The following is a 144179-nucleotide window of genomic DNA, read 5'->3' as shown; positions in this document are numbered from 1 at the left end:
TATATATTTGTTTTTCTTTCTTTTTCGTAGGTTTTATGTGTATGTCTCTTTAGCCAGGTTCTACCTACGTAAACCAAGATGTTATGCAGCCCTAGTTCAGTGAACACTCAAGTGATTATTCCCTCCCCCCTTTTATGTCATTGGACAACCTCAAAGAAAAGTAAGCTGATCCCTCCATCAAAGATAGCAGTGCAACCCAGTTCAAAAGCCCAGCTGATCTTTGTTGACAGAGTATTCAGTCCTGCTAACCAGACCAATTTGATTTGCAATGTTTTCAATGCCTCTTCTCTCCCGTCATTTGATTGCTTATCAATTAAATAGGAGGGAGGTTAGTCACTAAGCTTGTCTTTTGATCTTTGGGAGAGAGGAATCTGTTCAAAGCAAAGATTCTTGAAACCAGCAGTCTGTATCTAGCAGAACCAGCACTGCTTAGGACAACCTTCTGAAAACTTTACAAGAACAGTCCTTCTAATTATACTTCTACAATCCCATGGTTGCATGAACATTGCACAAAATCTGTGTTAACAAGGGAGTCTTATAGTAACGCTGTGGCCTTGGGGAGCACAGAAAAGCCACTGGGCTCTGGAGAGTTTCAGAGAGTTGAGTCCTAAAAGAAGACATAGGTATGGACGTAAACACAGTAAAGATAAAACGGGTGTCAAACTCAAGGCCCCGGGGCTTAGATCTGGCCTGCCGAGCTGCCCTGAAAACAGTGAAGGACCAGCCCGCGGAGCCTCTGCCAGCAAAAATGGAGCTTGGGAGGACTGCGTGCGGCCCCCTGAGTTCCATTTTCGCTAGCAGAGGGTTACAGGAGGCCATTGCAGCCGAAAATGGAGCTTGCGAGGGCCATGGCTGGCTCTTCCAAGCTCCGTTTTCACTGACAGAGGGTTGCAGGAGGCCGTCGCAGCCGAAAACGGAGCTTGGGAGCCTGTTTTCACTGGCAGAGTGCTCGGCGTCCCTGACACAAGTGACATCGAGCTGGCAACGTCCAGCCCGGCCCCCCAAGGTCAAACACAACCCTGATGTGGCCCTCAATGAAATCGAGTTTGACACCCCTGAGGTAAAAGATTCCTCCTTCCAGTCGCACCCGACTCTACGGGGCAGTGCTCATCTCTGTTTCTTAGCTGAAGGAGCCAGTGTTATCCGAAGACCCTTTGCGTGGTCATGTGGCCAGCATGACTACAGGTAGTCCTCAATTTACAACCATTAAGAGCGTGGTGGCACAGTGGATAGAATGCAGTATTGCAGGCTAATTCTGCCAACTGCCAGCAGTTCGATTCTCACCGGCTCAAGGTTGATTCAGCCTTCCATCTTTCCAAGGTTGGTAAAATGAAGGACCAGATTGTTGGGAGCAACAGGCTGACTCTGTAAACCGCTTAGAGAGGGCTGTAAAGCACTATGAAGCAGTATATAAGTCTAAAAGCTATTGCTATTTGTTTAGTGACCATTCAAAGTTACAACGACGACACTGAAAAAAGTGACTTCTGTCCGTTTTTCACATCCCCTGGTCAAGTGATCAAAATTTGGATGCTTGGCAACTGACTCATATCACAGCCATCACAGGGTCCCTGCAGTCACATGATCAAAATTCAAAATGCCACACACATATTTATGATGATTACAGTGTCCTAGGGTCACGTGATCCCCCTTTTGAGGCCTTCTGACAAGCAGGAAACCAGATTCACTTAACAACCGTGTGACTACCTTAACAGCTGCAGGGATTCACTTAACAACTGTGGCAAAACTCACTTAACAACTGTCTCCCTTAGTGATAGAAATGTTGGGCTCTATTTTGATTGTAAATTGAGGACTACCTGTATATGGGTTCTAGATTGTTCTTTGGCTGAGTCTGATGTGGGCATCTAAGCCATTTAGTGTCAGTGGTAATTGAAACAACTGAGAAGCCTAACTGGGCAAAATAAATAAATATATTTCCATTGTTATAGAATCCTGATTTTCAGTCCTCTAAGGCAGGACTGAACCTTGGAAATTTTAAACATTGCTGTCTGAGGAATTCTGGGAGTTGAAGTCCACACATCTTAAAATTCCAAAGATTGAGAGACATTGCTCTAAGGCAGGGGTCCCCAACCCCCGGTCTGTGGACTGGCACCGGGCCTTGGCATGCCAGAGATGGGGCCGGGAAAATAAGTGAAGAGACTATCTCTATATACCAAGGTTGCACAGAACACCGTTACCTTCCCACTGGTACCTATTTACCTATTTGCATGCTTTTGAACTGCTAGTTTGGCAGGAGCTGAAGCAAGGAATGGGAGCTTATGCAGTTCTTGGGTTTCAAACTACCAACCTTCTGGTTGACAAGTCAGCAACTTAACCATTGGCCGCCATGCCCCTATAGAAATAGACATAGAATCGTAGAGCTGGAAGGGACCTCAGAGGTCATCTAGTTCAACATGATGTAACTCATGAAAGTGGCCCATGTTTATTTATGTGCATTGTATTTGCATTGGTGTAATTTATATGTAGAAGCATTGTGTAGGCTTATGTATGTGGGCCAGGAAACATCAGGACCTTTAAGAATCACATCAGCAACTATTTTACTTCCCTGCCCTTGTTGTCCTCCAGTTTAGTGCCAGAAGACACAGGTAGCTGTTGCTAATGTTGTCTAGATCTTTTGCATGGAGATGAAAAGTGTGTCTAAAAATCGTTGGATGAGTTAGCAGATACCAATCCTTCTCTTCCTCGTCTGATTCTTGGTTTGCATCTTGAACTCGGTTTGGGGGAAAGATGGAGAGGTAATGAAGTTGGCATGAGTCATTTATGGGCCAGGGTAGAGAAGGGACTGGGAAGAAGAATATAAATAAATAAATAAATAAATAAATAAATAAATAAATAAATAAATAAATAAATAAATAAATAATAATGTTATTTCTATACCGCCCTTCTCCCGAAGGACTCAGGGCGGTGTACAGCCTATCAAAAGCACAAAACAAACATCAATTAAAATAATTTAAAATTATTAAATAATTCGGCTCGATTTAAAACCCCAGAAATTTAAAACACCCAATTTAAAATTATTATGTTGATAGCCCAGCCTGGCGGAACAACAGGGTCTTGAGTGCACAGCAAAATACCCGGAGGTCAGAGATCTTACGCATTTCCGGGGGCAGTTCATTCCACAGGGCTGGGGCTCCCACAGAGAAGGCCCTCCCCCTGGGTGTCGCCAGCCGACATAACTTGGCCAATGGCACCCTGAGGAGACCCTCTCTGTGAGAGCGAACTGGCCGGTGGGAGGCTATTGGTGGCAGAAGTCGGTCTCGAAGGTACCCGGGTGCTATGCCATGGAGCGCTTTAAAGGTGGTGACCAACACCTTGAATTGCACTCGGAAGACCACTGGGAGCCAGTGCAGCTCGCGCAGGAGGGGTGTCACATGGGCACAACAAGTTGCGCCCATAACCACCCGCGCGGCCGCATTCTGGACCAGTTGGAGCCTCCGAGTGCTCTTCAAGGGGAGCCCCATGTAGAGAGCATTACAATAGTCCAGCCGGGAGGTGACAAGGGCGTGAGTGACTGTGCGCAAGGCTTCCCAGTCCAGAAAGGGCTGCAACTGGCGAATCAGGCGAACCTGATAAAAGGCCCCCCTGGCCACGGCCATCATGCTCTTCTAAAGACAGCCGTGCATCCAGGAGGACACCCAGATTGCGAGCCCTCTCTGTGTGGGGCAAAGATGGCACCTGCTGATTATATCGGGACGCCGGAAGCCACAGCCACTCGGTCTTGGAAGGGTTGAATCATTCAGATTGGCAAGATTCTGTATCAGAGATGGTATTCAGCAGGTTCTGACCAGTTCTGGAGAACCGATAGTGGAAATTTTGAGTAGTTCGGAGAACCGGGAAATACCACCTCTGACTGGCCCCGCCCCTTTCTATTCTCTGCCTCCCAAATCCCAGCTGATTGGGAGGAAATGGGGATTTTGGAGTAACCTTTCCCTGGAGTGGGGAGGGAATGGAGATTTTACAGTATCCTTCCCCTACCACGCCCACGAAGCCATGCCCACGAAGCCATGCCACGTCCACCAAGCCATGCCCACAGAATTGGTAATAATTTTTTTTGAATACTACCACTTTCTGTTACCATAACTTTATAATAAATGTATTGCATGATTTTGGTTTCCTAGTCTGGTTGAGTTTAAGACCTGATAAAGAGAAGGATTTAATTCAAGACTTTGCAAGCCAGATGGGCTTGGCTGGTAGGCCAGATGAGCGGTACACCATCTCTAGTTTAAATACAGATTTATAATTACCATTTGAACAGAAACATAGTATGCTCTGGTGCGGAAAAAATTGCAATTTGATGGTACTTGTGATGCTATTAAAAGTTGGTGGGTCATTGTCAGGCCATTAAATAAAGGCTTGTCCTTTGACAGTCCTTCCAATAGATGGTGGCTTCAAACTGAGGACTACACTGTAGGATGATCTACATAACTGGAACCTAAGAGAGATACAAAAATTGCAGAGAAATCTACACTCAACTGTATCTATGCCATACCATCATGCCTCAGGATAATTTGGATGCTACTGCTTGTCCAAAATGAGAACAACTGACCAGAATATCTGTAGATTAAAAGTCTTTTTGTTGGTAGCTTCCATCCTTTCCAATAAGCACTTGCTTAGAATGGTGTTCCAACAAATTATGCCCCTGATGGAGCATGGTGGCTCATGTGATTAGAATGCTGTGTTGGAAGTTAGCAAAGTTCCATGTTTGAAACCCGAGAGCTGCTGCATTTCAGGGTGAGCTCCCGTCATTTGCTCCAGCTCCTTCCAGGGATATGAAAGGAGACCCCATAGGTGTTCCCTGGGCAATGGTGATGTTCACTAGCTAATTCTTTCACTGGCTAAGCGCATTAAGTGATGCCCCTGACACGAACAGGAGGTGATGTCCCTGATTCAATGCATCTCACCAGAGAAAAAGCAGAGAAGAGCAACAAAGATGATTAGGGGGATGGAGGCTTAAGCGTACTGTGAACGGTTGTAGGAACTGGGTATGTCTAGTCTAATGAAGAGAAGGATTATGGGTGACATGATAGCAGTCTTCCAGGATTTGAGGGGATGTCACAGAGAAGAGGTGGGTCGATGTATTCTCCAGAGCATCTGAGAACAGGACAAGAAGTACTACATGGAAGATCATTAAAGAGAGGTCCAACCTAGAACTAAGGAGAAATCTCCTGACATTAAGAACAATTAATCAGAGGAACGGCTGATAGCTAGAAGTTGTGGGTCTCCATCACTGGTGGTTTTAAGAAGAGATTGGACAACCATTTGTCTGGAATGGTATAGTCTCCTGCCTGAATAGGGGGTTGAGCTAGAAGACCTCCAAGATCCTTTCCAACTCTGTTATTCTATATTCTGTATTCTCAGGATAGGTGCTCCACCCCAGCAATTTCTCTATTGTTGGAAGCTTTCTTACACACCCAGTTTCACTTGCTACCTTCAGGTGTGGTGGAATTGGCTGGTCCTTCCTCCATATTGATGTGAAATTCCAATGCTGACCTGTTTGGCTTTTGTTCATCTTAATTAAAACAGCAAGAAAATATAGAGGTATTTCCTGTGTGCTGAATTCTAGCTACAGTTTTGATGTTGTGGTGCCCTCCAGACAAATCTTGAGGGCAGAGGTCCAGGGTGTAATGAGGCAGAACAATAGGGAATGCATAAGAACTACAAGAGAATTTTATTAATCGTACTACTAATTCCACTCAGTGCAGGGTTTGTGAAATAACCTCATATCGCCCTGACTCTACCCCGAATTAAGGAATTAGAGAGTCATAAAAAGGGAGTTGTTTGCATGTAAAGTAACATTAACTATAGTCTAAAGAGGGACCTATGTGAGAGTTTGCATTTCTCTAAGACAAAATTTAAAGTGATTTAAATGTATTGTGTAGTCCGGATGAGATGGTCTTGCAGAGTCTGGTAGCACACAAGAAAAGTTCTGAATGAATCAGCAGTTTATCTTATTTCCCCCAAGATGGTGTTTTGACGCAAGGAAAATGAGAATAGATTCTCAAGGACAGCGATGGGATAAACTTTCTCTCCCCTTATTTCATTTCTGGGATCTCTGCAGATCGGACTTAATCTTGGCATTTCAGGGTGAATGATTGACAAGAACAGACATGTCCAAAAGAGAGGTTCTTCTGTATATTTTTGAAAGTAATTAATCTGAGAAACACATCCAGATAAAGTTTAGCAGCATCAGGAGGCACACTTCTCAAAACTCAGAGGATTTATGCAGGGATGGGTAGGTGGAAATGCTGGGGCAAATTGAAACACGACAGCAAGAACAGCTCCTCTTCACTTGTGAGGTTGGGATCTCATCAGCAACACACCTAAAGCAGTGTTTCTCACAGAAGTGGCTTTAAGACATGTGGACTTCAACTCCCAGAATTCCCCAGCCAGCATGAATGTTTTAGTGGCCTGGATTGAGAAACACTTATTTATTTATTTATTTATTTTATTGATTTGTCAAACTTGTATAAAATAACAGATATAACATGATTATGAATACAGGATAAGGATATGAATAAATGGGACGGTAGGACAGGGATGGTAGGCACGTTGGTACACTTATGTACGCCCCTTACAGACCTCTTAGGAATGGGGTGAGGTCAACAGTAGACAGTCTAAGGTTAAAGTTTTGGGAATTTGGGGAAGAAATCACAGAGTCAGGTAGCGCATTCCAGGCGTTAACCACTCTGTTACTGAAGTCGTATTTTATGCAATTGAGTTTGGAGCAGTTTACCTTAAGTTTGTATCTATATTGCGTGCTTGTGTATTGTTGTGGTTGAAGCTGAAGTAGTCATTGACAGGTAGGACATTGTAGCAGATAATTTAGTGTACTATGCTTAGGTCAGACAAAAGGCGGCATAGTTTTAAATTGTCTAATCCCAAAATTTCAAGCCTGGTGACATAAGGTATTCTGCTGTGAGCAGAGGAGTGGAGGACTCTTCTTGTGAAATATCTCTGGATTCGCTCAATTGTATTAATGTCCGATATACACAGTGGTGGGATTCAGCCAGTTTGCACCACTTTGGGAGAACCGGTTGTTAACTTTCTGAGCAGTTTAGCAAACTGGTTGTTGGAAGAAATCATTAGGGCAGAGAACCGGTTGTTAAATTACTTGAATCCCACCACTGGATATACAGTGCAGGTTCCAGGCAAATGAGTTGTATTTGAGAATTGATCTAGCAAAGGTTTTGTATGCCCTAGTTTTCAGTACAATATTTCCAGAGAAGAAGCTTTCCAAGATTAGATTTACAACTCTTAATGCCTTTTTGGCAATGTTGTTGCACTGAGCTCTGGCACTTAGATCATTTGAGATGAGTACTCCAAGGTCCTTGACAAAATGAGGGTCGTCTACGAGGTTGTATCTGCCCAGTTTGTGTTGTGGCCCGCCAGCGGCCTGCACGGATTGTGGCTGATCCCGACGACGAGGAGGCTGGTGTGGTGTTGCGCCAGCAGCCTGTGCAACCGGCGCTCGAGTCGGACAGCGAGGAGGCTGAAGAGGATGTGGTACCAGAGGCAAAGACTCAGTCAGGGCCTTCAGAACCTCCAGAGGCTCCTTCGAGTGAAGAGAGTGAAATGGAGGAGCCTCTTCTCAATGCTCGAGCACGCAGGGCTACTCAGGAGGAAGTCTCCTTGAGAGTAAGGCTTGGGGCTAATTGGCCACTCCCTTAGCCTATTTAAGTTCGCTCACAGATAGCAAACGCTGCTGGAAACAACGTTTAATTACTACGCAGAGCATTTTGAGAGTGAGTTTCTTGTTACATCTTGGTTTCTGGGCTGGCTGCCAATCCTTGTCAGACTTTGTTTATTCTCTGTAATTCATAGTAGGCTGATAAGGACATTTGCACTGAAAGCCTGCATTTTGAAAGGGGTCTGTTTGTATTAAACGGAGTTTTTGGAGCTTTGTGTGTGTCACACTCCTTGGGATCCGGAGCTGGGGCAGAACAGTTTGTATTTGATGTTCTGATTTTTTTTTTGCTAATGTGTAAGACAGAGCATACACTGTCTCAGAGTATTCTGGGATATGCCCTCTCCTAGAGAATTCTCTCTCAATCTTGGCAACTGTAAGATGTATGGACTTCAGCTCCCAGAATTCCTCAGGCAGCTGGTGAATTCTGAGAGCTGAAGTCCACACATCTTACAGTTGCCAAGGCTGAGGAACACCGCTCTAGGCGTGTGGAGGACCATAGCCAAGTTCTCCTAAATCTGTTGGTTGATTTATAGCCACAGAGCTATTCCAGAAGACCCTGGTTTGTCTGGATGTGCAATATTTATTTTTATTTATTTTTATTAAATTTATATGCCGCCCTCTTCCCATAGGACTCGGGGCAGCATACAGAATTAAAACATATAACAATAGAAACCCTAAAAACAGCCAATATAAAACCCCAACAAAATAAAATCTTGTAGCAGATCAGGGAATTCGCTGAAACAGCCATGTCTTCAGGTCGGTGTGGAAAGTGCGGAGGTCGGGGGCCGTCCGGAGCCCGATTGGTAACTCATTCCAGAGGGTTGGTGCGGCCACTGAGAACGCCCTCATCCTTGGGGCCACTAGCCGACATTGTCTGGCCGATGGTACCCGGAGGAGGGCAGCCCTATGTGACCGCACAGGGCGGTGGGAGGCCGGTTGGAGGTGGTCCTGCAAGTATCTCGGGCCCATGCCATGAAGGGCTTTATAGGTAAGAACCAGCACCTTGAAGTGGACCCGAAGAACAATCAGCAGCCAGTGCAGCTCGCGCAGGAGAGGTGTCACACGGGAGTAACAAGAAGTTCCCGTAACAACCCACGCGGCCGCATTCTGGACCAACTGGAGCCTCCGGGTGCACCCCAAGGGCAGCCCCATGTAGAGGACAGTGCAGTAATCCAGGCGAGAAATAATGAGAGCATGAATGACTGTACGGAGGGCATCCCTGTCTAGGAAAGGGCGTAACTGGCGCACCAGGTGAACCTGTTCAAAAGCCCCCCTTGTCACGGCCGTCAGATGTTCCACCACGGACAGCCGAGAATCAAGGAGGACGCCAAGATTACGAACCATATATGAACCAATTACGAACAATATATACTGGGTATGGTACCACAGTAAATGGTACTGACTCTTGTTTTAGGAAAAGAGTTGAGCTTGGATGACCTATCTGCCACTTGTCCACTTTCTATTTGTCTTTGTCATCAGGGTTCTTTGGTATGATGTCAGAATTCAGTGACCAATCTGCAGCTCAGTTTTGCACAGCAGAAAACTGAAACATCTCTATGTGCCGGAAATAAATCAGATGATTGATGGCTAGAGCAAAACCCTCTGCATATGTTGGGACTACGACTCCCAGTATTCCTAATTATTTACAATTCTGGATGTAACTCACCTCACAGAGTTGTTGTTGTGGAGAAAATCGGAGGAGGAAAGAATACCAGTATTATGTATGTTTGCCACCTGGAGTTACTTACAAAGCAATAAAGGTGGGATTTTAAAAATCTAATAAATAAATAAATAAACAAACACACCTGAAGGGCACTGGTTTAGAAAAGATTGGGCCAAGGAGAACACTCTTCCCACTTTTGTTTCTCATAATGTTAGACTTTGGGGACTAGCCAACAAATCTGATCAGCTGATCCAGGAGACAAAATAAACATTTATAAAAGATGCATAATTTTCTAATTACAATAGGCATTATCTTTCCAGGTTTTTGGGAAAGTAAAACAGAAAATGAGACTTTCCCCTCATCTCTCTTATCCATGAGAAAGCTCCCCAGTTTATTTTTATTTATTTATTTTCATCCTGCCTTTATTATTTTTATAAATAACTCAAGGTGGTGAACGTATCTAATACTCCTCCTTCCTCCTATTTTCCCTGAAACAACAACCCTGTGAGGTGGGTTGGATTGAGACAGAGTGACTGGCCCAAAATCACTCACCTGACTTTTGTGCCTAAGGTGGGACTAGAACTCACAGTCTCCTGGTGATTGGCCCAAAATCATCAAGCCCATTTTCATGCCTAAAGTAGGACTAGATCTCGTCTCCTGATAATAATAATAACTTTATTGTCATTGTACGTGTATACACAGTATATCCATACAACGAAATTCACTTAACACCCAAAGACCAGGTCCAACACACATAACAATCCCCAAACACCAGTGGTGGGTTCCTCCCGGTTCGGTCCGGTTCGGCCGAGCCGGTAGCGGTGATGATATGACGTCACTGAACCGGTTCTTCCCCCCCGCCCTCCCACTCCCCCACCCCCCCACGTTATTCTTACCTTTTATTTGGTCCCACCCCCAATCTATTGCTGCCTCCTGAGTCCCAGCTGATGACTAGAGGGAAAAAAAACTGTTTAAACTCTTGCCGTGGGGCTTCAAAGGGCCGTCCTACAGCTGATCAGTGTTAAAAGCAAACAAATGAGTCGGGTCGTATGTGCGAGGACCTTCCAGAAATGACTCTGACCAGCTAGCCATGCCCACCTAGTCACATGACCTCCAAGCCACACCCACAAAATAAGCCACGCCCACAGAACCAGTAGTAAAAAAATTTAGAACCCACCCCTGCCAAACACCCCTCCACCCACCACAATTCCCCACCCCTAAACCACCCAAACATCCACACAACAGACCAAGTAATGCTGTCCAACAGCTCACTGATGGTGGCCCTTTAGTTCATTGTTGAGTGTAATTATAGCTCTGGGATAAAAACTATTCAGAAAATAGTTTTTATTTTCTGGTGATTGGCCCAGCTGGCTTTCATGCCTAAGGCTGGACTAGAACTCACAGTCACCTGGATTCTAGCTTGGTGCCTTAACCACTAGACCAAATGGTTTCCCACTGTCTCAGTAGCAGCAAGGGTATCTGCAGCGCCTTCTCAAAAAGTCAAATTGGAAGCCAGAATCATGTGATTGAATGTAAAAAATGGGAGTGGGACTTCACTTGTATGTTTGTGGCCACCATTTTGACTCTTTTGACTCCTTCTTTGTGGATATTCTGAGTTGCTGTACAAGTAGTCCTTGACTTACAACCCTTCATTTAGTGACAATTTGAAGTTACAATGCCACTGAAAAAAGTGACTTTCATCCAGTGCTTATGACTTGTGGCAGCATCTCCACAGTCAAGTGATCAAAACTGAGTGTTTGACAACCAACATGTATTCACAACAATTGCAGCATCCCAGGGTCAGGTGATCACCATATTATCACCTTCCCATCTGGCTTCCAACAAACTGAGTCAATGGGCAAAGCTGGATTCACTTAAGGAGACTCACTAAAAAGTTTAGTGATTTGCTTAACAACCATGGCAAGAAAAGTTCGTAAAATTGGGTGTGACTCACATAACAACTGCTTTGCTTAGCAATGGAAATTCTGGTCTCAATCGAGGATGTAAGTCAAAGACTATTTGTATATCTCTGCATCCAGTGGTTAGAAAGCTGGACAGCAAGCCTCTTTTGAAAAGTACTGGATCCAGTTTTGGTCACCACACTATAAAAAAGATGTTGAGACTCTAGAACCGTGATGGCGAACCTATGGCACGCGTGCCACAGGTGGCACGCGGAGCCATATTAGTGGGCACACCAGCTCAGCTCTGGGGTGCATGCGTGTGCCGGCCAGCTGATTTTCGGGCCTTCTGGGCCCACTAGAAGTAGGGAAACAGGCTGTTTCCTGCCTCTGGAGGGCCTGGGGGCGGAGTGGGGAAGGCCCATTTTTCTTTCTTACCTGGCTCCAGATCCTCTCTGTGTATCTGGGAAGGGTGAAAACAGCCTTTCCCACTCCCTTGGAGGCCCTACGGAGGCTGAAAGGGCCCATTTCCTGACTCCCGGTGGGACAGGAAGTGACGTTTTTTCCTGTCCCCAGCCTCCAGAGACTCCTAAAGAGGCTCCTAGAGACTCCTAGAGAGGCTCCTAGAGACTCCTAGAGAGGTTCTGGAGGCTGGGGACAGCAAAAAATGTCACTTCCTGTCCCACCGAGAGTTGGGAAATGGGCCCTTTCAGCCTCCGTAGGGCCTCCAAGGGAGTGGGAAAGGCTGTTTTCGCCCTTCCCAGATACAGAGAGGATCTGGAACCAGGTAAGAAAGAAAAACGGGCCTACCAGGCCATCATGTGCCAGGAGCGGGGGGAAGGGGGGAGGGGGTTGCGCACGCATGCACGTGGGCATGTGCATGCGCAACCCTCCCCCGCCCCCCCTCTCCTGGCACGTGATGGCAAAAAGGTTAGCCATCACTGCTCTAGAAAAAGTGCAGAGAAGAGCAACCAGGTTGATTACGGGACACATATGAAGAACGGTTCTCGCCTGGATTACTGCAATGCTCTCTACATGGGGCTCCCCTTGGGGTGCACCCGGAGGCTCCAGTTGGTCCAGAATGCAGCCGCACGGGGGATTATGGGAGCGACAGGGCGCTCCCATGTGACACTTCTCCTGCGTGAGCTGCACTGGCTTCCTGTGATCTTCCGGGTGCGCTTCAAGATGTTGGTGACCACTTTTAAAGTGCTCCATGGCTTAGGGCCGGGGTATCTACGAGACCGCCTTCTGCCGCCAATAGCCTCCCACCGGCCAGTTCGCTCACACAGAGAGGGCCTTCTTAGGGTGTCGGCCAGACAATGTCGGCTGGCGACCCCCAGGGGTAGAGCCTTCTCTGTGGCGGCACCTGCCCTCTGGAATGACCTACCCCCAGAGATATGCACGATACCGGATCTCCGGACTTTTTGTCGGTCCCTGAAAACACATCTATTTCATCTAGCCGGGCTGGCTTGATCCCATCCTTGCGGTTTCAATTTGAAATTGGTTTTTAACTGGGTTGTTTTAAATTGATGGCCAAAATTATTTAATGTTTTTAAAACTGCTTTTAAATTTTATATGTTGTGTTTTACCATGGCTGTTCACCACCCTGAGTCCTGTTGGAGAAGGGCGGTATACAAATAAAATAAAATAAATAAATAAATAAAATGGTTACAGAAACTGAGCATGACTAGTCTAGTGAAGAGAAGGACCAGGGGAGACATATTCCAATATTTCAGGGGCTGCCACAGAAAGGAGGGCGTCAAGCTATTTTCCAAAGCAGCTGAAGGCCAGACAAGAAATAATGGATGGAAACTGACCAAGGAGAGATTCAACCTAGAAATGAGGAACTTTCTGACAGAACAATCAACCAATGGAACAGAAGTTGCCTTCAGAAGTTGTGGGAGCTTCATCACTTGAGCCTTTCAAGAAAAGATTGGACTGCCGTTTGTCAGAAATGGGGTAGGGTCTCCTGCTTGAGGGGTGGGGTTGGACTACTAGATGATCTATAAGTCCCTTCCAACTCTGTTAATCTGTTAAGCCTCTGTTCTGTTCTTTTTACAAGTCTCTTCTTCCCTATTATGGCTACAGTTCTGTTGCTATCACTTGCTGACACAAAGAACCAGCCCGAACTTGTAGCGTACAGTAAAAAAGGTGTGTGTACATCCTCCTCGCCCGCCTTTCTTGGCAAGGGCTGTCTTGCAAATTTGGCCTGTGGTCAGAAGAAGTGACTCAGCAAAACATCTTCTTAAATGACAATCCCATTCAAACCTGGGGCCAATGAAAGAACGGAATAAGGTTGGCTGTTGCGTTGTAATTGTAATCTAGGCTTATCCCAGCTTGCGGATCAGGTGCAGTAGTCCAGCATGTCTGGAGAACAGGCAGCTGGCTAAAGGGAACTGAGCTAACCACATTCTCAAATTAATGCAAAATAAATGTCAGTAAAATACCAATAAATTAATAATAATAATAATAATAATAATAATAATAATAATAATAATAATAATAATAATAATAATGGAGTGGAGAAAAAAAGAGAAGAAAAGTGGAGAAGAAATAAGTGTGGATCGTTGACATTGCCATACCTGGTGACAGCAGAATCAACGAGAAACAACTTGAAAAAGTCACCAGATATCAGGACTTGAGAATCGAACTGCAGAGACTCTGGCATAAACCAGTGCAGGTAGTTCCACTGGGTGCTGTGCCTAAAGACCTAGGAAAGCAGTTATAAACAATTGGCGCTGACAAGATCACCACTGGTCAGCTGCAGAGGGCCACCTTACTGGGATCTGCTCGCATAATCCGCCAATACATCGCACAGTCCTAAACGCTTGGGAAGTGTTCGACTAGTGATTTGGGATATGAAATCCAGCATGGTCATCTCGTTTGCTGTGTATACTGTCATAATAATAATAAAAAGAGCCTGGTAGCGCAGCAGACTAAAGCACTGTTATGAACATCAGCTACCTGCAATTACTGCAAGTTCAAATCTCACCAGGCTCAAGGTTGACTCAGCCTTCCATCCTTTCTAAAGTAGGTAAAATGAGGACCCGGATTGTGGGGGCAATAAGCTGACTTTGTATAAATATACAAAAAGTATGAAGGCTATTGCTTAATGCATTGTAAGCCACCCTGAGTCTCCGGAGAAGGGCAGCATATAAATCTTTTTTTTTTTAAAAAAATAGATAAATAAATGCTGAGCTGCAAAGTTGATGAATGCACAAGTGTTTCCCTGGAGGGAGGGGGGATATTACTGAAATGGGGAGGGAAGCTCGTTAAAAATTACCGGTACTTATTGTCAAAGGCAGCTCTAAATTTATGTAAAAGGTCTCTTCACACGGAAGTGGTTTCATTGGTTTTCAACTAAGTACATCCATGCAAGGGAGGAATTATGTGCCAAATGTAATGCGCTGCAGGGAACTTCGTCTTTCTAATGCAATTCCTATGCATGAGACATTCCAATGGAAGCGTTGCATGGAATTGTGGACGTGCCTCATTCAGCGACGCCTCCATCTAGTGCTCTAAGCCAGTGTTTTTTTTCAACCTTGGCCACTTTAAGATGAGTGGACTTTAACTCCTAGAATTCCACAGCAAAATCCAGTTGGTGGCATCTTGCAGGCAAAGTTTGGGCAACTGATTGTTTAGATCAGTGATTCTCAATTCCTCCCCTCATCCTTCCAAGACGAGTGGCTCATGAAATAAGGAAATGATAGAGCATCTATCCCTGTCTGTCAGGAAGGTGGATTGCATAGATCGGGCTAAGGAGAACTTCCCCATTCCAGGAAGGAGTTCACAATGTGAAACTTGTTGGAATGTATGGTCCTGTCCTGTTTGATGTTGTCATCCTCAACAGTGCAGGGGAAGGATACTGCAAAATCTCCATTCCCACCCCACTCCAGGGGAAGGATACTGCAAAATCCCCATTCCCACCCAACTCTGGGGCCAGCCAGAGGTGGTATTTATCAGTTCTCCGATCTACTCAAAATTTCCCCTACCGGTTCTCCGAACTGCTCAAAATCTCCCCTACTGGTTCTCCAGAACCTGTTGGATTTCACCCCTGATCCTCAAACAGGGGAGAAAATTCTCTGTCCTCGAGACAAAGACAAGCTCTTGCTTTTGCCAGTTTATCCAGTCTTTTTCTTTTGGGAAGAGTCCTATTAGATGAAAACGATTTCTACGTAGAGGTAAGCCTGAGGAATTTACAGCATAAAGTAGTAAACAAGAGCCGGAATAAAAACGACATGGTCTTTTTAGTTTGTTTACACATAAAATTTAATTGAAATTAAGTATAATGAGTATGATAATGCTCCAGATAGGAATTTGGTCTTTTGAAATTTCTCACTTCCTACACGTGAAATATTGAAAATAGGTAGGAACTTTCGGAGACTTCCAGCAGCTGTACTAAAGGGTCATGTCCAGAGGCTTGTGCATCTCAGTTTATGTCCTCCTGTTGTACATCATCATTGGTTACGTTACACAGACACAAAGAAAGGATTCTCCCAGGGACTGGACATAACCCCTCCCTAATTTCCCTTTTAGGTGGAACAATTCTTAAAAGACGTTAAATGCTTGACACAGATATGATGGAAGAAGAAAACAAAGAGCATTTTCAGGGGTGGAAACTTGCAACTAATATGAAGAACAAGTACAGGTAGCCCTCGATTTATAACCATTCATTTAGTGACCGTTCAAGGTTACAACAGCATTGGAAAAAAAGTGCCTTACAACCCCACACTTACATTTTATGATGGTTGCAGCATCCTGGGGTCACATGATGACCGTTTTACGGCCTTCCCAGCTGGCTTTGGACAAGCAAAGTCAATGGGGGAGGCCGGATGTGCTTACTGACTGCATGATTCACTTAACAACAGTAGCGATTCGCTTAACAACCGTGGCAACAAAACGTCGTAAAATTGGATTTAAGGACTGCCTTCCTTAGTAACAGAAATTTGTGGTCCTAACTATGGTTGTAAGTCGAGGATTACCTGTACAGCGCCGGTGGTACAATTCTAGGGCAGAGACAAAAGACACAAGGTGGGAAGCCAAAGTCCTTGTGAGGTTAAGCTACAGCCCAGATCCAGCTGATATGTGCAAATCAAACATGACATTTTGGTTCAACAACAAGTTATTGCTCTGCTTCGCTTCTGTCTTCCAGAAGATACAAGATAATTTCACACAGAAACATTGGTCTTTTTTTTTTTATACAAAGCATGACTGATTTCATTTGGTACGTTCCCTGATAAATGTCAATACAGTATAAGGATATGCATGTGTATGTCGTGTTTGCGCATACACAGACATGTCTATGTAAATAATTACGTATATTCTACCAACTATTTATACTTATTTCATAGGGAACTTATGACAGAAAGTAGCGGGGGAAAATCATTGTAAAAATATCTTGTAAATATTGTGGTTTACACAAAAAAGTCCATATGACATCCATCCACAGCTATGAGATATTCTGCATTTCATCAGGTGTGTTTATGTATTATTCCTTCAGATGCAGGGACCTCTTGAATTAAAAATGTGGAAACAGTGAGCATGTATTGTATTTCTAGAAATACAATATATATATATATATATATATAGTGTGTGTGTGTGTGTATATGTGTATACTTGCATACATACACAATATATATGTGTACACACACACACACACACACACACACAAATATATACACCCTGCACACACTCATTTTTATGCTTGTGTGTATATGTGTATACAGGTTGTCCTTGATTTACAACAGTTCATTTAGTGACCAAAGTTACAATGGCTTATAACTGTTTTTCACACTTACAACCATTGCAGCATCCCCATAGTCAAAGAATCAAAATTAGGATGCTTAGCAACCGATTCAAATATATGACCGTTGCAGTGTTCCGGGGTCACCAAGAGCCTTGCTGGTGCAGCAGACTAAAGCGCTGTTAAGTAGCACCAGCTGCCTGCAATTACTGCAAGTTTGAATCTCATCAGGCTCAAGGTTGACTCAGCCTTCCATCCTTCCGAGGTAGGTAAAATGAGAAGCCAGATTGTGGGGGCAATAAACTGACTTTGTATAAAAAAGAACACTGCTTGGGGGGAGGGGTCAAAAGCCCTACTAAGTAGGTATATACAAAAGTATGAAGGCTATTGCTTAATGCATTGTAAGCCGCCCTGAGCCTCCGGAGAAGGGCGGCATATATAAATCGAACAAATAAATTAATAAATAAATGTGATCCCCTTTTGCGACCAACGGGGAAGCCAGATTTATTTAACAACCGTGTTACTAACTTAATAACTGCAGTGATTCACTTAATAACAGTGGCAAGAAAAGCCATAAAATGGGGCAAAATTCACTTAAATATTTCATTTAGCCACAGAAACTTTGGGCTCCATTGTAGTCGTAAGTCAAGGACTCTCTCTCCCCCCCCCTCTCTCTTTATATATATATATATATATATTCAACAAAAGCTAGATTGCTTGAAACACATTTCGTTTAAACTCGCTGCTCTGAAATGAACCAAGCCATCTTGCATTCTCTGTGGTTGCTGGTTTAAACATGGAGCGTCATGCGGGCCAAAGCGGTGCCATTCTGAGCTCAGCTGTGGCCATGCAATTGGAAAAACCTTCACTGGGCATGCGCAGCAACCCCTCTCCCCCGCCAAAGTGTCAGCCACACTTTGAATCACAGGGACTTTGGGATTGCGTCAAGACCTCTGCTTGAGGGGTGTTAAGGAATTGAATAGCAAGCAAATGGATAGGCAGGCGCAGAAGAAAATCTCTATCGCCTAATAGTATTATTGTTATGCAATAATTCAAGACTTCCATAGTATTCCTTTTCTTGGCCAATGATTAAAAGCAGATGGAGGGAATCCAGGGCTGTGAGCCACATGCCTCTCCAGCATGTTTCCAGTGCTTTTTCTGAAGCCTACCTTTCCCCGGTCTGCAATATCAAAATGGGAAAGTAAAATGCCCACATTTAGCAACATGGTTTTTGCAGTCCCCCCTTACAGTAGTTAAAAGGCAAATGAGGTATAGGAAACCTCTGATAAGCTTGGGAAATTTATTTTCATTTTGGAGGTATTATTATTATGATTGGTGTTAGGTGCGATAACAGAAGGATGTAGAAAGGAATGGACTTGCCTAAATCTGGAACATCTTAAAAACAGCCCACGTGTAAACAACAACAGTGTTTTTGCTACCGGTAGATGTTACTTTTATGATTCCCAAGCCTCAGGCTGAGTTTGAAGCCTAAAGCAGAAAATTAGCTAATATTGACTGTGACCCATGATTGGTGAAATTGGAAATAATAATAAGAACTCGCCTGCCTAGTTCAGGTTCTTAGGAAGGATTTGATAGGTAGATAAAAGTGCCAAATCCAGTCTCAGGATCTGTTTGACTGTGTGATGAGTCATAATAATAATAAATTTTACTATAGATTATGGCAAAAACTGGCCATGGTGGTCCCAGTGGTTATTGGTACATTGGGGCCATGCCAAAAAATCTTGGATGGTGCTTAGAAAATCTATGCATTGACAACATTTGATAAATAAAATAAAATTTCCTTCTGTTAACTAAAAAAGGCCATGCTGTTTTGAACCACATACATACTATATGATCTATTACAGGTAGTCGTTTACTTACAACAGTTGTGCGATCCCGTTGCGAACCGGTAGTAAATGTAAGTAGAACCCACCCCTGGGTCACATGGTCATAATTCAGGCACTTGGCAAAGGGCAGGTATTTGTGACCGTTGCAGAGTCCAGGGCCCACGGATTCACCATCTGCAACCTTTCCGACATGCAAAGTCAATGGGGGAACCCGGATTCGCTTGACGACCATTCGATTCACTTAAAAGCTACAGTGATTCGCATAACAGTTCCGGTCCCCAATTCTGGTTGTAAGTCAAGGACTACCTGTTATTCTATATTTGCCTCCTTGGGACACTTCACAGAATTGTCCCCGTAAACAACTCAACTGAACGCAAACGTGAAAACATCTTTCAGAAGATCCCCATGTAGAGACGTCATATATGATTCCCTCCCATCCTTACATTCTTTCATTTTCAAAAATCTGGGTACCTGAAAATTTTGGGGGGCATTTTTATTTACATACATTTTCTTTTCCATCTCCAGAGAACAAACTCTAATGATTTCCCCTTGACTTAACTCAGGGGTGTCAAACTCGATTTTATTGAGGGCTGCATCAGGGTTGTTTTGACCTCGGAGGGTTAGGGGTAGATGGGGGGTGGCCAAGGTGGGCATGACACGGGACTCGTGTCACGGGTGTTCCTGTGGTGGCCAAATGTTAAAGCAGGACTTCCACTCTCCCCCACTCTCATTATAATCTCCTTCCTTCCTTCTCTTCTGTTTCCTTCCCTCTTCATTCTCCTTTCTTCTTCCATCCCCTCTTTCTTTGTTTTTCCTTCCTTGCTCTCATCCCATCTTTCCTTCTCTTTCTTTGTCTTTCCTCTTTCCCTTTATTTATTTTATTATTTTATTATTCATATTTCTATGCCGCCCACTCTCCAAGGACTCTGGGCGGCTTACAACAATCAACAGTATACTAAATAGCATATTGCCCCCAACAATCTGGGTCCTCATTTTACCCACCTCGGAAGGATGGAAGGCTGAGTCAACCTTGAGCCGGTGAGATTTGATCCGCTGATCTGCTGAACTAGCAGTCAGCTGAAGTAGCTGCAGTACTGCACTCTGAACCACTGCGCTACCTTGGCTCTTTCTCCTTTCTCCTTTCCTGTCCCTTCTTGCATACTCAAATGCAAAAGGGAAAACATTGATCCTTTTGTTTTTAGTTTGTTTTGATAGCCGTATGCCAGTGAAAACGGAGCCTGGGGGTGCACATGCGCCCTCACACACACCCTGTTCTCGCTGGTAGAGGGTTGCAGGAGGCCATCGCAGCCTCCTGCAGCCCTCCCGAGCTCTGTTTTCACTGGCAGAGGCACCACTGGCCAGTCCTTCGCTGTTTCCAGGGCGGCCCCATGGCACCCCTCGATCCAGCCCGTGTGCCTTGAATTTGACACCCCTGACTTAACTCCTCCACTGATTTTTGAAAAGAGACATCTTATTTACAGGAGTTATTTCTTCCCCCTCCTATCATATATCTTGGCCTGGTGCCTCTTACTCCTTCAATCTGAATTCCAGCCTAATTGTCTAAGAGTGCGGTGTCACTTGCTGCCTGACGAAATAGAGACGTCTGAAAAGCTTATTTTATTTCTTATTTAGAGGCTCGTTTTTCCATTTTCAACTCACTTCAACCTCCCACGAACCCTGAGAGTTATATAAACGAGAAAGAAAGAGAGAAAAAACAAAACAAAACAACCCCAGAGAAAGCATGCTCACCGTTAACGGACTCTCATTATCTCTGTGATATATTGACTCTTCTCTTTCCCTCCACTCGTTAGAGGGCTTTTCGGAATCACCATTAAAGTCCTTAAAGTGAAATACAGACCTTCTGAGCATGATGTTAAAACCTGGAGAAGCATGCATAGTCTTCCCCCCTTCCCCTTGGCTGTAAAAACATGTTAAATTCTCATTATTGCTTTTAGAAGTAGCCTGCCACCTAGAGTTTGTTGAATGAAGGAAGGAAAGAAATTACAGAACATAGACCCGTGATGGCGAACCTATGGCACGCATGCCACAGGTGACATGGGGAGCCATATCAGTCGGCACGTGAGCGTTGCCCTAGCTCAGCTCCGGTGGGACCGGAAGTTGGGAAACGGAGGGCCTCCGGGGGTGGTGGTGGGGAAGGCCATTTTCGCCCTCCCCAGGCTCCTAGAAAGGCTCTAGAGCCTGGGGAGAGTGAAAAATGGGTCTTCCGAGCCCACCATGTTATCGTGTGCCAAAAGCGGGGGGAGTGGGGGTGGGTGGTTGTCACGCGCGCATGCATGGGAGGTGGGGCGCATTGAATTATGGGTGTGGGCACATGCACGCTCGACCACCTCGTGCTCCCCCCTGCTTTTGGCATGTGACGGCAAAAAGGATAGCCATCACTGACATAGATTAACAGAGTTGGAAGAGACCTTGGAGGTCTTCTAGTTCAACCTCCTGCTCAAGCAGGAGACCCTATATCCATGATGGTGAACCAATGGCACGTGTGACAGAGGTAGCACACAGAGCCCTCTCTGTGGCATGTGTGCTGTCATCCCAGCTCAGGTCATTGGGTTTCCGACGCACGCACATGCACTGGCCAGCTGGTTGTCGAGTTTCTGGCACTCTGGAGCGCATGCCTTCTGGTTTATTTATTTATTTATTTATTTATTTATTAGATTTTTATACCGCCCCCTCTCCCGAAGGACTCGGGGCGGTGCACAGCCAAAGTTAAAAACATACAATATAAACAATTAAAATACGTTTAAAACAGAATTAAATCTAAGATGGCTCCCCAATTTAAAATGCCTTACCCATACCCCTATAAAAAGACGAATTTAAAATTTAAAAATTTAAAATTTCCACATTTAAAAAGGGGGAAGATTTAGGCCAGGCCAGCTTGATAAAATAGAAAAGTCTTAAGTGCGCGGCGGAAGGTGCGCAGATCCGGGATCCTACGTATCTCCGGGGGGAGCTCGTTCCAAATTGTAGGTGCCCCCACAGAGAAGGCTCTCCCCCTAGGGGCCGACAGCCGACATTGTTTGGCCGACGGCACCCGGAGGAGCCCCTCTCTATGGGAGCGTACTGGCCGGTGGGAGGCTATTGGTGGTAGCAGGCGGTCCCGTAAATAACCAGGTCCTAAGCCATGGAGCGCTTTAAAGGTGATAACCAGAACCACAGCGCTTTAAAGGTGATAACCAGAACCACAGCGTGCCCAAACCTGGTTTGGGCACGCTGTGCCTAAAAGGTTCGACATCACTGCCCTATACCATTCCAGACAGGATAGCTGTCAAGTTTCTTCTTAAAAGCCTCCAATGACGGAGCACCCACAACTTCTGAAAGCAAGTCGTTCCACTGGTTAATTGTCCTCACTGTTAGGAAATTTCTCCTTAGCTCTAGGTTGCTTCTCTCCTTGATTAGTTTCCATCCATTGTTTCTTGTTTTTCCTTCTAGGGACCCCCCTATGCTCCTCCCACTTTTGGCATGCAATGGCCCAGTGGGACCGGTAGGCCCGTTTTTGGCTTACCCAGGCTCCAGAGCCTCTCTATGAACCTGGGGAGGGCAAAAATGGCCTTCTCCACCCCCCCACCAGAGGCCTCCGGAGGCCGGAAATGGCCCATTTGCTGACTTCTGGTAAATTGGTAAATGGGCCGTTTCCGGCCTCCGGAGGGCCTCAGGGGGGGTGGGGTGGGGAAGGCGTTTTCACCCTCCCCAGGCTCCTAGAGAGGCTCTGGAGCCTGGGGAGAGCAAAAAACGGGCCTTCCCCATCCACCCCCAGGGCCTCTGGAGGCAGGAAACAGCTTGTTTCCCTACTTCTAGTGGGCCCAGAAGGTCTGAAAATCAGCTGGCGGAGCTGAGTTCGTGTGCCCACCGATATGGCTCCATGTGCCACCTATGGCACGTGTGCCATAGGTTTGTCATCCCAGGTATAGGGTCTCCTGCTTGAGCAGAGGGGTGGACTAGAAAACCTCCAAGGTCCCTTTTAACGCTGTAATTCTGTTATTCAATCTTATTTCTTTTTCATTTGCTTTCTTTCTAAAGTTTGCTTCCTTTCTCAAGCCTATATAGTAATATTTTCCAAACTGGACAACTTCTAAGTAGGTGGACTTCTAAGTAGGTGGATTCCAACTCCCAGAATTATTAACAACGGTATGCTGGTTGGGGAATTCTAGGAACTAAAATCTACACACATCAGGAAATTGGCATAAGTTGGAGAAAGGGTACTGCAAGATCCCGTTATTATGTCCAGGTCATACAACTGAGAATCAGGGTTGGGATCCTCTCAACATAATGTAATAAATTAGGCTTTCAATAGTATCTTAATCCCGTTGGATTAGGATTACGTTGAATTTTGCATGGCTCTAACCATGGGTTTGAGACATCACTGCCAGCGTTTTAAGAGGAGAGGGAAGGACACTGGAGTTGCTATTAAATATATATTCGGTGGTCTTCTAAAAAGTGATAGATATATCTGTAAAAAGAGCCTGTTCAACTGATTTAAATTGAAAAGAAAGAAAGGTATTGCTATTAGTACTTGTCGCAATTGAATGCACTCGATGTTTTCTGGATGAGTAACGAAATGTCTCAGTTTAAGAAACTTTGGTCCAGTTGCCATGATTTAACCTTTTTAGAAACTACAACAGACTAATTGGAATATTCAGTTCCTGAACCCAGTCCTTGTGTGATCAAAATAGTGATACTTATGCACTTTAACCGGTTTAAAGAAGCCTACGGTTTGAAGAAATTAATCCTTGATTTACAACAGTGGTGGGCTGCTGCTGGTTGTAACAACCGGGTCGCCCGGAACCGAAAATATGAGTGCCTTCCGTGCATGTGTGCGGCATTGAAAAACCGGTGATTATATAGGACGTGATAGCGCCAGGGCAGGTGGGTGGGGCCAGCTGCCGGTTGGAACTACTGGTTCGCCCGAACCGGTCTAAACCGGCAGCAGTCCACCACTGTCTTACAACCATAAGTTTAGACACCGTTCAAAGTTACAACGGCACTGAAAAAAAATAATTTATGCCCACCCTCACACTTTCAACCATTGTTAACATGCCTTTGGACACATGATCAGAATGTGGGTGCTTGGCGATGGGCACGTGTTCACGACAGTTGCAGCATTCCATGGTCATGTGATCACCATTTGTGACTTTCCCAGCCGGCTTCCAACAAGTAAGGTCAAAGGAGGGGAACCCAGATTTGTTTAACAACTGGAGGATTCACTTAGCAATTGTAGTGATTTGCTTAACAAGTGTGGCCAAAAAGGTTGTAAAATTGGGTGCAACTCACTTTCCATCTTTTTAAAAAAAATTTATTTATTTATTTTAATTTGATTTATATGCTGCCCTTCTCTGGAGACTCAGGGCGGCTTACAATGCACTAAGCAATTCTGGAAATTTTGCTCCCAACCGTGGTTGTAAGTCAAGGACTACCTCTACTACTACTGCTATTGCTACTACTTGTGTTTCCCCGAAAATACAACCTACCCTGAAAGTAAGTCCTAGCTTGAATTTTTACATGTGTGCCTAATATAAGCCCTACCCCCAAAATAAGCCCTAATTAAGACCCCCTCCCACTCCAGGATACACAGGTAAAAATTAAGCTGGGGTGGGGATGTGGGTGGGGTGGAGCTGCCCTACTACTTACCTTCGGACAGTTGTAGCCAGACCTTCCACACTCCGACAGCTGCCTTGCTGGCCCATTTCTTCTGCAGCTGGCAAGGCTTTCCTCATGGTCTCTGCAGCCGATAACAGAGCTCCGGATCCATCCAGAGTTCTGTTATTGCTGCAGAGGCCTTCAGAAAAGACTTGCCAGCCACAGAAGTTCCTGAAGGCCTCTGACAGTGAAAAGGAGGCTGGGGGCGATACATGCAAGTGAGGTGAGTCAGTGGACGACATCTCCCCTGAAAATAAGACCTGGTGCCTTTTTTGGTGGCAAAAAAAACATAAGACAGGGTCTTATTTTCAGGGAACACGGTACTACTAATAATAACAATACAGTAAATAATAATAATACAATAATTCACACCCTTGTATTGCCCAAATAAAGACTGTAGAGGAAGGGAATGTGAATGGGGTATACTGGAACAGGACATAGCTGATTGGCTGGCAGGAATTGTCAACAGGAATGCTCTACACCAGGGGTCCCCAACACCTGGGCCGCAGCCCACTACCAGTCCATGGCCTATTTGCAACTGGACTGTGGGCTGGCACACACACGTGTGCACAGCTCGACTCGTCCAAGCAGCAGGCTGGCACACATGCATGCATGCAGTTTGACTCGTGCGAGTGGTGAGCTGGCATACATGTGCATGTACATGCAGCTCCATTTGCAGTCGAGCTTCATGTGCATGCGTGTGTGTGCTGGCTCGCCACTTGCAGTTCCCCTCTCCCCTAGCCAGGCCACCAAGCCCCAAAGGTTGGGGACAGATGTTTCTCAACCTTGACCACTTTTATGTTCTGACCTAGACTCCCTTAAAAAGCAGGAAGCAGAGTCTTGGTCCCAGCAAAACCCCTTTTATTTACACGACTGTGAATTCCATTCATTCACAGTCAGCAAGGCCTCGCAAACAGTCTTTCAGAGGAATATTTATCAACACAGACCTTATCTTGCTTGGAAAGCTGCCAGTTTCCAAATGCAGTGCAAGGCAAAACTTGGCACAAAGTCACGGACTGATCTTCCCACTCTTGAAATGACCAACTGAACGAATTGTTTCCTACAAAAGCCCACTCCCCGTTTGCTCCTCTTTTGTTTCTTATGGGAGGGGCCAATCACCTCCAAGGTGTGGTTTTACTCCTACGTCAACCCTGCTTTCTTAGTTGTTCTTGTCTTCTGGCAGCTCTGTGCATGCGCACACTGGGAACAGGCTCCAGCTGTTCCTCTGCCTCACTGCTGTCTAGTTCCCTCTCTGCCTCCAACGCAGAGCCCTCGTCCGAGCTTTCCCCAGCCCCCAGGACTGGCCCATGTTCCTCCCCAACCTCCTCACTGTCCAACTCTGCTGCCAGCTCTGCTGGCTGCCAGGGGGCCACAACACTTCAAGATGAGTGGACTTCAACTCCCAGAATTCCCCAGCCAGCCATGGGAGTTGAAGTCCACTCCTCTTGAAGTGGCCTAGGTTAAGAAACTCCACTCTACACTTTTGTACACATTTTTGTTGCAGACTCAACTCATGTTTCAGTGATTTCCTTCCTTCTTTGAATCATATCTTCTAGTTTTCTCTTTGTTCCCACGTTAGAGGAAGCTATATAGAAATCTACAGGCTAAGAGCACTTGGGATTACGGCCTCAGATTGCACCAGTTTGGAAGAAGACAAAGGAAATGCACCTTATGATTCTATTCTTACAGTATAGGCCAGGGGTGTCAAACTCAAGGCTGGCAGGCTGAATCCGGCCCATGGGGTGCTTAGATCTGGCCCACGGGGCCGGCCTGCAAACAGCGAAGGACCAGCCCATGGTACCTCTGCCAGCGAAAACGGAGCTCGGGAGGGCTGCACACGGCTGCAATGGCCTCCTGCTAATGTAATGAAGCGGGCTCTGATAGATGACCACTGGATAACTTTCTATTCACTCTATTCTAAAAAGCAATGCATCCGGTTGGAAAAAGTACAAACTCAGCCAAAATCCTTTTGGTTCCTCTAGGAGGCCTCTAAGTTGTCAGAAGAAAGGAACATTCTAATGACATACAGCTTAAAGGTTGGTTAGGTCAAGGGGATCCACATGAGTTAAAAGTTGTCTATCGTCAGAAGATGATTTGAATCTATGCTTCAGTAATCTACAAAAAGAATTATAACTGTTTTGCAAAGAAACTCTGTAATTAGGAAATGTCAATTAAAAATGATAAATGTATATGACCATATGAATTGCTGAGTTAACAGAATCCTTTGTCTAGAAGGGTATAAAACCATTGTACCTAATTTCTGTCTTTGTTCAACGCTTCATGTACAGAGCTTTGGACCTATTGCGCAATATATAAAATTTGTCTCTGATTAATCTAAAAGTTGTGTTTGTCTTATTAGATCCACAACACTGCAACCCTCTGCACAGCGAAAAGGGCCCTCCTGAGCTCTGTTTTTGCTGGCAGCATTCTCAGGCCACCACAGGTACCCCTGACACAAGTGGCATGACGAGTGATGTCGAGCTGGCCATGCCCCCCGAGGTCAAACACAACCCCTGATGTGGCCGTCAATGAAATCGAGTTTGGCACCCCTGGTATAGACTTATTTTTAGTCTTTCTTGGCTTGACAGGTTCAGAGTCCTCTTGAACCACGAGATGGGCAGCAAATAAATTTGATAATAATAATAATAATAATGATAAGACCATAAAACATCCACATCAGCACTATCCCAGGCCTTTGGGAAGGACTCGATAGGTGGATAAAAATGCCAAACCCAATCTAAACATCTGGCTGTTCAAGGAACCAATATTAATAATAATGAGCAGTTGCTCCTTCATCCTTATAAACAAAGACTGACAGCATATCCTTCTGTCGATCTTGATTGTCATTCAGACATTTTAAAAAAAGAAAACAAATCTCAAACTCCAAGAACGAAGCTCATCGCTTCTTCTACATTCACTTTTCCCAAATTCTGTGCAATTTCACTAGCTACCACTTCTCCTCCGCACACAGGTAGCCCTTGACTTAGAACCATGCATTTAGTGACCGTTCAAAGTTACAACGGCACTGAAAAAAGTGAATTAAAATCGGTCCTCAACATACGACCGTCGTAGCATCCCCACACTCGGGTGATCGAAATGTGGGAGGTTAGCAACAGGCACGTCATTTACGATGGTTGCAGAGATCTGGGATCACGTCATGGCCACTTGCAACCTTTCCTGGTGGGCTTCAGATGAGCAAAGTCAATGGGGGGGGAGTCGGATTCACTTAACGACCGCATGATTCCCTTAACAACTGCTGTGGTTTGCTTAACACCCGTGGCAAAAAAAAAAAAAGGATCATAAAATCTAGTGCGACTCACTTAACAATCATCTTGCTTAACAATGGAAACTCTGGTCCCAACTGCAGTCGTAAGATGAGGACTATCTATAAGCTTATTTACATACATATTATCAACAATCCTCCAACCAAATTCCAGCCAAATTTCCATCACTCGGATTGTGCAGTTGAGAGAACTGTTCCCCCAATGCTTTGCAAAGTGCAGAGTTAGAAAAGATACATATGAATTAGAACTGGGGTCTCCAACCTTGGCAGCTTTAAGACTTGTGGACTTCAACTCCCAGAATTCCTCAGCCAGCAAAGCAAAGCTGGCTGAGGAATTCTGGGAGTTGAAGTCCACAAGTCTTAAAGTTGCCAAGGTTGGAGAGACCCCTGAATTAGAAGATACCAACACCCAAGGGTGGCAAGGGAAACAAGAATTTCGACCACCAAGCTAAAAAAATGCTCAGTATCTGGTCATTTAAAACCCTGTCATTATTGTGAAACAATGATTCAGAGCCATTTTAGGAAGACCTGTGAGGAAATTTCTACGGAGAATAGGGAATGGTGAATGGGAGGACTGGGAAGGCAATTCCCAATGCTCAGATTCCCTATGTTTTTTAACTAAAGTCCTCCTTAGAATACAGGTAGTCCTCGACTTACAGCACTTCATTTAATGACCGTTCAAAGTCACAACGGCACTGAAAAAAAATGACTTATGACCGTTTTTTTCACACTTAGAACTGTTGCAGCATCCCCATTTTTGATCATATGATCAAAATTGGCAACGGGTTCATATTTATGACGGTTGCAGTGTCCCAGGGTCATGTGATCCCCTTTTGTGACCTTCCGACAAACAAGGGCAGCCGGATGCATTTAACAACCGTGTGACTAACATAACAATGGCAGTGATTCACTTAACAACGGTGGCAAGAAAAGTCGTAAAACGGGGCAAAACTCACTTAACACATGTCTCCGCTGAACGACAGAAATTTTGTGCTCAATTGTGGTCGTAAGTCGAGGGCTACCTGTATTTTGCTACAAATTAGGGATGCCCAATAGTTTTTGGTCCGAGGGCTGCCCTTCGTTTTTGAATGTGGCTGCATTGTAAAAAAGGGGAGAGAATTAAAAACTGGGGGGGGGGGCGTTGTTGGGAGAAGCAAATCCCCAAAGTAAAGTCAATTTAGATAAATTTATATTCCGCTTTAACTCATTTTAATTTACGGCGTTACACACAATTCGTACGATTTCTTCTCCATGGCTTTAATCATTTCCCATTTCAGCCGCTGTAAGAGTTACAACCTGGTGGCATGGCAAGCAGTGACATCGAAGGTTTTCACAACTATTGTAACCTTAGGCCTGAGATTACACATCCCTGCTTTGCTCAAAACACAGATTCCAAAATACCCAATCCTTTCTTTCTTTCTATTTATTTGCTGTCCAGAATTGTTTCGTTAGGAGATGGGCTGCAAATAAATTCAACCCATCAATCAATATCCTTAGAAAAGCCATTTTTTTCCCCTCAGACCCTCACATTCACCCTTCCTGGCCATCTTCTCCAGCAATGGATGGTATTCTAAGCATGGCAATCTCAAATTAAACCAAACCACATCCAACAGAGAGGGACCCGTTCAATTTAGGGGAAACCCGATACTGACTTTCGTTCTTGTTGATGAAAGACAAATCCCCGAATGCCGAGGGTAAAGCTTCCATCAGAGTTAAAAAATAAAATAAAAATGAAACCCACAACCAGCAAGGAAGGCACAAAAACTTGAAGTTCCCTTTACGGAACCCTTTTCCGCCAAATTATGGAGCAAGGTTGCTTATCATAACTACAGCCAATAACTCCAGGGCCCTCCTGGCGTTGGGTCAGTCCACTCCTGCTGACGCCATTCCCAGGAGATGCACAGCTACAGCATGTTGGTAGTTGAAGCAAAGGTAACAGTCCAAGATGATGGCATCTCAATGGCTTTAGGAGTGGAGTATTCCCTGCCCCGTGGCTCTTGATAAGACAGATGTGCTCAAGACAGGTCGATGGCTCCTATAGACAAACTACTTCAAAAGGGTGCCATAACTTTCTCTCTAGTCCTTCAGTCTTTTGCGGGGTGAGCGCTGGTGCTCTTTTGCTTCCGTGTTTCCCCTTTGGAAGATGGCGGCCGACGGTGGCCCAAAGTCCTGACATTACTCGCAGCTCCTGCAGGTTCTTCGGCGAGTTGCTGAAAAGACTTTTTCCAAGCGCCCTTCCGGTTGCCCTGCTCAGGCCCTTCCTTGGAGGACAAATCCGATGTGCTATGCTCTGTTTTCTGACGACGGGACGGAGGCCGGGGTCGCGTGGTGTACAAAAAGAGAGCCGGGTCGGGCATGGGTTCAAGGTCTTCGAAACTGCTGAGCCGTTCGCGAGCCACAATGTCCTTGAAGGCGCCTTTGCAGTGGAAAGCGGTGCTCGCTTGCCGACGGGTGTGAGACTTCTGAGTCCTTTTTTTGGGCCTAGTCTCAGCGCTGGGTTGGGGGACGGAGGGTTTTTCTGGGAGTTTCTCGGGCAGGCCGGTGCTTTTCTGCCGGGTACTGTGAAGTTTCTGTTTGTTTGAATGAAGCTGGAAGGAGAGGTAAGCGGCCGCCTCCGTCTGTTTCTGCAGCTCCGTGTTAAGAACGGTTACTCGGTGGCTTCTCCTCTTGAGCTCTTCCAAGAACTTCCTTTCTTTGTTCCTCAGGTTGGATCGGAGGGCGGCCACCAAACTCTCTTTATGCCTCAGCTCCTTGTGCAATTCCAAATTGTTCTTCTCTTTCTCTTTCAATCGGGCTTCCATGATTTTGCACTTTTCTTCCAGTTCCTGGTCTATTACGTCTAATGCAAGCGAGAAACGAAAGACAAAAGAACAGATTTGAGTACAAAATTCACCACAAACGTTCACCGAATATTAGGGTCTCAGGTACGGATTGACAACCTCTAACACTGAATACAGATAATCCTGGATTTACAACCATTCATTGAGTGACCATTCAAAGTTACAATGGCACTGAAAAAAGTGACTTATGACTGTTTTTCACATTTACAGCATCGCCGTAGTCACTCGCAGCATCCCATGATCAGGTGATCAAAATTCAAACACTTGGAAACTGGCATGTACTTATGACGGTTGCAGGGTCCCGGGATCATGTGATCACCTTTTGCAACTTTCTGACAAGCAGTCATAGGGGAAGCCAGATTCACTTAACAACTGTCTTGCTTAGCAACAGAAATGTTGGGCTCTGTTGTGGTTGTACATTGAGGATTACCTGTAGATCATAGATAACCCTCACCTTCAGGATTAGGGACTGACTGGTATGGAGCTTTACACAACTGTGGCAATAAGGTTATAAAACGGGGCAAAATTCACTTATCTGTCTCACTTAGCAACAATGATGTTGAGCTCCATTGTGGTTGTAAGTCGAGAACTACCTGTACAGTATTTGTAGTTCAAGGTTGAACTGTGTGGTTCTTGGTGCCCTCTGAGCTTGGTTGATGTAACTTGGTTGCTGAAATGGTATAGGTCCGTGATGGCGAACCTTTTTGCCGTCGCGTGCCAAAAGTGGGGGGAGTGCGGGGGGGTCGCACACGTGTGTGCCCACACCCATAATTCAATTCCCCCTGCCCCCCCACATATGCACATGCGACCCCCCTTCGCGCTCCCCCCGCTTTTGGCACATGACGGCAAAAAGGTTACTGGTGGGCCCGGTAGCCCTGTTTTTCACCCTCCCCAGGCTCCAGAGGCTTTCTTGGAGCCTGGGGAGGGTGAAAGCGGCCTTCCCCACCCGCCCTGGAGGCCCTCTGGAGGCTGGAAATGGCCCTTTCCCCGAGTTCCGGTGGGCCCGGAAGGCCCGAAAATCAGTTGGCCGGTGTGCGCATGCACACTGGAGCTGAGCTAGGGCAACGCTTGCATGCCCACAGATATGGCTCCGAGTGCCACCTGTGGCACGCGTGCCATAGGTTCACCATAATGGGTATAGGTTCTCCTGCTTGAGCGGGGGGCTGGACTAGAAGATCTCCAAGGTCTCTTCCAGCTCTATTCTATTCTAAATTCTAAACTGATGATGTTACCTAGTTGCAAGAAAACAACAAAGCTCAGGGAGCACCAAGAAATCCACACTTTGGTGTGTGACAACTTCTTCTGGAATCACTATTGAATGATGGCATGTAACTTGCAACCAGCCTGAAGTCTCGTGAATTTCTCAAAGCTGGTGAGATTTTGACCATCTTACCCTGCATTCGTTCGTGTGAATGCTGAAAACCAGCATGAAAAATTGTTAGTTTTTTTAAAAAAATATATATTCTTGTTTGAAAGCTCACGTGAACTCTGACCATTCCAGTAATATCTCCCTTGAATTTGGGTGTAATCCTATGGTGTTTCGCAAGAGCTCAACATTCTGGCACAAAACTTCACAAGAACTTAACTATGGTGAGATGATCAAATCTTTTAGCCAATTTTAAATGATTCCCATGTATACAGGTAGTCCTCCACTTACGACCACAATTGAGCCCAGAATTCATGTTGCTAAGTGAGAAATTTGTTAAGTGAGTTTTGCCCCATTTTACGACTTTTCTTGTTAAATTAGTTGCTAAATTAGTAACTTGGTTGTTAAGTGAATTTGGTTTCCCCATGAACTTTGCTTGTCGGAAGGTTGCAAAAGGGAATCACATGACCATGGGACACTGCAACCGTCATAAGTATGAGTCAGTTGTCAAGCATACGAATATAAATCATGTGTTGTATGAGGATGTGCAACAGTCATAAGTGTGAAAAAATGGTCATAAGTCACTTTTTTCAGTGCCGTTGTAACTTCAAACTGACACTAAACGAACTGTTGTAACGAACTACCTGTATTTTAAATCCATAAAGCATAGATAAAGATATTGTTTAAATATACAATTGTTTTACTCTTGGACTAAGGAATGAGTGCATTTCAGGATATTTCAATATTTGCTTCTTAAGATTTGGCATGTAGGGTATGAGGCAAAATCTGAATTTCCAATGGATTACACATTTCATTCTGTATTCAAAGATTAGCAATTTAAGGGGATCAGTAACCCAAACCATGTGTTGTGACCCAGGCCCACGTAGTTAATATTAAATGCAAAACAGTTCCAAAAAACAAACAGATTTTATTAAAACAGCTGAGAATTAACTCATTCTCAGCGTATTCCAAATTAAATGAAAGCAAAGTCCTCAAAACACCATTCTTCAGTTTATCTCTGACCTTGGGATAACTAGGCAAACTGCCAAAGGCTTTTCTTGGCAACAGTTCAGAAACAGAAGACGCTAACAAGAAATACATCCAAACACGAAGCAAATCTCTCAACAGTTGTTTTCCGGCAAAGAGGCCAAGAGCCGTTGCTGGTCTTTTAAGCCTTATGGGAAGGGCCAATTATCTCTTGGCCCTACTCCCGAGTTGTCCTCTCTGCTTTAGCTGCTCTTGCCTTCTGGCAGCTCTTCTCATACATGCACTAGGCACAGGCTCCTCCTGTTCCTCTGCCTCTCTACTGTCAGCCTCTGGAGGCTCCGAAGTCTGCGCATCATTCCTTGATGGCCCTGGCCCCATCTCTGCCTCATCCGGGCCTTCCCCAGCCTCCAGGACTGGTCCATGTTTTTCCTCAGCCTCATCGCTGTCCGACTCCGCTGCCAGCTCCACAGGCTGCTGGCGGACCACAACACAATGTGCATGCATGTATACATACACACCCACTCACACACTACCAACAACCATGAACATCCAGACTACTGAGAAAGTACACAATCTGAACTATCTAAAATTTCACCTAGGATATTTTTGGTCTGATCTAGGCTTCCTGAGACAGTAAAAAGCACACGATTAGTCCCAAAAACCCTCTTTTTATTTCAACTGCTGTGAATTATGTTCATTCACAGCCCGTAATGAGTCACAAATAGTTTGTAAAGAGTCCAACAGAAGTCTGCCACAGTCCTTCGGGATAAGGCTGATAAGCATCCATCTTTATCTCCCTTGACACACTACCAAAGACCTAATTGGCAATTAGCTTTGCAAGGCCACACGGAGCACAGAGTCAAAATGGAGCTTCAGAATTTAAACTGACCAGAACCAACGAAGTTGCTTCCTGCAAAGGCTCATGTCCCTTTGCTCCACCTTTATGTCTTATGGGAGGGGCCAATCATCTCCAAGCCTTACTCCCGAGTTGCCCCTTTGGTCTTAACTGTTCTTGCCTTCTGGCAGCTCTGTGCATGCGCGCACTGGGAACAGGCTCCCCCTGTTCCTCTGCCTCACTGATGTCAGACTCTGGAGGCTCTGGAGTCAGCACATCACTCCCAGATGGCCCTGGCCCCATCTCTGCCTTCAATGCAGAGCCCTTGTCTGAGTCTTCCCCAGACTCCAGGACTGGCCCATGTTCCTCCCCAGCCTCCTCGCTGTCTGACTCTGCTGTCAGCTCCGCAGGCTGCCGGCAGACCACAACAATTTTATGGTTGAATTCCATAAGCTATCCAAATTAAAAATCAGATCAAAACTCAATCTGTTCTTGATAAATTTATCTTGTTTGTAGTAATGTTGTTGATAATCTTCAATTTTTTCCCTCTCCTTAAGTTCTGTTAAGCCTATTTAGAAATAGCGCCTCCCTCTTAATTCTCAATCATTGAAAGCAGGGTTCTCCGACCTTCGCCATTTTATGACTTATGGACTTCAACTCCCAGAATTCCTCAGCTATCATGGCTGGCTGGAAAATTCTGGGAGTTGAAGTCCACCAGTCATAAAGTTCCCAAGGTTGGAGCCCTCAAATTTAAAGACAGCCGTAGCCAAACCAGAAAAACTGTTTCATGTATGATAAAAGTGAGCTGGAACATGTCCAGACTGCAGATCCAAGAGCTAGGCAGAGATCTATCATGCTACCTTTTTTTTTTTCATTTTTTAAAAAAGGCTTTCTAATCCACAGGCCACATTTCTGCATTGTGGGGGCACCGTCCTACGGTGATTCTCCTCCTTTCTCTCTGACCGGTCGCAGTCTGTGTTGACAGGGGGGCAGAGGTCGACCCCGAGGCCCCTTGTATGTGGGGTGCCACAAGGGTCGGTCCTCTCGCCCCTTCTGTTCAACATTTATGTGAAGCCGCTGGGTGAGATCATCCGTGGTTTCGGGGTGAAGTACCACCAGTACGCTGATGATACTCAGCTGTACATCTCCACCCCAGACCACCCCAATGATGCCCTTGAAGTGATGTCCCGGTGCCTGGAGGCTGTGCGGATCTGGATGGGGAGAAACAGACTCAGGCTCAACCCATCCAAGACCGAGTGGCTGTGGTTTCCGACATCCCGATATAGTCAGTTGGTGCCATCACTGACTATTGGGGGCGAGTCACTGGCCCCCACGGAGAGGGTTCGCAACTTGGGTGTCCTCCTGGACTCACGGCTGTCTTTAGAAGAGCACATGACAGCCGTGGCCAGGGGGACTTTTTATCAGGTCCGCCTGATTCGCCAGTTGCGTCCCTTTCTGGATCGGGACTCGTTAAATACAGTCACTCATGCTCTCGTTACTTCCCGCTTGGACTACTGCAATGCTCTCTACATGGGGCTCCCCTTGAGGAGCACCCGGAGGCTCCAGCTGGTCCAGAATGCGGCTGCGCAGGTGGTTATGGGAGCGACGTGGCGCTCCCATGTGACCCCCCTCCTGCGCGAGCTGCACTGGCTCCCGGTGGTCTTCCGGGTGCGCTTCAAGGTTTTGGTTACCACCTTTAGAGCACTCCATGGCATCGGACCGGGGTATCTACGAGACCGCCTTCTGCTACCAATAGCCTCTCACCGACCAGTACGCTCCCATAGAGAGGGGCTCCTCAGGGTGCCGTCGGCCAAACAGTGTCGACTGGCGGCCCCCAGGGGGAGAGCCTTCTCTGTGGGGGCACCTACCATCTGGAACGAGCTCCCCCCAGAGATACGGAAGATCCCGGACCTGCGCACGTTTCGCCGTGCTCTCAAAACTTTTCTATTTCAGCAAGCTGGCCTGGCCTAACTCCCATCTTTTAAATTTTTAAATTTTTTAATTCGTGATTTTACAAATTGGGTGTTTTAATCTGTGTTTCGGCGGAAATATTTAATAATTTTAAGGGATTTTTTAATATTTGTATTATCTGTATTTTATCTTGGCTGTTCACCGCCCTGAGTCCTTCGGGAATAGGGCGGTATAGAAATTTGATTAAAAAAAAAAAAAAAATTATATCCATGCCGCAGAATTTATCTTTGCTCAAACTTGCCCAAATGATGTTTCAGTCTGTAACCTCCCTTCCTCCTTTCTTAACATATTCTTGTTCACCCAACCACATAATGACACCAGTTCTTCCCTTACGATGTAAAAAGGTAAAGATAAATACGTGCTAGTTGTTCCTGACTCTAGGGGGCGGTGCTCATCTCCGTTTCAAAGCCGAAGAGCCAGCCCTGTCCGAAGATGTCTCCTTGGTCATGTGGCCGGCATGATTAAATGCCAAAGGCGCACGGAATGCTGTTACCTTCCCACCAAAGGGGGTCCCTATTTTCCTACTTGTATTTTTTACGTGCTTTCGAACTGCTAGGTTGGCAGAAGCTGGGACAAGGAACGGGAGCTCACCCTGTTATGTGGCGCTAGGGATTCGAACCGCTGAACTGCCGACCTTTCGATCGACAAGCTCAGCGTCTTAGCCACTGAGCCACCACGTCCCTCTTATGATTACTTATTATGATTACTTGTTATTACTTATGATGTAGGGACCCATAAAAGAATGATTTCAACAACTGTACAAAGACACTTTTCACCTTGTCAGAAGAAAACAGGCAGGAAAGGCCCAGAAGAAATGATGTAAGTTAAGAAACCACAGAGCTGTTAAGGGTGGAAGATAAAAACTTTTCCCAAGGGAAGGCTTGTCCAGTGAGTCAGCCATTTCTAAAGATGTCAGCAAAAGAATAAATATGCTGATTCATCCTTTATTCTCCTTTCTCTTTAAGCCTAACAGGCCCAATTTAGGAACTTACTTAACACAATGCTGAGTCATTCTGTCATCATATGCCCAAAATACCATAACAAAATAAGAGAGTTGGAACTTGGAAGGGACCTTGGAGGTCTTCTAGTCTAACCCCCTGCTCAAGCAGGAAACCCTAAAACATATCAGACAAATGGTTGTCCAATCTCTTCTTAAAATCATCCAGAGTAAAAGCACCCACAATATCTGGAAGCAAGCTCTTCCATTGATTAATTGTTCTCACTGTCAATTTATATCCAGGTTGGTTCTCTCATTACTGTATTTTTTGGACTATAAGATGCACCGGAGTATAAGACGCACCTTAGTTTTTGGGGAGGAAAATAAGAAAAAAGCTGATTGGGGGTGGATCGGAATATCCCCAATCAGCTGTTCCCAGAGGTGAACTTTAGCAACAGGTTTGTTGGGTGCGAGTTCTGCGCCTTGCTTTTTTTTCAGCCTCTGAAACCTCCATTTCAGAGGCTTTTTTTTCAGCCTCTCAAACAGAGATTTCAGAGGCTTTTTTCAGCTTCTGAAACCTCGGTTTTAGAGGCTGGGTGGGGCTACATTCAGTGTATAAGAACCCACCCAAATTATCACCCTCTTTTAGGGGAGAAAAAGGTGTGTCTTATACTCCAAAAAATACGATAGTTTCCCTCCATTACTTCTTATTCTGCCTTTAGGTGCTTTGGAGAATAGGTTGACCCCCTCTTCTTTATAGCAGCCCCCCTCAAATATTGGAACACTGCTATCATGTCACCCCAAGTCCTTCTTTTCATTAAACTAGTCATACCCAATTCCAGCAACCGTTCTTTATATGTTTTAGTCTCCAGTCACTTGATCATCTTTGTTGCTCTTTGCACTCTTTCTAGTGTCTCAACATCTTTTTTATATAGTGGCAACCAAAACTGGATGCAATGTTCCAAATGTGGCCTTACCAAGGCATTATAAAGTGGTACCAATACTTCATGCAGGGATGGGATCCCACCGGTTGAACAACCGGTTGTCTGAGTGCGCGCTTTGCACACGCTATCTCGTGCGTGCGTGCACCAGATGGGCAGAGTTTCCTTAAAATTGAACTTTCGCGTTGCAAACAAGGAAAAGAGCAAGGAAAACAGCTGAGGAGACCCAATTCAATCTGCCGTGCCTGATCAGCTGGGCTTCAGAAGCAGAAATAAAGGTCAGTATAACCCGGGGGTGGGCAGGCGGGCCACTTTCACAGCAACAGAGAACCGGTTCACTCTCGGCAGAAAGTGGGAACTACCGGTTCTCCCGAACCGGTCTGAACCGGTAGAATCCCACCACTGACTTCATGTGATCTGGATTCTATCCACACATCTGCACACACATTCTGGAGAGAGAGAAGGTCCCCGAGGATGGGCTCCAGCAGAAGTCTGAAAGCTTGGAAGCTTAAACCTCTGGTCCTGATGACCGACCCAGATTAGATTCTGAAACATCATCCTGGGACACGTACATTTGCCTTCATTCGATTCTATCCCTCTGTGGAGGCAACCTTGGACTGCCTTGGCTTTTTTGGCAGCTGCAACACACTGCTGGCTCCCATTTAAGTGGTTGTCCACTAGAACTCCAAGATCCTTCTCACAGTTACTACTATTGAGCCAGGTACAGAAGCTTGAAGAATGGAGTCTCGAGGATCAGAAGTCTGAGATGGCAACCTAACGTCCAATTTCTACCACTTCTGGAAGTCAGCAACCTACAACTAAGGAGAAATTCCCTATGAGTGAGAACAATTAACCAGTGGAACAGCTTGCCTTCGGAAGTTGTGGGTGCTCCATCACTGGAGGCTTTTAAGAAGAGACTGGACAGCCACTTGTCTGGAATGGTATAGGTCCGTGATCGCAAACCTATGGAATGTGTGTCTGAAGTGGCACGTGAAGCCATGTCGCCTGGTATGCGCGGCATTGCCTGTTCCTCTTCCGGGTTTCTGGCACACATGCGCATGCAATGATCAGCTGGGCTTTTTGCATACGGTAGTGCCGGAAACTGGAAGAGCTGGTCTTCCATTTTCTTGCATTAGCACACGCGCCGGTTAGTTGATCGTCGCACGTGCATGCACACCAGAAACCTGGAAGTGTAGCTGGCTGAAACCGGAAGTTCAGTAGTTGAAACCGGAAGTTCATTTTCGGGTGCGCGCATGCACCCTGGGCAGCTCCTCTTCCGAGTTGCGGCCCAGACGCACGTACGCTCTCTTTTCGGCATTTGGTGCCGAAAAGGTTCACCATCACTGGTATAGGGTCTCCTGCTTGAACAGGGGGTTGGACTTGAAGATCTCCACGGTCCCTTCCAACTCTGTTATTATGTTCTGTTCTGACCCAAGAAGCTTAAAAGAGCAGCTGAAGATGGCAAGGCGGTACCAACTGGATATGTTTTTATGAGCCAGGCGTGTTCTCCCAGGCGTGGCCAGAGGTAGCTTCCTTGGGATGCTGCCATTTCTCTTGCTAACACTGCCTTCCATCAGCATTCCATTCATCTGATGCTCTCCACACTTCCTTTGCTGCACTAACAGCCTCGCCTTTTGCCCCGAGGCTGAGGGTGGAACCTTGCATGCCCAAATAAAACCACGGCTTTGTGGAGTGCAGTTGAAACCTCGAGACCCCCATCGTTCAGATCCCCTCCCAGGGTTCATTAGCTTTGATCTCTCATTTGATTTCTAGTTCTTAACAACAGAAAACAGAAATATATTAATAGGAAGGTGCAGGGCAGCGTTTCTCAATTTTAGCAACTTTTAAGATGCGTGGACTTCAACTCCCAGAATTCTCCAGCCAGCTGGCTGGAGAATTCTGGGAGTTGAAGTCCACGCATCTTAAAGTTGAAGTCCACACATCTTAAAGTTGCCAAGGTTGATCTGGGGCTTCATTATAATCTTCTGAAGCACTGGGCATGGTTCCTACGTTGTAATTTCTTGCAACCCAAGAGAGAGAGAAAAAAAGACTGACTACATGATTGTAGGGCTACTGTTTCGTGAAATGTAATTTGAAGATAATGCAAATGTAACAGGAAATGGAATTCAGTTTTGTTTTTGCTCCGAGCTGCTCCCTGTTTGTTTGGAGAGCGAGAGCGAGAGCAAGAGCGAGCGAGAGAGAGAGAGAGAGAGAGAGAGGGAGAGAGATCTGTTCTGGATGGCTGCCCACCTTGAAAAAGAGGTTGGCAATTAAGACTCTTACTGCATCTGGCACTGACATTGGAGCTGCGCAGAACAACTATGGTGGAGATGCTGTATGTATGTGTGTGTGTGTGTGTGTGTGTGTGTGTGTGTGTGTGTGTGTGCATGGTTTTATTGCAGCTTTGGCTGATAAATTTGGGACATCTCTACCTGGAAGAGAAACATCTTGCTTCAATGTGCAGGCAATCTCAAGCACAGACTTTTGCAAAGTCTTTTTGTGGGGTAGCCCTTGAATAGCAATAGCAATAGCACTTAGACTTATATACCGTTTCACAGTGCCTTACTGCCCTCTCTAAACGGTTTAAAGAGTCAGCCTCTTGCCCCCAACAATCTGGGTCCTCATTTTACCCACCTCGGAAGGATGGAAAGCTGAGTCAACCTTGAGATGGTCAAGATCGAACTCCCGGCAGTTAGCAGAGTTAGCCTGCAATAGCAATAGCACTTAGACTTATATACCGCTTCACAGTGCTTTTACAGCCCTCTATAAGCGGTTTATGGAGTCAGCATATTGCCCCCGACATTTTACTGACCTTGGAAGGATGGCAGGCTGAGTCAACCTTGAGCTTGGTGAGATTCGAACTGCCAAATTGCAGGCAGCCGGCAGGCAGCAGAAATAGCCTGCAGTACTGCACTCTAACCACTGCGCCACCTCGGTTCCTATTGATTGATTATCAACCTCAACCAATCAGAATAGAGCTGGAAGGGACCTTGGAGGTCTTCTAGTCCAACCCCCTGCTCAAGCAGGAGACCTTATATCCATGATGGTGAACCTGGTGAGATTCGATCTGCCAAACTGCTGGCAGCCGGCAGTCATCAGAAGTAGCCTGCAGTACTGCATTCTAACCACTGTGCCACTGCAGCTCATACATACATACAATCAGTGGTGGGATTCCAGTAATTTAACAACCGGTTGTCTGCCCTAATGATTTCTTCCAACAAGTTCTTTGCCAAACTGCTCAGAAAGTTAACAACCGGTTCTCCCGAAGTGGTGCGAACTGGCTGAATCCCACCACTGCATACAATACAGGGGTGAAATCTACTTACCTTCCCTACTGGTTCAGAAGTGCACACGTGTGTGCGTCATGTGCGATTTTAGACCCTCTGCGCATGCACAAAGCCTTCTGCGTATGTGCAGAAGGTAAAAAACAGCTTACTTCCTGGTTAAAACCAGGAAGTAACGACGTCCGGCCGGGTGGGCGGAGCCTCACGCTGCCACTGCTACCGATTCACTTGAACCGGTGCGAACCGGTAGCATTTCACCCCGATACAATACCTTAAATACAGGTAGTCCTTGACTTACGACCACAATTGAGCCCAAAATTTCTGTTGCTAGGTGAAACATTTGTTAAACGAATTTTGGGCCATTTTACAACCTTTCTTGCCACAGGTGTTACGTGAATCACTGCAGTTGTTTAAGTTAGTAACACGGTTGTTAAGTGAACCTGGCTTCCCCACTGACTTTGCTTGTCAGAAGGTCGCAAAAGGGCGACCCTGGGACACTGGAACCGTCATAAATATGAGTCAGTTGCTAATCCTCTGAATTTTGATCATGTGACCATGGGGATGCTGCAAGGCTTGTGAGTCTGAAAAATGGTCATAAGTCATTTTTATCTGCGCCGTCGAACTTTGAATGGTCACTAAATGAACTGTTGTAAGTCGAGGGCTACTTGTATTTGGAAACAAATGACCACTGAAGCTGAACCAGTGGTGAAATCTAAAATTTGTTACTACTGGTTCTGTGGGCATGGCTTGCTGGGGGGGGGGTAATATGACTGGGTGGGCGTGGCCAATTTTTTTTTTAACTTTTAAAACCATTTTTTCTACAACCTCTTCAGCGAAGAGGTTGTAAAAAAATGCTTTCAAAAGGCTCTGACGATTTCCTTTTAAATGCCTCTGACGATCAGGCAACTCAGCTTGGATCATCAGAGGCTTTTAAAAGAAAAAAAGCCTCTGCCAATCAGGCAACCCAACTGGGATCATCAGAGGCTTTTAAAAGCACTTTTTTCTACAACCTCTGAAGAGGTTGTAGAAAAAATGCTTTTAAAACCTTTTGACGATCCCAGCTGAGCTGAGCGATCATCAGAGGCTTTTTTTTTTTTTTACTTTTAAAAGCATTTTTACGGCTGAAGACGTTGTAGAAAAAATGCTTTCAAAAGGCTCTGACGATCCCAGCTCAGTTGCCTGATCAGCAGAGGCTTTTTTCCTTTTAAATGCCTCTGACGATCAGGCAACTCAGCTTGGATCATCAGAGGCTTTTAAAAGAAAAAAAGCCTCTGCCAATCAGGCAACTCAACTGGGATCATCAGAGGCTTTTAAAAGCATTTTTTTGTACAACCTCTGAAGAGGTTGTAGAAAAAATGCTTTTAAAACCTTTTGACGATCCCAGCTGAGCTGAGCGATCATCAGAGGCTTTTTTTTTTTTTTACTTTTAAAAGCATTTTTACGGCTGAAGACGTAGAAAAAATGCTTTTAAAAGTAAAAAAAAAAGCCTCTGATGATTGTGCAGCTCAGCTGGGCATGGGGGGTTGGGGGCAGGGATTTTTGCTACCGGTTCTCCGAACCACCCGCCTCCATCACTACTGGATCAGGTGATCCGGTCCAAACCGGGAGCATTTCACCCCTGAGCTGAACCAAGTTTCCTTCTTCCTCCATTTTAAAGCTACTGATTTAATTTCTGTATTATGTCTGTTATGACTTCAGGTCTGCTTGAATGGATGTTTTTATTGTCTTGTTGTACTGTGTGCCTTCCAGTGCCATTAAGGGATTGAACAGTTTATAAATCTTGCAAATGAATCTACGAAATATGACTAAATAAATATGCTGTTAACAAAAACTTAATTTTGTTTGTTTTTCTTGTGACAGGAAGATATGTTTTAGGATGCTGTTTACGAATGCTGTACTGCTTCAGTCAAGATATTTATTCTTCTTTGGAAGAAAAAGTAATAATAATACAAATGATTTATTTATTTACATATGACATTTATATGGCTAATCAACTGAGACAAATGTGACTTTGGATGACATACATCCATAGAAAAAAAAAGCCAGAAAGTAAATACAATTAAAATTACACCAACTGCATTTAATAGATGATTGGAAACTCTCAATGTGGTGTCCTTGGTGCTCCCTGAACTTGGTGGTTTGCTTGCAGATATTTCATTACCCAACTAGATAACATCATCAGTGCTAGTGAGGGTGGACTTTCCCTCCTGTTTATATACAGTAGCTTTTGTATGCTTCCTGAAGTGCTTGATGATCATATGGCGTCTATGACCTCGTAGACGACCCTCATTCTGTTAAGGCGCGGGTGGTAATGGGAGCGACATGGCGTTCCCATGTGACACCTCTCCTGCGCGAGCTGCACTGGCTCCCGGTGGTCTTCCGGGTGCACTTCAAGGTTTTGGTTACCACCTTTAGAGCGCTCCATGGCTTAGGACCTGGTTATTTACGGGACTGCCTACTACCACCAATAGCCTCTCACCGGCCGGTACACTCTCATAGAGAGGGGCTCCTCTGGGTGCTGTCGGCCAAACAATGTTGACTGGCGGCCCCTAGGGGGAGAGCTTCTCTGTGCGGGCACCTACTATCTGGAACAAGCTCCCCCCGGAGATACGGAGGATCCCGGATCTGCGCACCTTCCGCCGCGCTCTTAAGACCTTTTTATTCCATCAGGCGGGCCTGGCCTAATCTTTTCCCTCTTTTTAATTATGTAAATTTTAATTGGTTTTTAAATGATTGGGGTTTTAATACGTTTGGGCCAAATTTGTTTAATTCATTTTTACTTTGTTTTTTAAATTTTGTATCTATGTATTTTTACTGTTTGGCTGTTCACCGCCCTGAGTCCTTCGGGAGTAGGGCGGTATATAAATTAAATAAATAAATAAACAAACAAATAAATAAATAAAGGACCTTGGAGTACTCATTTCTAAAGATCTAAGCCCAGAGCCCACTGTAACAACATTGCCAAAAAGGCATTAAGAGTTGTTAATCTAATCTTGCATAGTTTCTTCTCTGGTAATATTGTACTACTAACTAGAGCCAGGATGGCAAACCTATGGCACGTGTGCCACAGGTGGCACATGAAGCCATATCTGTTGGCACGCAAACGTTGCCCTAGCTCAGCTCCAGCACGCATGCGCATGCCAGCCAGCTGATTTTCAGGCCTTCTGATCTCACCGGAAGTCAGGAAACGGGCTGTTTCCAGCCTCTTGATGGCCTCCAGGGGGGTGGGGAAGGCCGTTTTCGCCCTCCCCAGGCTCCCCAGGCTTGGAAAAACGGGCCTACCGGTAACCTTTTTGAGTGCTGGGGGGGGGGTCACATGTGCATGTGCAGGGGGCAGGACATGGGGGGGGGCATTGAATTATGGGTGTGGGCATATGCACACATGACACACACACACACATTCCCCCCGCTTTTGGCACGCGACGGCAAAAAGGTTAGCCATCACTGAACTAGAGCATACAAAACATTTGCTAGACCAATTCTTGAATACAGCTCATCTGTCTGGAACCCGCACTGCATATTTCAGAGATATTTCACGAGAAGAGTCCTCCACTCCTCTGTTCATAACAGAATACCTTATGCCACCAGACTTGAAATTTTGGGTTTAGACAATTTAGAACTACGCCGCCTTAAGTCTGACCTAAGTGTAGTACATAAAATTATCTGCTACAATGTCCTACCTATCAATGATTACTTCAGCTTCAACCGCAACAATACCCGAGCACACAATAGACACAAACTTAAGGTAAACCGCTCCAAACTTGATTGCAGAAAATACGACTTATTTATTGTTTATTTATTTATTGGCTCGATTTATATGCCGCCCTTCTCCGGAGACTCAGGGCGGCTTACAATGCATTAAGCAATAGCCTTCATACTTTTTGTATGTACCTGCTTAGTAGGGCTTTTGGCCCCCCCAAAGCGGTGTTCTTTTTTATACAAAGTCAGCTTATTGCCCCCACAATCCGGGTCCTCATTTTACCTACCTTGGAAGGATGGAAGGCTGAGTCAACCTTGAGCCTGGTGAGATTTGAACTCGCAGTAATTGCAAGCAACTGGCAGCTAAGTGCTACTTAACAGCACTTTAGTCCGGTGCACCACCAAGGCTCCTAAAACTTCAGCAACAGAGTGGTCAATGCCTGGAATGCACTACCTGACTCTGTGGTTTCTTCCCCAAGCCCCCCAAGCCACCAAGGTCACCCTCAGAATCCTGGATTCTAGGACTCACCCAAAATAACATTTCATCAATGATAGCTCTTCAAATTGTACATGTCCTCAATGGATCATAGAGCTGGGCTACATTTTTTTCCCACTATAACACTACAGCAGGAGCAGAGGTGGTATTCAGCTGGTTCAGACTGGTTTGCCTGAACTGGTAGCAGAAATTGCGGGTGGGCCTGCCCCAGCTCTATGCCATCCTACTGAGGCATATTTTTGAGGCCATGTGCATGCACGGAAGGCTGGGCGCATGTGATGAAGGCAGGCACATGCATGAACTGGGCGCATGCATGCACAAAGCGAGCATGCGTGCGCAGGGCGAACCGATAGTAACCTAATCTGAAACCCACCGCTGAACAGGAGGGAAGATTTTGAGATGATTTTGAAAGCGGCAATGCCGGCTTGCTTAGGCTTCATTCAGACTAGGTCACAATTTCACGCCACTGGAAAAAAAAAACATGAAACTAGACAAAGTCAGATGCCAGGACAGGACAATGTTCAACTGGGAATCTTTCCAAGTCTGGGGAAGATGCTGTGAGCAAAGAAGCCAGCTGAACAATATCACTCATGCCTGCTCATTTGGCACCCTCTGCCGGCTACTTTCAGCTGGAGACTTGAATGAAAGAGATCATTCAGTGGAGTGAGAGAGGAAGGAAATATGGCAATTGGGGGTCAGACCAACAATCAAGCAAACAATAGCCCAATTAAGAAACTGCCAAAGAAGCCAACAGTAAACAGCCCAACCAAAGAATCTCTAAGACCACAACCACCGCACCAACAGGGCAAGCCACTAGACTAGAATATAAATGGACAGCAAACCTCACTTACTGATGATGTTACCTACTTTGGGTAATGAAATGTCTGCAAGAAAACAAGCACTGTTAAAGCACTGTTATTAACATCTGCTGCTTGCAATTACTGCAAGTTCAAATCTCACCAGGCTCAAGGTTGACTCAGCCTTCCATCCTTTCAAAGGTAGGTGAAATGAGGACCCAGATTGTGGGGGCAATAAGATGACTTTGTATAAATATACAAAAGTATGAAGGCTATTGCTTAACGCATTGTAAGCCGCCCTGAGTCTCTGGAGAAGGGCGGCATATAAATTAAAGTAAAAAAAGAAAAAAGAAAGAAAAGAAAAGAAAACACTAAGGATTCCTCAGTTTGACTCCCTTAATAATTCCTTTCCCTCCTGTTGTTCAGGGTTAGGGTTGGGGTTAGGGTTAGGCTCAGTGGCTAAGACACTGAGCTTGTCGATCAGAAAGGTTGGCAGTTCAGCGGTTCAAATCCCTAGTACAGGTCTCCTGTGTGAGCAGGGGGTTGGACTAGATGACCTCCAAGGTCCCTTCCAACTCTGTTACTGTTATCTGTTATCTAACCTTAGCAATTTTAAGACTTGTGGACTTCAACTTCCAGAGTTCCTCAGCCAGCAAAGCAAAGCTGGCTGAAGAACTCTGGGAGTTGAAGTCCACAAGTCTTAAAGTTGCCAAGGTTGGAGACCCCTGCTTTAGTTAGTAAAATGTATTTTTTAAAAACAAATCAAGCTGGAACTACTGTTGCTCTTACAATTTACTGAACACCCAGGTTCTTCTCTCTTTTCCATCTTCACATCAGTGGTGGGTTTCAAATTTTTTTACTACCGGTTCTGTGGGTGTGGCTTGGTGGGCATGGCATGGCTTGGTGGGCGTGGCTTGGTGGGTGTGGCAGGGGAAGGATACTGCAAAATCCCCATTCCCTTCCCAATCCAGGGGAAGGTTACTGCAAAATCCCCATTTCCTCCTGATCAGCTGGGACTTGGGAGGCAGAGAATAGATGGGGGTGGGTGGGACCAGTCAGAATTTTTACTACCGGTTCTTCGAACTACTCAAAATTTCCACTACTGGTTCTCCAGAACTGGTCAGAACCTGCTGAAACCCATCTCTGCTTCACATCCACCTTGTTAGGTTAAGAGGGAGTATTGTATACAGCTCAACTGCTAGTATAATTTCAAGAAGAGCCATGCTGGATCCAATCAAACTTCAAATATCTTTTTCATATTGGGATTCAATGCATGTGTAGATCGTAGTATATTATTCCTAGTTTATGTTTGTTAGTTCGGTTTAAAAAAAGGGGGGGGGAATTATCTTCTCACTTACCTTGCTGTCTGGCTTCCAACTCTTTCACTTCCAGATCATGGGTCAGTTCTAAACAAAAAAGAGAATGAAGCAGGAAGGTTAAATTCCTTTATTGTTTATTAAGAGATTGTTTATTATTTTACAGATCAATGCAAGGATTTGTCAGACCGGCCACAATTTAAGCCTCTAAATGAAACCGATCCTTTGTTCTGTTAGATATAGAAAGGTAGACAGCTTATTAGATATCAAGCGTTTTGCAGGAGTGCAAAGCCAGAACTGAAAATCGTGTGCCAAAATCCCTAAGTTCTATTCTGAATTTGCTGAAATGGCAAAATTGACTGTTTGGTCAGCGATAAGAAAACAAGTACGTTGATAAAAGACTGGAAACTTCATATGGATTTTTTTGCTGAAAATGGGGAAAAAAATGTGATTTATGATGTACTGATTAAAAGGGGTTGAATATAAGAAGAGAATCGTATGTAGCCTTAAAGAGACAGTAAGTTTGTAATTACTACTGTATAAAGCAGCTTGGAAATAGTTTATTTATGTATCTTTTTTTTTTGTTATCTATATTACTTATATTACTAAATTACTGCAGAAAAAACAATTACTACCAACCTGCCTTCCATTGAGGACCTGTATACTGCACGAGTCAAAAGAGGGCTGTGAAAATATCTACAGACCCCTCACATCCTGGACATAAACTGTTTCAACTCCTACCCTCAAAATGACGCTATAGAACAACTAGACACAAGGACAGTTTTTCCCCGAACGCCATCACTCTGCTTTAACAAATAATTCCCCCAACACTGTCAAACTATTCACTAAGTCTGCATTACTATTAATCTTCTCATCGTTCCCATCACCCATCTCCTCCCACTTATGACTGTATGACTGTAACTTTGTTGCTTGTATCCTTACGATTTATATTGATATTGTTTCCTGATTGCTTCTTTGTTCCCTATGACAATCATTAAGTGTTGTACCTTATGATTCTTGATGAGTGTATCTTTTCTTTTATGTACAATGAGAGTGTATGCACCAAGACAAATTCCTTGTGTGTCCAATCATACTTGGCCAATAAAATTCTATTCTGTTCTGTTCTGTTCTGTTCTGTTCTATTCTATTCTATTCTATTCTATTCTATTCTATTCTATTCTATTCTATTCTATTCTATTCTATTCTATTCTATTCTATTCTATTCTATTCTATTCTATTCTATTCTATTCTATTCTACTTTTAGCACTTTCTTCTTTTAGGTTTTCTTTCCTTTTTCTTGCTTTGACTTTGCATGGCTTCATGCTTATCTTTTACTTATGTAAAAATCTCTGATAAAAATTATATATTTGAGATGTTTTTCTGAGAAGGGATCTGATCGATTTCATTAGACTCCGAATGGAATCCATGGTACAAAAAGATCAGGATCTCCTGTTCTAAACAGAAACTAAATCTGTTACTGCACGGTTTCTGTTACGTCATAACTAGGATAGTAATGCTGCCTATGTTTTGCGTTGCAAAGGTTTTATGGCTTCAAATGCAAACTTTTAGGGATTCTCTTGACTTAGTCAGGTTGGATTTATTGGGTTTATTTAATGGGTTTAATTAAGACCTTTTAATTAAACGGTTTCAGTGGGCTGCTGTAAACAGGTTTTAATTAAAAGCTTTTAATTGAGTGGCTTCACTTTAGAGGTTTGTAAACTGGTTTTAATTAAGGGCTATAACAGAGAGGTTTCTAGGAGGGGATTGTTTCCACTTTGGCACTGCAAAAATAACAATGAAACAAGACAGGCAGACATGTTGTAAATATGCATCAAATTCAATCAATCAATCAATCAATCAATCAATCAATCAATCAATCAGGGTTTTTTGTTCAACAAGGGATGGTTGTCAGACTGAAACCCAAAGGTGAGACAGTAAGATCCAATCCAGTCCAATCCTTTGTTTTAACCTAATGGACAGAATCTTGGACAGACTAAAGCTGTAACAAGCACACATTCTGTTATACCAGTTTCAGTAATAATCAAGCATCTTATTCCACATAGGCAATAAGTGAATCTACTGCAGGGGTGAAATGCTCCCGGTTCGGACCGGATCACCTGATCCGGTAGCGATGGAGGTGGGTGGTTCGGAGAATCTGTAGCAAAAATCCCTGCCCCCCCCCATGCCCAGCTGAGCCGCACAATCATCAGAGGCTTTTTTTTTTAACTTTTAAAAGCATTTTTTTTACAACCTCTTCAGCCGAAAAAAATGTTTTTAAAAGTAAAAAAAAAAAAAAAAGCCTCTGATGATCGCATGGCTCAGCTGGGATCATCAAAGGCTTTTAAAACGAAAAAAACCCTTTTTTTCTTTTAAATGCCTCTGACGATCCCAGCTGAGTTGCCTGATCCGCAGAGGCTTTTTAAAAAAGCCTCTGCTGATCAGGCAACTCAGCTGGGATCGTCAGAGCCTTTTGAAAGCATTTTTTTACAACTTCTTCGGCGAAGAGATTGTAGAAAAAATGGTTTTAAAAGTAAAAAAAAAAAAATTGTCCACGCCCACCCAGTCACATTACCCCCCCCCCCCCACTAAGTCATGCCCACAGAACCGGTAGTAACAAATTTTAGATTTCACCACTGACCTATTGCTATCCAGAGGTTTTTATTAATACCATGAGGCCCTCTAAAATGCTTTGGGTATTGCAGCCCACATCTGGACAGCAGAACACTGCCTAAATCTGCTGCAAACATGTCCTGGAATCAATATACCCAGGGGTGGGCTGATGGGGGTTCACAGGGGTTCGAGAGAACCTCTAGCTAAGATTCTGTGCAGTTCGGAGAACCCCCAAATCCCACTCCAAGTTGCCTCTGCCTTTATAAACTTATAAATCAAGTACAGGTAGTCCTCGACTTCCAACGGTTCATTTCGTGACCATTTTGAAGTTACAACGACACTGATAAAAAGGGACTTATGACCATTTTTCACACTTATGACCGTTGCAGCATCCCCGTGGTCACGTGATTTACATTCGGATGCTTGACAACTGACTCACGTGTATGGTGGTTGCCGTGCCGCCAGGGCCACATGATCCCCTTTTGTGACCTTCCGACAAGCAGCGGGGAAGCCAGATTTACTTAACGACTGTGCTACTAATTTAACAACTGCAATTAACAACGGTGGCAAGAAAAGTCCTAAAATGGGGCAAAACTTACTTAACACGTTTCTCACTTAGCAACATAAAATTTGGGCTCGATTGTGGTCGTACGTTGAGGACTGCCTGTAATAGAATTTTCTTGGGGATCTTTCATCCTCAATCTTCTAACATTCTCACTAAAGTATTTAGGGCTTGAAGCGAGAGCAAAGCCTCTCACGGCTTCTGATTGTGCAAGCGGAGGGAAAATTAACAAAACCCTGATGTTAAATTAGGCATAACTTTCCTGCTCCTGGCTGTAACAAGCTGATGTGTTCTTTAAAAAGCACCACTTCTTTCTCTTTTGCAAAGGCTGGGAAATCTTTTTTTTCCTCCCAGACACAAGAGGATCTCCTTATTTGTAGAGGGAAAAAAACTGTTGCTAGGGAAGACAGAAGAAAAAGAACAAAAAGTTCTGTATGACTTAGGGTTTGTAGCCTTATGCTTTGTTCCCGGCTACCAGCTCTGAACTTGCAAAACCTCTTACCACCACTAGATGGCATGAAAGAGATGCAGAAAGATCTGGCTTTGTTGCCATCTAGTGATCAGCAAGATTTTGGCAACCTAAGATTTGGTACCTCATGTCATGTGATCTTCCAACTCCCAAATTATAATACAATGAGCATCACTTACATTATTTTTTTGGGGGTGTGTGTGTGCTGTAGCAGATAGTTTCTTGCTATAACTTTGAAATTAAAGTCACTTTTAATTTAATTTAATTTAATTTAATATTTAAATTTATATACCGCCCTTCTCCCGAAGGACTCAGGGCGGTGAACAGCCATAGGTAAAAAACATAGAATACAAAATTTAAAAACAATCTAAAATGTATTAAACAATTTGGCCCGGCAGTTAAAATTCCCCATTTAAAATTCAAATTAAAATTACATCATTGGAAAGTTAGGCCAGCCTGGCTTGATGAAATAAAAAAGTTTTGAGGGTTTTGGATGACGAAAGAGAACAAGGTTAGATTTTTTTATTATTATTATTTATTAGTCCAATTTATATGCCGCCCTTCTCCGTAGACTCAGGGCGGCTTACAATGCATTATAGCAATAGCCTGCATACTTTTTTGCATATACCTGCTTATTAGGGCTTTCGGCCTCCCCTAAGCGGTATTGTTCTATACAAAGTTGGCTTATTGCCCCCACAATCCGGGTCCTCAATTTACCTACCTCGAAAGGATGGAAGGCTGAGTCAACCTTGAGCCTGGTGAGATTCAAACTTGCACTAATTGCAGGCAGCTGGCAGCTAAATGCTAGCACTTAACAGCACTTTAGTCCGTTGCACCACCAAGGCTCAAAAGCCAGAAATGATACTCAAAAGCCAGAAATGAGTCCCCATGATGGGGTGAAAACATTCCCTTCTGCTCTTCATTTTGATGCGGAAACTTGACGTCCAATTTTATCCTTTCTTTTGTTCTAACAGAGTCCTCACGTTTTTACTACTAGCCTGCAATACAGCTCTTTGATCACTTCAGTCACTCTCCGGTTCCTCCGAACTGGTATTTCCAACGATCAGCTGTGCTGCGCGGTTTAGCTTTGCTAGAAAGCAGGAAATCCTGCTTTCTAGCTAAGCTAAATCGCACGGCACAACTGATTCCCCACTCGCTGTTCTACTTACCTTCCCAAGCTTCCTTTTTGGTGCACATTGCACCTGGATGCGTTTGGTGCGCACTGCACATACATGCACAGCACGTGTTTGCTGCGCACTGCACATGCAAGCACAGCACGTGTTTGATGTGCACTGCTCATGCACGCATATAGCATGCACTTGGCTCACAGCACGCATGTTTGGCCAGCATACCGGTAGCAAACCGGTTCAGATTTCACCACTGCTCAAATCCTTTCAATTCCTTGACTGGACTGACACCATGCATTAATCCTAAACCATGGGTTAGTATGACTGTGGGTTGTTGCATAAATAAATACTGGCCGCTATTCAGAACCCATGGAGCCAGGCAGTGGTGGAATTCAATTTTTTTTACTACTGGTTCTGTGGACGTGGCTTGGTGGGCGTGGCTTGGTGGGTGTGGCAGGGGAAAGATACTGCAAAAATCTCCATTCCCACCCCACTCCAGGGGAAGGATACTGCAAAATCCCCATTCCCTCCTCTCTCCTGGGGGAAGGATATTGCAAAATCTCCATTCCCACCCCACTCTGGGGCCAGCCAGAGGTGGTATTTGCCAGTTCTCTGAACTATTCAAAATGTCCGCTACCAGTTCTGCAGAACCAGTCAGAACCTGCTGAATAGCACCCCTGGAGCCAGAAACTATGGTTTATACAGACCGGTGATTGGTTTCACCCCAAATGAGCCTTGGTAGTACAGTGGTCTAAAGCACCTTGTTATTAAGACCAGCTGCCTGCAATTACTGCAGGTTCGAATCTCGCCAGGCTCAAGGTTGACTCAGCCTTCCATCCTTTCTAAGGTAGGTAAATTGAGGACCCAGATTGTGGGGGCAATAAGCTGACTTTGTATAAATATACAAAAGGATGAAGGCTATTGCTTAACGCATTGTAAGCCACCCTGAGTCTCCGGAGAAAGGCGGCATATAAATCAAAATTTAAAAAAAATAAATGCTAAACTACAAGTTACCAAAGAAGTGATGTCATACTGTAAATTCATGATAAGTAGTTTGGTATGTACAGTATTTGATGTACCCTTTCCAGAGAACACGCACTGGTTCTTCTGAAATATAGAACATAGAATAACAGGTTGGAAGTGGCCTCAAGGGCACGGGTGAAATGCTCCCGGTTCGGACCGGATTGCTTGATTTGGTAGCGATGGCAGCGGGTGGTTTGGAGAACCGGTAGCAAAAATCCCTACGCCCCCCCCTCACCATGCCCAGCTGAGCCGCATGATCATCAGAGGCTTTTTGGAAAAAAAACTTTTAAAAGCATTTTTTCTACAACCTCTTTCGACGAAAAAATGCTTTGAAAAGTTTAAAAAAAAGAAGCCTCTGATGATCACGCGGCTCAGCTGGGATCATCAGAGGCTTTTCAAAGCAATTTTTTCTGCAACCTCTTGGCTGAAAAGGTGGTAAAAAAAATGCTTTGAAAAGTCTCTGACCATCCCAGCTGAGTTGCCTGATTGGCAGAGGCTTTTCAAAACATTAGAAAAAATGCTTTAAAAAGTTTTTTAAAAAAGCCTCTGATGATCACGCGGCTCAGCTGGGATCATCAGAGGCTTTTCAAAGCAATTTTTTCTGCAACCTCTTGGCTGAAGAGGTGGTAAAAAAAATGCTTTGAAAAGTCTCTGACGATCCTAGCTGAGTTGCCTGATTGGCAGAGGTTTTTCAAAACATTAGAAAAAATACTTTGAAAAGTTAAAAAAAAAAAAAGTTGGCCACGCCGACCATCACATTACCCCCCCGCCCAAGCCATGCCCACAGAACTGGTAGAAACAAATTTTACATTTCACCCCTGCTCAAGGGTCTTATAGTCCAGCCCCTGCTGAAACAGGGGACCCTGTATTATTTTAGACAAATGGCTGTCCAACGTCTTCTTGAAAACCTCCAGTGAAGGAGCACCCACACTTTTAATTAATTGCTCTAATTGTAAGGAAATTTCTCCTTAGTTCTAGGTTGGATCTCTCTGATAAATTTCTGTTACTTCCTGTCCTGCCTTCAAATTCTTTGGAGAATAGGTTGACCCCTTCTTCTCTGGGACAGTCCAGTGGTGGGTTCCTCCCGGTTCGGTCCGGTTCGGCCGAGTCGGTAGCAGTGACGATATGACGTCACTGAACCAGTTCTCCCCCCCGCCCTCCCACCCACCCACATTATTCTTACCTTTTATTTGGTCCCACCCCCAATCTATTGCTGCCTCCTGAGTCCCAGCTGATGACTAGAGGGAAAAAAACTGTTTAAACTCTTGCGGTGGAGCTTCAAAGGGCCGTCCTACAACTGATCAGTGTTAAAAGCAAACAAATGAGTCGGGTCGTAAATGCGAGGACTGGTCGTAAGTGTGAGGACCTTCCAGAAATGACTCTGACCAGCTAGCCACGCCCACCTAGTCACATGACCTCCAAGCCACACCCACAAAATAAGCCACGCCCACAGAACCGGTAGTAAAAAAATTTAGAACCCACCCCTGGGACAGTCCCTCAAATGTTGGAAGACTGCTATCATGTCAACCCTAGTCCTTCTCTTTGTGAGACCAGACATACTCAGTTCCCACAACCGTTCATCGTACAATTAGAACAAGTCTTCACAGTTTATTTGTTCCTAAAATATCAAGTGTGCCAATTGTTTCCTGGTGGAAAAAACAAGTCTTGTGATTCGTGAGCCAAGACTCTCATTTTTCTTTGTTCGGGGGCAACAATTAATGCGCACTAATTACCCCTCTGAGATTGCACCGTCTAGACTCATCCAGCATCTAAGAAATAATGGGATAAAAAGAAATAGTAAAGCGAGAATTTCCTGCATCTCCTTATGGAGAATGGGAGCTGAGCCAAATTCTTTCCTGCAAAAGTCAGATTAATTTGCACCAAAAGACTCATTCCAACATGGGTTAATAGTGCTTTTATCCCCATAAAACAGGTAGCTGGAGATATCAGGACGATAAAAAGCTCGGTGCCGTTGTAATTTATGCATTTATTTTATTCTTTTTTTTTTTTTGGATTTTATATGCCGCCCTTCTCCGGAGACTCAGGGTGGCTTACAGTGCGTTAAGCAACAGCCTTCATACTTTTGTATATTTTTACAAAGTCAGTTTATTGCCCACACAATCCGGATCCTCATTTTACCTACCTTAGAAAGGATGGAAGGCTGAGTCAACCTTGAGCCTGGTGAGAATTGAACTCGTAGTAATTGCAGGCAGCTGGATGTTAAATGCTGCCACTCAGACTCCTCTTTTTGGGGGGTGGGGAGCATTGGAAGGAAAATTATGTAAACTGGGTTGGTTCTGTCTGATTGTTGGTGCAGGATCTTTCAGAAGACTGAACAGAATTCAGGGAGTCCTTAATTTACAAACATTTTATCTAGCAACGGTTCAGAGTTATGATGGTGCTGAAAAATGTGACTTACAACCGGTCCTCACATTTACCACTGTTGCAGCCTCCCCATAGTCATGTGCAGGGGTCTGCAACGGGTGGGTTCTAAATTTTTTTACTACTGGTTCTGTGGGCGTGGCTTATTTTGTGGGCGTGGCTTGATGGTCATGTGACAATTATTTAGGATTTAGCAGAGGTACTTTGTTTTTTTTACTATTGAAAAGTTTTTTTTAAAAGTTTACACATATTTTCTCCCCCTCTCCTCCCCCCTCCTGCCCCAACCCTCCCCCCCCTAGACTTCCCAGAGCAAATACAGGGTATGGCATTTAACAAACATAAAAAAAACATAAGCTAGCTATCTATAGATTTATCTCCCTCTTGCACTTTAACTCCCCTTATTCATATCTAAATATAACTATTTAGACCAATTATTGCTTGAAAGTAATCAATCCAACTTCGTTCTTGTCCGTTCTTCAATAATAAGCAAGTCTTCTTTCTTCCAGCATTACACAATCAGAGCCCAGTTACAGTTAACCAACAGATCTCCAACCCTTACATATATTAACACCTTAACAAAATATTTTAACCAATCTCAAATAAAATATATTGTAAAAACCTTATTTTTACTTTTTACCCCATAAACTTATATTACTTCTTCTTGAAAACATTCCTTGCTTAATAGCTTTGCATAAACTTATTCATCTTATTCTCTACAAATCCACTACGTATAATCAAATAACATCTTCACTATTTAATATCTATATAAAATATTGTCAAAAACCTTCCCTCAACCCTTGCACCACTTATATTTTCCTTATACCCCACAAGTTTATATTTATTCTTCAACAAGGCATTCTTTAATATAGTATTAATGTAAAACAGAGGTACCTTGTTGAAGTCATATCGTCACCGCTACTGGCTCGGGAGAACCGGGACAAACTGGGAGGACCCCACCAGTGGTCTGCAACTTTAAGCACTCAAAGAGTCATTTGGACCCGTTTCCCACAGAAAAGAAAACACAGGGAGCCACAAAACCTGGATGGGCGTGGCCAACTCGATGTCACTCACTTCCACCAGTCACATGACTCCCCCCCTAGCCATGCCTACCCAGCCGGTCATGAGGGCAGAGAACCAGTTGTTAAAAAACACCAGGAACCACAAAACCCTTTTGACATATCTCTCTCTCCCGCTCCCTCCCTCCCTCCCCCTCTCTCCCCCCCTCTCTCTGTATCTCTCTATGTCTCTCTCCCCCCCCCACTCCCTGTATCTCTCTGTCTCTGCCCTGGCCGCTTCTCCATCCCCTGCCATCGCCCTTACCTTCTCAGGCCAGGCGAGGAGTGACTGGGAGGGGAGGGCGAGGGGCGGGCCAGCCAGTGGTGGGATCACCCGACAAGGAGCCACAGCAGAGGGCCCAAAGAGCCGCATGTGGCTCCAGAGCCGCAGCTTGCTGACCCCTGGTTATATATGTGCCTATAGACCTGTGTCTAAATCCATGTGTTTTCCTTCTCCATCCTTTTGCTTAGGATAAGTTTCTGGGACCTACTGGACCTCTCTTATTCCTCAGACTGTCTCTCTAGGAACACCTTCCACATTTTCTGGGTGTGTAACAGAAGTGGTATTCAGCCGGTTCGTACCGGTTTGCCTGAACCGGTAGCGGAAATCACAGGTGGGCCTGCCCACCCACCCTGGCTCTATGCCATCCTATTTAGCCACATTTTTGAGGCCGGGCACATGTGCGGAAGGCATGTGCACTAGCAAAGTGCATGCGCGAAAGGGCAGGCACATGTGTGGACGGGCAACCTGTGTGCACGCGCTCACATTTGCGAACTGGTAGGGAAAGTAAGTGAATACCACCCCTAGTGTGTAAGATATAGAGATGAGATATCTCCTGTATACAACTAGTCCTCAAGTTATGACCAAAAATTGAGCGCAAAATTTAGGTTGTTAAGTGAGAAATTTAATTAAGGGAGTATTGCCCCATTTTATGACTTTTCTCACCACATTCATTACGTGAATTGCCGCAGCTCTTAAATTAGTAACAAGGTTGTTAAGTGAATCTACTTTCCTCACTGACTTTGCCTTGCTTAACAGAGGTTCGCAAAAGGGGATCGCATGACCCTGGGCCACTGTGTCCGTCATAAAGGTGAGTCCATTGTCAAGCCTCTGAATGTAAATCATGTGATCATGGGGATGCTGCAAGGGTCTGAAGTGTGAAAAATGGTCATAGGTCGCTTTCTTCAGTGCTGTTGTAACTTTGAAGAGTTATTAAATGAACTGTTGTAAGTCAAGGACTACCTGTTTAGCCCTTGTTCTCCAACAGTACACAGGATCATTCTAAACAGTGTAGATCTAGTCAAATTTCTCTTTGGTATTACACAATTGAGCTAACTCTCGAAGTATATGGGATGTGGGCCAGGAGGAAGGACTTTTCAGTGGTGGCCCTATTATTCAGCGACATGTCCTCCCTGAAGGGATGTTTAATTCCAGCACTCCCTGCTTTTTCAAGGCCCTTAAGATCATCATAGGAAATCCTGCTTTCTAGCGAAGCTAAACCGCGCGGCACAGCTGATCCCCCCTCGCTGTTCTACTTACCTTCCCAAGCCTCCTTTTGGCTTGTTCTGCACGCGCATGCACAGTAGGTGCCAAAAGGAGGCTTGGGAAGGTAAGTAGAACAGCGAGGGAGGGATCAGCTGTGCCGCACGGTTTAGCTTTTCTAGAAAGCAGGAAATCCTGCTTTCTAGCAAAGCTAAACCGCGCGGCACAGCTGATCATCAGATCATAGCTTTTTTAAACTACCGGTTTGCCCGAACCAGTAGCTTTTTAAATGTGCAGTGCATATTTGGTGCGCTCTGCATATGCATGTTCAACGCATGCACTTGGTGCACAGCACGCATGTACAGCCAGCGAACTGGTAGCAAACCAGTTCAGATTTCACCACTGCCTTACAGTCACTGGTCTGTTATGGCAAGGATTGGCAGCCTATGCTCATATGTGCCCCCCAATGTACCAATGTAATATTCCTCCTCCTCCTCCTCCTCCTCCTCCTCCTCCTCCTCCTCCTTCTCCTCCCCCCTTACTACTGAAATTCAGCAGCAGCTTTTGCTGAATTTTGTGCTCTTTTGTTGGTTTTCTTCCTCCCTGCACCCAGGAGCAAATTGTGACTCACTTTTCTTTTTTAAAAGTAAAACTAGGAGCAGGAAATTGGGGTGGGGTGGAAGGGACCTTGGAGGTCTTCTAGTCCAACCCCGCTTAGGCAGGAAACCCTAGACCACTTCAGACACATGGTTATCCAACATCTTCTTAAAAACTTCCAGTGTTGGAGCATTCACAACTTCTGGAGGCAAGTCATTCCACTGATTCATTGTTCTAACTGTCTTCTAGAGGTCTTCTAGTCCAACCCTCTGCTCAAGCAGGAGACCCTATACCCCAAATGATGATTTGGAGGTGGGGAAGGGCATGCCAGTGAGATTAAGGATAGGATTAAGAAAGGTTTGCTCCCAACTTCCAAGATCTTCTCCCATCCTCAGCCCTTAGATCAGAGGTCTTCAAACTTGGCAGCTTTAAGATTTGTGGACTTCAACTCCCAGAATTCTCCAGCCAGCTATGCATAGCTGGCTGGAATATTCTGGGAGTTGTAGTCCACAAGTCTTAAAGCTGCCAAGTTTGAGGGCTCCTGCCTTAGATGCTCGAAAAGGCAGACAAAATACATTTTTCTCTGCTCTTCTCATCTTTATCAGTATATAATCCTATGTTGTAAATTGCCGCGAGGCAGTGTTGTCTCTGTAATGGAAATTAAAGCATGATGTTACTGCACTGAATACAACACTCGACTGATACAAATAAGGACGAGTCCTCAAAAGGTTTCCCGTGATTTTCTTTCATAAAGTTGGGGGGGTAGGGGGAAGCTTTTCTCTAGCAATCCATTCAAAAACCATTGCTATCCCTGGAGAGAGAGAAGGAGATTGATTTACCAAAGACAAGTGGCATAAAGGAGGCTCCACTTCAAAAGATCCTTGAAGCATTTCCTTAGTAACCTGTTTAGGTCGGTGATTATTTCAAGTGCATTTCACTTTTCCTATAAGGAGATGGAAGCGGCCATGTGGAAGACCATGCTTATCCGGAGGAGTTTTAGTGACACGTTTTTGACTTTTCCCTCATATTAAGAAAAGTGTAGAAGTTTAGAGCTGATTTGAATAGAATAATAGAGTGGGAAGGGACCTTGGAGGTCTTCTAGTCCAACCCCTTGTTCAGGCAGGAAACCCTACACCACTTCAGACAAATGGTTATCCAATATCTTCTTAAAAACTTCCAGTGTTGGAGCATCCACAACTTCTGGAGGCAAGTTGTTCCACTGGTTAATTGTTCTGTCAGAAAATTTCTCCTTAGTTTTAGGTTACTTCTCTCCTTGATTAGTTTCCACCCATTGCTTCTTGTCCTGCCCTCAGGTGCTTTGGAGAATAGCTTGACTCCCTCTTCTTTGTGGCAGCCCCTGAGATATTGGAGGACTGCTATCATGTCTCCCCTAGTCCTTCTCTTCATTAAACTAGACATACCCAGTTCCTGCAACCGTTCTTCGTATGTTTTAGCCTCCAGTCCCCTAATCAACTTTGTTGCTCTTCTCTGCACTCTTTCTAGAGTCTCAATGTCTTTTTTATATTGTGGCAACCAAAACTGAATGCAGCATTCCAAGTGTGGCCTTACCAAGGCATTATATTTATTATTTTATTTTATTTTATTTTATTTTATTTTATTTTATTTTATTTTATTTTATTTTATTATTTTATTTTATTTTATTTTATTTTATTTTATTTTATTTTATTTTATTTTATTTTATTTTATTTTATTTTATTTTATTTTATTTTATTTATTTTATTTTATTTTATTTTATTTCTATACCGCCCTTCTCCCGAAGGACTCAGGGCAGTGTACAGCCTGATTAAAAGCACAAAGACAGACAAAATTTAAAATTATTAAATGATAGGCTCAATTTTAACCCCCCCCAATTTAAAATCCCATATTTAAAAACCAATTAAAATCTTTACATTGATAGCCCAGCCTGGTGGAACAACAAGGTTTTGAGGGCACAGTGAAATACACGGAGATCAGAGATTTTACGAATTTCTGGGGGGAGTTCATTCCAAAGGGCAGGGGCTCCCACAGAGAAGGTGGCCCTCCCCCTGGGTGTTGCCAGCTGACATAATTTGGCCGAAGGCACCCTGAGATATTATAAAGTGGTATTAACACTTCACATGATCTTGATTCTACCCCTCTATTTATGCAGCCTAGATTTTGAGCTAGCCTGCTTGCTTTCACTTTTGTTTACTAAATAAAGAAGAAAGGAACAGAATATATTATAGAGATAGTCCTTGACTTACAACAGTTCGGTTAGTGCCCCTTCAAAGTTAGAACAGCACTGAGGACCGTTTTTCACCCTGATGACTGTTGCAGCCTCCCCATGGTCAAGTGACCAACATTTAGATGCTGGGAAACTGACTTGTATTTATGACGGTTGCAGGTCCTGTGTGATCGCCTTTTGTGACCTTCCGACAAGCAAAGTCAATGGGGAAGCCAGATTCACATAACAACTGGGTGTAAGGTTTCGATGCTATCTCAAAATAAATGAATTTCCAAACTGCCAATCTTTAAGGAAATTATCTCTTTATTCGAGCACAGCAATCTGATCCTGACTCTTTCACGGTCAGTACTGACCTTTGCCCCCCAATCCCTCCCTTTCCGATCCCCAATTCTCTGCTTCTCATTGGCTATCTTCCAAGTCACTTTCCTGATTCCTTCTTCATCAGATCACAGGAATGTCTCCCCCCTCCCCATCTCCGAGAAGACCAAATCTTCAAAGGGATTTAGCAGGCAAAAGTTCAGACTTCTCCTCCCTTTATTATATGTCAGTGCTGGGACGCTGACATCGGGTCACTAACTGAACAACTGCAGTGATTCATTTAAGATGTCAACCCTGAAGCTGGGCTGGCTGAAGCCAGTGCTGGAGCGAGGGATAGGGAGGGGGGATTAGAGATAGCTGGGGTTGTATAGTCAAATTAAAAGGCTATTCCCAGACCATTCCAGCAGTGGAATACGATTATCTTGAAACTCCCCCCCCCAAAAGTGGTGTTATTAGCCATCAAACCTCAAAAATATGTTTTTCCCAAAAAGGTTTCCACAATTTTGGCCACTACCGTATGCTTTTCATGTTATGCTTTTAAATTGATTTGCTTGAGTTAATAATAAAGCTTAAAATCCCTTTACAGGTAGTCCTCAACTTACAACCATTCATTTAGTGACCGTTCCAAGTTACAACAACACTGAAAAAAGTGACTGTTGACCGGTTTTCACACTTACGACTGTTGCAGCATCCCTAGGGTCACATGATCAAAATTCGGATGCTTGGCAACGGGTGTGTATGTAGGACGGTTTCCGTGTCCCAGGGTCATGTGATCACCATTTGTAACCTTCCCAGCTGGCTTCTGACAAGTGAAGTCAACGGGGGAATTCATTGATTTTCCTTAAGATCCGCTTTATTTAATTGACTTTAATAATTGACTTTAATTCATTGACTTAAAGGTTCGCTTAACAACTGCAGGCTTCACATAACCACTGCAGTGATTCGCTTAATAATGTTGGCAAAAAAGGTCATAAAATGAGGTGCAACTCATTCAACAACTGCCTCGCTTAGCAACAGAAATGTTGAGGTCAGTTGGGGGTCATAAGCCAAGGACAATTTGTACTGTGGAAACTGGGTGCCCTTAGGAAATCTCTGCTGTCATTATTAAAGAGTTCCTGGCAGCTAGCTTATAAGAAATTTGAGCATCCTCTCGCTTGGTATGTATCAAGGGTGAAATCCAGCAGGTTCTGGAGAACCGGTAGCGGAAATTTTGAGTAGTTTGGAGAACCGGCAAATAGCACCTCTGACTGGCCCAAGAGTGGGGTAGGAATGGGGATTTTGCAGTACCCTTCCCCTGGAGTGGGGAGAGAATGGGGATTTTGCACTATCCTTCCCCTGCCATGCCCACCAAGCCACCCCACCCCACCAAGCCACTATCCACAGGACCGGTAGTAAAAAAATTTGAATTTCTCCACTGGTATGTATGCTTTTTAGGTTATGCTTTCAAATCTGTCTGTTTGAGTGCACAATAAAGCTTAAAATCCCTTGATTTTCTGCTGTGCTTTTTTTGTCTCTGGATCCAAGAGAACCAGTTGCCCAGGGCACCTGATCGCTGCCCCAACCCTTGGCAAAACAAGGGCTCAGAGCATGTTTTGGCTCGTCCACAATCTTCCATTCCACTATCTATTTTGAAAAGCTAGATTTCCAAATGAATGGATGAGTCACGCTTATTATAACATGTCATGCAGAAGAGTCTGTACAAAGACTCTTCTGCATGACATAACAGAACATAATAGACACAATAGAATCCCTTATGCCACCAGACTCAAAATTTTGGGCCTGGACAACCTGGAACTATGCCACCTACGGTCTGACCTAAGCATAGTACACAAAATTGTCTGCTACAATGTCTTACCTGTCAACGACTACTTCAGCTTCAACCTCAATAATACTTGGGCAAACAACCAATACAAACTCAAGGTAAACCGCTCCAAACTTGATTGCAGAAAATACGACTTCAGCAACAGAGTGGTCAATGCCTGGAATGCTCTACCCGACTCCGTTGTTACAGCCTCAAACATTCACAGCGTCAACCTCATACTGTCTTCTGTGGACCTCACCCCATTCCTAAGAGGTCCATAAAGGGGGCGTGCATAAGCGCACCAGCGTGCCTACCGTCCCTGTCCTACTGTCCCCATTTATTTGTACTCATTTTCCATGTTCATGTCCATGTTTATACTTTTTTTTTTTTAAATTTGATTTATATGCCACCCTTCTCCAGAGACTCAGGGCGGCTTACAATGCGTTAAGCAATAGCCTTCATACTTTTGTATATTTATACAAAGTCAGCTTATTGCCCCCACAATCTGGGTCCTCATTTCACCTACCTTAGAAAGGATGGAAGGCTGAGTCAACCTTGAGCCTGGTGAAATTCGAACTTGCAGTAATTGCAGGCAGCTGGTGTTAATAACAGTGTGCTTTAGTCCACTGTACTACCAAGGCTTATACCTGTTATCTTGTACATGTTTGGCAAAATAAATAAAATAAATAAAATAAATAAAATAAATAAAATAAATAAAATAAATAAAATAAATAAAATAAATAAAATAAATAAAATAAATAAAATAAATAAAATAAATAAAATAAATAAAATAAATAAATAAAATAAATGAAGATGATGGTTAGCATATGGCTGCGGTATGAAATCTGTGGCTTCTGTACCTTTGAACTAATGGGAAAGCATTAGGAAGGTGTGTATTTACTTATTATTATTATTTTCTTTGCACATTGGAAACATCTTTCTGCATCACAGGTTGGATTGGGTCAGCAAATGCTCAGCTTGCCAGGTCTAGAAAAAGAAACTGCAGATGGGCACAAAATGCCTTGAGTAAGGGAAAAATGGCACCCCTGCCTCATTTTTTTTCAAAGAATGGCACCTGCATCCGGTTGGAAATACTAGTAATCCTCGATTTACAACCATAATGGAGCCCCAAATGTCTGTGGCTAAAGCGAGACAGTTGTTCAGTGAGTTTTGCCCCATTTTACGGCCTTTCTTGCCACAGTTGTTAAGGGAATCACTACCGTGGTTAAGTGAGTAACTTGGTTGCTAAGTGAAGCTGGGTTCCCCATTGACTTTGCACGTCAGGAGGCCGCAAAAGGGATCACGTGACGCGGGGACACTGCAACTGTCACTTGCTAAGCGTCTGAAGTTTGATCATGTGATCATGGGAATGCTGCAATAGTTGTTAAGTGTGAAAAATGGTCATCTCACTTTTTCTTAATATAATTTGAACGGTCAGTAAACAAACTGTTGTAAGTTGAGGACTACCTATATACATCTCTCTCTCTAATCTTTATCATCCATCCATCTATCTATCTATCTATCTATCTATCTATCTATCTATCTATCTATCTATCTATCCATCCATCCATCCATCCATCCATCCATCCATCCATCCATCCATCCATCCATCCATCTATCTATCTATCTATCTATCTATCTATCTATCTATCTATCTATCTTCTATATCTATCTATCTATCTATCTATCTATCTATCTATCTATCTATCTTCTATCGATCTATCGATCTATCGATCTATCGATCTATCTATCTATCTATCTATCTATCTATCTATCTATCTATCTATCTACTATCTATCTACTATCTACTATCTATCTATTATTTATCTATTCCTATTTACCTGTCTATTATTTATCTATTCCTACTTATCTATCTATTATCTATCCCATCTATTATCTATCTATCTATCTTCCATCCATCATCCATCCATCTATCTATCTATCTATCTATCTATCTATCTATCTATCTATCTATCTATCTATCTATCATATATCTATTCCTACTTATCTATCTATCATCTATCCCAGTGATGGAGAACCTTTTCGGCACCTTAGATATGAAAGCCAGTTGGGTGACTTTGGTCCAATCACCAGGAGTTGGTGAGTTCTAGTCCCACCTTAGGCATGAAAGCCAGATGGGTGACTTTGGGCCAATCACCAGGAGACGGTAAATTCTAGTCCCACCTTAGACATGAAATCCAGTTGCATGACTTTGGGACAATCACCAGGAGATGGTGAGTTCTAGTTCCACTTTAGGCATGAAAGCCAGCTGGGTGACTTTGAGCCAGTCACTCTCTCAACTCAACCCAACCCAACCCAACCCAACCCAACCCAACCCAACCCAACCCAACCCATGTCATAAGGTTGCTGTGAGGAAAATAGGGGACAGGAAATTTAGGTATGCTCACTGCCTTGAGTTGATCAAAATATATAAAAAAACAGGTTAAAAATCTAATAACAACGATCAAGACAGCTTCAGGCGTGACCAAACGAGGAACTTCAGTACCCTGGACAGCACTAAGCAGATTTTACTGGCCGGGGATCTACTCTCATAGAAGAAACTATTGAGAAAAGATATCTTCATAATGCATGGAACATGCAGAATCTCTTTGAAGTAGTCACTTTCTTTTTCAACCTTCCATGTGAGTCTGAAAGTCACTTAAAATATGGCTGTCTAATGAGTCAACTAATGGCAACTTAGCCACCAGAACTCCTTTCTGATTGCAACTGCAAAAAGTGGGTGGAATAATTATTTTTCATCATTTTGAAGTGGGAAGCATAACGAAACACTATGTAAATCTGTTAAAATAATGAACTAAACCAGAGTTTCTCAGCCTCAGCTGCTTTAAGATGTGTGGACTTCAACTCCCAGAATTCCCCAGCCTGGCTGGGGAATTCTGGGAATTGAAGTCCACACATCTTAAAAGCTGCTAAGGTTGCGAAACACTGAAATAAACCAAATCCCTAAAAACAAACAACCAATATGTGTCACACATGACCTGACTATTTTCCATCTCATGCTGGCTGGGGAATTCTGGGAGTTGAAATCTGCAGGTCTTAAAGCTGCCAAGGTTGGGCCCCCTTGCTCTAGGAATTCTGACCTGCACAAATGATGTTCTCTGGTTTCATAATGAATTGTTTGCAAGAGACCAACCAAGCTTAGAAAACACCAAGGACCCCACAATCCTGACCTGCTTTGCAAGTTCTGGTTAATAATGGACCAGGTTCTAGTATTAGATAATAAGTAAGTTATTTTTGGAATGTCAGCTCCTGGAAATTCTGGAAATAAATCATTAATGTTGAAATTAAAAGCTTCAGTGGCGTTTCCTTATGACTGTATGACTGTAACCTTGTTGCTGGTATCCTTAAGATTTATATTGACTGTTTCCCTATGACTATCATTAAATGTTGTACCTTATGTTTCTTGACGAATGTATCTTTTCTTTTATGTACACCGAGAGCGTATGCACCAAGACAAATTCCTTGTGTGTCCAATCACACTTGGCCAATAAAGAATTCTATTCTATTTGCGAAGGAATATGAACAAAGTTGTTTCCTGCAAATTGCATCAGTTGTTGTCCTTCCTTAAATAGGCTAGGGGAGTGGCCAATTAGCCCCAAGCCTTATTCTTGAGACCTCCTCCTGAGGAGCCACTCCTGCCTTTTAACAGTTCTGCGTGCTGGTGCATCAAGAAGAGGCTCCTCCTCTTCTTCCTCTTCACTTATGGGAGCTTCTGGAGGTTCTGAAGGCCCTGGCTGAATCCCTGCCTCTGGCACCACATCTTCTCCAGCCTCCTCATTGTCTGACTTGAGTGCCAGCTGCACAGGCTGCTGACGCAGCACCACACCAGCCTCCTCACTGTTGGAATCAGCTACTAACTGCACAGGCCGCTGACGGGCCACAACACAGGGATGGTATTCACTTACCTTGGCTACCGATTCGCAAATGTGAGCGCGCTCATGCGTGTATGTGCAGGGCTTTCTGCACATGTGCAGAGTGTCAGAAATGGGACGTGATGATGTCCAGGTGGGTGGGCAGAGCCTCCCATAGCTGCCACTACCGGTTTGCCCGAACCAGATAGAACCGGCTGAATACCACGACTGATCTGAGCCCACAGAAGGAATCATGCATGGCAAACATCTTAGAGGGAACCCTACCTAATTTCTTGGATTGTAAAGATGAGCGGGAGAGCTGTACTTTCAAATTTGCAAGATTTTGTTAATGTCATCTTACAATAAAGACAGAGCTACCCTGTTTCCCCCAAAATAAGACATTCCTTGAGAATAAGCCCAATCGTGCTTTTGAGCGCATGGCAATCAGGCCAAGCGCTTATTTCAGGGTTCAAAAAAATATAAGACAGGGTCTTATTTTCAGGGAAACAGGGTAGTATTTTTGGAGGGGCTTCTTGTCTGGACCAGAAGGCTGACCTCATCTAAATTTGGGAGACTCAAGACAGAGCAGGACTGACCTTAGTTTATTAATGCTACGCTGAGCCACTCTGCCTGGGGCTCCATCTTTTCAAGTTACTTCTCAGTCCATGGAGCTGAAGGCTTCAAATCTCTGCCTCCTTGGAGGACCCTGTAGATACGGGACTCACCTGTGCAGTATTTTTGTAAGCGCAGGATCTCCAGATGCAAATCGTGGAGAAGTTTCATCTGCTCCTTTTTGAGGAAGGCGATGTGTCTTTGCACGCTTTGGATCTGATGCTCCAGGGACAAAGTCTCCATCGCAACACAGTGAAGAGTCTAAGCCTGAAGGGAACAGAGGTGAACTTGTGAACTTGTGCAATTGCTGGTTTTCACCTTGCATTATCAATCAATATATAGCAATGGCACTTAGACTTATACACTGCTTCACGGTGCTTTTACAGCCCTCTCTGTTTACAGCGTCAGCATATTGCCCCCGACAATCTGGGTCCTCATTTTACCCACCTCGGAAGGATGGAAGCCTGAGTCAACCTTGAGCTGGTCAAGATTGAACTCCTGGCAGTCGGCAGAGTTAGCCTGCAATAGCAATAGCACTTAGACTTATATACCGCTTCACAGTGCTTTTACAGCCCTCTCTAAGCGGTTTACGGAGTCAGCATATTGCCCCCGACATTTTACTGACCTCGGAAGGATGGCAGGCTGAGTCAACCTTGAGCTTGGTGAGATTCGAACTGCCAAATTGCAGGCAGCCAGCAGGCAGCAGAAATAGCCTGCAGTACTGCACTCTAACCACTGCGCCACCTCGGTTCCTATTGATTGACTATCAACCTCAACCAATCAGAATAGAGCTGGAAGGGACCTTGGAGGTCTTCTAGTCCAACCCTCTGCTCAAGCAGGAGACCTTATACCGTTTCAGACAAGTGGCTGTCCAGCCCCATCTTAAAAACCTCCAGTGATGAAGCATCTACAACTTCTTTTTTACATTCATAGATTTATTAATTTATAAGATGATATACAAAAAGAATACAAAAGCAAATATTAGGTAAATTAGGAAAGGAAAAAGGGAAGTGGATAGTGAGGGAAAGCAAGGGGAAAAGAAAAAAAAAGGCATTGATTTTCAACTCCTTTAGTACAGTAAAATAAGGCATTAAGATCTATCCTCAACTTTTTACTTTTTCATAATAATAGAAACTAGGTTAATTGTCCTGTTCGGAAGTTTCTCCTATATTCCAGGTTGCTTCCCTATTTATTTTATTTATTTTATTTGTTTTAATTTGTATACCGCCCTTCTCCAGCAGGACTCAGGGCGGTGAACAGCCAGAATAAAACAGAACATACACAATTTAAAAACAGTTTAAAAATAATTAAATATTTTTGGCCGCAATTTAAAACAACCCAATTAAAATCAATTAAATTTAACCAAAACTGTGGGATCAAGCTTTGATTAGTTTCCATCCTTTGTTTCTTGACCTGCCCTCTGATGCTTTGGAAAATAAATTGACCCCCTCTTCTTTGTGGTAGCCTCTCAAATACTAGAGTTCTGCTATCATGTCTATCGTGCATTCCTACCAGTGGTGGAATTCAAATTTTTTTTACTACTGGTTCTGTGGGCGTTGCTTGGTGGGTGTGGCTTGGTAGGCATGAAAGGGAAGGATACTGCAAAATCCCCATTCCCTCCCCACTCCTGTGGGAAGGATATTGCAAAATCCCCATTCCCACCCCAATCTGGGGCCAGCCAGAGGTGGCATTTGCCGGTTCTCCGAACTACTCAAAATTTCCGCTACCGGTTCTCCAGAACCGGTCAGAACCTGCTGGATTTCACCCCTGATCCCTACCAATCTTTTTTCTTTCCTGGACACCTCCATCGCTGTGCCAGAGCCACAGGCTATTTCTGGTTCTAGTTTGAGGCTTAAAAATCTAGGCTGCTGATCTTGCATGGATAAGTTTTAGTTTTGAGTGGAAAAAATACATTACTGGTACCTCAAAGTGAAGTCCTACATTTTCATGGACTGCCAACCCTTTCATCCGACCTACGACGAAGTGGGTTAACATGCCATGAAAGCTTCTGCTGGAATTAATGTGTTATTTTTTTTTTCAAAAGGCCACAAGATTTTGGGTTATTTGTGCTGCAAGAGAGCTGCTGTTCTGGAAATGGACTGGAGGAGGATAAAAATAGCGGAAGGAGATCAGCCTACTCAGGTCTGAGGACATCTAGAATCATGTCATTAATTTTATTGATTTCACTTGATGTTCAGAGCACTACCCAAATCTTTCAGGGGTTTACAACAAAAAGACGTTTAAAATGGGGACATGTTGAATGTCGAATAACAAAACAGTCATGGAAAAACCTAGCAAAATAGGAGTTAATTATTAAAATGAGCAGCTAAAACCAGCGGTTGAAAGCCTGTGCCAAAAAAGAACATAGAACATAGAATTCTAAATTTGGAAGGGACCTTGGAAGTCTTCTAATCCAAACCTCTGCTTGAGCAGGAGACCCTGTACTATTCCATAGAAATTGGCTGCCCAGTCTCTTTTGAAAACCTCCAACGTTGGAGCACCCACAGCTTCTGGAGGCAAGCCCTTCCACTGATTGTTTTAATGGTCAGAAAATTTCTCCTTGTTTCTAGGTTGGCTGGGGGTTCGCTGGGGGTTCGGGAGAACCTCTAGCTAAGATTCTGTGCAGTTCGGAGAACCCCCAAATCCCACTCCTGGCTGGCCCTGCCCACCCCACCCCTCCCAGGAGTCCCCACGCGGCCTGTTTTTGATGCAGGTAAGTGCAGGGCGCATGTGGAGGCTCAGGGAGGGTGAAAAACGGGCCTATCGGAAGTTCAGGAAGGTCGGAAACGGGCCCATTTCTGGCCTCCAGAGGGTCTCCGAAGCCTGGGGTGTCAACTTGCAAAGCTTTCAAGTTGCCATGAGCAGGAGGGAGGGAGAACTGATAGAGCTGATTGATTTCCCTAACTGAAGTGCATTCCATACATTCTTCCTGACCGCAATCAGAAGGAGGGTGTTGGATTTCACAGCCAGCCAAAGTGGTTAATTGGAGAATGTGATTTATGACATGGCCAGAGAGCAGGGGAGAGACAGGGTCATAGGGGAATGTAAATCTACGTGGGATTAGTTCTAACTGCATCCGAATATTGCCAAAATGGTGCTCCTAATAAATGACTGTATTTCTTTTGAAGTTCGGCTCATGGTTCATGAATTAATTAGGGCATCTTTCGGAAACTTCACAGGGGTGGCTATTTTTGCCCTCCAGGAGGCTCAAGAGAAGCCTACAGAGCCCAGGGAGGGCAAACCCCCCCCTCCACCATGGTACAGGAGGCTGACTAGGCCATGCTTACCCAGCAACCGGGCAGAATTAAATTTTTGAAGCCCACTCCTGGGTAGGACCTTTCTAGCCTTGATGGTTTCATCCAACTGTACCAATTTTCTTTTATATTTTTTATAAATTAGAACAAACTGTCTGTTTCAGGGAGTCCTGAATGAGCTAACATTAGTATGTCTAGTTTAATGAAAAGAAGGACTAGGGGAGACATGATAGCAGTGTTGCAATATCTCAGGGGCTGCCACAAAGAAGAGGGAGTCAAGCTATTCTCCAAAGCACGTGAGGGCAGGACAAGAAGCAATGGGTGGAAACTAATCAAGGAGAGAAGCAATTTAGAACTAAGGAGAAATTTCCTGACAGTTAGAACAATTAATCAGTGGAACAACTTGCCTCCATAAGTTGTGGCACTCCCAATACTGGAGTTTTTTTAAAAAGAGATTGAACCACCATTTGTCTGAAATGGTATAGGGTTTCTTGCTTAAGCAGGGGTTGAACTAGAAGACCTCTAAGGTCCCTTCCAACTTGATTATTGTTAACAGACCTCCAAGACACTGAAATGTGCCTCTGCAGAAATGGCTGCAACCCCCCTATCAAAATTCAGGATATTTGCTTAGTTCAGTTTTCTCACCAAGGGATATTGCTGGTGGGGAGCATTCTTCAATTTTATTGGACCCAGTAGGCAAGGCGAAGGCATTTCTACACTTCTGAACCTGAATGAGGAGCTTTCTCACCTAAATAGGAGGGGTTCCATTCACTCCAGCAGAACAGGCATAGTAGGGGTCCCATTGGTCAAATAATTTTGGCTGGTGTGGTCCAGCAGAAGAGCCTTTTCTGCTGTGGCCCCTGCCCTCTGGAATATTCTCCCGCTGGAGGTGAGGTTGACCTCCGCTCTCCTGGCCTTCTGGAAGAGCCTTAAAACCTTCTAGGAAGAGAATAGACTGAACTGGAAGGCGGGGTTAAATGTGTCATCAGCTTAGAGTCATTGCGTTGTCACAAGAGACCTAAGTTCAACATATATTCCATTGACCCTTATCTAGCATCCATTGAGCTTTGACCATTAGTTGATTAGATTCTTGTATTGGAAGTAGCAATAATAAACTCTTTTCTCCGCTTTGAACTCCACGAATGTTCCCGGTTATTTGTGCCTGACCAACCTGACTCTGCTGGCTGATCTGGGTTCCAGTGTTGCTGCTCCACATGAAGGCCAAAGGGCCTCCGGAGCTTGGGGAGGCCATTTTCGTCCTCCCAGAAGCTCGAGAAAAGCCTCAGGAGCCAGGGGAGGGCAAAAATGCCCCCCTCCCATCGTGGTTCAGGAGGCCGACTAGGCGACGCCCACCATGGCCACCCCCACTCAGCAATTGGGCAGAGAATCCCTTGCTACAATATTTTAAGCCCATCCCTGCACGCACACCACAGATGCGCTCAAAGGTTTGTAAGCCTTTACAGTTACAACTCTTTGCATTCCTGCTCACTGGTTATGCATCAGCTTAACATGCTAGGAGTGACTGATGGGGTAAAAAGAAGACTCCCCACGCCTTTGTGTCACCCACCCTCTTGATTTTTAGTCTCTATTTAGTCTCTCTTAATTTTAAGGGTGTTTAGTCCTTATTTACTCCCCCTTAATTTTAATTGTTTTATATTATCTTTATCTTATTTTTATATTATCTTTTTATCGCTTGGTAAACTGCCCAGAATTGCTTCCTCGGTGAGAGGGGTAAATAAACAAACAAAAATAAATGTAAATTGAGGAGTTTCCTCGCAAATTAGGCTTCCATTGGATTTCAGCAGGAATTTCGATTGTCTTTGTGGGACAAAATTGCCAGTGAATTTGGTTCCCCTGAGGTCTCTTGGAACCACACACCCGTAGACGCATGCACAGATGCACAAATATACACGCACACAGTTGTGGGCTGCTGGGGGTTCGCAGGGGTTCGGGAGAACCTCTAGCTAAGATTCTGTACAGTTCAGAGAACCCCCAAATCTCATTCCTGGCTGGCTTTGCCCACCCCTCCCAGGAGCCCCCACACGGCCTGTTTTGGATGCAGGTAAGTGCAGGGCATGTGCGGAGGCTCAGGGAAGGCAAAAACAGGCCTATCGGGAGTTCTGGAAGGCCAGAGGGCCTCCGGAGCCTGGGGAGGCCATTTTCATCCGGGAGGACTTGAGAAAAGCCTCAGGAGCCAGGGGAGGGCAAAAATGCCCCCACCCCTGCCGTGGTGCAGGAGGCCAATTAGGCGACGTCCACCATGGCCACGCCCACTCAGCAACTGGGCAGAGAACCCCTTGCTACAATATTTGAAGCCCACCCCCGCACTCACACCACAGATGCGCTCAAAAGTTTGTAAGCCTTTACAGTTACAACTCTTTGCATTCCTGCTCACTGGTTATGCATCAGCTTCTGAAAGATTCCAGGTTTTGTACTCCTGGGTATAGAGCAGGCTCAAGTGACTCAATTAAAATAATCTTAGAGCTATATTGAAGCTCAGCAGCTCAACTGTTTGCCTGAAACTTGGCAGGTCTGGTGGAAAATGCTTGAAAGAAATCAACACAGAAGCACCTCAGCCCTCAGGATATTCTCATTATTGCATTAAATTTTGTATTGTAGGCAAAAACGGGCAAAAAATACCCTCTGAGGGTAATCCTCGAGTTACGACCACAATTGAGCCCAACATTTCTGTCGTTAAGTGAGTTTTGCCCCGTTTTACGACCTTTCTTGCCACAGGTGTTAAGAGAATCATTGCATTTCTAAAGTTAGTACCCTGGTTATGAAATGAATCTGCCATCTGCGCTGATCTTTTCTTGTCAGAAGGTCGCAAAAGCTGATCATCTATGAACCCTAGTAGGACACTGCAACCGTCATAAATACGAATCAGTTGCCAAGTGCCTGAATTTTGATCACATGACCATGGGGATGCTACAACAGTTGTAAGTGTGAAAAAATGGTCATCAATCACTTTTTTTCCAGTGCTGTTGTAACTTTGAATTGTCACTAAATGAACTGTTGTAAATTGAGGATTACCTATATAGACCCCTTTCTTTTAAGGCAGCCAACTAATCTCCAGAGGGTGAAATTTAACTTCCAAGTCAGGGATGAAATCCAGCAGGTTCTGACAGGTTCTGGATAACCGGTAGCAGAAATTTTGAGTAGTTCGGAGAACCGGCAAATACCACCTCTGGCTGGCCCCAGAGTGGGGTGGGAATGGGGATTTTGCAATGTCCTTCCCCCAGGAGTGTTTTTTTTTTGCTTTAATTTATATGCCGCCCTTCTCCGGAGACTCAGGGCGTCTTATAATGCGTTAAGCATTGGGGAGGGAATGGGGATTTTGCAATATCCTTCTCCCAGGAGTGGGGTGGGAATGGGGATTTTGCAATATCCTTCCCCCAGTATTGGGGAGGGAATGGGGATTTTGCAATATCCTTTCCTCAGGAGTGGGGTGGGAATGGGGATTTTGCAGTATCCTTCCCCCAGGAGTGGGGTGGGAATGGGGATTTTGCAGTATCCTTCCCCCAGGAGTGGGGTGGGAATGGGGATTTTGCAGTAACCTTCCCCCAGGAGTGGAGTGGGAATGGGGATTTTGCAATATCCTTTCCCCAGGAGTGGGGAGGGAATGGGGATTCTGCAATATCCTTCCCCCAGGAGTGAGGTGGGAATGGAGATTTTGCAGTATCCTTCCCCCAGGAGCAGGGAGGGAATGGGGATTTTGCAATATCCTTCCCCCAGGAGTGAGGAGGGAATGGAGATTTTGCAGTATCCTTCCCCTGCCACGCCCACCAAACCACACCAAGCCCACAGAACCGGTAATAAAAAAACTTGGATTTCACTACTGGACCCAGTCTTTTATAAAGACTATGCAAACTCTACGTAGGCCTTTGCATTGTGTCTATTTATACCTCCAAGAAAAAGAGATGCCGAGAGAGAACAGCTGAAAAAAGAAAGTCTCTCTATGACAGAACTCTCTGTCAAGAACTCTCGGAACAGCATATTTCTCAAACCCCAGGGGAGCTGCAATAACCAAGCTACTCTTACTGCCGTTTCCCTAACAAGCGATAAAGGGGTTAATATGATGTCATTGGGACTTGTGAATGTTGTCCTCACACAAAAACTCAAGAGACGTTCTGGAGAAACATGGTTTCACAGAACCAAGAAAGTGATAGGTAGATAGATAGATAGATAGATAGATAGATAGATAGATATTGAACCATCCGTTCTTTGGGTGCTGTTGGAATTGCTAATTAAGAACATAGAATAATAGGTTGTAAGGGATCTTGGAGGTCATCTAGTCCAAACCCCTGCTCAAACAAAGACCCTCCTGTTCCAGCAAGCCGGACTGGCCTAATATGAATTTTATTATGGGTGTATGTGTGTTTTAAATCTGCGGGCCAATTTTATATAGTATTGATTTTAATTTGGTTTTAAATTTTATAAATCTATGTGTTTTAATATGGCTGTACACCGCCCTGAGTCCTTTGGGAGAAGGGCGGTATAGAAATCTAATAAACTTGAAACTTGAAACAGGACCTGATTTTGACCTGATTGATTAGGTAACTAATTAGTTGAGCATGTTATAGTCAGAGGGCCACAGAGTTCCCTTTTTTGCCATTAGACTACAGAGTGGCATCTTGACACGAAGGGAAAATGTACAGTGGATGACCCATTTGTACAATATCCGTGCATGCTTTCAAGTCATTTTTCACTTCAGGGGATTGCCTGGACTAATCCCTGTAGTTTTCTTAGCAACATTTTCCCAAATTGGTTTTGGTTTTTTTTTTTTTTTAAAATTGATTTATATGCCGCCCTTCTCCGGAGACTCAGGGTGGCTTACAATGTGTTAAGCAATAGCCTTCATACTTTTGTATATTTATACAAAGTCAGCTTATTGCCCCCACAAACTGGGTCCTCAATTTACCTACCTTTGAAAGGATGGAAGGCTGAGTCAACCTTGAGCCTGGCGAGATTCGAACTTACTAATTGCAGACAGCTGGAGTTAAATTACAATGTATTAGTCTGCTGAGCTATCCAGGCTCCATTTGCCATTACTTGCTTGCTAGGGCTGAGAGAGGGTGACTGGCCCAAGGTCCTCCAGCTGACTTCATGCCTAAGGCAGGATTAGAACTCATAGCCTCCCAACTTTTAGCCTACATCTTCAGCTCTGCCTGGACGGTAGGGAATGGAAAGATTGATATTCCCTGCTGGACATTTGCAGTTGACGGACCCTGAGGACACAAGATAAACCTCCAAATGCTTCAAGGACCCTCTAAAAGGATGCAAATTCTTCAGAGCTGAAGAAGCTTCTTGGATGAGAAGCAAAACCTCTTCAACGCCCCCCCCCGAAAGTCCAGCAGTTGCCTCTTGAAAAAAAAAGCACCTTTGGGATAGATCAGCGTAAGGCAACTTCTGTGATTCAGAAATGCAGATTTTGTTGGCTGCCGGTTGATGTGGACTGTAAAAGGACACCGCTGTGGAGACGTGGGTCTCCAGGGAGATGTAGGTTTGGTGGTGGTGGGGAAAAGTAAAAATACTCAGTTTTTTCCCCTCTACTTTCTCTAGACAGACAAATCCTAGAAGTGGGGGGGGGTGTTAGGGGGAATGAATGGCTTTGCTGCAGCAAAGACAGACTCTGACGATGAAGGTTTCAAAGATGGTGAGATTGCTCATCGTATCGGATGCGCTGTGGATCAGTGTCTCCGTTCTTTAGACCCACCAGGGGTTTCCTTTCCCAGAATTTAAATGCAGCTGCTCACAGGAAGCCTTCATTATGGAGCCTTCCCCCACCCCCACCCCCACCCCCGGCCATGGCAACTCAGCCGGATGGTTCCCTCGAGGCTCTTGGAGCCTCTTCTCCAACAGCAAGAGATTCATCTGCCCAGCTAAACTTCTATTGGATCCGGCCGGTGTGCGCAGCTGAAACTTGAATATATAAACAGGAATACAGAATGCCGACAATCCCAAACCAGGACAGACGGTGGGATCTCCAAGCCAGAATAGGCAGGCGGCAGCTTCACAAGAGAGTCTGCGTTTGCTTCACTGTAGCTGGGCACTTTTTGGGAGGGGAAGGGAAAGGGGGGGAGGGGGGGCAAATGGGAAATTGGACATAGAGATTCAGGTGTTTCTTCCCTGCATTAGGAGCCTGCTGTTCCACCTCCCCCTCAAGTTGATCCTTAAATCCACGCAATGCAAATCTTCGTTGATTTGTTACTATGGAGGAGCAGACGAGTTTCAGTCTGGCCGATACAGGTAGTCCTCGACTTACGACCACAGTTGATCCCAACATTTCTGTTGCTAAGTGAGATCTTTGTTAAGGGAGTTCTGCTGCCCTGTTTTACGACCTTTCTTGCTTCAGGGAATCACTGCAGTGGGTTTAAGTCAGTTAACACGGTTGTTAAGCGAGTAACAGTAACAGAGTTGTAAGGGACCTTGGAGGTCATCTAGTCCAACCCCCTGCTCACGCAGGAGACCTGTACTAGGGATTCGTACCACTGAACCGCCGACCTTTCTGATCGACAAGCTCAGCGTCTTGGCCACCGAGCCACCTAGCCAAGCTTAAGTGAATCTGGCTTCCCCATTGACTTTGCTCATCAGATGGTTGCAAAAGAGGATTGCCTGACCTCCCCCCCCCCGGGAAACGCTGCACCCGTCATATATATATATGAAGGGAGGAGAACTTGTGGCTCAGAAGGTTAATTCAACTGCCTAACATGCAGGAAGCCCAAGTTCGAATCCGAGTAAGGGTATGGCTAGCTGATGAAAGCTAAAAAGCTTGAAATAGATCTATACTAGTCTCCCTTTATTTCTTTATCAGCAAAATATAAATTTACAGTTGCCAAGAGGCTGGATTTTGATCACGTGATCACTCTCCTAGATCAGGAAGCACAGCGGTTGCCTCCTTGAAATCCCTTCACTTCTATTCCAAAACAGATCTTAGATCTCTAAGTGGGCAAGCTAGCTCTTCTTTTCCTCCCCTGAATCCGCTCATCTCTCCCCACCCCCCACTCCACCCCCCCAAATCATCCACACACCTCTCTTCCCCCTTCCCCCTTTTTCCCTTGGGGCTTACCTGTGCAAAATCAAGAGGCGACAGCGAGATGTGATGGGGCACAACTTGGGGTCATCAAGGCAAGGAGCTTTCAGGACAGTCAAGGGTGACTTCCGGAGATCCTCCAAGGGCCATCCAAGCACCTTCGCTCTGTACGCCAAGATTGACAATCCAGGAAGAGTGGGGGGGGGGAGGGTGAACACAGAGGAGGCAGAGGGAGACAGACCCCCCCTCCTCCCACCCGATGCTGGTGTGCTGGTTTTTTCTTCTTCTCCCCCTCTCTCCCTCCCCCCTTCTTCAAAGCATCCTGGTGCAACGGGTAAAAAGGACAGCAGGTTGAAAGTTGCGGCCTCTCAGCTGATGGTTGGCCAGCTCCCCCCTCCCCCTCTCCCTCCCCTCCTCTCCCCCCCTCCGAGGATGGGATGGGGAAAGACGGAGGCGGCGGGTCGAGGAGATGCTTTTGCAGCCGGCCTTGCTCGGTTGAAGGAGAAGCAGATGAGAAAGAGAGAGAGAGAGATGGAGCAAAGGCGTAAACACAGAATAACGTGACCGGAACTGGTGAGATCAGCCCCTAGTTGGCTTCAGCAGCAGCAGCAGCAAACTGGAAAGGAGGGAGGAGTTGAATGGAGAGAGAGAAAAAGAGAGAGAGAGAGAGAGAGAGAGAGAGAGATGGATTCGCTTGACAAGACAGAGATGATGAGATCATCTCTCTCTCTCTCCCTCTCTGCCTCTCCCGACGTGATACATTGGTGTGGTTGCCGATTCAGCTCAGAGCTGGATAAGAGCCTAGCTTAGTGAAAAGCATCTGGGAATGCCCAAATCCAACCTTCCCTTCCTCTCTCTTCCTTTCTCAGGTTTTCTTCACGCAGCGCAATTAAGCCGCCTGCTCAATTTGCCCACTTTCCAGAGCCACGCATTTTGAGTGGGTTGTTGACTTAACCCATTTAAACCTGGTTGCCCCCCCCCACCTCCCCGTTCCTGGTTTTGCATAATCTGGTGAACCAAATAGGCTGAGTTTCATTAGCTCCCATCTCTCCCTCCCCCTCTATCTATCCGCCCCCCCCAGAATAGAATAGGATAACAGAGTTGGAAGGGACCTTGGAGGTCTTCTAGTCCAACCCCCTGCTTAGGCAGGAAACCCTACCCCACTTCAAACAAATGGTTATCCAACATCTTCTTAAAAACTTCCAGTGTTGGAGCATCCACAACTTCTGCAGGCAAATTGTTCCACTGATTAATTGTTCTCACTGTCAGAAAATTTCTCCTTAGTTCTAGGTTGCTTCTCTCCTTGATTAGTTTCCACCCATTGCTTCTTGTCCTGCCCTCAGGTGCTTTGGAGAATAGCTTGACTCCCTCTTCTTTGTGGCAGCCCCTGAGATACTGGAACACTGCTATCATGTCTCCCCTAGTCCTTCTGTTATTAAACTAGACATACCCAGTTCCTGCAGCCGTTCTTCATATGTTTTAGCTTCCAGTCCCCTCATCATCTTTGTTGCTCTTCTCTGCACTCTTTCTAGAGTCTCCACAACTTTTTTACATCGTGGCGACCAAAACTGAATGCAATATTCCACTCTCTCACACACAAAACTCTAACCAACTAAGACCAACACAAACCAAGTTTTGTACGATGTGGGAATGCAACCGACTTGGTAAAAAGACCTCCATGACCAACGCCTGTAAGTTGCTTAAATTTAGAACTTGTGCATTGTATAATCATCTTTCTAATCTTTCCATCTGACCAGTCAAATAACAATAGGAAATCTTTGTCTTCCAGATGCCCCCAAAGCAGAGAGAAGTAGCAGCAGACTATTTGCCAAAAGAACCTTTAGAAAACTTGCACCCATTGGCATTTAAGTTCCTCCTAACCAGATCTCCATCTAATAGGCATGTGCATATTTGATACAACTGCAAGATGGGAAAAAAGATTGCCTATGTGATTGGTATTGATAGGTGGCATGCTGGCTTCAGAGGGTACAGGCAGCCAAAAACTGAATCACATCTTTGTTAAAAAGGAAGATGAAAGGTTTGGTATTGTGGATCAATAAAAAAAATATGTGTAGCCCAGAAACTTACACAATCATCTGTAAAAATAGAACTAACATGGGCGCAAATGCAACTGAAGTCAGTAAAATATCCTTTTGAGAGACATCCACAGAATTCTGCTGGGTATCAATCGTAGCCAAGCTTACTCCATTTGAGGAATGTAAAATGATCACCCTCATCACTGTGATTTAGTGATAAGGAACTCAGTTCACTTTCCTCTTTCACACACAGCTAAAGAACTGATGATGGGGGGAAGGGGGAAGCAACCTACCATACTTTCATGGCAGTTGTGGTGAAGACAATTGCTTCTTTCTTAATTTTGTTTACCCAACCTTTCAGAGTAGTTGCCATGCAGGGAATAAAACAAGACGGTTCCTTCCCCAAAGCTTTATATATATATATATATATTATAGAAGGGACGGGGACAAAAAACAGAAAAACAAATGCATCCACTACTTCTGCAAAAGATGTGGTAGCTCTCCTAATGGCCAGCTGGAATGGAAATCTTCTTCGACATCCAGTGAACCAAAGGCGATGGAAAGGTTGCTTCCAAATGACTAACGCTATTTTGAGCTTCTTGGAAGAAAAGGAGAAAGCATAGCAAAGGAAAAACTAAATAGCCTAGTAACAGATTAGAACATAAAAACAAAACAAAACAAAAAAAACAAAAAAACCAGCAAGGAGGAGAATAACTCATCTTTCAGCTGATGTCCAAAACTGGCTAATGGTCTAATGGGAGCTGTCTATGGTACTGAAAACTTATTCCCCCTCATCTGCAGCCGTCCAAATTTATTGCAGTAGACCAGTATTTCTCAAGATGCGTGGACTTCAACTCCCAGAATTTCCCAGCCAGCATAGTTGAATGATGGGAGTTGTAGTCTATTGATGGGAGTTGTAGTCTACTGCAGTGTTTCTCAACCTGGGCAGTTTAAAGATGTGTGGACTTTAACTCCCAGAATTTCCCGGCCAGCATAGCTGAATGACAGGAGTTGTAGTCTACTGACCGGAGTTGTAGTCTACTGACGGACATTGTAGTCTACTGAATTCCTCAGCCATCATAGTTGAAGCTTCTGGGAGTTGAAGTTCGCACATCTTCAAACTGCCCAGGTTGAGAAACACTGCAGTAGACTACAACTCCCATCAATAGACTGCAACTCCTGTCATTCAACTATGCTGGCTGGGAAATTCTGGGAATTAAAATTCGCACATCTTCAAATTGCCCAGGTTGAGAAACACTGCAGTAGATGACAACACCTGTCATTCAGGGTGTGGCCAAGCCAGTTTTGTATGATGGGAAGTGTGGTATCAGATAGCTGGATGATAGCAGGTTCAGGAGGACAAACTATTCTACCTGCTTTCTCTTGAATTTTGGACAAGGCTTTCATAGCTACATTGATACACTGTACAAAAAGTGGCCTCCGCTTTCTGCTTTGCTGTGTATATTGTGACTTGGAAACAGTCTCTAGGGTAAATAAAGACATCATGCTAGGAAGAAATGACACAAACACACCCTTAGATTCCAACATGAGTGAGGGTTATTACCTTCAGCTGTTAGAAGACTTTAAAAAGACAACATTATTACCAGTAATACAAAACACATAAGTGCTTTCTCAGCTTGCAGTATATCAAATGCACCCCTTAGTGTGATGACATCAATGGAACAATGGGGGTTAACAAGGAAAGACCAACCAAGATTTTCTGTGCTTCCTTCTCAATCACACAATGAGTTGAACTCGGTAGCGAACCTCCTGTTTTGAACACAGTAAAATCCAAGCCAACTTTTGACCTTGTGCTGATGCATTTGAAAATGCTCTCCATCAGCAAACCCTTGGAGTGATCCAATCAAGCTCACCCTTAGCTCAACATTGTACCCGGATGCACAGTCTCCTTCAAGCGACATTTGGCATGGTAAAATACCATCATCCATACGCTCTTGTGCTATTTGTACTTGGCAAAGAGAAGTCTGCACTTAGTTCAAAGCCACACTGAACTGTGGAATAGCCTGGCATTTGCATTTGATGAAAGGAATAGATTGTATTCTAAGTGCAGTTAAATTTCTCATTATAATGTTTGAGCAACTTTGATATGGACTTTAAATATCTCGGTTCCCGTCCTCTTTGAGAGTATCTCTCAGGTTCTTGATGAAACTGGCTAAATCATACCTTCACAGAGCTAGTCAGGTGGGAGTATGAGGTATTTTGAATAATTTATTCAACATAATCCTCTTATTGACAATGAATAATTCAACCAGCTCTATTTAAAGCTTGAGACCCACTTCTCTTTCTCCTTGAGTCCCCTCTTAAGTTACTATGGGAAGATCAAAAAATTGCAGTCGATACGGCAATATTTTCTACAACCTGCTAAATGTTTTACATTGCAATCCATTTTTCCCTCTGCTGAGCCAAAATGTCTTTGGTGGACAGGGATCTCATGAATGCTATCCTTTAATACTGTACAAAGCTGTTCAGTATTTTCAGCCTTGAATGCATCATATGTTTTAATACCAAGGATGCATGTTTGACATTGTTGAAATCAGTGTGAAGGTTAGTATGAAAGAACCATATATCGAGGTGGCGCAGTGGTTAGAGTGCTGTACTGCAGCTACTTCAGCTGACTGCTAGTCCAGCAGATCAGCGGATCAAATCTCACCAGGCTCAAGGTTGACTCAGCCTTCCATCCTTCCGAAGTGGGTAAAATGAGAACCCAGATTGTTAGGGGCAATATGCTATTTAGTATACTGTCGAGTGTTGTAAGCCGCCCAGAGTCCTCGGAGAGTGGGCGGCATAGAAATATGAATAATAATAATAATAATAATAATAATAATAATAATAATAATAATAATACAATCCCGATTGTAATTGGAGCCCTTGGAGCAATACCCAAAGGGCTACCCTGCTATTTAGAAATTCTAAATTTGCCGGACTTGAACATTTTGACTCTACAAAAAACCACCTTACTCAGAACAGCTTACATCCTCCGATGATACCTTAACAGTTCCTAGGTCCTTGGTTAGGACTCCAGCTGCTGAGCTATTAACCAGCCTCAAAGGCTGTGAATCTCACTAAAGATTAAATAATAATAATAATAATACTTTTGTAAGCCCAAATTGAGGGCATGACTCTAGTGATTGATTCATGTCCCGGTCAATCATAGAGTCATATAAGCAAAGAACATAGAATTATAGGATTGGAAGGGACCTTTTAACCAACCTAGGATGACCTAACACCCAACATGTCTTAATACTCTATCCAGGAATATTAACACCCTGGGATATTAACCCTCTGCCCAAGGTTATTAACACCCAGAATGCCTTAAAACTTAAATCATTACTCATAGTATCCTGATGAATCATAGAATAATAAAAAACAAAGAATAATAGAATTATCTGGTTGGAAAGAATCTTAGATCCTTACTCATGGGTCTTAAAACTCTATGCAGGGTGTCCTAACCCCTTATCCAGGGATCATAACACCAGGGATCATAACCCCCTACCCAGGATGTCTTGACCCCTTACCCATGGGCCATAACATCTAGGCTCAAAGACTGGATGGGTTTCAGGATCCCTTTTATCCCCCAAAGCCCTTGCTTGGTTGATCCACAAGATTTTACAGCTACTCTTGTTACAGTCCGGTAGTTGTTGATGGGATTTGGGAAGAGCAAAAGGGGATGAGATGGCGCAGTGGTTAAAGATGCTGAGAGCTTGCCAGCTGGAAAGCTGACAGCCCGAGTTTGAGACCCGAGCACTGCGCAACAGTTGAGCGCCCGTTCCTTGCTCCAGCTCCTGCCCAACTACCAGTTCGAAAGCATGCAAACATGAGTAGATAAATAGGCACCACTTCGGTGGGAAGGTAACAATGTTCCATGTGCCTTTGGCGTATAGCCATGCTGACCACATGACCACAGAAAAATTGTCGGACAACGCTGGTTCCCTCTTCCAAGAAACAGAGATGAGAACTTTCACCTGGAGTTGGATACGACTAGACAAGGAAACTTTTACTTTTACCTTTTTCCCCACGCTTGCTCAGGCCCAGCTTCTTTTGTCTGGTTTAGGTGACATTTTTCCTTTGTTTCCTTAATGACTTAGTTCCTTCTTATCTATCTCCTGCAGGGATCTTTTAGACAAGATTCCTGTTCAGCCACTCTGCTTATGCAGGGGTGGGATTCAAAAATTTTAGCAGCTGGTTCTCTGCCAGGTTGCTGGGTGGGCGTGGCCATGGCGGGTGTGACCTACTCGACCTCCTGTACCATGGTGGGGGGGTAGCGTTTTCGCCCTCCCCAGGCTCTGGAGGCTTTCCTTGAGCCTCCAGGAGGGCGAAAACAGCCTCCCCTGGGCTCTGGAGGCCCTCCTGAGCCCAGAAACGGGCCCGTTTCCAGACTTCCAGAACTTCCGGGAGGCCCATTTTTTCGTCCTCCCAGATCCTCTGCATGGATGCTGCACTTACCTGGCACCCAAAACAGGCTGCATGGAGACTCCTGGAGGGGAGGGGCGGTGTCGGCAGGGCCAGCCAGTCCTTGCAACTACCAGTTCAGCGAACTAGATGTAAAATTATCATCCGGTTCGCCCAAACTGGTCTGAACCGGCTGAATCCCACCCCTGTGCTTATGTGCCCGCATCATTTTTAGGTATGGCAGCTTCTGCCTGGCCTTACATGTGTTTGTGTGAAAGGCTTGTCTACAGCCTCCCTGGCTCCCCCCATGTTTCTGTGAAATGTCCAGGGGAAAAACTTTTTCCAGTCAAGATTGTGAGTCTTACTTTAAAGGGAGGAGTCTTACTTAAAGAGTCTTACTTTAAAAAAAAAGAGGATTTTTTGTCATTGAGGTGGTGTTTTCCCTGATCGTGCGGGGTTGTCACTGTCCAATTTCTCTTCCCCAAATTTGATGGGAAAATTTATAAAAAACTGTTGGGGTCCAGCTCTGCTAGCTTGAGTGATAAATCACCTGCCTTATCGTTTTCAGCAAGGCTGTGAATCACTGTCAGGATCATAGAGATTGGAACATAAGGCTTGAAAGGCTTAATCTGTTCCAACTCCTGGTGAAACCCTCAAAGGGTTGGGGGCTTCGTCATTCAAATGGTCAGGTTTGAGACCCTTATGCACCTTCCTTTGCAATTGAGTCTCTGTTACTCCTCTTTTCCAATGGGCAACTGTTCTCTGCTACTGCCAAACAAACTACATAAATGGGCCCATAAAATCACCAAGAGGAGATCGGTCCTTTTTCAAAAATGCAGTATTCTTTTTACACGAAGAGTTCTGGACAATCTGAAAATGTTCACACAAGATATTATACAACGGTGGTGTTCCTAGACAAATGGCAGCATGTATGTATGTGTCTTTGTGTATACAGTAGTGGCCAAAATTGTGGAAACCTTTTGGGGAAAGTGTATTTTTGAGGTTTGATGGCTAATAACACTACTTTTTTTTTTTTTTTTGGAGTTTCAAGATAATCCTATTCCACTGCTGGAATGGCCTGGGAATAGCCCAGACCTTAATCCAACTGAAAATCTATGGAGCCAACTAAAGAAACTTGTTAGTCAGAAGCGACCCAGCAATAAAACCCAGTTAATAGAAGCAATCGTTCAATCTTGGTTTCACATTTTTTTTAAAAAATTTAATTTATATGCCGCCCTTCTCCGGAGACTCAGGGCGGTTTACAGTGCGTTAAGCAATAGCCTTCATACTTTTGTATATTTTTATACAAAGTCAGCTTATTGCCCCCACAATCTGGGTCCTCATTTTACCTACCTTAGAAAGGATGGAAGGCTGAGTCAACCTTGAGCCTGGTGAGATTTGAACTTGCAGTAATTGCAGGCAGCTGATGTTAATAACATTATAAGAGCTGCAGAACTAAAAGACTTGGTTCACTCCATGGGAAGACGTTGTAAGGCCACAATTCATGCTAAAGGTTACCCAACTAAGTCTTAACGGACGTGGTGATCATTTTTGTATATCTCGTTTTTTCTATGGTGATCATTTTCATCTATCTCATTTTTTTCTATGTGTTTCACTTTTCTTCTTTATACTATAACTGCTAATCTAATAGCAAATCCTTCATAAAAGTTATTGCATTACATTCTTGATTAAATTAACTTTCCATTGATACATAATTTTATGGTACTATCGTACTCCCCCAAAAAAGTGGTGTTATTAGCTAGTTTTAAAAAATACACTTTTCCCAAAAGATTTCCACAATTTTGGCCGCTACTGTATGTGCATACATGCTCCTTTGCATGTCTCAGATGAGCTTTCTTTTTTTCGTTTTCTAGCCTGAAGAAAATTTCCTAGCCTGAACAATCTCCCGACATGTGATTGTTCAACTTTCAGAACAATCCTGTCCTGGTTGGGAATTTGGGAAGTTCAAGTCCACGCATCTAACAGAGAAAGCCTGTTCAGATCCAAAGGACTAAGCTCTCCTCTGTGTGTGTCTATTCTTAGCCTCTTACATGCCTGGCCTGTGATCCAGATGTTCCTTCTCTTCAGCCTTGCCTTGCCCTTGTGGTGCCTTTCTTCTGGGAAAAATATAAATAAGAATCAATTTGAGTGAATGGAAGTGGAAAGGAAAGGCTGAACGGAGAAGCATAACTTTCCCAATGCAAAGCTCTTTTATTGCTGTTCATTGATTTTTTTTTTTCAGTGCCTAAAAGAAATAAATGAAAACATGAGCACAAATAAATATCCGATTACCCAGCGGGCGGTAATCTTTCTTCAAGCAGAGTCAAGAATCTGTCTGGATGCTATTGATGCCTGCCGAGAGCAGAAGTTGTACCATGATCTGATGGCCTATGTGCCCCCTTTCAATTCTATGATTTATTTATGTACTCCCTCCTTATTAGTTTTAGAAATAACTCAAGGCGGAGAACATACCTAATGCTCCTTCCACCTCCTATTTTCTCCACAACAATAACCCTGTGAGGTGGGGTGGGCCGAGAGAGAGTGACCGGTGCAAAATCCCCCAGCCAGCTTTTGAGCCTAAGGCAGGACTAGAACTCAGCGTCTCCTGGTGATTGGCCCAAAGTCACCCAGTTGACTATGATGCCTAAGGCAGGACTAGAACTCACTGTCTCCTGGTTTCCTTAACGACTGACCTATGATGCCTAAGGCAGGACTAGAACTCACTGTCTCCTGGTTTCCTTAACAACTGACCTATGATGCCTAAGGCAGGACTAGAACTCATTGTCTCCTGGTGATTGGCCCAAAGCCACCCAGTTGATTATAATGTCTAAGGTGGGACTAGAACTCACAGCCTCCTGGTTTCCTTAACCACTGATCTGTGATGCTATGATGTCATATAGAAGTGTTTCTCAACCTTTGCCACAAAGACGTGTGGACTTCAACTCCTAGAATTCCCTAGTCAGCATGATACTTGTTCTTGTAAGTAACCTGGGTGCCAAGCCACGAAGGGCTTTATAGATAGAAACCAGCAGCTTATTTTGGACTCAACAACCATAACAGATTAACAGAGTTGGAAAGAACCTTGGAGGTCTTCTAGTCCAACCCCCTGCTCAAACAGGAAACTCTATAACATTTCATACAAATTGTTCACTCTCTTCTTAACCTCCAATGTTGGAGTACCCACAATTTCTGGAGGCAAGTCGTTCCACTGATTAATTATTCTCATCGTCAGGAAATTTCTCTTTATTTCTAGGTTGTTTGGGGTCTCCAACCTTGGCAACTGTAAGCCTGGCAGACTTCAACTCCCAGAATTCCCCAGCCAGCAAAGGCTGGGGAATTCTGGGAGTTGGAAGTCCGCCAGGCTTACAGTTGCCAAGGTTGGAGACCCCTGCTCTGGAGAGTAGCTTCTTTGTGGCAGCCCTTCAGATATTGGATCACTGCCATCCAGTGGTGGGATTCAGCCAGTTCGCACCTATTCGGGAGAACCGGTTGTTAACTTTCTAAGCAGTTTGGAGAAGTGGATGTTGGAAGAAATCTTATTTTGATTTTTTTCCACTTTACAGGGCTAATCCTGTAAGGAAGGCAGGAAGGGAACATTCTGGTGGTGTTTCTAGCCTAATCTTTATTGCCCTGCTGATAGAAACTGCCTCTCTGCTTAACCCTTATTACATTGTAACAGCTAAGGCGAAGCGCCCATCCACGTGAGTGATGTTGAGTTGGCCATGCCCACATGGTCACATGACCACTGAGCCACGCCTACCCAGCTGGTCATTAGGGCAGAGAATCGGTTGTTAAATTATTTGAATCCCACCACTACTGTCATCATGTCACTCCTGGTTCCTCTTTTCATTAAACTAGCCATATACCCAATTCCTGCAACCATGCTTCGTGTTTTAGACCGCCACTCTTCTTCAAACCGCCTTGCAAAGCTGTTTAGATGGAATAAGGTGGGACAAGCCTTTAGAAATGACATCACTGTGTTTTACCAACAGCATAGTTACGATTCTGATGGCTTATAAAATGGATCTTCTCCTTCATGTAGTCCAGCATCCTGGACTCTTGGTGTGAGGGTGACCCCTAGTGGCAATATAAGAGAAATTCAAGGGGTGTCCAAATCCTACTTGTTTTCATCAGGGTAAGTAAGATTAGTTTGGGCACTTAAAAAAAAAAACGTTTTGAAGAGTGAAAGATTTCAACTGCCTGTTTGTCATATTAATCTCTCCTTTCTCCACAGATGATCAACTGTAGATTTTTAAAGAAGCAGGCTCAAGCCAGATTCGGGTGTGAACAAGAGGCTACCAGGAAATCATCTTTTTTTTTTTTTTTAATTTGATTTATATGCCGCCCTTCTCCGGAGACTCAGGGCGGCTTACAATGCGCTAAGCAATAGCCTCTTGATTTACTGGTGGTACCATATCCACAGAGTCTGACTAAAAAAAAAAATCAGGACGATGGGATGGTCCTATTTTTTTATGCTCAATCCAAGAAATTGCTGGCTACTTTGGCACAGGCAGTCAAGCGATAGCATCACTTTTGCAGTGATTGTTTCTTAAGTTTTGTTCAGAGGCGCTATTTTACTACTAGCAAAAGCTGATCAGTTACAGGAGATCGAAGGACCAGGGGAGACATGATAGCACTGTTCCAATATTTGAGGGGCTGCCACAGAGAGGAGGGTGGGTCAAGCTATTTTCCAAAGCACCTGAAGACCAGACAAGGAACAATGGATGGAAACTGAACAAGGAGAGATTCAACCTGGAAATAAGGAGAAATTTTCTGACAGTGAGAACAATCAACCCACAGAACAGAAGTTGCCTTCAGAAGTTGTGGGAGCTTCATCACTGGAGGCTTTCAAGAAGAGACTGGACTGCCATCTGTCAGAAATGGTGTAGGGTTTGCTCGGCTGGGCGGGAGGGTTGGACTAGATGACCTACAAGGCCCCTTCCAACTCTGTTAATCTGTAATCTGTAAATATCCTGTTGGATTCAATCACTGAAGCACCACCAGAGCTCTCCAAGTCCAGCCTGCAATCTTACCACCATACAATATAGACATGGACTGTAGGAATATGTAGAAACAAAAATGGAGGAAAGAAAGGCCTATATTTAAAATGACAGATCAGAAGCAGAGCCTAGAAAATCAGGAGGGCTGATACACAAACTGCTGATATAGAGAGTGCTCAAAATTAATCGAACTGCCGTTTAAAAAAAAGCCTGCAGTTGCGCCTTCAGTTCTGAGGTAAAAGTAACAACTTTCACAGAGGTAGATAGAGTTTGCATACAGATAGCCCTCAACTTGTAACCACAATTGGGACCAGAATTTCTGTTAGAATTCATAGAACGACTGTGACATGATTGTTAAGTCAGTCACACCCTCTTTTTTTTGGCTATTTTTTGTTAAGTGAATCATTGCAATTGTGAAGTGAATCTTATGGTCATTAAACGAATCCACTCCCCCCCCCATTGATTCTGCTTGTTGGAAGCCAGCTGAGAAAGTTGAAAATGCCAATCACATGACCCCAGTGGCATGGTTCCAATTCTCTCGTCTGGACTACTGCAATGCCGTCTACATGGGGCTGCCCTCGGGGTGCACCCGGATGTGAGTTTTCCGTGGGCCGCTCATGAGGTCAATATTGAGAAAAGACACGGACATGAGTTTTCTCGGGATGAGACGACCCATATCTGACTCCGGGAGCCTCTTTTATTGTACACAAACAAAGGCAGGAGGGGTTTGTTAGCATAAACCAATAATATATTACAGCATGTCTCATGTAATGCATACGTAAGTACAAGTAATACATGGAAGCAATGTCCAAATTTGGGAAGATCTACAATCCTAGCTGCTAGTGAATTGTTGCAGCCCTTATCTATGAGTTGTTGCAACCTTTATCTAGTTTTTCGCATATGCGGTACAGCATGATTCTCTCATGCCTGCGCGTAGCTCCTGAGCATGTTACAACACCCGGAGGCTCCAACTGGTCCAGAATGCAGCCGCGCAGGTTATTACGGGAGCTTCCCGATACTCCCGGGTTACACCTCTCCTGCGCGAGCTGCACTGGTTGCCGGTGGTCCTTCGGATCCACTTCAAAGTTTTGGTTTTGACCTATAAAGTCCTTCATGGTATGGGCCCAGGATATTTGCAGGACCACCTCCTACCGGCCTCCCACCGCCTAGTGCGCTCACATAGAGCTGCCCTCCTCCAGGTGCCGTCGGCCAGACAATGTCAGCTGACGGCACCCAGGATGAGGGCGTTCTCTGTGGCTGCACGACCCTCTGGAACGAGTTACCCACCGAGCTCCAGACAGCCCCTGATCTCCGTTCCTTCCGCAATGACCTGAAGACATGGCTCTTTAAGCAAACTGGCTGAGTCTGTTCTGGGAGTTTTAATTAATTGTGGGTTTTAAACTGAATTTTAATTGTATTTATTATTGTTGTTTTTATTGTGATTTTATTGCTGTGAGCCGCCCCGAGTCCTTCAGGAGAAGAGCGGCATATAAATTTTAATAAACTTAAACTTAACGCTCCCAACAAATTCAAGACTCTGAGGCTTTGGCTTCCTCGAAAATCCTGTTTATTCGGTACATCATATCAGCACGGTTAAGTGTGAAACCAACACTGAATAATTCCCACGTTTTGGGTATAATTAAAGAAGGGATACTGTCCATCCTCCTTGTGTCACAGGTCACGTTAGCCAACCAAGCAGAGGATGAACTTCTCAGCACTCCTTCCTAGAGTTGCTAGGGCATGTTGAGCCTTGATGGTGCAGTGGTTAGAGTGCAGAACTGCAGGCTACGTCTGCTGCCTGCCGGCTGCCTGTAATTTGGCAGTTCAAATCCCGCCAGGCTCAAAGTTGACTCAGTCTTCCATCCTTCCAAGGTGGGTAAAATGAGGACCCAAATTCTTCGGGGCACTAAGCTGACTCTCTAAACTGCTTAGAGAGGGCTGTAAAGCACTGTAAAGTGGTATATAAGTCTAAGTGCTATTGCTACTGTGTTTCCCCAAAAATAAGATCCTGTTGACAGTTTTGGAAGACAGTTTTCTTTTTTGCTATATATATATATATATATTTGCTATATATATTTTCCTATATTTTTTTGAACCCCAAAATAAGCGCTTGGCCTTATTTTCAGGGAGGTCTTATTATTTTGGGGCGTATGGAGCAAGATGGGGCTCCTCTTGCCATCTTACCTGATTTCTAGCTCTGTGTTTAAATATTTTCAGGGAAGGCTTATTTTCAGGGCGGGGGCTTATTTTAGTGCATGCGCTCAAAAGCCCGATTGGGCTTATTATCAGGGGATGTCTTATTTTTGGGGAAACAGGGTATTGATCTGACCTTGGTTCTCAGGAACCTTAGTGTTGTTATGTCTGGCACATTAGAGGAAAACATCCTACAGTCCATAAGTCTCCTTCCCCCCCATATGTACCGCAACTGGGAAACGAAGCAAGAAAAATATGGCTTCCGCTAGAGTCGTTTCGAGAGTTGACACCTGGGACACTGCAACTGTCATAACTAGTACATGCCAGTTGCCAAGAGTCCAAAGTTTGATTATGTGATCATGGGGTTGCAAGTGTGAAAACCAGTTTTAAGTCACTTTTTTTCAAATCCATTGTAACTTCCAGCAGTTCAATTCTCACCGGCTCAAGGTTGACTCAGCCTTCCATCCTTCCGAGGTGGGTAAAATGAGGACCCAGATTGTTGGGGGCAAGAGGCTGACTCTGTAAACCGCTTAGAGAGGGCTGTAAAGCACTGTGAAATGGTATATAAATCTAAGTGCTATTGCTATTGCAGTCTCACTCTGCCTACTGCTAGGAGTTCAATCCTGACCGGCTCAAAGTTGACTCAGCCTTCCAACCTTCCGAGGTGGGTAAAATGAGGACCCAGATTGTTGGGGGCAACAGGCTGACTCTGTAAACAGCTTAGAAAGGGCTGTAAAGCACTGTGAAGCAGTATATAAGTCTAAGTGCTATTGCTAACAGTTGCTAAATGAACGGGTTGTAAGTTGAGGACTACCTGTACTGGGCTGCAAAATTCCCAATGACCACTAGATGGCAGCTAAGATAGAATGTTCTGAGTTTCTTTTTGGCTCTCTAGTGGACTGCAGATTTCTGCAGTTGAAATCTGGTAGCCCCATAGTCTCTTATCTAGACTTCCTTCCTGGTCATCACCATTCCATTTGCAGAAATCAATAACTGCCCATGATTGAAAGTCTCTATTTTTTTGATTGGTTACATTTCTAGGACATTATGCTGTCTCTTGGCTTATCTCTTGCTCCCGACGTTTCCTTTTATTCCAGGAAAAATAGAAGTAAGAATCCATTTGGAGCTAATGGAACCAAAATGGGATCTTAACCAGGGTACAGAAACTGGTAAAAAATAAAGGCATCTGGCTTTTTGATTGAATCAAACCAAGTGGGCCGGGCCTCTCTGCTGATTTTTCTTTTTGACTAGCCTTAGACCGAAATCTATCTTCATGCATCCATGCATCCGAGCGATGCATCCTCAGAGAATTTTCTGCTGCCTTGGCAATAAACAATAGAGATTTCTAAGCATTTGAAAGAAACAGCTCCACCACTCTTGACGTGGAGCAATGAAGCAAAAACAGAGAGGATTTCCCAGCTAGGATGGCATAAAATCTCACCTAATTTCTTTTTCTTAATTTGTTTGGTCCAGATTCAGAGAGGAAGAGCATGGAAATTCTAGGTTGGAATGAACTTGACTTCACGCTGTTGGCTCGGTGTGGAGAGTTGGGAGATCAGTTCCTTCAGCAGTTTTGGACTCTTTCTCCTCGGTCTCTCTCTCTCTCTCTCCTCTCTCTCTCTATTCTCTCTCTCTCTCTCTCTCTTTCTCTCTCTGTCTCTCTCCAATGCACCAAGGAATGAATCTCTAGCCTTATTGCTGACTAAGAGCAGAGACAGCGCTACTGCTGTTCTATCTTACCCTCTATTTGTCCCTGAGGGAAAGCTCAGAAATCCCTCTTTTTTTGAACTGAAAGGGTGGAAGAGGAGGACGGGGCAACTATGGCTTCTAAGAAAACCTCAGGCCAGAGGAAATGGGAGCTGGTGAGATGGTAAGTGATACCTGGATAGCCCTGAGGGATGCAGAATGGGAAGCTGCAGGGAGACCAACTTCCTCCCTACCCAGGAGAAAGGCTCTAGAGCAAGGGTGTCAAACTCAATTTCATTGAGGGCCGCATCAGGATTGTGTTTGACCTCAAGGGGGGGGGGGCATGGCCAGCTCAATGTCACTCCTGTCAGGGGTTTACCTGTGGTGGCCCAAGCGGTCGGCCAATGAAAACACGCTCCCAAACTCCGTTTTCAGCTGCCATGGTTTCCTGCAACCCTCTGCCAGAGAAAATGGAGCTCGGGAGGGCCACCGCTGGCCGTAACTACTGGTTCACCTGAACTGGTCCAAACCGGCTGAATCCCACCCCTGGTGATTGGCCCAAAATAATCCAGCTGGTTTCTGTACCTAAGGTGGGACTAGATAATTCACTACCTCCTGGTATTTGGCCCAAAATCACCCAGTTGACTTTCATGCCTAAGGCAGGACTAGAACTCACCATCTCCTGGTGATTGGTCCAAAGTCACCAAACTAGTTTTCATGCCTAAGGCAGGACTAAAACTCTCAGTCTCCTGGTTTCTATACCAGAACCTGAACCACTAGGCCAGATTGGATCTCTAAGTTGCCTTTGCAACTCTACAAATACGAACTCCCTTGTAGCACTTATTCTCAGAGGAATAAGGCTTAGAAAACACAATGGAACTTTGTCAGGGGTGAAATGCTCCCGGTTCGGACCGGATCGCCCAATCCGGTAGTGATAGTGGTGGGTGGTTTGGAGAACCGGTAGCAAAAATCCCTGCCCCCCCCATGCCCAGCTGAGCCACACGATCATTAGGGGGCTCCCCTTGAGGAGCCTCTGGAGACTCCAACTGGTGCAGAGTGCAGCCGCGCAGGTGGTTATGGGAGCGACGTGGTGCTCCCATGTAACACCTCTCCTATGTGAGCTGCACTGGCTCCCGGTGGTCTTCTGGGTGCACTTCAAGGTCTTGGTTACCACCTTTAGAGCGCTCCATGGCTCAGGACCTGGATATTTACGGGACCGCCTGCTGCCACCAGTAGCCTCTCACCGGCCAGTACGCTCTTATAGAGAGGGGCTCCTCCGAGTGCCGTCGGCCAAACAGTGTCGACTGGCGGCCCCCAGGGGGAGAGCCTTCTCTGTTGGGGCACCTACTATTTGGAATGAGTTCCCCCCGGAGATACGGAGGATCCCGGATCTACGCACCTTCCGCCACGCCCTCAAGACTTTCTTATTTCAACAAGCCGGCCTGGCCTAACTTCTCCCTTTTAACTTTTTAAATTGTTAATTTTAAATCTGTCTTAAATATTGGGGGTGTTTTAATTTGTTCCGGGACAAATTTATTTTATGTGGTTTTATATTGTTCTTTTAAATTTTGTAATCTATATGTTTTATTTTTTGGTTCACTGCCCTGAGTCCTTTGGGAGTAGGGTGGTATATAAATTTAATAAAGTAAAATAAAATAAATAAAATCAGAGGCTTTTTTTTTTTACTTTTAAAAGCATTTTTTCTACAATCTCTTCCAACGAAAAATGCTTTTAAAAGTAAAAAAAAAAGCCTCTAATGATCGCGTGGCTCAACTGGGATCATCAGAGGCTTTTCAAAGCATTTTTTCCTGCAACCTCTTGGCCGAAGAGGTGGTAAAAAAAATGCTTTGAAAAGTCTCTGACGATCCCAGCTGAGTTCCTGATTGGCAGAGGCTTTTCAAAACATTAGAAAAAATGCTTTGAAAAGTTTTTTTTTAAAAAAAAGTTGGCCACGCCCACCCAGTCACATTACCCCCTCCCCCACCAAGCCACGCCCACAGAACCAGTAATAACAAATTTTACATTTCACCCCTGAATTTTGTGTTATCGGTCCAACATTATACGAATAACTGTTCATTTATCAACTTCTTGTACTGAGCACCATCTATTGGTAGTGATCGCTGCCTGAATTGTCAGTAATTCATTTTTAAATTTTTTTTTAAATTTTTTGTATGTATGTAGGTAGGTAGATAGTTAGGTATGTGCTTTTGAATTAGTTTTTGACTCCTGGCGATTCCCTGGCCAAGTCCCTGTATTTTTCTTGGCAAGGTTTCTTGGAGGTCACTTTTTCCTACCTACTTGTTATGGCTGAGAAAGCGGATGTTGTGTCGAGAGTGGGAGTAGAACTCATGGGCTCTCCACTTCTAGCCACTGCATCGGCCTGGCTGTCCGAAAGGCCTGTGTTTGAGAAAAAGCCACCCTCATCCCTGATAGGGTTTCCAAAGAGTTATGAAGACTTTGGGGTTTTGGGAAGAGGCTTCGGGTGTAGGAGACCACATCCCTGATTTTACTTCCCCGAAGTGCCAATCCAATGATGAGATTTTAATGTTATTTATTTATATTCTGCCTATACCATTTTTATAAATAATTCAATGTGGCAAACACACAACGCTCCTTCCATCCTCCGATTTCCCCCACGAAAACCACCCCGTGAGATGAGTTTTCAGTCAGCTTTCATGCCTAAGACAGGACTAGAACTCATCACCCCTTGGTGATTAGTTCAAAATCACTCATTCCACTTTCATACTTAAGACGGGACTAGAATTCAGCATCCTCTTGGCCCCAAGTTTCCAGCCTGCTTTTATGCTTAAGGCGGGACTAGAACTCACAGTCCCCTGTTTTCTAGTTTGGTGCTTTACCCACTACCAACCTGGCTCTATGAATGAAAGACTTCAGGGCAGTTAGTTCGTTTCCACCTCTAAATGGTTCTTATCTCTGACTTTTTTAAAAAGACGAAAATTAGCATACCTTCCTGTATTTTTTGCTTCTGATAGCCCTACTGTGGGAATTATAGTTTTGGCTGCAGCATTTTCTAATCAGGAATCAAAGCAGACATTCCCAAACCAACGTAAGAAACGGGTAACTGTCCAGGGTCCTGAAATTGTATGCACACCAAAGCGGAAAACATGAACAAAAGATCTGCCTCATATTCGGGCAGATTAGTAGCTGACTTAGAAGCAGAGTAGAATTGGGCCTGATTCAGGGGTGAAATGCTCCCAGTTCAGACCGGATCACCTGATCTGGTAGCGATGGCGGCAGGTGGTTTGAAGAACCAGTAGCAAAAATCCCTGCCCCCCCATGCCCAGCTGAGCCGCGCGATCATCAGAGGCTTTTTTTTTTTTACTTTTAAAAGCATTTTTTTCTACAACCTCTTTGGCCGAATAGGTTGTTAAAATTGCTTTTAAAAGGCTCTGACGATCCCAGCTGAATTGCCTGATCATCAGAGCCTTTTAAAAGCATTTTTTAAACAACCTCTTCAGCCGAAGAGTTTGTAGAAAAAATGCTTTTAAAAGTAAAAAAAAAAAAAAAGTTGGCCTCGCTCAGCCAGTCACATTATCCCCCACCAAGCCATGCCCACAGAACCGGTAGTAACAAATTTTACATTTCACCACTGGCCTGATTGGATAGGAAACCACCAGGAAAGCCCAGAACTGTAGGCGAGATTAGGAGATTAAAACATTCCAGATTAAGGCAATCACTTCCATACTGTTGCCAAGAAAATTATAGGGATCTGCCGGCTTGACTTTAGCTACCTGGCTAATCTAGTATGATGTACTCAGACTAGTCAAGAGGACTCTAAAAGTTCTCAGAAAATCCCCACTAACTTTTATTTAATTCTTTCAACTGATGATTCTGAGGTATGAACCTAAAACCTTTGAGGTCTAAAGTAGGAGATCATAGATCAGCTCTTCCTCATTGGCAGTTAAGGAAAAGGCTCCGGAGTACCATAGGCTCCTGCTTCAGAGGCAGTCTTTGAAGTGCCCATTGGCACATTTGCCTTACCAGTTTATGGCTGTTGACAATTCTACTGTGGTTAGTTACAGCTCTTCCTGTCAGTGGAGAGGGCAAATGCCAGAGTACAAATAGATGAAATCTTGGGCTCCCTTTTGTCTTGATTTTCACGAGAAGATGCTGGACAGGTGGGCTGAAGGAATGAGCAACAAGGGGATGAGTTATAATGGAAAAACAGTGAATAGAAGAGGGTGCACTGAGATTTCTCTTCCTCTGATTGCTCTTCCTTCCTCTTCCTCAGATTAAGATTGCTTGAGGAAGGAAGGGAGGGAGGGAGGAAGGAAGGAAGGGAGGGAGGGAGGGAAGGAGGGTGGAAGGAAGGAAGGAAGGGAGGGAGGGAGGGAGGGTGGAAGGAAGGGAGGGAGGGAGGGAGGACTTCCTAGATGGATGTCACACAAAGCTTCTCCCTAATCTGACTGCTGTGGCTGTGAAAGTTGGACCATAAGAAAGGCTGAGGGCCAAAGAATTGAGGCCTTTGGTGCTGGAGAAGACTCCTATGAGTCCCTTGGACTGCAAGGCGATCAAACCGGTCAGTCCTAGAGGAGATCAACCCTGACTGCTCTTTAGAAGGCCAGATCCTGAAGATGAAACTCAAATACTTTGGCCACCTAATGAGAAGGAAGGACTCACTGGAGAAGAGCCTAATGCTGGGAAAGATTGAGGGCAAAAGAAGAAGGGGACGACAGAGAATGAGGTGGCTGGATGGAGTCACTGAAGCAGTTGGCGTGAGGTTAAATGGACTCCAGAGGATGGTAGAGGACAGGAAGTCCGGGAGGAGCGTTGTCCATGGGGTCGCAATGAGTTGGACATGACTTCGCAACTAACAACAACAATCTGCCTTTGATACCTCTGAAACCACCAAACCACAATAGGACATGATAAACAATCAGTGCTTGTGGCACTAGCATGCAGAAGGAGCTCAATCTATAATGGAAATGAGGATTTTTTGTTTTTTTTACACAAAGGGGACTAAGGAGTTGGACTCCAGTTCCATTAAGCCTGAGCCAGCCATTGAGGATGATGGAATCTGAAGTCCAATTGTGGAGGAGCTGGGCTTAGGTGATCCACCCAGATCTTAAACAACTTGTTCAGATAGATTTGCACTCATGGGCTCTGGAAAAGAGCCTGCCACAGCTATCTGGGCAAAGGATTAGGAGGACCAAGTCAGAGAAAATTCAACTTTTTTGCAAGTGGGGGTGAGGATTGAAAGATTTAAATTTTTAAAGCAGTCTTTTAATGCTGCAAGCCATGTTGGTTAGGTGGATCTTTCTGAATCAGAAAGTATTCCTGTCTAGAATCTTGTCTGTGGAATTAATTATTTATTAATTATTCTCACTCTTCCTCTGAGTCTTCAAGCAGTTTCTATTTGTTATCTATCACTGCAGGAGCCCTGTATGGTGGGTGGGTTTAGCATGGAAACGAAGGCTTGGCTCAAGACCACTGCCTAGATTGACCCTACTTCTCAGCGGGGGGTGGGGGGTGGGGGGGCACGATAACCCAGCAGTTAAGAACCTGAGCTTGAAAGCTCACAGCCCCAGTTTGAGACCCGAGCGGTGCACAATTGGGTGAGCTCCCATTCTTACCTCAGCTCCTGCCCACCTAGCAGTTTGAAAGCATGAAAATGTGAGTAGATCAATAGGTACCACTTTGGTGGGAAGGCAACAGCGTTGCATATTTTGCCGCACGCTCTGGGCTGCGGCATTATGTCAGGCTGGCTACATCACCGGCAGTAACATCTTTGGACAACACTGGCTCCCTCAGCTAAGAAATCAAGATGAGCACCAACCCCTAGAGACAGACACAACTGGATGTTTACCTTTATCTATTTACCTTCTATTCTATTCTATTCTATTCTATTCTATTCTATTCTATTCTATTCTATTCTATTCTATTCTATTCTATTCCATTCCATTCCATTCCATTCCATTCCACTCCTCTCCTCTCTTCTCTCCCCTTCCCTTCCCTTCCCTTCCCCTCCTCCTCTCCTCTCCTCTCCTCTCCTCCCCTCCCCTCCCCTCCCCTCCTCTTCCATTCTATTCTATTCTATTCTATTCTATTCTATTCTATTCTATTCTATTCTATTCTATTCTATTCTATTCTATTCTATTTTTTTTATATATACTTTATTGATTTTTTTTTTTTAAGGCAAATAAAATATAATAGCAATTTTGTTTGACATCGGATTCGCAGTGTTTATACATATATACATGAAAAAAATATCTGGTGTCATTTATACTATACATTTCTAATTAATTTCCGCACCTTTAACTCCTTCCTTGATTCTATCATTTATCCATTCGTACCATCTTCCCCATATCATATCGTAATCTGAGTTTTCATCATCACTTATCTCGTATGTTAATTTACTTGTCTCTGCACACTCTAATATTTTGCTAATTATAAGGTCATCTGGTGGTAGGTCTTTCTTTTTCCAGTATTGAGCGTACGCCAGTCTGGCAGCTGTAGTTATGTGTATTAGGAGGTGGACCTTTTCCTTTCCATGCCCTTTCTTTACCATTCCCAGGAGAAATATTTCTGGGTTCAAATCAATTTCTTCTTTGAGTATGTCTTTCAACCATCTCTGAATTTTGCTCCAGTATCTTTTGGCTTCGGGGCATGTCCACCACATATGAAAGAAGGTGCTTCATCTCACCTTGTGGGGCAAAAGATGTTGCAGGGAAAAATGATATTTGACTATTTCATAAGCATGGGCCTAAAAAAATATAGAATAGAATAGAATAACAGAGTTGGAAGGGACCTTGGAGGTCTTCTAGTCCAACCCCCTGCTTAGGCAGGAAACCCTACACCACTTCAGACAAATGGTTATCCAACATCTTCTTAAAAACTTCCAGTGTTGGAGCATTCATAACTTCTGGAGGCAAGTTGTTCCACTGATTCATTGTTCTAACTGTCAGGAAATTTCTCCTTAGTTCTAAATTGCTTCTCTCCTTGATTAGTTTCTACCCATTGCTTCTTGTCCTGCCCTCAGGTGCTTTGGAGAATAGCCTGCATACTTTTATGTATATACCTGCTTATTAGGGCTTTCGGCCCTCCCTAAACGGTGTTGTTCTATACAAAGCTGGCTTATTGCCCCCACAATCCGGGTCCTCAATTTACCTACCTCGAAAGGATGGAAGGCTGAGTCAACCTTGAGCCTGGTGAGATTTGAACTCGCACTAATTGCAGGCAGCTGGCAGCTAAGTGCTAGCACTTAACAGCACTTAGTCCGCTGCACCACCGAGATATATACTGTATATATATTCCCTCTTTTCTTCCTCTTTTCCTCTTTCCCGAGCAAAGCTTTCAAAGAGCATAAATGCCATCGTGATCAGATTTTGCAAAAAAAAAAAAAAAAAGCTTTTCTCAGAGCACAAACGGAAATTGCTTTTCCAACATAGCTCATCAAAACTCAAGATTGTCTTTCCATCCCTTCGCAGCCATCATTTGCCACCCTTGAGTCCATTCACACAAGTTTAGCTTGGTTACTTAAAGAAACTGGCTCTTCCCCCCACCCGCCTTCCCCAGGTTCCAGGATGGAGTCCAGATGAGCCTATGACCGTGATGGTGAACCTATGGCACTCATGCCACAGGTGGTCCACAGAGCCCTCTCTGCGGGCACGCCAGCGGTCGCCCCAGCTCAGCTTCATCGCACATATGCATGCGCCTCCCACCAGCCAGTGGACCTTGGGTCTCTGCCGCACATGCGTGGGGAGCAGGGCGTATGCGGGGGACGCGTGTATGCATGCATGGGGGGGGCATTATTGCATTTTGGGGGCTCCCCGTTTTGGCTTCCAAGTTGGTGCAGAAGGCCTTCCAGGCCTGAAATGGGGAGGGGGGGCACGTGCATCCCCTGTGCCACATTTTTGGCCTGGAAAGCCTCCTGCACCAAACTGGAAGCCAAAAATGGGCATGGGGGGGGCTGGGTGCATGTGCTGGGAGTGGGGATGAGCAGGGGGGGGTCACACACGCAAGGGCAGGAGGAGCGGGAGGGGGTCATGTGCACATTGCATTATGGGTGCTGGCACGCGACGACAAAAAAGTTAGCCATCCCTGAGCTATGATATATCATACCTGATAGGAATCGTGTGTCTAGACTCGGGGGCACTGCTTTTCACCTTATCGAGTTTTATTGTGTTATCATTTTTCCTTTCCTGGATGTTATTAATCCTTGTTAGCCACCCCGAGTGGCTGGGAGAGCAGAAAATCATTTCAACGGATTAAACAACAAAACAAATAAATAAATAACACATTTTCTGGCTTTGACCAAGATATTGAATTAATTATTAGGAGAGAGCTAGCCAATTTGTAAACAGAGAAATGGTTGAATCATACCCTTTTTTTTGGGGTTCTGCTGAAGGACAGGAAGAGATGAGACAGGCATTTAAGTGTTTTTGAAAACACACACATAGACACAGACACACACAGACACACATTTAGAAACACTTAAATGTCCAGCTCATCTCTTCCCGTCCTTCCATATCCGTAGTCCTCAATTTACAACCACAACTGGGCCCAGAATTTCTGTTACTAAGCAGGATGGCCGTTAAGTGAGTTGCTTCCAATTTAATGACTTTGTGTCTTCGTGGTCATTAAGCGATTGCTGCAGTTGTTAAGTGAATCAGTCATTAAGCAAATCTGGCTCCCCCCTCCCCCTTTGAGTTTATTTGTCAGAAACTGGCTGGGAAGGTTGCAAATGATGATCACAGGACCCTGGGAGGCTGCAACCATCATGAATACTTGCTGGTTGGCAAGAACTCAAGTTCTGATCATCTGACTGTGGGGATGCCGCAATGGTCGTAAATGTGAGGACCGATCACTTTTTCCAGTGTCATTGTAACTTTGGTTGCTAAACAAAAGGTTGTAAATCAAGGCCTACCTATAGCCTTCAATGTGCAATTGATGACCCACTCTTAAACTGGAGGTTTTTAAGAAGAGATTGGACAGTCATTTGTCTGAAATGGTATAGGGTTTCCTGTTTGAGCAGGGGGTTGGACTAGAAGACCTCCAAGGACCCTTCCAGCTCTGTTCTGTTCTGTTCCGTTCTGTTCCATTCCGGTCCAGTCCAGTCCAGTCCAGTCCAGTCCAGTCCAGTCCAGTACAGTACAGTCCAGTCCAGTCCAGCGTAGTCTAGTCTAAAGGGCCACCAAGATAAGCAAAAAGGAAAATAATATAAAAGTAAAGGTTCCCTTCGCACATATGTGCTAGTCGTTCCTGACTCTAGGGGGCGGTGCTCATCTCCGAAGAGCCAGTGCTGTCCGAAGACATCTCCATGGTCATGTAGCCGGCATGACTAAACGCCAAAGGCACACGGAACGCTGTTCCCTTCCCATCAAAGGTGGTCCCTATTTTCCTACTTGCATTTTTTAACGTGCTTTCGAGCTGCTAGGTTGGTAGAAGCTGGGACAAGTAACGGGAGCTCACCCCGTTATGCGGTACTAGGGATTCGAACCGCTGAACTGCCGACCTTTCGATCGACAAGCAGCGTCTTAGCCACTGAGCCACCGCCTCCCTCTTATATAATATAGGAAATAATATAGAGGATTCCTATTTCCAAAGTTTGTTACTCTCTTGTTCCTTTCCGTTGAGTACAACTAAAAGGAGACATTCTTAGGGGAGTTAAAAAAAATTCAAGATGGTGGTTGTGATTTTGGGACCAAGGCCCCACCCCTTTGTGTATGACATCAGCTTATTTACCTAGGGGAGGGTGGGGCTTCAAACGCCCAATCGCAACCGCCGTCTGGAATAACTCTCTCCCTGTGGGTGGCCCTGCCCATCCTCTTGCTTGCCAGCAGCTGACAAGGCCAAGCAAAGAATATCTCTGTAGGCCCATAGAAGAAACATCTGCCAGTTCTTTGTCTCATGTTGGAGCCCGTCATTAAAGAGGACCATTTAAAGACCCAGGACACCCTCGTCCTCTCATCCTAACCTTTGATCCTTTTTCCCCCGCTGCTTTCACAGCTGCGTGTTTCATCCTCCCCTCCACCTTCTCCGGGATTGTGGTGTAAAAACATATGCCATCTGTCCAATTTCATTCACTTTCAATCTCGGCATTCCCCCCTTCCCTTTTTCCCCCAGGAACACTGTCACCATAATTATTCGTTTACAAGGAATCTCTTGATGGTAAACATTTCATATGTAAATGAGGCCACATTAGCTCCCCCCTCCCCAGTTCCTGATTACCAAAAGGAAGACAATGTGGGAGCACCCGGAACCCCTTGCAATTACAGACATTTTGGCTTCCTCCCAGTTGAAGAAATGCACCCTAATTTGAAGTAACGAGGCGTGATTTGTGCCTGTAATGTTATTTAATAAGCTCCCGCATCTGCCGTGGCTTTGGGAATGCGATTAGAAGGCCAATAACGATGGGAGGGAATTTGTGATGTCTCACTTTGTCAGGGCATTCAAAGAGAGAGAGAGACAAAGAGAGACAAATTGCACCTCCCGCTCCCCCAAATAAATACAGTTTATTATAGCAGGAGGTGTGTGACCCATAATTTTTGCTCGGCAAGTAGTTAACATGCATTTCAGTGGCACCGTGTTGTAAACTAACACTGCTGAAACTGGTGAGATAGAGGAAAAATTAGAGGTGGTATTCAGCCGGTTCGTACAAGTTCGCCCAAACTGGTAGCGGAGATCGCAAGTGGGCCCGCCCACCGGCCCCGGCGCTATGCCGTCCTATTTAGCCACGTTTTTAAGGCCGGGCGCACGCACGGAAGGAGCGCGTGTGAACAAAGCGCATGCGCAGAAGGCCGGGGGGATGCATGGAAAGTGCACGCACCTGCGAAGTGAGCATGCGCGCACAGGGCAAACCAGTGGTAACAATATCTGAAACCTGCCGCTGGGAAGAACAGAACAGAAAATAGAAGAATGGAATGAAATGGAAATGGAAATGGAACGGAATGGAACAGAATAGAACAGAACAGTGAAAGGGAATAAGAACAGAAAAGAATCATGAATTTTGATCACATGACCATGGAGATGCTGTGATGGCCATAAGTGTGACGACCGATCATATGTCACTTTTTTCAGTGCTGTTGTAACTTGAACGGTTGCTGAATGAGTAGTTGTAAGTCGTATCTGTAATTTGTATCACGATTCCGGGTATGACCCTTTGTTGATTCCTGTATAATATCCCTTCCTTCCTTCCTTCCTTCCTTCCTTCCTTCCTTCCTTCCTTCCTTCCTTCCTTCCTTCCTTCCTTCCTTTTCTCTCTTTTCCTTTCTTTTCCTTCCTTCCTTCCTTTCATCCTTCCTTCCTTCCTTCCTTCCTTCCTTCCTTCTCTCTCTTTTCCCCCCCATCATTCCTTCCTTCTCACTCTCTCTTTTCCTTTCTTTTCCATCCTCCCTTCCTTCCTTCCCTCCCTCTCTCTCTTTGCTGCTCATCTCTGGTTATCCAACATAAAAACATTAAAATCATCCATTATAAACACACAGCAAATAAAACCCTTAACAGATGAAATCAAGGAGCCAAGATGGCAAAGAAGGAAGCCAGACATCCGGCTCCTCAGCAGTTCACAGAAACAATGCTTGGAAAATGAAAGCGGAAGAAAAATAATGGCTCATAGATGGGAGAAAAACCACCAAGACGATGAATGAACCCGACTTCTATCTATCCGCTGTGAGTTGAAGCGGCCTTCGTGCTGACAGAACATAATACCTACGTCGCCTTTCTTAAAATGGCTTTACAAACAATGTACAAATTTTATCTGCGTCATCGGGCTTTCAAAGATGCTTTTGAGTTAAAGAGAATTAAAAAGTAAGCTTCTGGCAAGACAGGATGGTGGTTTTTTGGCTTTTTTTTCTAGAATTGTCTGATCCATATAATATTTCTAAGAAAATGTACACTCAGCCTAACGTGAAGGAGAGCTGATGGTTTTAATGTATGATGAAAGCCCCAGGCAGCCCTGCAAAATTCAGGAGGTGGCCCCATCGCTTGGGAGGAGGAACAGATGCAAGATTTGCTAAAATATCATGCTTCTATGGCTTTCAAGCTTTTCTCCTAGAGCAGTGATAGCAAAGCTTTTTCCCCTCGGGTGCCAAAAGCACGCACACATGCAACAGCGCCCGCATGTGTGCTGACACCCATAATGCAATGCCCCCTCGCGCGGCCCCCTAAAGGCGCATGGAACGCTGTTACCTTCCCACCAAAGGTGGTCCCTATTTTTCTACCTGTATTTTTTACGTGCTTTCGAATTGCTAGATTGGCAGAAGCTGGGACAAGTAATGGGAGCTCCACCCCGTTACGCGGCACTGGGGATTCGAACCGCTGAACTGCCAACCTTTCGATCGACAAGCTCAGCATCTTAGCCACTGAGCCACCATGTCCCGGTGCTTTCCTAGATAGAGATGCTGAAATTCAGAGATCTGATCCATAAGGTTTCCAAACAGTGCACTTACTTACTTACTTACTTATTTACTTACTTACTTACTTACTTACTTACTTACCTATTTATTTATTTATTTATTTGTTTATTTATTTGTTTGTTTGTTTATTTATTTGTTTATTTATTTATTTATTTATTTATTTATTTATGCAGATGCTCAATTTACAGGTAGACAATCAGATTCATACTTATTAGTGGTTCATATATACTGTATCAATCTCTCTTTCAGTACTATTTTATAAATGTTCTTGAATTTATATTGTATAGAAGGTATATTTAATGGATTGTATACTCTTCCCTGCAGAGATGTTAAATCAACGTTTTAAGTCACTAACAAAAAAAACCCCACCAAGCTCTAAAAATATAATTTATCCGATCATTGGACAAATAAATGTGCCTTATTTTTAGTGGTTGCAATTGCTGAACAATGACAAAAACCAGAAGCCTGCTGAAATCAGATAGGCATCTATCAATTAACTAAGATTTACATTTTGCCTCTCTCTAGCTTAGTTCATCTATTTCTGCTGCTAACCACTATAAAATGAGCAGGAGTCTGCATTTTTTAAAATGCATTTTAGTTTGTGTCTGTATTCTTTAAGCTCAACTCTCTCCCTGCAATTCCGTTTTTCTTCCCTGAATTTCTTTTACAGGCAGTCCTCGACTTACGACCACAAATGAGCCCCAAATTTATGTTGTTAAGTGAGAAATTTGTTAAGTGAATTTTGCCCCATTTTATGACTTTTCTTGCTGCATTTGTTATGTCAGGGTTTCCCAACCTTTTCTATACCCCACACCCTTAGAACACTTCTGATATATTCTCTCACCCCTTACAAAAGTAAATAATTATATGCATATAATTATGCATATACACTATAATTTTGAAACTTAGAATAGAATATGAAATGGAATAAGAATAGAATAGAGTATAGAGTACAATAGAATAGAAATAGAAAGAATAGAATGAAATAGAAATAGAATAGAATAGAATAGAATAGAATATAGAGTACAATAGAATAGAAATAGAAATAGAAATAGAAATAGAAATAGAATAGAATAGAATAGAATAGAATAGAATAGAATAGAATAGAATAGAATAGAATAGAATAGAATAGAAGTGTTGGAAGGGACCTTGGAGGTCTTCTAGTCCAGCCTTCTGCTCAAGCAGGAGAATCTGTACCGTGTCAAACTCGATTTCATTGAGGGCTGCATCAGGGTTTTGTTTGATTTCAGGGGGCCAGGGTGGACATGGCCAGCTCAACATCACTTGCTGTCGGGGGCGCCTGTGGTGGTCCAAGTTCTCTGCCAGCGAAAACGAGCTCGCGAGCTCCATTTTCAGCTGTGATGGATTCCTGCAACCCCCTGCCAGCAAAAAAAGGAGCTTGGGAGGGCTGTGGGCCGGTCCTTCACTGTTTCCAGGGCGCCCCCGTGGGCCAGATTTAAGCATCCAGCGAGCCGTGGGCCTTGAGTTTTTTTTTTTTATTTGATTTATATGCTGCCCTTCTCCGGAGACTCAGGGCGGCTTACAAAGCAATAGCCTTCATACTTTTGTATATTTATACAAAGTCAACTTATTGCCCCCACAAACTGGGTCCTCATTTAACCTACCTTAGAAAGAATGGAAGGCTGAGTCAACCTTGAGCCTGGTAAGTTTCGAACCTGCAGAAATTGCAGGCAGCTGTGTTAATTACAGGGTGCATTAAACCACTGTACTACCAAGGCTCTTTAGTTTGACACCTGCCTGGTCTAGTCTCTTCTTAAAAACCTCCAGTGATGGAGCGCCCACAATTTCTGAAGGCAACTTCTGTTCCACTGGTTAATTGTCTTCACTGTTAGGAAGTTTTTCCTTAATTCCAGGTTGCTTCTCTCCTTGAGGCGTTTCTATCGTTTCTTGTCTTGCCTTCTGGTGCTTTGTAGAATAATTTGACACCCTCTTCTTTGTGGCAGCTCCTCAAAATCCTGGAATACTGCTATCATGCCGCCCCTAATTCTTCTTTTCTTTAGACTAGCCAAACCCAAATCCTGCAGCCATTCTTCATATGATTTTAGTCTGAGCTTTTTGGACATCCACCATTCCCTGTGGTTGACTCTCATGGTGGAACACAAAAGCACTTTGGAAAGCCTCAAAGCCACATCCTTGAAATGTTATTGTTTTGGAAGTTTTAAAGGCCTGATGGAACAGTGACTCCAGGCATCAGCACAATAACCCAGAAAATGTTAATGCAACAAAATGAATCCTGGTAGAGGTCTTTAAAAAATAATGAGGCAAGACAAAGAGGCAGTTTTTGGTTTTCAGCTGCCTTCACGCTGGAGAAACTGAAATGAAAGTTTCCCTTTCCACATTTGGATCTGCCCAATGTTAACACGGTTTGTAACTATCCATGGTTTCAGGTACGTGAGGCAAGGCTGCTTCCGGATTGAGGAGAAGACCATGACTGCATTCCAGTGGTTCTATTCTCCACCCCAGTCTCGAATCGCCAGCAGACCGGATCTGAAAATCCAAACCAGGTACGCAATCCCGAACCAAATTCAATTCAATGCATTTTAAGATGGGATCCATTCTAGACAGTGGTGGGATTCAATTTTTTTTTTACTACCGGTTCTGTGGGTGTGGCTTGGTGGGCGTGGCCAGGGGTGTGTGACAGGCAGCACTCAGCCTCCTGCACCCCCCCAAGGAGCAAAAATGGGCCACGGCAGGGGGGGGGCATGTCACTTTGGGCCTAGGAGGCCTTCCTGAAGCCTACTGGGAGTGAAAACGGGCTGTGGGGGTGTGTGCTGCTCTCCCGCACCCCATTTTGGTCATCGGAAGTCTCCCTGCACTTACCTGGGAGTCAAAATGGGGCGCGTGGGGTGTGGCTTGGTGGGCGTGGCAGGGGAAGGATACTGTAAAATCTCCATTCCCACCCCACTCTAGGGGAAGGATACTGTAAAATCTCCATTCCCACCCCACTCTAGGGGAAGGATACTGTAAAATCTCCATTCCCTCCCCACTCTAGGGGAAGGAGACTACAAAATCCCCATTTCCTCCCGATCAGCTGGGACTTGGGAGGCAGAGAATAAATGGGGGCGGGGCCAGTCAGAATATTTACTACCAGTTCTCTGAACTACTCAAAATTTCCGCTACCGGTTCTCCAGAACTGGTCAGAACCTTCTGAAACCCACCTCTGGCGTGGGGACTCCTGGAAGGGGCGTTGCAGGAAGGGGCATGGCCAACCAGCAATTTAATTACTGGTTCGCCTTTACCGGCCCGAACCGGCTGAATCCCACCACCGATTCCAGATTTGCAAAACTGGAAGGTTTGGCCTTCTGGAGTGTGGTGGGAAGTTGGAATGTTCTTTTCTTGTAGAGTCGCTAGAAGTCAAAAAAACAAACTGTGAGCAATTCAAGGGCTCTGTTTTTAACAATGGCCCTGAGAAATTGAAAGAAGTCCAGAGAAAAGTGAGCTTCTTGGAAGCCAAGACCAACATGGAACATTGAAGCAGTTGTTGGTATGCTTGGTTCAAAGAAAAGAAGAATTAATTCATGATATGGCTGCGGTCTTTCAAGATTTAAAAAGATACGAGGCAGAAGGTGGTTTCAAATGTTCCATGACCAGAGGCAGGACGTCAACCAATTTTCCAAAGCAGCAGAAGAACTAATCAAGGAGAGAATCAACCTGGAATTAAGGAGAAACTTCCTAACAGGGAAGACAATTAACCAATGGAACAGTTTGCCTTCAGAAATCGTGGGTGCTTCATCACTGGAGGTTTTTAAGAAAAAAATTGACAGTCACTTGTCTGACATGGTATAGGGCCTCCTGCTTGAGCAGGGGGTTGGACTAGAAGACCTCCAAGGCCCCATCCAGCTCTATTCTGATTGATTGATTGATTGATTGATTGATTGATTGATGTTGGTCTATTTGCAGAACTAGAAAAAGATGGATGGGGACTGCGAGGAAGCAAAACTGAAAGTGTTAAGGTTGTCTGAAGAACATGCAAGTAGTACGTTCGCTTTATGAGCGCCGTGTTTGTTTAATGACTGCTGAAAAAAAAAAAAAGGTTGTAAAATCAGGCCAGTCACATGATGACCCACTTTATGATTGTCACAACTTACAACTGTAATGGGCAGTTTAGTTGTAAGTTGAGGACTACCTGTAGCAATTAAAAGGAAGATTTCTTTAAATAGCCCATTGCGCCAATAAGTGAGCTAAGTTCTACCAGGTTTTTTTTTTAAAAAAACAATAGCTTGATTGATTATTGACTAATTGATTATTGACTATTGACTAATTGATTATATAATTATAATTGATTATATAATTGATTATATAGTCTTAGAAGAGACCCTTTAGTTATTTTGGAAAACAAATAAAACCCAAATTTGTTTGTTCCAAGTTTTTCCTGCTATTGCCAAGCTGCGTTAAAATATCAATCAGAATAGAGATGGAAGGGACCTTGGAGGTCTTCTAGTCCAACCCCTTGCTCAAGCAGGGAGGAGGAGGAGACCCTTTACCATTTCAGATAGGTGGTTGCCCAGTCTTTTCTTAGCCCCCCCCTCCAGTGATGAAGCACCCATAACTTCTGTTCCACTGGTTGACTGTCCTCACTGTTAGGAAGTTTCTCCTTAATTCCAAGTTGCTTCTCTCCTCGATTAGTTTCCATCCATTGTTTCTTCTCTTGCCTTCTGGTCCAGATGAATTCCTAGCAGGATCTAAGCAGGGGTGAGCTTCAAAATTTTTAGCAAGGGATTCTCTGCCCGGTTGCTGGGTGGGCGTGGCTATGGTGGGCGTGGCCTAGTTGGTCTCATGCACCACTGCGGGGGGGGGCAGTGGTGGGTTTCAGAATTTTTTACTATCGGTTCTGTGGGTGTGGCTTGGTGGGCGTGGCATGGCTTGGTGGGCGTGGCTTGGTGGGCATGACAGGGGAAGGATACTGTAAAATCTCCATTCCCTCCCAAATTCAGGAGAAGGTTACTGCAAAATCCCCATTTCCTCCCAATCAGCTGGGACTTGGGAGGCAGAGAATAGATGGGGGCGGGGCCAGTCAGAATTTTTACTACTGGTTCTCCGAACTACTCAAAATTTCCGCTACTGGTTCTCCAGAACTGGTCAGAACCTGCTGAAACCTACCTCTGGTTGTGGGGCGCATTTTTGCCCTCCCCGGGCTCTGGAGGCTTTCCTCGAGCCTCTGGGAAGGAGAAAACGGCCTCGCCAGGCTCCGGAGGCCAGAAACAGGCCCGTTTCCAGCCTTCCCAAACTTCCGATAGGCCCGTTTTTCGCCCTCCCTGAGCCTCTGCGCATGCCCTGCACTTACCTGCATCCAAAACAGGCCGTGTGGGGACTCCTGGGAGGGGTGGGGCAGGGTGGGCTGGGCTGGGCCAGCCAGGAGTGGGATTTGGGGGTTCTCTGAACTGCACAGAATCTGAGCTAAGGGTTCTTCCGAACCTCTGCGAACCCCCAGCACCCCACCCCTGGATCTAAGGCAACACTGGGTTCCTTAAAGATTGACCCAAAGCATCAGAAAATACTTTTCCATCTTCCATTGTTCCACCTCTCCAGTTGCCCAGAACTTTTTGTTCAGCTAAGTGGGGCAAGGAGTCAGAGGTGACTTAGTGGATTGCTCTAACTGAACCCTGCCCATTAAGATTCCAGGATAGACTATAGCCAACATCCACAATTTCACTCAGAGAAAAAACTTGATGGAGAATAAATCAATACTTCTGCTAATGGAGGTGATTCTCTGGCTACGGTGAACCTCTGAAGCTTTTAAGAGCAATTAGGTCCTCCTCACACTATGTTTTCAAACTCTCTGGATAAATAGAGAACTTTGCCTCAATGGAAAAGTGGCTGGTTTTTCTTTGACAGATGCAGGAGTACGGCGGGACTGGGTGTATTTATGAATACATTCAAAGGGAGGGGGAGTAATAAGTCAGAAAGGAGAGAGGAAGGGCAGAGGGGAAATAGAGGAAGGAAGTGATAAAGAGGAGAGGGGAGAGAAAGATGGAGGAAAAGAGGAGAAGGGAAAGAGGGAGAAAAAGAAAGGAGAGGGAAAGAGAGAGAGAGAAAAGAGAGAAGAAAGGGAAAGGAAATAAAGAGGTTGTAAGAGATGTTTCCCAGATAGATAAAGGCTCTGGAGACTGTTATATAAACAGTGTTTCTCAACTTCAGCAAATTTAAGATGTGTGGACTTCAACTCCCAAAATTCCCTAGCCAGCATGGGGGAATTCTGGGAATTGAAGTCCACACATCTTCAAGTTACTCAGATTGAAAAACACTGATGTAAACAACCAGTTGTAATTTCTCCATTTTCAGGAAGGATATTAGGAAGAAAATCGGAAAGTATCAGCTGTCCCAACTTGGTCAGTTAGGAAAGAAAGACTCTCGAACTCACGAGTAACGAAAGTACACTTTACTAAAGTCAAGTGGTTACAGCGTATCAAAGCCGGATCTGATGTTTTGCCCCAAAGCATCTGGCTAACTTTCCCCCTTTCCCTCCTTTCCCCTTAGTTATCTTTTACTGTCCAAGAGCATTCAAATAAATTGTTGTGGTAACAGTCCCTGGTTGCGTGGGCTGGATGCAGAGGTGGGTTTCAGCAGGTTCTGACCAGTTCTGGAGAACTGGTAGCGGAAATTTTGAGTAGTTCAGAGAACTGGTAAATACCTCTTACTAGACCCGCCCCCATCTATTCTCTGCCTCAGGGGTGGGTTCTAAATTTTTTTACTACCGGTTCTGTGGCCGTGGCTTATTTTTTTTTTAAAAAAAAATTTGATTTATATGCCGCCCTTCTCCGGAGACTCAGGGCGGCTTACAGTGCGTTAAGCAATAGCCTTCATACTTTTGTATATTTTATACAAAGTCAGCTTATTGCCCCCACAAACTGGGTCCTCATTTAACCTACCTTAGAAAGGATGGAAGGCTGAGTCAACCTTGAGCCTTGGAGAGATTCGAACCAGCAGTAAATTGCAGGCAGCTGTGTTAATAACAGGGTGCTTTTAAACCACTGTAGTACCAAGGCTCTTTTGTGGGTGTGGCTTGGAGGTCATGTGACTAGGTGGGCGTGGCTAGCTGGTCAGAGTCATTTCTGGAAGGTCCTCGCACTTACGACCAGTCCTCACACTTACGACCCGACTCATTTGTTTGCTTTTAACCCTGATCAGCTGTAGGACGGCCCTTTGAAGCCCTGCGGCAAGAGTTTAAACATTTTTTTCCCTCTAGTCATCAGCTGGGACTCAGGAGGCAGCAATAGTTTGGGGATGGGACCAAATAAAAGGTAAGAATAACGTGGGTGGGGGGGGTGGGCAGGGGGGGAGAACCGGTTCGGTGACGTCATATCGTCACCGCTACCGGCTCAGCCGAACCGGACCGACCGGGAGGAACCCACCACTGCTCTGCCTCCTGAGTCCCAACTGATCGGGAGGAAATGGGGATTTTGCAGTAACCTTCCCCTGGAGTGGGGAGGGAATGGAGATTTTACAGTATCCTTCCCCCTGCCACGCCCACCAAGCCACGCCCACCAAGCCATGCCACACTCACCAAGCCATACCCACAGAACCGGTAGTAAAAAATTTTGAAACCCACCACTGGCTGGATGGTACCGCATTCCATGGGGTGACCTTGGAACGGCCAGCAGCTCTCACGGGATGGCATCATGCAAAATGTGCACATGCTCACATTTGCGAACTGGTAGCGAAAGTAAGTGAATACCATCGCTGGGCACGGTGTTCCAAAGGGCAGGTGCCATGGCAGGAAAGGCTTTTCTCCTGGACCCAACCAGCCGGAGTTTCTGGGCTGACAGGGTCTGCAGCATGCCCCTTCTGCTAAAGCAGGGGTGTCACTCGATTTCATTGAGGGCTGCATCAGGATTGGGTTTGACCTCGGGGGATCCGGGGGGGCGGCATGGCTGGGCTGGGATGGCCGTGGCCAACTCGACATCACTCGTGTCAGGGGGCGCCTGTGGTGGCCCGAGCACTCTGCCAACGAAAACAGGCTCCCGAGCTCTGTTTTCGGCTGCGATGGCCTCCTGCAGCCCTCTGCCAGCAAAAACGGAGCTCGGGAGAGCCACTTGCGGCCCTCGTGAGCTCCATTTTCGGCTGTGGCGACCTCCTGCAACCCTCTGCCAGCAAAAACGGAGCTCGGGAGAGCCACTTGCGGCCCTCGTGAGCTCCATTTTCGGCTGTGGCGACCTCCTGCAGCCCTCTGCCAGCAAAAACGGAGCTCGGGAGAGCCACTTGAGACCCTCGTGAGCTCCATTTTCGGCTGTGGCGACCTCCTGCAGCCCTCTGCCAGCAAAAACGGAGCTCGGGAGAGCCACTTGCGGCCCTTGTGAGCTCCATTTTCGGCTGTGGCGACCTCCTGCAACCCTCTGCCAGCAAAAACGGAGCTCGGGAGAGCCACTTGCGGCCCTCGTGAGCTCCATTTTCGGCTGTGGCGACCTCCTGCAACCCTCTGCCAGCAAAAATGGAGCTCGGGAGAGCCACTTGAGACCCTCGTGAGCTCCATTTTCGGCTGTGGCGACCTCCTGCAGCCCTCTGCCAGCAAAAACGGAGCTCGGGAGAGCCACTTGCGGCCCTCGTGAGCTCCATTTTCAGCTGTGACGACCTCCTGCAACCCTCTGCCAGCAAAAACAGAGCTTGCAAGGGCTGCGGGCAGCACTCCGAAGCTCCATTTTCACTGGCAGAGGCACCGTGGGCTGGTCCTTCGTTGTTTCCAGGGTGGCCCCGCGGGCCAGATATCTAAACATCCCGCGGGCTGGATCTGACCTCTGGGCCTTGAGTTTGACACCCCTGTGCTAGAGTGTCTGGGATCAGCTAATCCCATCGGGGTGAGATGGCTCCTCAGGATACACCATTTAAACTCAGTTGACATAGCTGGATGCAATGCAGGAAAAATTGCTTTGATTGTCCTGGTTTTTGGAGAGGAAGTGTAGCCACCATGGGGGAAACAAAATGCTAGCTGGTGTGATACTGCCCCGTGTGGTGATCCACTGAACTGCAGGGATGCTTCTGGTCCTGTTTCAGCCCAGCTAATTAGCTTTTTCTGGATGATAGTTTTCCCGTTACAGTGGAAGAAACTGGTTTTTTCATTTTTTTTTCATTTTAGGGTTGTACTTAAAGGTTTTCTTCATGTTTATCTCACTCTGCGTGGTTCTGCTAGAAAGGAAGCTCCTTTTGATTCTGTTTTCAAGGACAAAGAAACAATAAAAACAGGTTCCTTCACTGTATGAAATTCTTTCGTGCCATTTGGCCCAACCCAGCATGCATTGTTGCATGCCAAATTGCCCTGCTGAGAAAACCATTTAATTACTATTTAATTAGGTATCCAATTACTCACTTATGGAGATTTTGTACATGTTTGGGGCAGCGGTGGGATTCAAATTTTTTTTACTACCGGTTCTGTGGGCGTGACATGGCTTGGTGGGCGTGGCTTAGTGGGCATGGCAGGGGAAGGATACTGTAAAATCTCCATTCCCTCCCCACTCCAGGGAAAGGATACTGCAAAATCCCCATTTCCTTCCGATTAGCTGGGACTTGGGAGGCAGAGAATAGATGGGGGCGGGGCCAGTCAGAGATAGTATTTACCGGTTCTCTGAACTACTCAAAATTTCCGCTACCGGTTCTTCAGAACTGGTCAGAACCTGCTGAAACCCACCTTCAGTTTGAGGGATTAACAACCACACTGTAAACTTTGGCCAAATGCATATTTCAAATTTCTCACCGATGTGCCCATATTTATTTTTTTAAAAAACCAAAGTTTTTACTCTGCATTTAGAACTTCACGGTGTGTTAAAAACATTTCGGGGGTTCTGACTCGATAAATGCAAATACGTTTTCCTATTCCACTACAAGGTGGATGATGAAATGCAAACTTTATTTGGTTGCAGAGAAGACACTTATGGGTCTTGACTTAGAACCATTTGTTTAGCGACCTTCTGAAGTTATGGCAGTGCTGGAAAAAGTGATATGATGCATTCTCGCACTTATGACCAGTCCTCATGCTTATGACCATTCCCTATGGTCACATGTTCAAAATGTGGGCCTTTGGCAACTGGCATAAATTGATGATAGTCGCAGCTTTGTGGGGGCCATGGGAGCATTAGGCAAGACCTTCCCAGAAAGCTTCTGAGAAGCAATATCATTTTGGGGGGGGGGGGGTAGGCCGATTCGCATAACAACCATACGCTTCACTTAACGAGCCTGAGTGGCGCAGCAGACTAATGCTACTGTTAAAAGGTAGTATTTAGATTCCAGCTGCCTGCAATTACTGCGAGTTCAATTCTCACCAGGCTCAAGGTTGACTCAGCCTTCCATCCTTTCTAAGGTAGGTAAAATGAGGACCTGGTTTGTGGGGGCAATAAGCTGACTTTGAATAAAATATACAAAAGTATGAAGCCTATTGCTTAACGCATTGTAAGCTGCCCTGAGTCTCCGGAGAAGGGCGGCATATAAATCAAATTAAAAAAACAAAAACAAAAAACAATAAGACAGTGGAACGAATTGCCTCCAGAAGTTGTGGATGCTCCAACACCGGAAGTTTTGAAGAAGAGATTGGACATCTATTGGTCCAGAATGGTGTAAGGATTCCTGTTTGAGCAGAAAGTTGGACTACACTCCAAGGTAGTGGTGAAATCCAAATTGTTTTACTACCGGTTCTGTGGGCGTGGCTTGGTGGGCGTGGTGTGGCTTGGTGGACGTGGCTTGGTAGGCAGGGGGAAGGATACTGCAAAATCTCCATTCCCACCCCACTCCAGGGGAAGGATACTGCAAAATCCCCATTCCCTCCCCACTCCTGGGGGAAGGATATTGCAAAAATCTCCATTCCCACCCCACTCTGGGGCCAGCCGGAGATGGTATTTGCCGGTTCTCCAACCTACTCAAAATTTCCGCTACGGGTTCTCCAGAACCTGTCAGAACCTGCTGGATTTCACCCCTGCTCCAAAGTCCCTTCCAACTCTTGTTATTCTGTTAAACGATCCCGCTCCCCCCCTCCCCCTTTGTTTACTATGCCAGCCAGACCGAATAGTAATGAGTTGATCTCACCTGCTTCCTGGCTAAGTGTGAATTGAATGGAATATGTAAGGACGCTTCTTCCTGCTTTACATCTCTACTAGATGACCACCAAGGCCCCTTCCAACTCTCTTACTGTTATATCTCCTTCCCTTTTCATCCCTGGACCAAAGATGGGACTCCCTCTGCCAACTTCACCCCTTCCTTAGCGCCCCGTTCACAGCATCTCTTTGTCCTTCGCGTAAGCAATGCCAACGCTGTGCCCAAACCCACGGGTGAGGTTTGACAGTGGAAAGGGCCCCCTAGCGGCCACGAGAGTCCTTGCCACGAGACGGTGGAGGGAGAGAGAGAGAGAGAGAGAGAGAGAGCAGACGCATCTCCTACTCTACATCAACAATGCGCTTGCAGCCGCTCTCTCTGATGAGGGGATGCGAAGCAGCTGGATGCACTCTTGAGTCTCTCGCCTGCCTCTTTCTTTCGCTCGCTCTCTCCCTTCTTCTTCTTCTTCCCTCCTCCTTTTTCTTCCTTCGCTCCATCATTCTCACCTTGATGTCGGCTGGTGGGATCCTTCCTGCCTTGTGAATCCAGTGAACCGGGGGAGCAAAATTCCAGGTAAAGGAAAAGAGCTGGGGCGAACTGCAACGTAAACCGAACGCAGGGCTCAAACACGACATGTGTTAGAGAGAATCGGGGCTCTAGAGCCGGATCAGAAACGCTGGTCCTCCTGATGTTTAAAACGGATGTATGTGTGTGTGTGTACATTTGGAGTTATTTGCGCACATGGATTTTTTTGCACGTTTCCTCCTCCCCAAAAAAAGGAGGAAGGGGGGGAAACTGGCATGGTGGCTGAAGATGATTAAGGAAACAACTCTTGGGTTTCTTATGGATGGGGAAATGTGGTGGAATGAATGGGGTTTTTGGGGGGGGTGAGGAGGAAATCTCTGTTGTCTGACTGTAATAGGAAGCGACAGAGCAAGATTGGTTTTCTGGAGAATGTGGGGTGAACCTCGTGTTTTGGGTGCAAGCTGAGATTCTCGTGGGGGGGGGAAGCAACTCAGGAAAGGGGGGGCTTCTAATTTGTTTAAGTCAGAGTGAGAGGGCACCGGCTGCTGATAGCATAAAGGTACTGTACTACTTGCCTATGCATCCTGATCTGCCAACTTGTCAGTCCAAGCTGTCACTTTGCTTGACGGGAGAGGAAGAAAATATTGTGTCAATATTGGGGGCTTTGCAAAACAAGGACGCTCAGATGTCCCTATTCGCTGCAATTTGAAAGTGCCGTTTGACTGTTTTCATCTCTCTTGTCTCCATCCGTCTGTCCGTCCGTCCTTCATCCTATCCAGAAATCACCTTGTTTGGCTTGCAATTAAAAGACAAGCGTAACATTTCGTTTTAAGAACAGGGTTGATTCAGCGGTGACAAAAGTAAATTGGGCAATGTGTTTCGAATTGTGATGTTGGCTGAATGGACAGACAGCCTTGCAGGAAGGGCTGCCTCCTCTCTTGCTTGGCCATTGCCACAACAGGTTCACGGCAAACACTGGCCAATGTTGGTTCCTGTGCTTCGAAGGTGGATTGTGACACAAGGGTTGGCACGTGGGCAATGTGGACTGAATAGATGTGTGCCCGCTTGTGGACAATTGTAAACATGTGTGCGCTTCCTCGCCTTTCTCTCAGGGTCAATGGAAGGTGTAGCCTTCTTGGTAAGTAGTTGCCTTGAATGGATACTCTCATTGTGCAGGACTCATTTGAACTGAATTCCAATACCTTATTTGGCGAAGTGTGATTAGACACACAAGGAATTTATCTCTGGTACAGAAGCTCTCAGTGTACATGAAAACAACAGAATCATCATCACCATCATCATCATCATCATCATCATCCCAGTAAAAGTCGGGAGTAAAGATAATAGATAAAGGTAAAGGTTCCCCTCGCACATATGTGCTAGTCGTTCCTGACTCTAGGGGACGGTGCTCATCTCCGTTTCAAAGCCAAAGAGCCAGCGCTGTCCAAAGACGTCTCCGTGGTCATGTAGCCGGCATGACTCAACACCAAAGGCACACGGAACGCTCTTATCTTCCCACCAAAGATGGTCCCTATTTTTTCTACTTGCATTTTTTATGTGCTTTTGAACTGCTAGGTTGGCAGAAGCTGGGACAGGTAATGGGAGCTCACGCCGTTAGGCGGCACTAGGGATTCGAACCGCTGAACTGACGACCTTTTGATCGACAAGCTCAGCGTCTTAACCACTGAGCCACCGCATCCCTCAAAAAGATAATGAGAAGGATGGTTAATAACACTACAGCCGTGCTGCATGGATAAATACACCAAGACATTAGACAGCACTGTGAGAATTAGGTGTTCAAGCAGAGTGATGGGACAAGGGAAAAATACTGTCCCTGTGCTTACTGTAGTTATTTTGGCAAGTTGTTTTGGCATGCAGTGCCCTATAATGCTGTCCCAAGGGGAGGAATTGAAACAGTCTACAGTATGTCCAGGATGTGAGGGGTCTGGCGATTTCTTCTGCAGAAGGAGGGGCACATGACCCAGAATATTTCTCGCCTTGATTAGTATTCATCCATTGCTTCTTGTCCTGCATTCAGGTGCTTTGGAGAATAGATTGACTCCTTGAGCCCCTTAGACACTGAAGCACTGAGCACAAAATCTGAGCCTGATTGAACCCAACATTTCTGTTGCTAAGTGAGACAGTTGTTAAGTGAGTTTTGCCCCCATTATACGACCTTCCTTGCCATACCCTTAGATATTGGAGCTGCCATAAAGAAGAGGGGGTCAACCTTAGTATGTCTAGTTTAATGAAAAGAAGAGCTAGGAGTGACATGATAGCAGTGTTCCAATATCTCAGGGGCTGCCACAAAGAAGAGGGAGTCAAGCTATTCTCCGAAGCACCAGAATGCAGGATAAGAAGCGATGGATGGAAACCAATCAAGGAGAGAAGCAACTTAGAACTAAGGAGAAATTTCCTGACAGTTAGAACAATTAATCAGTGGAATGACTTGCCTCCAGAAGTTGTGAATGCTCCAAGTTCTTAAAGAAGAGATTGGACAACTATTTGTCTGAAATGGTATAGAGGTTCCTGCCTGAGCAGGGGTTGGATTAAAAAACCTCCAAGGTCCCTTCCAACTCTGGTTTTCTATTATCTGATCTGTTATCTGTTATTTGGAAGTGACTCATTTCACAAAACTGTCTTCGTCCTTGCCCTGTAAAGCTCATCGATTCACTCAGGTACATAGGGAGCTTCCTTATACACTGTTAATCTGACTGATTAGTCCAATAGTATCTACTCTGGTGGCCCCCAGCCTTCAGGCACTGATTGATACAGGTAATCCTTGATTTACCATCACAACTGAGACCATTGCTGAACAAGGCGGTTGTTATGTGAATTGTGCCCAATTTTTTTTTTATTTATTTATTTATTAAATTTGATTTATATGCCGCCCTTCTCCGGAGACTCAGGGCGGCTTACAATGCGTTAAGCAATAGCCTTCATACTTTTGTATATTTATACAAAGTCAGCTTATTGCCCCCACAAACTGGGTCCTCAATTTACCCACCTTAGAAAGGATGGAAGGCTGAGTCAACCTTGAGCCTGGTGAGAATTGAATTCGCAGTAATTGCAGGCAGCTGGATGTTAAATGCTGCCTTAGGAGGCATTAGCCTCCTACGCCACTCAGGCTCCTGAGTGTAAGATCTTTTTTTTTTTGCCATGGTTATTTATTTATTTATTTATTTTTAAATTTGATTTATATGCCGCCCTTCTCCGGAGACTCAGGGCGGCTTACAATGCGTTAAGCAATAGCCTTCATACTTTTGTATATTTATACAAAGTCGTTTATATTTATATTTATTGCCCCCACAAACTGGGTCCTCATTTAACCTACCTTAGAAAGTGAATCACTGCAGTTGTTAAGTGAATCACACAGTCGTTAAGTGAATTCAGCTTCCCCTATTGACTTTGCTTGTTGGAAGATAATTAGGAAGGTTGCAATGGCGATCAGATAACTTCAGAATGCAGCAGCTCTTGTAAATGCATGCTGGTGGTCAAAACGCATGAATTTTGAGCATAACAATAGCAATAGCACTTAGATGTATATGTCACTCTCCGAGCAGTTTACAAAATCAGCATTATTGCCCCCAATCATCTGGGTCCTCATTTTACCGACCTCGAAAGGATGGAAGGCCGAGTCAACTTTGAGCCGGTCAGGATTGAACTGCTGGCTGTGTGCAGAGTTAGCCTGCCACACCACATTCTAACCACTGCGGCTCATGAGCACAGTTGTAAGTACAAAGACTGGTTGTAAGTCATTTTTTTCATCGACGCAGTAGCTAAATGAATGTTTGTAAGTCTGCAGTTTTTTATTGGTCTGCAGTTTTCATCATCCCTGATCATTGTAAACACAGGTAAAGCGAAGAACAGGTAGCCTTCAAGTTACAACCATTTGCTTAGCGACCATTCAAAGTTACAATGGCACTGAAATGAAGTGACTTATGACTATTTTTCACACTTTTAACTATTTGCAACATCCCCATGGTCACAATAATTTGGATAATTGGCAACTGGTTCATATTTATGATGGTTGCAGCATCCCGGAGTTGTGTGATCCTTTTTTTGCAACCTTCTGACAAGCAAAATCAATGGGGAAGACAGATTCGCTTTTAACAAAGGTCTCACTGAGTTAACAATTGCAGGGATTCACTTAACAATGGGGGCAAGAAAGGTTGTAAAGTGGGGCCAAACTCCCAACTGTCTCACTTAGCAACAGAAATGTGGGGCTCAATTGGGGCCGTAAATCGAGGACTACCTGTACTGTGTATTTGTCAGAACTGCCCTGAATTAGTAAAGGTTTTCCCTGCTCTGAAATAGAGGAAGTTTCTTCATCACCTGCTGCCTAATTCTTTTGAACTGGAGACATCGGTGAGAAAACCTCGTGCGCAGAAGATGCTATGTCATTGAATCACAACATTTTGGATGGGAAGATGGCTCCTTAAGTCACTGAGACTCACTTCCTATTCAACGCAGGCATCCAATGGCTGTCCAGTCTCTGCTTGGGGACCCCCAAGGGAAAGATCCCCCCAACCTCTCTAGATCAGGGGTCACCAACTTTTCAGACCTCAGGGACCGCTACATAATTTTAAATCCTGTGGACCACTAATATGATCTGTCTAATGACTGGCTAAGGGACGCGGTGGCTCAGTGGCTAAGACGTTGAGCTTGTCGATCGAAAGATTGGCAGTTGAGTGGTTTGAATCCCTAGTGCTGCATAATGGGGTGAGCTCCCGTTCCTTGTCCCAGCTTCTGCCAACCTAGCAGTTCGAAAGCATGTAAAAAATGCAAGTAGAAAAATAGGGACCACCTTTGGTGAGAAGGTAACAGCGTTCCGTGTGCCTTTGACATTCAGTCATGCTGGCCATGTGACCATGGAGTTGTCTTCGGACAGCACTGGCTCTTTGGCTTTGAAACGGAGATGAGCACCGCCTCCTAGAGTTGGGAACGACTAGCACATATGTGTGAGGGGAACCTTTACCTTTAGTGCCTGGCTGGGTGGGCATGGCTAGGTGGTCGTGTGACTAGGTGGGTGTGGCCAACTCAATGTCACTCACGTCGAGGGGCACCTTGCCAGCCTCTACTCGCCCCTTCCCTCCCAGCAATTCCTCCCCTTCCTGCCTGGAATCCTTAGGGCCCCAACAGGAAGCAATTTTTGGAGCTAAGCAGCCACCATGAGAAAGAGTTGGCAAAGTAGCTGCTCAGTTCAAATTAGATCTGACCGAGAAGGAGGCTCAGTAGAAGCATCACACTGAGGACTAGGAGCATAGGCTTTCCAAGGAGAGGGAAGACCTGCAGGAGTGCAAGGCCAGGTACTGGCGCCTGGAGGCTCAGTGGGCTGAGATGGTCAGCCAGTTCCAGTCCATGAGGCAGTCCCACTGGAACAAGCCCCTCCGGCTCTTTGCCACCAGTGGCACTTCCCTCCAGCCTTCGCCCAAAGCCCTGCATCAGGAGGCTGAAGCAGCTAAGTTCGAATTTCTGCCCCCCTCCGACCCACACAAAAAGACCCCGAAGGGGGAGACTCTCTGCAGCAACACAAACGTTCATTGCACTTTTCTGTCCCAGGGACTTTAGTTTGAGGACCCCTGATTTAGTGCAATATAAAAAATGCAAATAATTTTTCTGTGGACCTCAAAATTTTCTCACGGACCACCAGTTGTCCATGGATCACTAGTTGGTGACTGCTGCTCTAGATAACTTCCATGATGGTTTGTTTGATTTCGGACTCAGCAAGAGTCTGTTTTGTTCTAATCAATAAGTCACAGTTCAATAAATCAGCAGTAGCTTAATATATGATCTGAGTCATTTATTACAAACACCGTCCAGAAATGGTTGGTGCCAAATAATTACATTCGGTTAAAATCCAACCGTGAAATAGCTAAAAATAGATATGTATTTTTTTTTGCTCAAAAGGTGGACTTCATGCATTGCTCCGAGCCATAACAGTTTATTTGATTGGGGGGTTTAGTGTACTTTAATAAGTAATCTTTAATTTCACCAGCAAAGCAAAGCTCAGCATAACGTAACATTTGAACGTAGTAAATCTGTACATGCATCCAGCTCATTTGAAATTAAGGATAAAGCCTGCTCTTTAGATCTATCTTGCCAATCCCTATGATCCTAAGTTCATGGCCAGTGGTCAGTGGAAACTGAACAAGGAGAGATTCAACCTAGAAATAAGGAGAAATTTTCTGACAGTGAGAACTATCAGCCAATGGAGCAGAAGTTGCCTTTGGAACTTGTGGGAGCGTCATCACTGGAAACTTTCAAGAAGAGACTGGACTGCCATCTGTCAAAAATGGTGGGGTGGAGGGTTAGACCAGTGATGGGATTCAAATAATTTAACAACCGGTTCTCTGCCCTAATGGCCAGATGGGTAGGCGTGGCTCGGTGGTCATGTGACCGTGTGGGAGTGGCCAACTCAACATCACTCAGGTCGGTGGGCGCTTCACTTAGCTGTTACAATGTAATAAGGGTTAACCAGAGAGGCAGTTTCTGTAAGCAGGGCAATAAAGATTAGGCTAGAAACAACACCAGAATGTTTCCTTCCTGCCTTCTTTACAGGATTAGCCCTGTAAAGTGGAAAAAAACAAAATAAGATTTCTTCCAACAACCGATTCTCCGAACTGCTTAGAGAGTTAACAACTGGTTCTCCCGAATAGGTGCGAACTGGTTGAATCCCACCACTGGGTTAGACTCAGGGGTGAAATCCAGCAGGTTCTGACAGGTTCTGGAGAACCGGTAGTGGAAATTTTGTGTAGTTCGGAGAACCGGCAAATACCACCTCTGGCTGGCCCCAGAGTGGGATGGGAATGGAGATTTTGCAATAATCTTCCCCCAGGAGTGGGATGGGAGTGGAGATTTTGCAGTGTCCTTCCCCTGGAGTGGGGTGGAAATGGAGATTTTGCAGTATCCTTCCCTTGCCACGCCCACCAAGCCATGCCCACAGAACCGGTAGTAAAAAAAAATTTGAATTTCACCACTGGTTGGACTAGATGACCTCCACGGTCCCTTCCGACTCTGTTAATCTGTATCTGAATGAAGACAGCTGAAGTTCGACCAAGTCAAAAGCTTAGGTTTGTTTGTTTTTTTGAGTTAGTCTAATGACAAAAGATGTTGGCTGATTCCCAAAGATCCAGCAATTCTTAACATAATTTCCTATGAAATCTGGAAACCCCAGCAGTTGAATCTTTGGCATGGGAAGCCAGAGTTCTCCCCAAGCTTCTGTCCATATGCTGAATAGTGGTCATTATGTGAAGATTAGAGCAGAATTGCCTTCTTAGATTAACCCAGGACCGCCTGCTTTGGCATTAACACTTCTGGAAAAGAAGTATCAATAAAGGAGAATGTTTGTAGCTCAGGGTTGAACTGTGGAGTCTCTGGTGCACTCTGAGCTTTGTGGTTTCCTTGTAGACGTTTTATTACCCAACTAGGTAACATCATCAGTGCTAAAAGCATTTAGACTTATATACTGCTCCATCGTGTTTTATAGCCCTCACTGGGTGGTTTACAATATCATCGTGTTGCCCACAACAATCTGCGTCCTCATTTTACCAACCTCGGAAGAACGGAAGGCTGAGTCAACCTACAGCCGGTCAGGATTGAACTCTTGGCTGTGGGCAGTGTTAGCCTGCAATACTGCATTCTGACCACTGTAGCACCACGGCTGCTTATAAGAAATGTCTTCCCATCCTGAGCCACGGTGGCACAGTGGGTAGAGTGCAGTACTGCTTCTGCTGACTGCTGGCTGCCTGCAATTTGGCAGTTCAAATCTCACCAGGCTCAAGGTTGACTCAGCCTTCCATCCTTCCGAGGTGGGTAAAAATGAGGACCCAGATTGTTGGAGGCCATAGGCTGACTTTGTAAACCGCTTAGAGGGGGCTATAAAGCATTGTAAAGCAGTATATAAATCTAAATGCTATTGCTATGGCTCTCCTCAGAAGCAGATGTTAATATGATCACTTCTGCTTTATCTTTTAGCCACTCACCTCTGCTGTGGTGGAGCTGAGGATGAATTTCAAAGCCAAAATCCAGAGGTCCAGAACATAGGGAGTTCTGCATAACCAGAGAGCAGGAGATAATCTGAGCCCCAAGAAAAATAATGGTACCAGCATCTGTGCGAATATGATGGCCCTCCCAAGGTTTTTTTTAAAAACAAAATTAAATTAAATTTTTATTTTTATAGTTGGGGCTGGGTATTCTTTAAGTACAGGTAGACCACAATTGAGCCCAAAATTTAGGCTGCTAAGTGAGAAATGTGTTGAGTGAGTTTTGCCCCGTTTTACGACCATTCTTGCCACGTTTGTTAAGCGAATCGCTGCGGTTGTTAAATTAGTAACCTCGTTGTAAAGTGACTCTGGCTTCCCCGTTGACTTTGCTTGTCAGAAGGTCACAAAAGGGGATCACATGACCCCGGGACACTGCAACCGTCATAAATATGAGTCAGTTGTCAAGTAGCTGAATGGGAATCCGATGACCAGGGGCAGGCTGCAATGGCCATCCGTGTGAAAAATTGTCACTTTTTTCAGTTCCGTTGTAACTTTGAATGGTCACTGAACGAACCGTTGTAAGTCAAGAATTACCTGTAGTTGATGCCTATGGAGATTCTCCATCATCCAGGACAAGGTTGTCCCAAAGGTGCTTTTTTTCAAATGGCAACTGGAACTTTCTCAGTTTTCCCTTGAAGATGTTTCCCTTCTCATCCAATGAAGCTTCTTCACTTCTGACTCTTCTTCAGTTCAGAACTGGAATTGAACTGAACTGAAGAAGCTTCTTGGATGAGAAGGGAAACGTCTTCAAGGGAAAACCAAGAAAGTTCCAGTTGCCTTTTGAAAAAAAAAAAAAACACCTTTGGGACTTTAAATACTTGGTTTATTTTTTTTTCTTTTTCTGAAAGCAGCATGGTACTCCTTCCCAGGTGAGTCACTTGCCCTCATAATGATGGAAGCTTATACATGGGCGATGCAGTGGCTCAGTGGCTAACACGCTGAGCTTGTCGATCGAAAGGTTGGCAGTTCAGCGGTTCGAATCCCTAGTGCCGCATATCAGGGTGAGCTCCCGTTACTTGTCCCAGCTTCTGCCAACCTAGCAGTTTGAAAGCACATAAAAATGCAAGTAGAAAAATAGGGACCACCTTTGGTGGGAAGGTAACAGCGTTCCGTGCGCCTTTGGCGTTTAGTCATGCCAGCCACATGACCACGGAGACGTCTTCGGACAGCGCTGGCTCTTCGGCTTTGAAACGGAGATGAGCACCGCCCCCTAGAGTCAGGAACGACTAGCACATATGTGTGAGAGGAACCTTTACCTTTACCTTATACATAGCTATGTGTAGACATCCAGTACCACAATCCCCTAAGCACCATGGCTATTGATGAGGTTTCTGGGTATTGAAGTCAATATTTTTGGAGACTACCCAGATTGAGAAATTGGATTAGCAATCTCTTTCTTTCTCAGCGGTTGAACATCCTCTGAAGCTACTTCATTCCTCCTAAACCCCTATCTCTCATCATTGCCCATCCATTCACGCAAGCTTAAACACAGAGGGTCTGCCAAATTAACTAGGAAACAGATGGAACAAGTCACTAGGGACTCACTGAATTTATTGGAATAACATTTTGCTTGATCAGATTGGAATACATACAAATGTCCAACAAAAATAACACGTTTTGATGCATTTGTCTATGGGCCCGGACATACTAAGAATGCTTTGCGGAGTTTTTAATTGACCTTTTGGAAAATAATACCGAGATAATTTATTGCATCCAGTTCCAGGCAATATATTTGAGGAAGGACAAAGTGGAACAAATCCAGAAAGCAAAGCAATCAAAATATTAAGTAGCCGGAATGAAAAACTTCAGAGGAACAGTTGAGGTATATGGTATGTTTACTGGGAGAAGAGATTGTTTGTACTTCAGGGTTGAAATATGGGATCCTTGGTGCTCTCCAAGCTTGGTGATTTTATTTTATTTTTATTTATTTATTTTATTTATTCAACTTGTATGCCGCCTTTCTCCGAAGATTCAAGGAGGTTTACAATGCATTTAAAAACCATATATAAAAACATTAAAAATTAAAACATTAAAAACAATTAAAACCCGTTCACACCATTCATGGCCGGATCTCGCCAGATCGCAACAGCGAGATCAACGGCCCCAGGCCTGCCGGAAAAGCCAGGTCTTCACTGCTTTTCGGAAGGCCAATAGGGTGGGGATGGATCTCAGGAGGTAACTCGTTCCAGAGAGCTGGGGCAGCCACAGAGAAGGCCCTCCCCCGCGGGCCCGCCAGCCGGCACTGTTTGGCTGATGGGACCCGGAGGAGACCTACTCTGTGGGATCTTACTGGTCGCTGGGAGCTATGCGGCAGAAGGCGGTCTCGAAGATAACCTGGCCCTGAGCCATGTAGGGCTTTAAAGGTAATAACCAACACCTTGAATTGGAGAATTGGTATAATGTGGGTGTACCTAGGTGCACCCACGACAGCTCGCGCGGCTGCGTTCTGGACCAACTGTAGTCTCCGAACACTTTTCAAGGGTAGCCCCATGTAGAGCGCGTTGCAATAATTTCTTGCAGACGTTTCATTACTAAACTAGCATGGATGATATTACTTAGTTTGGTAATGAAACGTCTGCAAGAAAACAACCAAGCTCAGAAAGCACCAAGGATACCACATGGTATGTTTAGTCTGGAAAAGAGGCCATTGAAGGGAGCTGTGTTAGCTATCTTCAAGCATCTGAAGGGCTGTCATGGAGAATATGGGGCAAAGTTTTTCAGAATTGATCTAGAAGGCAGGACAATAAACAAACAGTTTAAAGTACAAGGAAGTAGATTTCAGATGGACAGCAGAAAAGGTTTCTGATGATAAGAATTGTCTGGTAAATGGAATAGTGACAAGAGTTGGATTAGAAGACTTCCAAGGATTGTTTTTCCCAACCCTTCCATTCTGTGATTCTACAGGACAGTAGATTTTGGTGATTGCTGATCTCTGTTTGTCAATCATTTGATTTTCAGTTGGCTAGATACCTGGATGAATTTCTTGAAGCTAAGAGAGGAAAGGTTCATCATGAAAAATTTCCCACACTAAAGATCTTCAAGCAAAGGCTACATACTCATTTGTATGGCCCAGTATTTCTCAACCTTGGCAACATTACGATGTGTGGACTTCAAGTCCCAAAATTCCCCAGCTGGACATGCTGCCTGGGGGATTTTGGGAGTTGAAGTCCACATATTTTAATGTTGCTGAGAAACACTGGTATGGCCCATAAGAATTAGGGAAGCTGTTAGCCTGGGTTGAGCATAGTATTAGATATTTAATGTATTGGTATTAAGCTAAGAATAGATTAAATAATGAATGTGGTTGTAAACTTTAACTGCATTTATTGCACAAAATATTTGTACCCAGACGACACACTGTTTAATGGAAGATGGATTGTTTGCATTAAAATAAACATTTTTTTTTTTACAGAAAAAGTATTAGGGAAGCTGTTAGTCTGGATTGAGCAGAGAAAAAGGGTTGACTAAACCAAACCGAAGACCAATAGATAGTTTGGGTTCACATTGCAATTAGTTATTTTGACTTACTGCATAAACCCACCAATTAGTCTCAATGATCTAATGGATTTTCTCTATGTTGAAGCAAGAGCAGAAACGTAATTGAAAGAGTTATCTGGGAAGTCAGCGTAGAATCTTGGGTCAACTGCTCCCAGGGAGATGTTCTCTTACATTCTTATTCTCTATTTTGGTTGCCACGATGTAAAAAAAAAGATGTGGAGACTCTAGAAAGAGTACAGAGAAGAGCAACTTAAGATGATTAGGGGACTGGAGGCTAAAACATAAAGAACAGTTGCTGGAGTTGGGTATGTCTAGTTTAATTAAGAGAGGGAGGACTACGTGTGACATGATAGCAGTCTTCCAATATCTAAGGAGTTGCCACAAAGAAGGGGGAGTCAAGCTATTCTCTAAAGCCCCTGGAGGCAGGACAAGAAGCAATGGATGAATACTAATCAAGGAGAAAAGCAACTTAGAACGAAGGAGAAATTTCCTGACAGTGAAAACAATTAATCAATGAAACGGCTTGCCTTCAGAAGTTGTGGCTGCGCTCCAACACTGGAGGTTTTTTAAAGAACAGATTGGCACAATTTCCTTTGTCTGAAATTGTATAGTATTTCCTGCCTGAGCAGGGGGTTGGACTAGAAGACCTCCAAGGCCCTTACCAGCTCTGTGATTACGTTATTTAGCAGATTGTCACAATGCCACATTGTGGGTAGAACTGGCAAATGAAAGGATGGAGCATTGGGATGTTGGGATAGAACCTGGGCGATAGGTGGACCTACATTTGAAGCAGAGGTGGGTTTCAGCAGGTTCTGAAAAGTTCTGAAGAACCGGTAGCGGAAATTTTGAGTAGTTCGGAGAACCGGTAGTAAAATTTCTGACTGGCTCCGCCCCCATCTATTCTCTGCCTCCCAAGTCCCAGCTGATTGGGAGGAAATGGGGATTTCGCAGTATCCTTCCCCTGGAGTGGGGAGGGAATGGAGATTTTATAGTATCCTTCCCCTGCCACGCCCACCAAGCCACGCCCATCAAGCCATGCTATGCCCACCAAGCCATGCCCACCGAACCGGTAGTAAAAATTTGTGAAACCCACTACTGATTTGAATCCCTTGAAAATCAGATCTTTGGCTGTCTGGCTGATGGTAATGCTCGTTGCAAAGAACTCCTCCTTCTTTTACAAGAATCTTTGAGAGGTTTACTTGCCCTTGTCATTTTTTCTATTTATTCATTCCTATTTCTATTTATCATGGATACCGAAGGTAATTTATGTAATGACAGCAAACCTAAGAAGCAATTTCTTGCAGGCTGAAATGAAATATATTTGCTTGGATGAGGTTTGGGCGGAATACATTTTTCTAATGTCCTCCTTTGCTTCTTTCTCCTCTTGTATTAACCATTAATCAATTTAGCCTTCTTATAACTTACCGTATATGGCACAGATAAAAACTCATCCATGGGTCACCCTGACCCAGGTTGCTGCGGCCACTAGTAGGTTTTTACTAAGTTCTCCGTAGGATTTAAAAAAGAATGGCCCTTGGAATACAGATGGTCTTTGAATTACAACCATAATGAGCTCAACATCCCCGTTGCTAAGCAAGGCAGTTCAGTGAGTTTTGTCCCATTGTACGACCTTTTTTTGCCACACTCGTTAGGCGAATTGCTGCAGTTGTTAAGTGAATCATGGGGTCATTAAGCAAATCTGGGCTTCCCCCATTGACTTTGTTTGTCAAAAGCCAGCTGGGGAGGTTACAAATAGTGACCACATGAGCCCAGAACGCTGCAACGGTCATAAATACACATCGGTTGCAGTGGTGAAATCGAAATTTTTTTACTACTAGTTCTGTGGGCGTGGCTTGGTGGACATGGCTTGGTGGGTGTGGCAGGGAAAGGATATTGCAAAATCTCCATTCGCATCCCACTCCAGGGGAAGAATACTGCAAAATCTCCATTCCCTCCCCACTCCAGGGGAAGGATACTGCAAAATCTCCATTCCCACCCAACCCCAGGGGAAGGATACTGCAAAATCTCCATTCGCATCCCACTCCAGGGGAAGAATACTGCAAAATCTCCATTCCCTCCCCACTCCAGGGGAAGGATACTGCAAAATCTCCATTCCCACCCAACCCCAGGGGAAGGATACTGCAAAATCTCCATTCGCATCCCACTCCAGGGGAAGAATACTGCAAAATCTCCATTCCCTCCCCACTCCAGGGGAAGGATACTGCAAAATCTCCATTCCCACCCAACCCCAGGGGAAGGATACTGCAAAATCTCCATTCGCATCCCACTCCAGGGGAAGAATACTGCAAAATCTCCATTCCCTCCCCACTCCAGGGGAAGGATACTGCAAAATCTCCATTCCCTCCCCACTCCTGGGGGAAGGATATTGCAAAATTTCCATTCCCACGCCATTCCAGGGGAAGGATACTGCAAAATCTCCATTCCCTCCCCACTCCAGGAGAAGGATACTGCAAAATCCCCATTTCCTCCCCACTCCAGGGAGAAGGATACTGCAAAATCCCCATTCCCTCCCACTCCTGGGGGAAGGATATTGCAAAATCTCCATTCCCATCCCACTCTGGGGCCAGCCAGAGGTGGTATTTGCCGGTTCTCCGAACTACTCAAAATGTCCACTACCGATTCTCCAGAATCTGTCAGAACCTGCTGGATTTCACCCCTGATCGGTTGCCAAGCCCCTGAATTTTGATCAGGTGTCCAAGGGGAAGCTGCAACAGTTGTAAGTGTGAAAACTGGTCATAAGTCACTTTTTTTCAGTGAAGTGGTAACTTTGAACGGTCACTAAATGAATGACTGTAAATCAAGGATTAGGTGTATCTATAACTGTAATGTAATGTCATTGGAGGAACCGTATCTTGTGCTGTGTTTCCTTGTTCATCAGGAGTGTCAAACTCAATTTCATTGAGGGCCGCATCAGGGCTGTGGTTGACCTCATAGGGCCGGATGGGCGTGGCTGATTTGGTGGGTGTGGCCAACTGAGTGGGCGTGGCCATCTTGATGCTACTCACTGGGCGTGGCTGACTGGATGGGTGTGGCCACCTTGACGTCATTCCCCAAACTGCTGGCATGTTTCCTCTTCGCACTGGGTAAACTGGACCGGAGCCACGCGGGCCGTTCCCTTACATTTTCCAGCATGGCCCCGCGGGCCGGATCCGACCACATTGCGAGGACTACCATTTCAGGTAGTCCTCGACTTACGACCACAATTGAGACCAATTTTTCTGTTGCTAAATGAGACGGTTGTTAAGGTGAGTTTTGCCCCATTTCACGATCTTTCTTGCAACCATGGTTAAGTGAATCCCTGCAGTTGTCAAATTAGTAACACGGTTGTTAAGTGAATCTGACTTCCCCATTGACTTTGCTTGTAAAAAGGGACACTGCAACCGTCATAAATAGGAGTCAGTTGCCAAGCCTCTGAATTTTGATCAAGTGAGCATGGGGAGGCCATGTGAAAAATGGTCATAAGTCACTTTTTTCAGTGCTGTTTTAAGAACCATGGTGCTCAATGGTTAGAATGCAGTATTGCAGGCTAACTCTGCCAACTGCCAGGAGTTCGATCCTGACCAGCTCCAAGTTGACTCAGCCTTCCATCCTTCCGAGGTTGGTAAAATGAGGACCCAGATTGTTGACTCTGTAATATGCTGCCTCTGTAAACTGCTTAGAGAGAGCTCTAAAGCACTGTGAAGCAGTATACAAGTCAAAGTGTTGTTAAAACCCTTGTTGAAACTTTGAATGGTCACTAAATGAACTGTTGTAGGTCGAGGACTACCTGTAAACATGTCCTGAGCATTGCACCTGTCTTTCTAAAGGCCCCAAAGAGAAGAACACAGGAATGTGAAGGAGGTTAAGGGTGAAGATTGTGTATTTGTTGGCTTTGTGTTGCTTTGAGGTATCTGCTCGAATGAGGGAATAATCGGAGATATCAGAGAACAAATTGAACCAAAAGAAGATCGCTGACAGAATTCCTATGTTTTCATAAACTCCATTAAATTTTCATTATGTTTTATTACCTACCAAGGGAAACGTTAAGGAAGGGAGCTTGCCACACAGGACTGCTTCAGATTGGGAAGTGTGGGTGGCTCAGGAAATTGCAGAGTGATATAAAAATACGTCGTCAAAACCAGCACCGAGAATATGCCCCGTTATGCTCCCCCCCAAGATTCAGATCAGCCCCCAAACAATCATTAAAGAAATATTTCCCCTTTCCCAATAACCTTATTTTTAATTCTTTTGTCTCCACCTCTGCAAACCTGGAAATGTCACCCCAGTTATGTTATTCACCGTGTCTTGACATTATTCCTAATAGCTCTCAGTTGCACAAGGATAATTAACATAAATTAATACATGACTTACAACAGTTCATTCAGTCACTGTTCAAAGTTACAATGGCATTGAAAAAAAGTGACTCACAACCGTTTTCACATTTACAACCGCTGCAGCACGCCCAGGGTCAAAACGATCAAAATGTGGGCACTTAGCAACTGGCATGTATTTATGACAGTTGCACCGTCCCAGGGTCATCATGTCCATCTCCGCTTGTTACATTCTGAGAAGCCAAGTCACTGGAAGAAACCAGATTCACTTAACAACCATAAACTCCCTTTTTATGACCCTGTGATCCTTTAATTCAGGATAGAGTTGTGGCGGCTGGATGGAGCTGAGAATTTACTGGCGGATGCCCTTCCTGATGCCTATGTGGAGTTCACAGCAGATTTTTTTTTCTTTGAGCCCTAAGAGAGAAACACACCTGCTGCTACCTAGGATTGAACTCTCAACCTTCTGAGGGGGAGGCGAGCATCTTCACCACTAGGCCACCATGCCGCTCATTCACTTAACGGCCATATGACTCACTTAACAACTGGAGGGATTTGCTTAACGACTGTGGCGAGAAAAGGTCATAAAATGGGGGTACAACGGACTTAACTCTCCTGCTTAGCAATAGAAATTTTGAGCACAACTGTGGTTATAAATTGAGGATTACCTGTATAGAAAAAGCCCAATAAAAAGTATCCTTACATGATCTTTTTCCCTGGGATTCACTGGAAATGTGATCAACCAGAAAGTTTGCAGGGTGCTAGAGAGAGGATCAATGCGATGAATCAGAGGATGTTCGTGGCCACAATTTAAGGACGTCATTCACTGTTTAAAAGCAGTTTTCTCTAAATATTCTTTTCTCCTTCGAAAGAAAATTCAGAAACGAATTCTCTACCCCTAAATTTAATCAGAACTGCTAGGGAAAAGGCAGAATTTTTCACTGCGATGCTATTACAAAGTTCTAGGGCAGGATATTGTGTTAAGAAACAAATCAGGGCACATTATAATTAACTCTCAGAGTAGCGTTACATAATTTTTGATTTTGGAACTAATGGTCTTAAGGGAGGTGAGGAACGTTCTGGTTTTAAAAGTCATTTTGTTCTTTTCGTTTTGGTGGCTGGGGGCTAGAGTTAACTTTAGAGTGGGGTAGGGTGTCAAACAACTATTCCAGAGACGATCAGTAGTTGATGTGCATTATCTTTCCTTCCCCATAATTGAGTTTTCTTCCACTTTACGACCTTTCCTGCCACAGTTGTTAAGTGAATCACTGCAGTCGTTGAGTTACTGATTGTTTCAGTGAATCTGGCTTCCCCATTGACCTTGCTTGTCAGAAGGGTGCAAAAAATGATCACACAACCCTTTCCCAGGGCACTCCAACCAACGTAAATATAAACCAGTTGCCAAGTATCTGAATTGTGATCATGGGGGTAATGCAACAGTCGTAAGTGTGAAAAGCAGATTTCCACTGCTCTCCTCTCCTCTGCCTTCTGTGCATCCACGCGTCAGGCACTGGACCCAGCTGTTCCTCCTCTTCCTCATCAGCCACCTCCAGATCTGGGGGCTGTTGACTCTTCATCTGAATGCTGATGGACGGCCCAGGCTCCACCTCTGTCTCTCTCTCTCTGCCAGCTCCATTCCCTCTTCCCCCTTGGAGCTCTCAGGTTGCCTTGATGCTGACCCTGACTTCCATGCCTCCTCCTCCTCCTCCTCTGATTCGGCTGCTGGAGGGGCTGGTGGCTGACAGGCCACAACATGTTGTAAGTTGAGGACTACCTGTAACATCGCCATAGCAAGATGATTTACAGCACGCCACCTCTCTATGTAAGGTGCTGTTTTGAAAACGTGTCTTCCATCCAAATAAGAAACAAAGGACAGTGTGGTTTTCAGAAGTTTGGTGACCTTGAAATCCAATCTGCCTGTCCTCCTAGAGGAGGCTTTTGAACCAGATTAATGATTTCTTGGATTTACTCCAGAAGCATTAAAACCAGAATGAGAGGCACTCTGCATGCCCTCTCTAGACATGAATTTGTCCTGGAGGCTGAGCAGCTCCAGCAGCTGTATTGCTTACAGCAGGGGTCTCCAAACTTGGCAAGTTTAAGACTTGTGGACTTCAACTCCCAGAATTCCTCAGCCAGCCACACTGGCTAGGGAATTCTGGGCATTGAAGTCTATTCTGTTTTCTAAGAACAGAAGCCATAGAAATTTCAGAACCCTTTCAGGAGCCCTGGAAGAGCGCTGCCGTGGCCTAGAGGTGGAGCTCTCGCTTCACAATCAGGAGGCTGCGAGTTCGATCCTAGATAGAGGCAAACATTTTCTCTCTCTGGGCACACTGAGAATATATCTGCTGAACGAAACTCCGCATTGGCGACAGGAAGGGCATCCGGCTATTAAAACACTCTGCTAGTACCATTCAGTTGCCCAGATTCCATCCCGCAAGGGATTATGGGGTTGTTAAATGATGATGATGATGATTTCAGATGCCCTGGTAATTTGTCCCCTTCAGAAAAACCTGGGCAGGGCAGAAGGATTGGACTTCAACTCCAGAATTCCTGAGGCTTGAACTGATGAGTTCCACCTGGAAGGACCTATGACACTCATCAGCTAGAATTTTCTAGCCACTGGTTATTTTTGGTCAAAGCAGTAGCATGAGGGTGCATGTTTCTACAGGTAGTCCTCACTTATGACCACAAGTGAGCCCCAAATTTCTATTGCTAAGTGAAAGATTTGTTAAGTGAATTTTGCCCCATTTTATGACCTTTCTTGATATAGTTGTTAAGTGAATCACTGCAGTTGTTAAGTGAGTAACAAAGTTGTTAAGTGAATCTGGCTTGAGTTTGCTTATCAGAAGGTTGCAAAAGAGGATAGCAATAGCACTGTGACTTATATACCACTTCATAGTGCTTTACAGATCACTCTAAGTGGTTTTGCAGAGTCAGCATATTGCCCCAACAATTTGGGTCCTCATTTTACCCACCTCGGAAGGATGGAAGGCTGAGTCAACCTTGAGCCTGGTGAGATTCGATCTGCCAAACTGCTGGCAGCCGGGGATCAGCAGAAGTAGCCTGTAGTACTGCACTCTCACCACTGAGCCACTGCGGATCATATCACCCCAGGACATTGCAATCGTCATAAATAGGAACCAGTTGCCAAGCATCCAAATTTTGATCAGGTGCCCTAGGGTGCATATTCCTGGTGCTGCTATTTGACAACATATTTTTACATCACTCTGCAATCTCCTGAGCCACCCACACTTCCCAATCCGCAGCAGTCCTGCGTGGCAAGCTCTCTCCCCCTTGTAAGTCAAGGACAACTTGTAGCATTGCTAGAAGTGGCAATATATATAATCCTTAAGATTTATATTGACTGTTTCCTAATATGATTTGATTGCTTATTTGTTCCCTATGACTATCATTAAGTGTTGTACTTTATGATTCTTGACGAATGTATCTTTTCTTTTATGTACACTGAGAGCATATGCACCAAGACAAATTCCTTGTGTGTCCAATCACATTTGGCCAATAAAGAATTCTATTCTATTCTGTTCTGTTCTGTTCTGTTCTGTTCTGCTCTGCTCTGCTCTGCTCTGCTCTGCTCTACTCTACTCTACTCTACTCTACCCTTATTCTATTCTATTCTATTCTATTCTATTCTATTCTATTCTATTCTATTCTATTCTATTCTATTCTATTCTATTCTATTCTATTCTATTCTAATTTCACTTCTGAGGGAAATCCTATTGTTTTTTTTCTTTAAACATTTTTTAAAATTAAGTTAAGCTTTTCCACAATATTTGTACCAGGGGTGGGTTCTACTTACTTTTACTACTGGTTCGCAACGGGATCACGTGTGCGCGTTCGCTTCGCTCATGCATGCGCCTTGCTTCTGCACATGCACAGATCACTTCTGATGACATCAGGGTCAGTGGGCGGAGCCTCCCGCCGGTTTTACTACCAGTTCTATAGAACCGGTCCGAACTGGGGGCAACCCACCACTGATATGAACAGGTCATTTCTATAAAGATCTATCAGTCTAATCTGTAAAACCCAAGTCAGAGTTATATTCTTTTCCATTAATGAAATAACAGACTCGGAAGGGATTGTAGAGGTCTTCTAGTCCAACTCTCTGCTCAGGCAGGGAACCCTGGCCTATAAAATTTTAGACAAATGGTTGTCCAATCCCTTCTTAAAACCTAACCAGTGTTGGAGCATTCACAACTTCTGGAGGCAAGTAGAAGGTCGCAAAAGGTGATCCCATGACCCGGGACATTGCAACCCTCATAAATATGAGCTGGCTGCCAAGCAACTGAATTTTGATCCTGTGAACATGGGAATGCTGGAATGGTGATTAAGTGAGAAAATATATGTATAAAGTCACTTTTTCAGTGCCGTTGTAACTTCAAATGGTTATAAGTGAAGGACTATTTGTAAAAGATCCTCATGAGCTCTTCTAGTCCCACTTTGGAGAATTTCAGGCTGGTTTTCTATTTGTTTTTGTAGGAAATTAGCACCCACCCCTCTCCTAGAAAAATGAAATATTTTAGGCAATATTAAAAAGGCAGAATATTCCCCCTAAAAGGAGGCAGAAACTCAGCCCCCCCATCTTTGTTAATGGGCCATTAAGGCCTGGGTCAGTCTACAAAGATCGACCTCCTTCAAGCAGAGCCATAATAGGAATTGCCCAAAGCCTGTTCATTACATCATCACCCAGCAAGGCTCAACCAAGCCTGGGACACAGACAACCTACAAAGTTACCCCTGCATGGCCCCATGGGCGTCTGACCACCAATCAGAATGCAAACTCAAATTCAAAAGCCCAGAGAGGGTATAAAACCCAGGCACTCTCAGCATCTCTTCCCTTTTTTGCCCAGGACCTCAAACCATGTTGTCCTGTTCACCATTAAAAACCATCTTTCCAATCAGCCACCATGTTTCCAGTATCTTTCTCCCCCCTTGCAACTGAACCCAGATGGACATTCCTTCCAACATTATGTTGGGGCAAGATGACTTTGTCGTGGCTTCTCAGGTCTTTAACCTTTTTTCAAAAGAAATGATTCATCTAAAATTCTAATTCAGTGCTGCTTTAGAGTTAATCCCTTCCAACGACCGGATTCCACGAATTGAATTCCCTCAATCCCTTCCCTTGTTCTCCATCTCCGGACCTTGTCTGGTTGGGAAGGACACAGAAGGAGCAAGAAAGAAGGTAGATTTTCCCCAACTAGCCTCAGCCAAGCCTGTAGACATATGCATTAGAGGAACTAAATTTTCCATGAATCACCAGGTTTGAGCAAGCTGGTACACACTGCTTTAAATAATATATATATATATATCTTTTTTTTAAACAAAAATCTTCATTTGACATTAGCATAATCAGCACTGCCGGTTTTCTGCTGTTGGAGGTTTGCCAAACTTGACTCGGTTTTAAAAAAGAGAAAATAGCAAAGGACAGTTTAGAAATTCTACGTGGTTGTTCTAAGATTTATCTATATGGCTTTGTTCCAAGAGTCATCTATGTGGCTTGAAGAGTGCAGAAAATGCATTTGAATGCCTGCCACGGACTGCACATCCTCCTGTGTACCAGGAAGATATGTAACCCTTTTCCCATCTCTCTGTATATCTCGGTCATCAAGAGATGGGCTGGCATGGCAGGGGTGTGTGAAGTGTTAATGGTGCCATCAGTTTTCCATTACACAAGGTTGCAGGGGAGAAAATGAAGCTGACTTTCCCAAGCACCATTTTCAGTGCAGCTGAATAAACCTCATGCATTAAAAAAAAACAACACACAAAACCCTCCAAGCTAGCCTCATATGATTTTGTTGGAAGAAATATCCAACTGGTTCAGTTCCAAGCGGAGAGAAAGACACTGGAAATATGGAGGTTGATTGGAAAGATGCTTTATTGAGGAAGCAGAACCTCATGGATGGTTCTGGGTAGCTGGCCACATGGAGTTGAGAGTGGGGGTGGTATTTATACCTTCTCTTGGGCTTTGCACTTGAACTTCCTGTTCCTGTGCATGAAGATATATTCTATTGGCTGTTTTCAGACTCCCATGCTGCCATGTACAAATCCTAGAAGTTTGTCTGAGCTAAGCTTGGTTGAAGTTTGGCTGATAGCAATAGCAATAGCACTTAGACTTATATACTGCTTTCCAGTGCTTTAAAGCCCTCTCTAAGTGGTTTACAGGGTCAGCATCAGAGGTGGGTTTCAGCAGGTTCTGATCAGTTCTGAAGAACCGGTAGCGGAAATTTTGAATAGTTCGGAAAACTGGTAGTAAAAATTCTGACCTGCCCCCCCCCCATCTATTCTCTGCCTCCCAAGTCCCACTAATCGGGAGGAAATGGGGATTTTGCAATATCCTTCCCCCAGAGTGGGGTGGGAATGGAGATTTTACAGTATCCTTCCCCTGTCACACCCACCAAGCCACGCCCACCAAACCATGCCACACCCACAGAACTGGTAGTAAAAGAATTTTAAACCCACCACTGGTCAGCATATTGCCCCCAACAATCTGGGTCCTCATTTTATCCACCTTGGAAGAATGGAAGGCTGAGTCAACCTTGAACCTGTGAGATTTGAACTGCCGAACTGCAGCTAGCAATCAGTTGAAGTAGCCTGCAGTACTGCACTATAACCAGTATGCCACCTCAGCTCTCCTTGCTTGGCTGATGCAATGAAGGAGCTTGTATTCTGAAAGGATGTTGGGAAATTCCTATTGTGGCTGAATGGCTTTGCCCTGAAGGATAATCCCATCATCCTGGAGTTGAAGGTCTTTTGTTTTGTAGACAGGCTGGCCCAGTCTTTCTTAATGGGCACAGAAATATCTGCTAGGGCTATTAAGAAAGCCGAGGTTGCTTAAAAAAAAAACATGTTTCTCCATTTCTCTGTTTGGGAAATATACTATTCTGCCTTTATAATATTTCTCAAAAGATTTCATTCTTCTAAGAGAGGGGTGGTAGCTTCCCACAGTTTTCCATAATCTTGAAATATTTTGCAGCAGTTTCCTTAGCTGTGGCCAAATCCTCCCAGCTTGCAAATGTTAGTCGGAGAAGTTAGTCCCTTGTGCCGCCATGATCAGCTACTAATTAATATTTAATTTTTTTTCATTATGTGGATTGCTTTTAAGTGTTTGAATGGTCCTGATGTGGTTTTAATTGCTGTTGGTTGTAGGCCGCCCAGAGTCACATCATCCAGTGAGGTGGGACTTGGTTTAAATTTGCTAAATAAATATGTAAAAAAAAGAAAAGAAAAGAAAAGAAAACCAACCCAGATAACAGCCGACATGAATACTTTAGTTATTTTCAAATGGGGGTGCCAAAATCTACCTTGAGATTTCTCAAGACTTATTTTCCTGCTTCCTCTTTTATTCTTCGTCTGCTTGATATCTTCTGTTGAATTTCTATTAGTAGCATTTTCTTACATTTCCTTATTTTTGAAGATAGGAGGAGGGGTAGAGCTGTTTTGGGTGCCTTCTCTGTAACTCTTCTTTTTATCATTTTGTGTGTTTGATCCAGGGCAGGGGTGTCAAACTCAAACAACAAAGGACTGGCCTGCGGGGCCTCTGCCAGTGAAAATGGAGTTCGGGAATGCTGTGTGGGTCCCCTCAAGCTCCGTTTTCACTGGCAGAGGGCTGCAGGAGTCCGTCATGGCCAAAAACGGGGCCCAGAGGGCCTCATGTGGCCCCCCCAGGCTCCATTTTCACTGGCAGAGGGCTAGGAAAACAAACTAAAAAACAAAAGGAGAAATGTTTCCCCTTTTGCATTTGAGCATGCAAGAAGGGACAGGAAAGGAATAAGGGAAAGAGGAAAATGAAAAAGAAGGAAAGATGGGACGAGAGCAAGGAGGGAAAAATAAGGAAAGAGGGGAAGAAGGAAGAAGAAAGGAGAATGAAGAGGGAAGGAAAAAGAAGGGAAGGAAGTGTTGGAAGAAATGTCCATCTGGGTTCAGTTCCAAGTGGGGAGAAAGACATTGGAAACATGGAGGCTATTTGGAAAGATAGTTTAATGGTGGACAGGACCACATGGTTTGAGGTCCTGGGCAGAAATGAGCACATGGGAGAGAGATAGACAGATTTATACCCTCTCTTGGGCCTCACTTTGGAGCTTCCTGTTCCTGTGTAAGAAATGTATTCTGATTGGTTGTCAGACTCTCATGGGGCCATGCAGGGGTAACTTTGTAGGTTGTCTTGAGTCCCAGGCTTGGTTGAATCTTGCTGGGTGATGCAATCTCTCCAGGTGCCATGTGGTGAGTTCTGTTGCTAGATGAGTCGAGGGCTAATCCGATCATGTCCTGAGGGTCATGTCTGAATCCCATCACCCTGGAGCTGACGGGGGGGAGGGGGGGCAGGGAGCTGCAGGGAGCTGCTTTGTCTTTAAAACATGTTTCTCCTTTTCTCATCCAGGGAAATATAATATTCTGCCATTTTAATATTTCCTAAAATATTTCATTCTTCTAGGAGGGGGGTGGGTGCTAACTTTCTTCAAAAGGAAGGAAGGAAGGAAGGAAGGAAGGAAGGAAGATTATGAGGGTGAGGGAGGGTCTGAGGGAAATCCTGCCTTAGCACTTGGCCACCAAGGGTGCCCCCCAACATGAGTGATGTTGAGCTGGCCATCCCCATCCTGGCCACTCCCACCCCCGAGGTCAAATGCAACCCTGATGTGGCCCTCAATGAAATCGAGTTTTGACACCTCTGGTCTAATGCTTAAGGCACCGGGATAGAAAACGGGAGTCTGTGAGTTCAAGTCTTGCCTTAGCCATGAAAGACAGCTGGTGACTTTGGGCCAGTCGCTCTCTCTCAGCCCAACCCACCTCACAGGGTTGTTGTTGTTGTGGGGAAAGTAGGAGGAGGAAGATGTGTTGGATACGTTCACTGCCTTGAATTATTTGCAAAAGCTACAATGACAGGACACAAACAAATACATCCTTGGTGCTTTCTGAGCTTGGCTGTTTTCCTACAGATGTTTCAGTGACGATGATAATGAAATTACCTAGTCGGATCATAATATCTTGGCAAGAAATCATTCAAGCTCAGAGAGCACCAAAGACTTCTGAGCTCAACCCTGAATTACAAATATTCTTTTTGTGAATTCCCCAATACTTCTTGATCTGGGAGAGGTTCCCTAATAATACCATTTAATTGTGGGAAGCAGAGGTTGTAGGCAGCCGGTTTGGACGGGTTCTGGTGAACTGGTAGCAGCGACTCCCGCCCATCCACCCGGACATAATGCTGTCCTATCTAGCCACGTTTTGGAGGCTGGGCGCATGCGCGGGAAGCGCGCATGAGCAAAGCGCATGCATGGAAGGCCGGCACATGCGTGGAAGATCTGCGCGTGTGCAGCGAGCGTGCAGAAGGCGGGGTACATGCATGGAAGGCTCATGTGCGTGAGCGAAGCGAGCGTGCGCGTGCATGGCAAACCGGTGGCAAGAATACGTGAAAGCCGCCGCTGGTGGGAAGCCAAGGAGACTGTCAGCTTCTGGAAAGAGGAATACAACCTCATAAGTCATTCCCTACGCCAGTGATGGCTAACCTTTTCCGGATCGAGTGCCCAGTGTGCGCACACGTATATAAATGTGCACATGCCCGAACCCCCAAAATGCAATGTGTGCACAGCCCCGGCCCCCCTGTGCATGTGTGTGCAGCCCACTGCATGTGTCCCCTATGCATGCTTGCATGGCCCCCCTACATGCGCCCAACCCTCCCACGGAATGTGTGGCAGAAATTTAAAGACCAGCTGGCTGGTGGGAGGCACACGTACAGAGCTGAACTGGGGCGACGGCTTGTGTGCCATCAGAGAGGGCGCTGCGTGCCACTTCTGGCACCCGTGCCATAGGTTCGCCATCACGGCCCTACGCCCTTCCCTGCCGTTGAAATATCTACCACTCTTGAATCAGTTGAGTAGCATAATTGCAAAAAAAATTGCTGCCCAGTAGTGGATCTCTGCATCCTTCTACTCCCTCTGTCCTGACTCACTGCCAAATGATCCTGTCCTGATTTTGTGTGCGCAGGAAGCAATAAGCAAAGCAATTGGTTGATTCCCCCAGCTTTGTTCTCCTTCCTTTTCTGTCGCTAAGCATGGGGAAAATCTTTACCAGTCCTGGCCCTATAACTGGTAAAGGGCATCACTCTCAATCTATCACTCTCTCTCCGTCAGCTACAAACCTGGGTGTTTGGGAAGTGATGAAAGCAGTTTGGGCACAAAGTCCACAAGGTAACTATGATGACATCACACAAGCCCCACCCCTTTGGCACATGATGTCACCCACAAAGGGGTGGAGTTTACAATGCCAAGCATCTGAATTTTGATCATGTGACCACAGAGATGCTGCAATTGGTCGTAAGTGTGAAAAATTGTCATAAGTCAACTTTTTTCAATGCTATTGTAGCTTTGAATTTCACTTAAGGAAATGTGGTAAGGGAAGGACTATCTGTAAGAGGTGGCAAAGAGTAACTGTAGGGGATGATCATGCTGAGCCTGACGGCTGGATCAAATAAGTCATCAGTTTGGAATCCCTACGCTCCCACAAGAAATCTAAGTCCAGCCCCCTTTGATTTCCATTGACTCTAAATTAGTGCCAGTTTGCCTTGACTGTTAGTAGATCAGATTCTTGTGTATAAGTAGCATATATGGCTCGTGTGATCTGTTGTAGCCGGGACGGGGGGTGGGAGGTGGGGGCACTGGTGGGATCCTACCGGTTTAACAACCAGTTTGGTGATTGTGTGCTTTGCACGTGTGCGCGTGCTCCACGCACACACATGACTGATGTGTGCTGTGCGCGCATGTACAGTTTTACGAAAACTGATTCTGCCGTGCGAATCAGCTGAGAAGATATAGGTCAATAAAGTGCAGGGGAGGGCAGGCCCTCCTGATTGTCAGAGTGAACTGTTTGCTACCAGCTGATCGTCGGAACTACCGGTTCCCCCGAACTGGTCCGAACTGGTCGAATCCCACTCCTTGGTGGGTGGGGGGTTCATTTTCTTATATTGTACTATAGTAATGTATTTGTTTCTTTTTGTTAGTTTTTATTGTTTTAAATGTGGTTTTATATTCTGTAAGCCGCCTTGAGTCGCAATGGGCGAATAGGCGGCAATATAAATTCAATAAATAAATAAATAAATATAACAAATTTGAAGTGCTTTGAACTCAACACCTGTGGTTGGTTACTTCTGCCTGACAGTAACAGATGTTACTGACTTCGCAGCTAATCCTGGATGTTGCTGGCTTATTGGGGAAACAGTGGTTCTTTTACTGGCGCTGCTAAGAATGAGTGACGCCTGTACAGCAGTGGTGGGTTGCCCCCGGTTCAGACCAGTTCGCAAGAACCGGTAGTAAAACTGGCAGGAGGCTCCGCCCACCGCCACGGATGTCATC

At 44.8% G+C, this 144179-nt stretch overlaps 2 protein-coding genes across 4 annotated transcripts in view; one reads left to right on the top strand and one right to left on the bottom strand.

Moving 5' to 3' along the window:
- Window positions 1-28980: 28980 nt before the first annotated feature.
- CCDC92B (coiled-coil domain containing 92B) lies at window positions 28981-78288 on the bottom strand. Of its 2 annotated transcripts, none has more exons than XM_087883436.1 (4): window positions 77722-78288; window positions 67512-67665; window positions 47306-47353; window positions 28981-30633 (listed from the first exon to the last, which is right to left on the bottom strand). In XM_087883436.1, the coding sequence occupies exons 2-4, from the start codon at window positions 67639-67641 to the stop codon at window positions 29879-29881; spliced, it is 933 nt and encodes a 310-aa protein (XP_087739562.1). In that variant the 5' UTR covers window positions 67642-67665; window positions 77722-78288; the 3' UTR covers window positions 28981-29878. The 2 variants fall into 2 exon arrangements, with proteins under 2 accessions (XP_087739562.1, XP_087739561.1); XM_087883435.1 differs by lacking the exon at window positions 77722-78288 and adding an exon at window positions 71401-71557.
- A 38452-nt stretch (window positions 78289-116740) lies between these two features.
- The window catches only part of RAP1GAP2 (RAP1 GTPase activating protein 2), a 337137-nt gene continuing 309698 nt past the window's right edge, over window positions 116741-144179 (top strand). For both annotated transcript variants that reach the window (XM_087883431.1, XM_034420788.3), the window contains exon 1: window positions 116741-116991. The gene's annotated coding sequence lies outside the window, so the exon portion shown is untranslated. The remainder of the gene's footprint in view (window positions 116992-144179) is intronic.

The sequence above is a fragment of the Pantherophis guttatus genome, chromosome 1 (genome assembly GCF_059756535.1).
Source record: "Pantherophis guttatus breed Tessera chromosome 1, ASM5975653v1, whole genome shotgun sequence".
Taxonomy (NCBI): domain Eukaryota; kingdom Metazoa; phylum Chordata; class Lepidosauria; order Squamata; family Colubridae; genus Pantherophis; species Pantherophis guttatus.
The sequence above is the reverse complement of the archived record's forward strand: the minus strand, read 5'-3'. Positions and strand labels throughout refer to the sequence as shown.

Bases quoted from the DNA above. Each gene is read 5' to 3' on its own strand.
- CCDC92B (XM_087883436.1), bottom strand. From the start codon at position 67,641: ATGGAGACTTTGTCCCTGGAGCATCAGATCCAAAGCGTGCAAAGACAC. The intron at 47,354-67,511 runs GTGAGTCCCGTA...TTTTTTGTTTAG, and splicing joins CTTACAAAAATACTGCACAG to AACTGACCCATGATCTGGAA. The intron at 30,634-47,305 runs GTAAGTGAGAAG...CGCTTGCATTAG, and splicing joins GTTGGAAGCCAGACAGCAAG to ACGTAATAGACCAGGAACTG.